Genomic DNA, 128,852 nt, shown 5'->3' with positions numbered 1-128,852 from the left:
GTTTGCCTACGTCATTCCTTGTTGTTAGTCTGTGTATCACATGAGCTGATTGTCTGACCTGAACAATAAGTGGAGAGTGCCACTGACTTCATATTTCAACTTTTGTAGCTTCCTTCTTACAAAGAAACACGCCAGGCTGAGCAAAATGTCTACGCCTATGAACATTTTCCATAGAAGAGAACAACTTTTAATGAATTCAAAGAATTTCATGATTTTGTCCAGGCCTGGAAGAGGCCACAAGGATATGACAGTTCAAAAGTCCCTCTTAGTCACCTCACCCGATAGTGACTGGTCTTGTCGATTCACAATTCACAGGTTTCAGGTAGATGCACATTCCAAACTCACATGATACCTGAGCGCCCTGTGGAAATCATCACATGATATTCTCAAACAGGATCACGTTATGGGCCACGCACCCCGTTCGCTGACTGACACAGGTCAAGCCAGCAGTAAAAGTGGACTGATGTTAACCCTGGAGGTTATATACATTTTTTTTTTTAAAACAAATCAAAGAACAAAAAAAAACATTGTGACAGCGCAGCGTAATTTTTTTGTCCACCTGTCTCACTCCTCATCTTGGTTCAATGAAGGTTTCTTTTTGGTATAATGTGCCAATTGGCGTATTGTGTGAATACACACATGCAGGAAACTCTGTTAGTGCGAGTGATCAGCCAGATAACATGTTGAGAGAGTGTCCACCACCTTTGCACCATCTGACCAGATCTGAGCTGTCTGATAATAACCAGCTCAGACTGTCAGTGTGTTGGCATCCCATGTGATGGGCACAGGGATGATGAGTGTATGAGTCACAGACAGACGAGAAACTTTTCCTCCATGAGACAGCCAGAGCTTTCATTACACCTCCCCTCTTAATCTGTATGAAGAGAAGGAAATGGCTTCTCTGATCGCAATGACCATAATATTAGCTGAGGTTATTAGTAAACATGTCAATATTTAGACCCCACCTGACTATCCTAATTCAAATGTTCCTCATAAATGAACAACATGTTAGTCTCCGTTACTGTGTACTTCAATGGAGGCCTGCTGTACAAATCGAGTACAAAAAAAAAAAGTAGTTTGTAGTCTAACACTAAAGACAAATTGACGCATAGACTTCAATGTGCCAACTAGGCCCACCATGTGTAGGCTCTCACAAGATATTTTGGGCAGTCTGAACACTGTCCCTCGCAAAGGCAACATGACTCAGATGATGCTAGCTCCCTGAGGCCCGATAAAAGCAAAATATAGAGGTAATTGACAAGACAACTGATCACGACTCAAGGCGGGGGGTGGACACATCTACACAAAAATATACTATTACTATGATGCTGTAGCAGCTTGCAACTCAAAATAGCGCTTATAAGGACATGACGACAAGTTGACTTAGGAGACCAGTACTTTGTCGTAGCCCTTCACTAAGACGAATCAAGGGTCAATACTCTAAAAGGGAGACACAGGAAGAGTTAGCTTCCCTCACTGTTAGACACCCATGTCAGAAATCTTCATGTTTGGCAGTTCAGCATCCTCTTGCACAAAGCATGACCTCTGGGGTAACACAAAGACATTCTGTTCATCATATGACAGGATAGTAAGTGGTTATGAAACTCATGCTGCATGAAGGGCCACATCCTTCCTTCTGACTCAAGCGCGCCAAATATATGATGACCACAGATCTGCCACAGATTCTTGCTCCATAACTGGCAGATTCACTGAATACGTTTTCAAAGAGGGCAAGACAGCGATTATTTTGATTAAACAAAATAGCTGCTGTTTGTTGCCAGGACAACCACTGATTAGACTTCAGATAAATGACAGACTGGGGGTTGGGGTGTTACATAACATGAATTTACATGTTCAGTGAGCAGTTTAATAGTCTGTTAGACCACTACACTAAGGAGGTCATCTAACTATACTATACTAACTGGAAAATATGTTTTGATATCTCTTATGATGACAGTATTGGATTTTTGCTATGTGACTGTCAAGCATTCACGAAAACATGTACAGATTCCTTCTACAATTATTCCATAATCTATTTATTTCTGACTATAGGCCTACAGCTACTCCCTGGGCTACTGGTTCTTTAATTAGTAGGATCATTCATTTTTTATTATTATTATTATTATTATTATTATTATTATTATTATTATTATTATTATTATTATTATTAAGCTAGCACTGCTCCAGCATAGATCCCAAGAGAAGAGTGGAAAAAAGAATGGACAGGTGCTATCACTAACAATTCTTTTGTAAATTACGTTATGTTATGTTACATTACATTATAGACTTACATATTGAACATACTCAAATATCTATGAAGATGGTGCACTCTGTCCACCACAAACTCAGACAGTCATACCAGGGAGCAAAATATACATAGTGTTTAGACTAATTGGTTAGCAATTTAAGCAGGTTAACCCCAAACATCTCAGCACTTAGATGAATGAATGGCTGGTGCCAAAGATATGTACTGGTGTTAAAGCCCAGAGAGCCAATAGAGTAGCACACTGGTATACTGAGGGCTGGGGAACAAACCACACTGCATGACACACATCTCAGCATCCTGGACATCTTTATGGCTGTCTGACACGAATAAAAAAGGTCAAGGCATTTGAGAGCGTTGAAGTGTACCTGATTGAGGGGTATGAGGAAGTGTAGGCTACTAGTTAATTGAGGGAGATCAAATCAGCTAAGTTGGGCCTTTCTTACTAACTTCAGCTAAGCAAGTACAATAATAAAAGTGATTTATCAATACATTGCTTTTGAAAACAAACGTCCTGGATGAGCGGGCATCTCCAAATACTTATTTTGGAAATAGGCCTAGTAGATATATTCATCAAACTGCATCATAAGTGTGCGTGTGGTGTGTATTACTGATTAAGGGTCATGTCTCTTGGCTGGCGCTTTTCACCACTGTGCACAATAAATTGTGTCGCAAATTATGTCTTATTGTTAAGACCACGTGGTCTTCTTACATTGTATCATATTATAATTATATTATTAGTATATTATATTATGTTTATTATTATTAACATAATGGCAAACAAGCAAACAGTCTGTGCGATATTAAAGTATTATAACGTTAACACAAAATATGGTATAATATACCGTTCGGAAGGCAAGGCGTCTTGCTCCAGCTGTATTTTGCCATAGCTACCTGAGGAGTCAGTCACGTGCTTAAGCACATACGGTCCCAGACAACAGCGTTCAACCCAGACGCATTTTGGATTAATGACAATTAATGCAACACGTCAGCAATGCACCAAATGTCCTTATTGTTCGCATTACATCTAGACATTCTAATGTCTTGTATTTACAAATACAACAATTAATTTCCATGCAGGCTGCAAGACTAACTGCAGCTAAAGTAAATCGTTAGTCCTTCCACTTTACAAAACATTTGCAAACAACCGAAATCAACGTAACTATCTCCATATTTTACACAACCCAATATTGTTTACTGTTTCAATATTTTTGGCATATTTTCGTCAGACTTCATTTGGCGCCTGTCTTGATTGACTCTCTGACTGGTCCACAACAAAAGAAAGCTCTCTTAGCTGCTACCAGAGATAGCTAGCGGCTAACAGCAATCAAATCCCGTGCCTTGCCTTGCTGGTGAAGCACACATACAAACACTGTTGCCAGGTCAGGCCAACAACATCATGCCACACTGAATTGCAATCTAAAACTCTGATTCAGCTTAGCAGTGTATGTTTATGAAAATGCCCTCTATTACCAACACAACATTATCTACATGGAAAAAGTTACAGATGCTTCTCTGGAAGGAGTCAACTAGCGTAATGCTAATTTACTGCATTGACTAACTACCGTTATGTAGCTAGCTTTGACACGTACCTGAAGGAAGGATCTTCCTTACTGCACTTGGGAGGTGGCGAAAAGGCATTTCTCTTATTAAAAAGTTTCTGTAAAAGAGTTGGAGGCATATTGTACCAAATAGGTCGGTACAGAAATTCTCTTTTCTCATCAATCCAGAAGCACACCTAGTTCCTTGAAACTAACTCCATTTGTGTAAGAGTCATATGACAGGCATTAGTCACAGGAGCAGCTTGGAAACACCACCACATTTTTCTGATTGGGCAGCAGGCCATTGGGGAAAAATCCGTGATTGGTTGGTATTTTTGACAACGTACCACGTGATCAGAAGAAACGCAGTGTTGATGTTTGTTTTGAAATGATTCAAACGCCTGCCATATTTCGTTGAAAAAAAAAAATACATTTTGCATACACTACGTTTTAGCATACACTAACTAGTGCTAACCAAAATTTGTAATATAGTCTTTTCAGGAGACAGAATTTATTTTGATCCTACTTAATATAAATAATCCTAACCAGCCCTTTAAAATGCCCGGCCCCAGAGCGTCAGTATCGTATAGCCTCTGCCTAGCTTTTTGTCAAGTAAAGGGTAATTTGACAACTTTTCAAGCAATTAAATTCATTAAAGGACATAGTTCAGCCTTGTTCACCTCAGCCGCTGAACTATTTTACAGTTTTTTTTTGTTTTGTTAATTTATTTTAGTTTATTGCTGGGGCCAGAAGGGACCAAGCCATGCAGTTATTGGGGGCCAAGCTGAGGCAGCAAGGCACCCATTGTGTTTGTACCTTTATTCTTCTCCAATGGAAGACTATGGCAGCCCATAGAACCGTACAGTAAAAAGTTGTGAAATGTGGCACATTGATTCAAGACAGTCCCATAATTCATTTCACCAAGTTTCAGGTCTGAACCACAGGCAGTCTAGCGCCACCAATGGGTCAAATTTGGCATTGCATTCATGCAATTAACTTTTGAGCCCTATGCCCAATTTCGAACATCGAGATATAGTTGGAATCCTTGGATGAGGCCGAAGTCAACGCACAGTCAATATCCGCCATGTTGGATCCCAGATAGCAAAATCAGATTGGCAGATAGCGGACCACTGGTGGGATGCCGCCGGGGGCATGCCACTTGTGGTCCGCCGTTGGCGTTGGACCACCATCTCTTTAAATTTAACTTGTCATGAATATTAAGAAAAGTTAATAAAATGATTTATGGAGTATAACTGAACAAATTAAAAAGATTTTAGACCAATAGTGGCAATATATTGGGTAATTTGTCTGCAACCTGCCAGCGGACCGCCAGAGAACCGATGAGCCAATGCCAGCGGACCGCCAGCTATGCCCCCAATGGACCGACAGTGGTCCGCCAGCCTCTTGTTGTCTGGGATCTTCCACCATATTGGATTATATCAAAAACACTTAAAAGGTTTCACGGGTCACAAAGTTCATCCGATTTTCACGAAACTTGGAACAGATGATCTTCAGACCATGATTCACAAATGCATTGCATTGGACCCATATTCAAAACCGGTCGCCCGTCACGACCAATCGAAACAGGAAATGAATTCATATCTCGGCAAGTCTTTCATGTATCAACACCATACCAGAGCCCGTTTACAGAGAGCCGGATCACAAATAAGTGCAAAAACAATGGGGGTCTATGGAGCTAGACCGCTAAATGTGTCTCTTTCACCTGGTTGTCGTTGAAAATCGAAGATTCGATTGTGGTTTCTGTGAGCTCAATATGGATTATGGGTCAAAAGTTGAATGAACGAGTACTTACGTCCTTTCGATTTCTTACAGATTGGGCCGTTGTAGCCCACAACACACTAGCTTTCTGCTAATGAATGACGTCATTGACGCATTTGAAAGGCTTTTTAGAATAAATAAGTGACTCAAAAAATATAATACTCAGCGGTGTGTATTTTCTCTGCCCTCTCTTTCGCATGCAACATTCAAATTTCTGGGCAAAAAATTATATCCCGAGACAAGTGGATTTGAGAGGTACAGCTCCATAGACCTCCATTCATTCTGCACTTATTCGTGAGCGCCCTCATGTGGAGCCAGGAAAGGAACTGCAACCAGTTCAGAAACCGGAAGTTTCCCGAGAGTGGCGGTTCTCCCCTTATTAGACATTCTCTGACCATACTTAATACATAGGTACAGGACCCAATTAGGAAGAGGCTCAAGAAATTTGGTGACCTTAGACCACTATGTGGCGCTACAATCACTGGAAGTAGGCTCATATCTCAGCAACGCTTTCACCTATTGAAACCGAACTCGGTACATGGACTAAGCAACCCATTAGGAGGAGACTCAAAAAATTTGGTAAATTTTGACCACTATGTGGTGCTATAATCACAGGAAGTGGGCTCATATTTCAGCAATGCTTTCACGTATCGAAACCAAACTTAGTATATGGACTTGGGACCTCATCCTGAGGACACACAATGCATTTGGTGACCTTCAACCATTAGGGGGGCACTAGAGTAACTGAAGATTAGCTGATATCTCAGCAATGCTTTCACGTATCGAAACCAAACTTGGTTCATGGACTCGGGACCACATCCTGACCTTTGACCACTAGGGACGGTATAATTTGCAACACTTTCTCGTATTGACACCAAACTTGGTAACAATTGGGTGTGTGTATAATGTAACAACATTGCATTGCCATGACAACTCCTGCTCAACTGCTTTGCCCCTCATTGCTGCATGCAGCTATATTTTTCTATACTGATTCAGAGTTCTTGCTTGAATAGAGCAGGCTTTATTTTTGAGGAATAAAAAACGTCACTGTTAACAGCCGCGCCAGTCTTTGACGTGAAATATCTACTGGAATGTTGTTTCTTTCTATTAACACCTGCCAGGGAATCTGTGTGGCTAAGCTGCTCCCTAGGAGGTAAAACACAAATGGCTATAGCCTATATTTAAAACAATGTATTAGCTAGAAATGATGCAACATGTCTACATCATGTTCTACATTCAAAGCCACTTTGAAAGTTTGTTTAGAATCTAGATCCAGTGACACTGCCATCATGGAAACGGAACGTCACACTCCGGTACTATTAGTTATCCCATAGCCTACTTTTGTTTTGACCAGTTTAGACTTGTTCTAGAAAGTGCATCTCTCAAAAAAAAAACCCTTCAAGAGTGTTCAAAAGAGTAGGTTAGGCCTATATCAAAATAAAGGCTACACCAAAATATTAAGATCATAAAACCACACAGACAGGTTTAATAAAACACCTTTAAAAAAAAAACACCCTGATTAACTAATGAACTAACTATTGGGTAATTTTTCTAAACCAGATTAAATAAAAAGCAGAGCAGGGGGTAAGCCTAATATGATTCTTTGAAAGATAGACCTAGTAACAATTGTTATTATTTTATTTTATTAAGGTTAATATTTTGAAAGTGTGTTGATATTTGTGCTGTATATGTTTATTGTAGGTAGTCTACCAACCTGACAGTATGTACACATGTACACTGTAATCTGTAATATTTTTGAAGAGGGATAACACTGTTTGTTTTTAATGAAGTTGTAAGAAAACAGAGATGCTCGCAGTTAAATTTAAATACAGATATCTTTCACTCTTCATTTTTGGGGGGCCCTGTATGGCCATTGCGTTCCTTGAGGGGTCCCTGTCAGTTCAGGGCGTTTGGACTCATCCTAATGTTCCCCCACCTAATGGCGACCCTGATAGCCAGGGGTAGGATAAGAACAATGATCAATGCTCAAAGCGTTTGTTGCTTGGACTCTTGGGCCTATATGCTAGAATATGGGCCTATGCTAGAATATGACTCATTAACAAAATGGCACAGCCATTCAATTCACCCAGTGTGTCAGAAACTGTGAGGAGCCGACTGCTTTTTTAAATGCTTTGGAAAAGCTTGATTTTTGCAGATATGTGATGGGATCTAGGAAAACCCATCACATGGTGAAATTTCACCATCTTAAGATTCTGATACCATCGATGGTTTCCAGGATATGTCTAGGGGACAGTATTCAAGATGTTGTTAGGATGGTATCAGAATCGTAAATTGGTGAAATTGAAGGATTTTTTAATTTCACTATGTGATGGGTTTTCCCAGATCCCATGACATACTTTTGCACACAGTGAATGCCCTTTGAACTTGCCCCGACAATGGTTGACTTGACTACCTTGTGCTTACTGTAATTTGACTCAAGAGGTAGTGCAGGTGAGGTCATTAGCCTACATGCAACATGTTTCTAACTAATCCCCATAGCTTGAAATGGTGGTTTGGCCCAGGAAACTTCCGCTATAAATGTCAATACAAAATGAAAAAAAAACTCCAAGACATTCTCTGTTTCAAAATAGTTTTTAAAAAGTGTTTATTATCATGCCGTTGTCATTTTAATCTCAGACTTTAGCATCAAGCTTTCATCAGGGAGTCAAACCAAATGTTTAAAATGACCAAGCCATGATAATAAAGGCTTTTTCTTTAACTATTTGGGAACAAAAAGTGCCTTGGAGTTTTTTTTCTCATTTCGGATCAGTCAGTTTCCCATCCAGAGAGCACCTCAAACATACGATACTTTGGATGACCCAACTGATAGAATGTCCAAATATACATTTTTGCAGGGGTGTCACCCTTCCTTCTTACGAAAATGTCAATCAATCAAGTGCCATTTTCCCTCCCTTCATGGACGGATGCCCTCAGAGTGGAATGCCTTCTGTCTGACACATTACTGAAACAAGGTACATTTTGCCCTCTTGTGGACATTTAGCTTAATGACCACTGGATCACAAGTATCTTTTTTTTAAGTGTTGGAGGAATTTTATTTTGAATAAAATTAAATAATTATATTGCTATCATTCCATATCAATGACATAATCAATAATTATCTGTGATATGGAAGAGATTAAGATTAGTTTCAATATAAATTCCAACATACATGATCCCGATATCGTACTCTGCTTCATTGGAAACAAGATAAACTTTTTGCATGCAATTAAGAGATTCTATCAGATTTTGGTGATACATTCGTGACTGATATAACCCGCCCAGACCGCTACAATCACAGAATACTGGCCTTCTTGTAATTCCAAGAATCTCAAAAACGACAGTATAGGTGGCAGAGCTTTCAGCTATCGCGCACCCCTCCTCTGGAATAATCTCCCTTCCTCAATTCGATTAGCAGACACCCTCCCTATTTTTAAGTCTAGACTTAAAACATACCTCTTCACTGCCTTCCATAGTTAGGTATGGTGCGGTGTGGAACTTCACCCATCTCGGGGATTTTGGAATGGACCACCCTGCTAAGTCCTCGTGTGACTGGCACCCCAGTCGCGCGTGAGATGGTGGTCACTGACCCCTCACCATGCCTTAGTTATGCTGCTATAGCATAGTGCTGTCATGGACTTCTCATGTGCCACGCCGTACAACCCCCCCCCCCCCCCTCCCACTCTCTTTCTCTCAACTCTCCCTCTCTTGTCCATTCTCACTATGAATTACTGTAACAATATATAGCACCACTGATCACTTCTTGACATTAACCACATTGATTTCAAGTAAAACTAACCCATTCTACATTTCTCTTTCTTCTCCCTTACTGTACCTCACTTGTGAGTTATATCATCACCAGTCATCAACCATCAGGGTGCCTGGCCCTCCTCTTACCCATCCCACCTGAAGTCCCATCCTTGACTGTATTACTGTCCCCCTACCTGGATTCCTGGCCCGTACAGCCCCATCACCTGCCTATGACAACTCTGCCCGGATTCTGGCCTGTCTGCTGACCCACCACTTGCCCCTGACAACTTTCTTTCCTGGACAATTCCGACGCCGGACTATTGCACTTTCTCTCACTAAATCATGATTAATGCTTTATCATACGGATAATGTAATCATCCCACCTCTTGTAACTTTCACCTCAGGTGCTTTAAACACCATGTCCTATTCTCCACACCTGACTGTCATATGCATTTGTCATTGTTTACAGACCTTACTGTCCGTATTAACCCTAGGCAGATGGGTCAGGCCCTTGAGTCGTGGATCTGCTCGAGGTTTTCTTCCTATATGTCTCTCCAATTCTAGGGAGTTTTTCCTCACCCCTGTTACCCATGGGCCTTCCTTCCTTCTTTCTTCCTTTTCTTTTCTCCCTCTTTTCTTTTTCTCTGATTGCCTACACTCTGTAAAGCGCCATGATACATTAATGTTTTGGCTCTATATAAGCACAATAAATTGAAATTGATGTCATCTACAGCTAACTTGGTGCTGACATGGCTGTCATCAAGGGCACGGATACACTTATCTGTACACCTCTTTTTATAGTTTTATAATTAGGGTGAAATATTTTCAAAGGACTTTGAGCTCAATTTGACTGTGCTAATCAGAAACAAAAAAAATACACCCACAAATCACTGTTCATTTCAGGTCAAACAAACAACTTTATTTCACTCTCACCCACATGGTCAGATTTTACTATAGAAAAGTTGTTCTTTGCAACATCTACAACATTATTTTCTAAGTTATCTTTACACACATTATACAAAATAGGTGTTTGGTTCCTTCCACATCATGCTTGTAATTGCTTCTGTTTACATTCATCAGATGATTTGATGCATATTTATGGATACCTCAGAGTTTCATGCCACAGATTTGTAGCAATTTGAGGTGTTGTTGACAATACATGCAAAGTTAACAAAAATAAAAGGATGTCCTTTTGCTTAAGTAGTTAAATTCCTTTGCCAAAAGTGTTCTATAAACATGCTTGTCCTCTCACCTATGGTGTACAGTCTTTGCACCTTAATAATGGTGCATCACATATCTGATGAAGATTTGCTGTTCACGGTTCCTCAACAAATTGTAGGTCTTGATGGGGCAACAAAGTGTGGAGTACATGGATAGGTATGACAATGACATGTGAAAAGTGCAGACTTGCAGAGAATAACTATTACTTTTAAATGTGTTTACAATGAAAGCCTGTTTTTTTCTCCTTTAATTGATGGCAGTGGCGGGAGTACATTTAGGTTATAATTTGTTTATTCTAAGCAGAGGCTCAGGGGGTAAAACGTAAAATCCCTTTCTAGAGAGTTCATTAAATAGCCAGAATTGTGGTTAGTGCAGAATCTATGGCCTCCTGGCATTTTTATCAGAATTTGTCCCATACCCCGACTCTCTAACTGAAGGCTACTATCCCCATAAGTAAGGTTAAATATTCCCTGACTGAAACAATCCTGATTTGCTAACAAAAAAATATATAAAAGACTGAACAAAGAAAAAAGATCCAATTACATATTTGTTTTTATTTGTATCTGTCTCATTTCCATCCACTCACCCTATTGCTGCAGTCATTACTTACAAAGATATGGTGCTGATAGTCCCAGTCAGCAACAGGTTAAATAGTATTACACGTCATTTCACTACACACAAAAAAAAAACCCCATTCAGTCATTGGTTTAAATAATCTTACTTCTATTTGTCCTCAATATATACATCACAGCTGGAATACTTTGGGTCGTGAGATCACTCCGCAGTCAAATGTTTCTCTACATTACTCAAAGAAAACCCAATATCCACGGCACACCGGTTTCGGGACTTCCGAGACCTGGGGGCTACATCCCAAGAAAGCCTTACTAGATCCAACCATGTTTTTTTTATGTCTGATTACATGAGTGTCTTCCAGGTTTCATTGAACACTACCAGCCCAGGTGGTGTCAGCAACACCACATGCGGTATCCCCCCACCCCCACCCCTTGGCTGGGTTGTGCTGCATATTGTCAGGCAATCTCTGAAATCCTACAGCAAGGAACTAAAGAACCAGTCCATGTCTGCATCGCTGAGAGTTTGGTATTTATTTGACGGTCCATTAAGACAGGAGAGAGAGAGAGAGGTGGGGGGTGTAGGGGAGGTGCAGGTGGATCCAGGCATCTGCTGTCACTGTTGGCATGAAGGGGCTCAGGTTTTGGTTGCAAGTCTGCTGTTTCCAAAAGGCACGCTGGCCATTGACTACCTTTCCCACCTAGCTGACATCCAGAGTTCGACAAAGCTAACTTACAGGAGGGGCGGATTTTTTGGGAGGCTCCCAGGAACCTCTGAGAGACCTTTAATGTCCAGGGTGGGGAGAGATGGAGCGTTGGTTGATGTTAGTTTTTTTTCCAGAGGACATAAACACAGGTCTCTCCACCCACAACTCATCCTGGGTGCATAGCATCTTTTTTGTGGTTTTGATTGGGGTTAAGGACAAATGGTTCACAAAGAGCGATGATGCTAAATGTCCTATAAACCAGGGCTTTTATTTTGGTGGAAGTCATTACATAGAGATGTTCGTGTAGAGTTGCTCGATCTTCTCCTTGAAGTATTCCTTCAGTTCGGGCCGTTTTGCCTTCAGTGTGGGTGTAAGCAGGCCGTTTTGGATTGAGAACATCTCATTGTGGACATAGATGTCTTTCACCTGCAGGGGGAGACACAGACCCAATTATCATAACAGTGTTTTCGATAAATCATGCCGTATGTGTCATAGTTCACAATGAAAAAAAAAAAAAAAAAAAATTCAGATGCAGCACTAAATTATTAGAGGGGGAATTTTCACTGCATTTATGGGTAATTGTTTAAAATATAATGTTCACATTCACCTGTTCAAAAGAATGGAGGCCACTGGATTTACCAAGACCCACCATGTCATCCATTATGGCCTTCTTTACATCCTACAAGAAAATAAATGGAATTAACATCAATCGAAGATAACAGTTAATACATAAAGTCAACTTTAAATACTTAAACAGGCACACATACACCGTACGAAAAGTACATACCATATTGTTACATAGATCATCATAATTGCCTTGAAAGCCCTTTTTGTTAGCCCAAGAAGGCATCACTTCTGGATCTGGTACGACAATTCCCACCAGACACGACTGCAAAAACAAATGGATTGAGGTCAAAAGTAGTAAGGCTCATTAAAATACAACAAAAACAACATGCAATTGATGCATGCAATTGCTTTTGATAACAACATGCTTCTGACTTGTGATCTGTATCACTGTGTTGCTGTGTAGTGTGTGTTTGATTGTTTTCTGTTTAGTTTTTGTTTTTTGTAACAATGCCTTTGTGTAATATGGTATTTGTAGAATAACTTATATACCTAGAATGGCATAGCTATGTTGTGTTGTGTTTCAAAATGTATGTGAACTATAAAAAAAAAAAAACTTGACTGACTTTTATTAGGATCCAACTAGCTGATGCATGACACTAGCTATTCTTTCTGGGGTCCATACAGAACATAAAAACATTAACACAGACTATTAAACAAGCACATGAGATCCTATTCTCATGTCCTCGTTTGGCAAGCAGGCCTATCTTAAGACACCAGGGATGGGCATCATAAGCAGGGCTAAGAGGAGTCACCTGAAGGCTGTCCCCATGCACGTAAAGCTGGGACACTGGCTCACTGCGAATGTAGATACTCTCAATCTTCTCTGGCGATATATACTCCCCTTGGGCGAGCTTGAAAATGTGCTTCTTTCTGTCAATAATCTTCAGTGTGCCATTCTGCAACATAGGGTAAGGACATCCAAAGGGGTTAAGACAAAGAAAAAAACTAAGATAATAAGAGAAAATATATTTATTATGTTCTAATTATTATTATGTTAATAATTAGTATGCTCTTTTGTATGCTTCCCTTTCATCAGTTTATATAATTCAGTCTCCGTGTTGACGTGAATGAAAAAGTGAAGTTGCTTACAGGTAGCCACTTCCCAATGTCACCGGTGTGGAGCCACCCATCTGTGTCCAGAGTCTCAGCTGTCCGCTCAGGGTCTTTAAGGTAGCCCTTGAAAACATTTGGACCTTTCACACACACCTTTGAGACAAAAAGATAATGGCTGGTTAAGGTAGGCTACAGTGTGCGACCAACTGAAACAGCGCTCTCAACATGCAGTAGGTTAATTGTTTGGTGGGTGTGCTTGATTTCAGTGAAGACACCAACCTCTCCTTCTCCTCTGTTGGCATAATAATTTTTCTCTGGGACATCAACCAGTTTGATGGAATTGCAGGGGAGAGGAGCACCAACATGGCCTAGATTTCAACAATGAAAAAAACAAACAGTGAACAACGTGCAAACAGAAAACCAGATAGTACTTCAGTAAGACCACTGATAGTTGACCTACACTCTTGCCAGTAGGTGTCCCATTGCTACAGTTGTGACAGGAACCATGCTCATTTGTTTCCTCTGATCTGCCCACACTGGGACAAGTGTTGTCATCTTACTGTAACTCCCACACACCAGACAAGGGGTCATGACCCCTCTGCACTCCCCTACCGGATGGGATCATGTCGATAGCTTTTGTCCTGCACTCTCGGTGACGTGTCTAACGGCTGTCACCACTGCCACCCATATATCTTATACGATGACATGAAATCTAACACAGGCAGTTGTTGTGCGAGTGATTGCGCTGACCCCTGGAAGCCTTGTCTGATTGTTGTGTTTAATCATTCACTGGTGTGTCTCGTCACAGGTCTATGTACCTGTGGCATCATGCACTGTATGTGCACTCACATATCTCACATGTACTGTAAGTGAAATGTCTGTGTGTGGGTGTGTGTACGTGTGTTTGTGAGTGTGTGTGTGTGTGTGTGTGTGTGTGTGTGTGTGTGTGTGTGTGTGGGTGTGTGTAAGTGTGTTTGTGAGTGTGTGTGTGTGTGTGTTTGTGTGTGTGCGTGCATGCACATGTGCATGTCCCATTCTATTTGAGTCAAATGTGAACTTATGTAACGTGTGCTGTGGGCTGGTCTCCGTGCAAAATGCTTCCTGTTTGGCCACCCCTGCAAGTTACTGCACTGCACTTTGTCTCTGGCTGAATTAGGTCACAAGAGGTAGGCTGATATGAGGTAGACAAAGGGGGGAGGGAGAAAGAGAGGGAAAGAGACGCAGAGAGAGGAATAGAGATGTGAGGGAGAAAGAAAAGGAGAAAAAGAGAGAGAGAGCAAAAGAAGGGAGAGAAGGGAATGGAGAGATAGACAAAGAGAGACAGAGAGGGAGAGAGAGATGAGTGAGGGGCGAAGGGGATTCACCTGAAGTCCAGTCCCCTGGAGTGGTGAACGTGCAGCCAGCAGTACACTCAGTCTGGCCATACGCCTCATACACCTGCAATTAGACACACACGCCCAGTCCAAACAGGCGTTACACAAACACAGAAGACACTACTCTGTAAATATGTACAGATCTACAACCAATTTAAATCTACACACTGAACAAACACAAGGCACCTGATGGCTCGACTGTGCCAGGACACATATTTGCATACTGTAGAAGCTCTCTCTCACTCTTTATTGCTCTCTCTCTCTCTCTCTCTCTCTCTATTTCTTTATTATTTTGCATAGTTTGGTCTTTGGGATGTTGGTTTATTAGTTTTGTGTGGGTTGGGGGGGGGGGGGTTAATATGGGCTGGTTTTATTGCTACTTTTTTGACTGTGAATAAAGTAAGCTTAAACATTAAAGTCAAAAAGTCTCTCTCTCACACACACACTCTCTCGCTTCAGGGAACAAAGGTGATTAATGTGATTGCTAGACAGCCTTTCCTACAGAGCGAGTTTTTGTGTGTGTCGATTACTCACCTGGCAGCCTAGGGCTGCTCTGAGGAACCCCAGCACCGTTGGGGAAACAGGGGCTGCCCCCGTGATGATCATTCGTAACCGTCCTCCCAAACTGGCCTGCCAGAGAAGAATACCGCACATGAGCTTCCTCATATTTTCTGAACTCAACGCCTGTCTTCATTAGAAAAATAACATTAGCTTCCACATATTTCTGAGTTCATCGCGTGTGATCATTAGAAACAAAATAGTGCAGTACACAAGAATTTGGCTCCTCACTATTACAGCACATGTGGATATGTTAAGCAGGACTCTCACAGGCACACACACACACACACACACACACACACACACACACACACACACACACACACACACATGTGCATACACACACAAGCTTGAATTTCCCCTTGAGACTTGAATTTCCCCTTGAGGATCAATAAAGTATCTATCTATCTATCTATCTATCTAAGCACACACACACACACACACAGACACTGGCAAACATACCTGTATCTTGTGAAAGAATATCTTATCCCACAGGCTGTCATTGCGGATGATACCATTGCATACTTCTCTTCCTTTTCTCTTAGCTGCAAAGTTAAGCAGCCAGCGCTTCAAAGGCGTGTTGGCCTGGCTGAAGATCTGGTGGAGTGGGAAAAGGGCTCGTGTGAATAGATGGGCATGAAATGGGCATTACATTGTTAGGATCAGAGTGACTAAGATGGAAAAGAACATGTTAGTTCATTAATGGTTTGTGGATGAATAAGAGTGCAAGAGAAGGGACCGGAAAGTCTTTTAACTTCCTCCTAATTAGCTGGGAGGAAGTTACAGCTTTTGCCCATTGCTTTTGAAGAATAGAAAACCTATTGAAGAACTGCTGTTTTTGCCCATTGCTTACACACTAAAAACAAATGCTTAGACCAAAGCCCCAATACCTAAACTTCTTGTAGCATACCTCAAACACTGTGTAACCATCGCTTAAACACATTTCCTGCTTTACATATTGTTTGCAATTCTGCAACAAACTTATTGGCATCTGACCGAAACGTTGCAACATATAGTTTTACAGTTTTTCTCGATTGCTTTGACCTGCTTAAGGAAACTGGGATCCACTTGGTCTTCATGAACACTTTCTTTGCACAGCAGAAGTCATCTCTTGCGAATGTGTTCACACGTTTTCATTGGATTCACACAGTTCTCACACCCTTTTGTAAAAGAGTTAACACAGTTGTCATTCAAAGTCTCCAAACTATTGGTTTCCCCGTGTTAAACAAAAGAAAAACATATTTTCCCAGGTGGTAGAGATTCCTTGCATAAGTCTGAATCTCTGATACACCTCTGTGAAACTCCTTTGCACAATTCTTCAATCAGCAATCATTCATTATCCTTAAGAGATGCCATGTCTGTTCTGTGTTGCTATTTGCAAGTATGGATCTAATGCACATTTAGACACTGTACTGTACTGCCTATTTGGTGAAGAAAACGGTACAAAAGGTATTTACTGTAGATCTATTTCAATATAAAATGACAAGATCAATGAAATTTGTCTTGCCTAGGTGCTAGGTGCTTACTGTATGTCTTACATGACAATGACATCTTGGGAGGAATGAATACAAAAAAAAATTTATTCAGTACATCTAGTCTTTTCACAGTTTTTTCTGATACCAGAAAAATGAGAAATAAATAGAACAGACATAGCAAAAATGTTTCTTTTGAGAACTATATTTTGCATTTTGTCAAATCACACAGTGATTTGACGACAGGATGTGTTGTTTGAAGGCAAGATTTGTTTTTGCTGCAGTGGTTTGAGAGAGTAACAGTGTCATTTTGTCCAGAGTGCTTTTGTTCAGACACGGGTGTTACTGTAACTGTTTTGAGATTGTGATGTCAGAGTTGACACAGGCATCAAAAAGATCGAGAAAAACTGTAACTGCAAACGAAGACTGTATGCAGCAGCTTGATACTTTTTTGAAATTAGCAAAACCCACACACATACCTGAAAACACTTACAGAGAAAACACCAATCAGCCTGAGGCTTAGCACTACAAATAGACTTAGTTTTCCTCAACTGCTTACACACTAAATGCTTGTCACACATTTTCTAAACATGTCTTTCAAACACCATAACCCCACACCAAATCAGCAAAATCATACACTAATTCTCAGTGTTCGACTCATTTGGCAAAACACCCCACACAATTGTACCTACTTGATTTTGTTTTTCTAAGCCAAAACTGCCCACCCAAAACTGCCTGTACAAACAGGCTGCAATGAGCTAAAATGGCAAATTGTCGGGAGCTAAAATGGCTTTTTTGTGTCATGCATATGCATTCATGGGAGGATCAGGGGAAAGTAGGAGTTTTATCATTAAAGAGATGGGAGGGGAAGAGTAAAAAAGCCTAATTATGTATTCAGCGGTATGTACAAAGACTGCTTTCGTCAAAGCGCCGCGTCTATTCTCTGCCTAAATACTTCCTTGTAAAAGCAGGTGTTAATCCAAATTCCAGTTCAATCGTCAATAAGAGAACCTTTCAAAGACAACAAAATAAGCTATTTAGAGCACCAGTTTTGTAAGTCTTTGTACTATCAAAACAACCTTAACTTTCGTTGGCCTTTCAAATGTCTTACTTTCACGTCATTCTTAAACTTTTCCTACTTGCTAAACAATCTTCCTAGCCTTGCTAGAACTACTGATCTTCATTATCTTGCTTGTTGACATCTTATCATTTATGGTATTATTTCATGATCACTAAGCGTTTGATTCTTTTTACTAATGTTGTCATCAGTTAACTTCATTCAACTGTTATTCCGTTAAGTTGTGGACCTTCGTAAATAGCGGTAGGGGGCGGAGAAAGGCAGAGAAAGGCGCAGATTACACTATGAATTGAAAGTGTGATAAATACGACGTAACCTTGGGTCTGACAGTGTTCGCAATCTGGCCCTCTCTCTCCTCACATGTGTAAACACTCATTACTTTACTGAACACCATCCAATCATTGCCTTAGTATAGGCATATGAATAGATATACTCTCTATATAGGTATAAACCCTTTCAATCTGCTCCTAGAGGATTTCCAGTTGAAATATTCAGAACCAATGCATATACTTTAAAATGAAAATGACTCAACTTTATGTAAAACTTGTTACCATTAGCTAAATGACGGAATATATCTAATGCCCAAGAAAGACAGAAGAGCTTTAGGTTTTGTGCAACAGTGTGTGTGTGTGTGTGTGTGTGTATGTGTTTCATCCAGTATTGTAAGTCACCACATTTGGAGGAGTTGTCGTGTGTGTTCATAACATCTGTTGGGCTGCGGCTTTGTTATTGTCAACAGAGTCGCGGCTGAATCTTGTCTGAGCAAATATTGCACCTGTCAAATTGGTGTCCTTGTGTAATATTTATTCTGAACACAAATAAAGAAGTAAAATGTGTGTGCTTGTGTATTTCATCCAGTATTGTAAGTCACCACATTTGAAGAAGGAGGTGTTCTGTGTGTCCATAACATGTCCACATGTTGTGCTCCTGCTTTGTTATTGTCACATGACTGAATCTTGTCTAAGCAATTTTGAACACAAATAAAGAAGTAAAATGTGTGTGTGTGTGTGTGCACGCGTGTGTGTATGTGAGGGTTGGTGTGTGTGTGTGTGTGTGTGTGCGTGTGTGTGCGCATGTGTATGTGTGTGTGTGTGTGTGTGTGTGTGTGTGTGTGTGCATGTGTGTGTGTGTGTAATGTGTGTGTGTATGTGTGTGTGTGTATGTGTGTGTGTATGCGCGTGTGTGTATGTGTGTGTGTGTGTGTGTGTGTGTGTGTGTGTGTGTGTGTGTGTGTGTGTGTGTGTGTGTGTGTGTGTGAAGGTGTGTGTGTGTGTGTGTGAAGGTGTGTGCACGTGTAAATGGAGACGCGTGTTGCACAGGACATTGCCCACCTTGTCATACATGCGGTTGAGGAGCCGGGGCACCACTGGGAAAACGGTGGGTCTCAGCTCCTTCATGTCGTCAGACAGGAGACGAATGTCACCCTGGAAGAACCCCACCCTCCCTCCATGACAGAACACTACGGACTAGAGGTGAGGAGAGAACATTGGGTGGAGCAATGCAGTGTGTTAGTCTGAGGCCATGATTAAGGGCTCAATAAGCATAGCAATATTTTTACTACGGTAATTACAGTAAGGCATCCTGTTTATCCACATTTCATGCACATTTCCTGGACATTTTGCACCAATTGACAAAATGAGTTAAAAAAATTACAGCTTAAGGAACTGTAAGAATATATGTTCACATTTGATATTAAAGTTGCATAATACAGTTTATGTACTATTCTGTAGCTATCTGTGGTAGCTGGTATAGTCAAACAATTCAGTGGTCACCTAAATAGAAGTGATAATAATTGGGTATTTTTCTACTTGTTACAAGATACTATACCTCAATGAGTCTCTCAAACATATGAGCAAGGGGTAGAAATGAAATAAGACAGTCATCCTGGTTGGGGAAGATTACTTTCTACAATGAATTTGAGAAAAGACAGTGCTTTAGACAGGATAGTATAGCTTAACATGACCTATACACACAATGTAAATGAGTTTGTATTACTGATTTGAATGACTGATCTTTGTCAGTGTTTCTGATATCCACTTACATCAGTAACTTTAAGAAAGCCTGAGAAGTCTGCTACAACATTGCCGTGGGTAAGCATGACTCCTTTGGGATTTCCTGTGGAAATAACACACTCTCCCTCAAATGTTTGAATCTCCACCCTTCTGACCCCCAACACACACACACACACTGATCATCTTAGCCAACAGGGGGCTCCCTCTCCTTTTTATGACATGCTGTAACAGGAGACGTTCCTATGAATGAGGCTGCATACACATAGGGCTTTTCTCAAAGTCAAGGATGGGTCCTTCAAAGCCGCTCTTTCAAGGATGTTTAGTCATCAAATCTCGCCAAGCACTGTTCCAATGTCAAGGTGCTTTAAAATTCTATCAAGTACTGAGTCCTCCGTTCTGAGATTTTCGAGGATGCATGCGTGTATCCTCTGCATGCTTGGAACACCCACAATCCTGTGCGCACATGATTTTTAATAATGCACCTGCAGCTTCCTCTACACTCGCTAGTCTGTTCCATTGTGTGTTTTCCGTATGCTAAGAAGAAGCCTTGCCTCGTCTTTGAAGGATTCGACTCAGCAGGACTCGTTCTACCAAGCACGAATCTTTGACTTTGAGAAAAGCTCATAGTGTTGACATAAACAGTCTACCAGTATATAATACCTCCACAACATACTGTACTTCACATCCATGTGAACATGACCAAAGGCCAAGACGAGTTCCATGGACATAAAAGTATGATCCTCCTATGTCTCGTGCTGACTGCTCTGAATACAGTTGACATAAATAGACTACATAGTACCTCTATAACATAGACTTCATCAGCTGCTTGAGTACATGACCTAAGCAAAAGGTTGGCAGAGGTACTGACCTGTTGTTCCGCTGGTGAAGCAGACAATGGACAGGTCGTCTGGCCGCGGAGGCTGTAGGAGACACAATAAGCAATGCTATTAGAGAAGAGTGGGTAATAAAACACAACAAAGCAGGGGTGAAGTAGGGGGGCATTAGCGGAAAACCTAAATGGGGTTACGCGTGGTGTGGTCTTTAGGGTATGATGTGGCTGGTGGTTTGAATGTTCAAACAAATGCTTCTGTTTTCAGTTCTCCAACTCCTAGTGTGTTTGTGAGCTGTCAATTCTCATACATATAGTTTAGATGTAACAATTTCATCATAATCATTGAGCTATTCAGCAATATTTGCTCATGTCTGGTAAACAAAAACACACAAAGTCTCTACTGTAAATAAGAGGATTTCATGCTTTTCATCAGTGCTTAATTACAGCCTTGCAGTCTTGGATTACTTCAAAATGTAAAACAATCAGATAACTCTGTTACAGTGCCCAACCACATTTACTACACTGACTGAAATGTTTGGCCTTGTGAGTGATGTACAGGAGGAAGTTCAACTTCCTTCTACAGGAGGAAGTTCAAGTTCTACTCAGGGTGGTACTGTTATACATTCGTCTTTTGGATCTAGCAAACTATGCCTGCTATCATCATCTTTTCACATGTTTATACATGCAACGGCAGTGCTTTGTTGTGGCTTCATTCAAAAGGAAAGCACCTAAGAATCCAAAGCGCGTGTGACAGCCTCTGTGGTGTATAGAGGTGGGACAAAGTGACAAACCTCACACCTCCTCACCATCACACCAGGCAAGTAAGAACAACAAGCACTGAACATCAGTCATGACTACAAAGTTTTATATTTTCTTCCTGGATGTCCAGTCTTTATTACAGTAAAGGGGGATAAAACATTGCCTTTTTATGTGGTTGCCGCTAGGGTTTTGAACAATGTGTGTATGTGTGGTCACTTATTTTAATAAGAGATGTTTAATGTACCAATGTTTTGAACGTATTACTGCATTTCAATTAGGAGCTAAAGGCACTTACCATTGGTTTTTTGTGATGTTCTCTGCCCAGGGCCTACAAGAGTGATACAAATGTTAAGCTTCTGTTAACTGTGAACTAAAAACACTAAAACAAACAGATATAAACAAGGAGGGATGAGAGGCCAAATCCAAAGAGAGGGAGGGAGAGAGAGAGAGAGAGAGAGAGAGAGAGAAAGAGAGAGGGAGAGAGGAGAGAGAGAGAGAGAGAGAGAAGGGGAGGGTTTAAACACAAGGCATTTGAGTATGTATAATGCATCGGATCACATCTCCGAGATACAAATTATAATCTTTGAAAACGACTCTTTTCTTTCTCAAATGTGTAAACTCCTTCAAAAGTAGCCCTCCGCTTCGCTGTCAACGATGAGTTTCACAATGAGGAGTTTCTCGTGTGTCTTCCCACAGCTGTAGCCACTGCAATTGCGCCTGGTGGCATGCACATTTAACGTCACACCGGCACAGGACCTCCTGACACCTAACCTCACTGCCACCACAGATGTCACCATAGAGTCGCAGATTTGCCACCACATGTTTCACTAGCACATAACTAAGGACATGAGTAGGTGTATAACAGCAGGTGACTGAGAGAGGTTTTTTATTTACCTCGATGTCTTTCAGGGCCTGGACCTGCACCCCACACCTCTCGCCCTTCTCCACCAGCTGGGACTCGAAGGAGTCCATGAGCACTATCCTTTTCAGGCCGGGCGTCTCCTGGCTCTCCACATTACCCAGAAGCACCTTCGCCTTCTCTGGCTTGTCACAGATCACCGTGGCTATCTCCGCTGTTGGGAAGACAAAGACTCATTTACTATTTACACACATACATACACACACACACACACACACACACACACACACACACACACACACACACACACACACACACAAGCTGGGTAGAGCCTACGTAATTCACTGTATGAAACGGAAACCAGTGTGAGAGTCTCACCTCTGTTGATGATGTATCGAATAGCGTCAGCACCCAACGTGTCATACAGGGGCACCACTACCATAGAGTATGTATAGCAGGCCAGCTCAGAAATGATCCACTGACAGAGAAAGAGAGACAGGGGGAGAAATGCAAGCATTTGATAGGATCTTTAAGTTAAGACAAGATAAGGTAAAATAACAAATACTAAATTAATCTCAAAGGGAATTGGAGTGTCGTAAAAGCATTCATATTTATTCATTTAGTAGACGCTTTTTCCAAAGTAACTTACATATGTCATTTATTACATTACATTACATTACATTACATTTGGCTGATGCATTTTTAGCCAAAGCGACTAACAACATGGTAAACAGTTTAAGTTTTAAAGCAATTCTCAACAATTTTAGGACAATTTAAAAAACGGTAGAGTACAGTAAGAATAAGTGCATCAGTGAGTGCTGTTTTTAACAGTTACGTGTCAGTTCAAGACGGCTGGCAAGTGCTAGGATCAGCAAGACTTGTTGTAAGTGGTGCTATGAGAGGAGATGTTCTCTAAAGAGCTGGGTCTTCAGGAGTTTTTGAAAATGGAGAGGGATGTCCCTGCCCTTGTAGGAACTGGCAGTGTGTTCCACCAACGAGGAACAACAGATGAGAAAAGTTTGGATTGGCCTGAGCATACCGGTGGTACCATTTATATTACAAGGGCATTGTTACACTGTCCCCGGAGCAACTCAGGGTTAACTTAAGCAGCTCGGCCTTGCTCAAGGGCACAACGGTGGAAGCCGGGAATTGAACCCACAACTTTTCTTGCTACTTCATGCTAGCCCAGCTCCTTAACTACTACGCTACCACTGCATGCAGCACTGTGAGATAATAGTCAGCCTGTCATTGTAGTAAATAATAGCAGAGCTTTAGAGTTTAATGGCCATAAGCCAAAATGACCTGCGTGTCAGCAGAACAATGTTTTCATCACTTTCATGAACATATAGGAGATGATGGCTATGTGAGATTTTTCATCAACATGTGGGATCTCTCCACCAGACCACTGCATAATCACAAGTCCCCTTGTGGTCTCACCTCTGGTCTGTTTTGTGCGAACACGCCGATGAGCTGCTCGGAGCCAGCTTTGCATCCCTGTTCTAGTAGCCCGGAGCCCAGATGCTCTGCACGGGCTATTACCTGCACACGACAAACACAAGCGCTGACCATGTGAAAAACACAATGCACAGGTAGAATCCTATAATGGTGTTGTTTATCCATATCGTAACACTAACATTAAAGTCACTGTCATTTTTGTGTCACTTGGTTATATGCAGTACATTCTAGTTTTGTCCTTTGTTGAATCATAAATGCTTCTGTGTCAACAGTTAAAAAGCTGAACTAAAAATAGTCAAAACATTTACAAATGAGGAACTACCACATGAGGAGATTCCTCTTAGATGTGAGAGTGCAACCCTTTAGATCAGCATTATGTAGCTATGCACAATACTCTGTGTGTGAGAGGCTGTAAGAAGGGAAGTATTCATAGCTCGGCTGTGAGAAACTATTAACGGTATAAACACTTCCTCAGTATCACCCGAATGAAACCTTCTAGCACAATATCCCGTCTTCAGTCTGACTCAAGTCATTTCATTAGAATCAAAAAGTTGTAACTGTTTGTTTTAAGTTCCAAAACAAACAGTTATTTGCTATTTATAATGCTGATAAATAACTAAGCTCCTTTCAGATAAATATTTTACTGAGTGTTTCTTTGCTTAGCTTTTTTCCCAATCTTTACAATGTTGCTTCAAAAACAGACTGTAACATAGAAGTATTTACAATACCATTTCAAAGCATCTCAGCCAAATGGTATGACAGTGTTCATGCTTACCTCTTTATAGGAGATCCACTTATAGGGCTGATTGGGTAACCGTGAGCCCAAACAGGGTCCATCACCTAAATAAATAAGTATGGAGATAAATAATTATAAATAATAAATAAATAATAAATAAGCAAATAAATAAATAACATTAATTAATCAATGTGATGGGTTGCTATGGCAAAGAAACAGGCCAGACAACACTTTCACAGGATATCCTGAGCTCACCTCAGAATATTGCTTTTGTCATTGAGAAAACCAAAGTCAAATTTCTTTCCTTCCCATAGCTAGCTAGCATGGGTTGTGCAATCACTTACCAGCTATGTGAAGGCCCCTCCTGAACACCTCGTACATGGTCTTTGCATCCTCATGGTAGTGTGACAGTAGTTTTGGACTGTCTCCCAGCATAGATCTGTGGGACCCATCCTGCAACTAAACCATAACCAGGAAGCGCAGGGATTAACTTCACAGCATGTCTATACCACTGATCTATAAAGTACACTTTATAGATCAGTGGTCACACAAATCACAAATCAAGTCTGTGTCCATCAACACATACGTGCTACATTATTGTATGCTTGAGGAAGCCAGAGGCCGGGGGAAAGACTAATTGGTTTGCGTATTGTATGTGTGTCTGTGTTTGACCAGCTTTACATAGTAGCAAGAGCAGAACTTGAAGAAGGGTGAAAATACTAATAATAATGGAGGCTATGAATATATCGAGCGGTTCATGGTCACTTTAACCTCTGCGGCCAACACTGCAGAGGATATCATGTGCACAGTAGCCGTTACATCAGATTGAGAGCAATACAGATCACAGCTGACCAGGATGCAGAATGAATCTGCTCTAGATCTGGCGCAGAGCAACCTGATAGATAGACAGACAGAGAGATAGATAGATAGCACTAGGGAAGGCAACACAGCCAACTATTATGTAAAGCAAGCGTATGACACCTTCCTGTTAACTATACAGAGTCAGTGGTAGACAGGCACTGACAAGCACAGCAGGAGGACAAATGTCCTTATCTGATTGTCACACATGACAGCCATACGTCCTGAGCAGCAACGCCCGCCCTTAGATTGATGTCTTTTCACCTGTTCATTAAACGTTAGTGGCTGGCTGTCTTCAGCAGCCGGGTGTGCTACACTCTTTTTCAACCACCACCATGGCATCAGAGGGGATATCCAAATCACAGCACTGCGCTTTGCATACCTTTTGCATGGGTGACACACTACACAATGAGTGTCAGCTTCTATCTGCCTTAGTGCTCCGTTTTCACTGGTATAATTGGCGTTGGCGATAATATGGGAATTAAGTGATTTACAATACCGACACTCTCACTCTAACAACATTAAATACATTAAATGCTTGTTGGACGAAGACTGTTTTGTACTGTATATGTATTATAAACATTTAGTTATGCTTATGCTTATGTTACACTGCCCAAACTTTACTTGAGAGACTGCAGACACCACTCTGTTTTACAGTAACTTCCCCGGTCTTGTTTCTCTCTCATATGTATGTAAGGGATAATGTACAGGGCGACAGGGCGAACTGGTCTTGCTCTATATTGTTTTTCTTCTTTTATCTGTTTTATCTACACTGATGTGTTTTTTATCATGCCAATAATCTTCTGTTCTCTTAACAGGTTTAGTGCAACACTAGTGGGCTGTCCGTCTTAGACTCATGACTGAATGGGTTTAGGCCTCACCTGCTCCGACTGATGTCGGAGATCACATGGTGGTTTGATGGCGCGTGGGCGGGTGGCCAGCCAATAGGCCAACACGGCCGTCAGTGCCCCCAAGCCGACCAGCGTGGAGGTGGGCAGCGATCGGAAGAACTGGCTGAGGTCATCTAGCTCGGGCAACCGCAGACTGCGCAACAAATCCTGAGCCTGCATCCTTTCCATCAGAGTGGAACTGAGCTCTACAGTAGAGAGAGACAGAAAGAGAGAGAGAGAGAGAGAGAGAGAGAGAATGGAATTCCACACATTCATTCAACACATGCTGAAAAAGTTCACAAAGAAATTGTTGTGGTGGACTTTAATTAAGACTCTCTCTCTCTCTCTCTCTCTCTCACACACACACACACACACACACACACACACACACTACACACATTACACACACACAGACACACACCTGCATAAGAATACATCTGCTATACATGTTTCAACTACTTAAGGAGCAGTATGCTTCCAGTAAAATTCTTAGTAACAGTCTCTCGCTTCCCCTGAGAAATGAGTCATGCATTAGCCCATCGCACTGCAGACACAAACAGAAACCTGGGTGGGCACACAGACTTCCTAAACTCACAGTGGTGTGTTGTGGGAGATTACATGAGGTTTATTTACTGGGCCAACCACTCTAGACTAACACTTCATTCAATCAATCATTCATTCTCTCTCCTCAAAGGCTGTGGACAGCTGCAAGTTTGTGATTTTAGGATGTTTAGTTATGTATGATAACTACAGAGATGAATATTAAACCACCTCTTCATAGCATAACAGCGATCTGACACTAGAAGTACAAGACAAAAAGAATAATCTTTACTTTCTGTCACATGGTTTTACAAAGTAAAATAACAGCATGTGACTCCGTAGCTGCTATATATTAACAATCACCAAATATATACTGTATGCACAGTATAGTATATAGCACCAAATAGTAATAACACTATGCTAAAGTGGTCTCTCCAAATTATTACACCTCTGTAATAACACATTTAAAAACATATCATAGAACATATCACAGAAACTAGTTATGAACAGTAACTATTTCTGTTTCAATGTGGAGAAGAAAGTACCATCAACTTTAGAAGACCCCCATGTGTCAACAATGAAAAGAGAACCAGGTAATGTGTGCATGATGATACAGTATGTCATTAGTGCAATTTATTGGTGATTTTTTGTAATATAGAGTCCTTACATTTTTAAAAAGACTACAGGTTCTTTTGATGCTCCGCCTAGGAAATCAATAAAGATGTGCCTTTAAGCTATAGTATAGTTTAAGCTATAGTTTACCAAGAACAAACAAAGCTACTGCTCATTGGCACTCCATCCACACTCTCAAAATCCAACATTTCATCAGTCTCCATTGGGGAGGATGTCATACCAGTCTCTAAACATGTAAAGAGCCTTGGAGTTATTCTGGACAGTACCCTTTCATTTTCCAACCACATCAATAATGTCTGCTGGACAGCTTATTTTCACCTCAGAAACATCTCCAGACTGCGTCCCTCACTTTCACAACATTCCACGGAAGTTCTTGTCAACGCCCTGGTGACTTCATGGATCGACTACTGCAACGCAATCCTGCAAGGAATCCCCAATAAACTACTCCACCGGCTCCAACTTCTCCAAAACTTAGCTGCACGCATCATCACCCGTACCAGGTCCACCGACCATGTCACACCCCTGCTGATTCAACTGCACTGGCTCCCCATATCACAACGAATCAACTTCAAAGTCCTGTTAATGACATTCAAAGCCCTGCACAAACTCGCCCCCTCATATATCACAGAACTACTACAGACCTATATACCCCCACGCTCACTCCGTTCATCATCAGCAGCATTACTGGCAACCCCAGACATCAGACTCTCCACAATAGGAGCAAGGGCCTTCTCCCATGCTGCACCAAAACTCTGGAACTCACTTCCCCCTCATATTCGTGCCATAGACTCCATTTCACAGTTCAAAACCACTCTCAAAACTCATCTTTTCAAGTCAGCCTATAAACTTTAAGCACCCCCATCAGCATTAGCTTGCTAGTTGCTTTTCATTACTTTCTATTCTTTTTTACTCTTTTTATTCTTTTTTAGCTAATACTCTTTTTACTTCTATTTTTTTTATTGTAAGGTGACCTTGGGTGGTTTGAAAGGCGCCAAAAGTCAAATGTATTATTATTATTAGTAGTAGTAACACTTAGACTTATTATTCAGTATGTAGATCTATCTGGATATGTTAGGAATCCCCTCTGTTCTGATATGGTAATGCACCCTATACATAAACATTGTTCTTGCTTTGTCAGCTCATGAATAATTAATTGTAATGACCATAAAATAGCTGACATTGTTGAGAAGCACTTATTTAAGTAAGCTGGTACAGCTGGCAGCCTCTGCAAATGACACAAAGATTCCACAGAAAAAAATGCTTACAAATTTTGATTCTGTTCAAACATAGTACCAAGCACTAATTCAAACAGATATATGTTCCTATTCCTCTATGATGAAAGAGAACAAAATGCCTAAATCCCTACATGTACACAATATAATTTCCCATCAATAAACAAAAACACACAATGTGAATTCATATCAATTGCTGTGGTTTGTAGTAGTTTTCACCTCTCAAAGTGGACACTGGTCCCATATCAGGGAGCAAAGGCCAAATACAGAAAGTAAGAGTCAGGCTACCCATTTTCTGTGTTACAGTGCATTATGGAATCATCTGCCAAAACCTCCTGATTACAGCAGATAGTCCTGCACGGCAGAGTCAATGAGGCTTTGATTCAAATCTCTGTCCCAGTCACAATGTGACATGTGTTGAGCCTTGGAGGAACACAGCCTCTTCTGTTTGTGAATGAGAAGGCTAGGTTACCTTTGGCTCAAACTGTCAAGGGAGAAACATCTCCCATGCACTTGTGCCTGGGTCCCACCCCCCTCTGCCCATCTGCACAGCGTCACGAACAATTAGGCTCCTTGGCCCAGGGATTATGGACTATTAGCACAGAGACGAATGAACGACAGTAACCCCCACACACTGCCCTTGATATTTAAAGTCGTTCGCTCTCGCTCTCACTCTCTCTCTGGGCTGCTCCCATTTCTCATAAAAGCATAGAAACTAAAGACTCACCGTGCATTTATTTATTTGTTTTCAGATTTCCACACAGAGTGCCATTTCTAATGCCAAATGTAGCAGATATTAATGCAAGTGATCATTTTTGGCACTGATAAAAGAAATAAGAGTGCTACTAATGGCCAACGTCAGCTAAAGCTGCTAGTTTGGTCTTAAAAAAAAAAAAAAAAACACAAGCAAAGCAATGGCCAGTAAAAGACTTACAACCGTGAGAGACAGTCAGTGTCAGTGTGCCGTGGGTGTCTGGGGCAGGGCAAATCTTAAATTGCCCTCGGGGAAACCTGTCATTACCCCTCACCTCTGTGAGCTTACATGCATAGAGCTGAGGGAAGGAAATGCGCAAGCTCAGTGTGTGCTCAGCAGGCCACCGTATCACACCACCCTCAGCAGATGCTCCAGCCATGCTCCCCCCCCTTCCCTTCCCTCCCCATCCCCCACCCCCTCCTTAAACCATGGTGCTTCCTTTCCTTGGATATATGATACTGTACACAGTGTCTCGGCTTACGTACACACGTTTACTCACACCTATACTCGCCCAAGGGTATGCATTTTAGAGATGAATAGACACGCACACATGCACACACACACACACACACAAAACACACACACACACACACACACATACACACACATGCACACTCAGACTCAGATGTCTGTATGCAAAAGCGGACAGATGATTATAAATATATGCAGAGGTAATTCACAAGATGGGGCTGCAAAAATGCAACAACTTTTTTTTTCACATATATTGGGCACTACTGATGAGCCTATATTCTTATGCTTCCATTACTTCATAAATGGACCAGGAGCATGCAAACATTGATCATTAGAGGATTCAGTGCTGGATCTTATTGAACAAGAAATGCAATGTCATGGGAATATGTCCTACTTTGAACTATGCAATCCAAATATATTGATTTGTGGTTCGGTTGTAGACTTTATATGGTGATCCTTATCCACAGCAAATTATACCTACCAAATGAGGGGTATTTAATATTTAGAATACTATGTTTTAGCGGTCACAGGTGGAATGATTACTTCACAAAAACAGACCATTTCACTTAACCTCACGTTCTGCTGTCTCATTTCCCATGGCACACTTGATGTCTATAAATCGGAGTAAAATTAAGATGAAGCTGCCCTCACCTCGCGTCAGCCTCGGGTCTTAATTATTGACAGTGGAAAAAAGAGAACAGGTTTGCCTCTTTGTCCCTTGATAAGGCCCAATTGCTACATAATAGATGAACCAGTCTGATATATGCCAGAGTAAGGCTAGGCTACAATGTCAGCTGAAAATGCCGAGGCTGCCATTCATTCGGGCCATAGACTAGGCTACTTTGGGATTCGTTATCAGATTTCAGAAATACTGTTTTATCATAGTACGTATTTTCTACAAACGACAAGTGATCTAAATGAACAAATAACGGCAAACATAATTCTACGGCATGCTGTAGGCTAAAATAGGTTTGCGTTTTCCACTGGATTCAACCGCACCGGCCGCAGTATTTCAGGACCCCTCTCCAATGGACAGCTCTACCAATCAGGGATAGACATTCTATTTCGTTCAGCGGCACGTCACAGAAACAATGTCGGAGATAGATTAGCTTCAACCATGTCCTTGTATGCCGGCATGAGCCTCGCAAGAACAGTTTTAGCATCATCTTTTTACATGTTCACAATAACAATGTGTTACCCGCACAGTCACCACCACGTATGTGCAATAACCCAAAAGGCACGTATGGCACGGTACATTTGCAGCCTATGTGACGACGCAGCTTATAAGAGGCTTAGTGAATTGGCTAACCTGACTTCAGAACTGTGAATGCATCCGAATCCGGTAAACCGAATGAATTAAATGCCGTGATAACAACAACATTTCCTGATCATCTGACTACACTGAACTGAACCCAACGTAGTCCACTCCTGAGAGAAATCAGGTTCATTTCGAGGCATGGCATATCTCGTGGTAGATATGTGCCTCCATAATTCCAGGCCTGTAGCCTAGTCTAGTCTAATAAGTAGATACCGTAGCCTATTCTTGTACCATGATGACACTTGTGATAACAAATAATCCCCACTTAATAGGTGAAAGTGGATGATTAATTGTAGAACCACCTCATGTTGCTAGGAAGGCGATTCTACTAACCTTCTAAAGCCGCGGTGTCGCCAAAAAGGGAAACCTATGGGAGAGGAAATGAATAGCCTACTCACCAATGTCACATTGTCAAGGTTATCCACGTTAAGATGATAAAAAGCCAAATACGGAAATTCCCGTCATTTGAGATGAATAATCGAGAAGCTTAGGGGTTGTAACGTATGGTCTGAGCTACCCTACGCAACGATGGGTTACAGCCTCCCATAAACGGCCTGGGGCGTGCAGCACATTGCCCATGTTTCAGATGAAATAATGCCGGACTCACCTAGTATAATCCAAATAGACCCAGAAACCAGAACAAACGCAAGCATCTCTCTCTCATTGGGTCTGCTGTCGCAGCACACAGCCGGATGGAGTTGTGCCTAAAATTGCAGCATCGACTGCAGCACCTCTCGGACTATCTAAGAGATTAGCCTTCAGAATCACTGAGTAATACTACAGCTAGTGAGCTCGCGTCAGTGCGTTCAGCTTTGATACCGGATGGACTGATAGCATAACCGCTGTCTCCGCAAGGCGACCAAGCCTACTCCCCGAAAAAGAACCAGGTTACAATTAACTACCTAAAAATAGACAATCTTAGATTTTGTCTACACACTTATTCAAATAGCCAACTCGTGTAGAAGGAGCAAGTAGGGTTGCGTCAGGTGAAGATGCGCATGTTCCAAGGTTTCACGTTGATAACTCTTTACAGCCCAACGTATGACAAGGTGTTGTGGTCAGGGATGGGCACAAATACATCAAAATGTATTTCCAAATAAAATACAAAATACCCAGCTTAAAAAAATATCAAAATAAGCTACAAAATACAGCAGCCAAAAAATGTATCAAAATAAAATACTGTATTTTTGTATTTTCAAAATTCTACAAAATACTGTACTTTTTTCTAAAAGCCTTTTTCGTCTATCCCTTCACTTGTACACTACCTGGACACTACCTAAAAACATCTGAAAGCAAGAGACTCCTTCCATAATCAGTCAACAGATTAGATATGCTGACCCCTCATGTTAGACATCCCAATATAAACCTCTGCCCTGAGAAATGTTCTGTAACTCAAGGAACTCTTCCTTTAAAGGTGCCCTGCCACACGTATTTCATTACTTTGTGGTAATGTGGTAAGTTGTGGTAAGTTCTACCATGTAACATTTTTTTGTGGGAAAAATGCTTTGGTTACCTTGTTTCAAGCCATTCTAGCTGGTATAGAAAGCCTGCAGGAAGACACAGCTCGATTTGCGACAGTTCTCATTAATATTCAACAAGCTAAGCTGCTTGACTCTGATTGGCTAACAGCTAGTCGGTTTCATCCATAACATGACAGCTGTTATCAACTCATTTTAGCTTCATGGCATGAACTTAGCTTGGCTTGCAAGTGCTAATGTCCGAATGGGCATAAAACCTGCTAAGCTAGCGAGTGCATTAAACCTGTATAACACAGCACTTCCTTGAGTTGACAATAACGTTTTACTCACGGACTGGGCACTGGTTAGCCTGGAGGATCAGACCCAATCTGAAAGATTAAGGGTCTGGCCACGAATAACGTAATGGCCCAACTCGAGGGGCGGCACCAAGCACGGATTTGAAAATCTCACTGCACGCAATTGGATAACACTATACGATCAATGATCAACGCCTCTGGCCCGCCTATATCAGATACACAGATATGATTGGTTCCCCGCGATGCAAGGGGCAAAAGTTACATGCATCATTACTTGTTGCCAGAGTCTCTCGCTGAGCAAATGCTTCCGCAAGAACTCTGGATTCCAAGGGTAGGCACTGGTCTTAGACTGCCGCGATGGTAGCCTACTGCTCCAGGCTTCAACCTTTTTGCGAAGCCTGTGGCATTGTTCCAAAAACTAAACTGGAGCCATTTGATCCTCAACTCTGGGTTTGTAGGCAACATGCATTGTTGAAGTTCTATTCGCATAGCACAAGCCTGTTGACGTTCAGCCATCCTTGCATACGAAAACTGTCACTGAGCTAGACGAATTTTGTGGGCGCAGTCTCAACTGGGCGAGCTCATGAATAGTAATGAGCTCAGTCAATTCCACGTCAGACTGACCAGCTTTGTAATAGGCCTGATTTCTCCGCTTATTTCTTTGCGGTGGCTAGAGCAGTTCATTTTCACATTCACTACATCACAAACACATATGGACCTAACATATTTTTCAAAATATAAGTAAACACGGTTTGTGTGGCAGGGCCTTTAAGACCTTTAAGTATACTTATTTACTCTATTGGTGTAATAGATTGCCCACTATGAATCAGTGACAATAATTCAAAGACAAACAATCCAAATATATGATTTATTTAGAAATATAAACTAGGTAGCATTTTAACCTTTTAAGTTATTTAACACCATCACTACCACACTTATGGTGAGTTTCATCACAGTTGAATGTATTGGTAACACTTTACATGGGTGAGTTCATAACACATTTATAGCAGCGGTCATAAACTGCACATAAAGCATTTATGACTGTTTCATGAGACATGACTCAACATTCATACCAAACCTTTCATGAATGTGGAAGACAGAACAACGACAACTTGTCAAAATAAAAGTCCAACAATCGCAACGCAGCTTTGCTGTTTTTGTTCCAAACCTCTTACCTGATCATCACGTCACATCTGAGTCAATAGGCTACTCCAGTGCCAAAAAGACAGAACATGGTCAAGCAAATAATTTTTGTTTGATAAAAATGTATTTGTTTTATGATGTAACCTTTGCAGATGATTTCTCATAATTTACTACTGGGAATGTCCAACCATTCCAGGTTACACAAATACGGGTCAGCTGAATGTACAGTAGGCTAGTTTACCTCCCAGTGTTAAACTCAGTGATTACGAATACTTCACAACTTGTATAGTAAAGTGACATTCGATGTAGACTTCTTAAGATATTCATGAAATATTTACAAAGGCTGGAGAGGTTAAATGAATGGTATCCAGGTTACACAAATACGGGTCGGCTGAATGTAGGCTAGTTTACAAAAACGGCAATGCTGCTTTGCAATTGTTGAACTTTTATTTTGACAAGTTGTTGTCATTCTGTCTTCCACATTCATGAAAGGTTTGGTATGAATGTTGAGTCATGTCTCATAAAACAGTCATGAATGTTTTATGTGCAGTTTATGACAGCTGCTATGAATGTGTTATGAACTCACCTGTCAAGTAAAGTGTTACCAATAAGGTAGTATACACCTGAAACTGGTGTGTGCACAACCTATAGACCCTTTCAAGAGAGTTCCATTATCAGCATCATAGTTGGCCCCACAAGGCAATCTTAATGCAGAGGAAGTACATTGGGAACCAAATAGAACGTTCAAGCATTGTTTTTGTTTTTATTGTTGAAAGGGTCTATTTCAATGTAAATACAAAAAAGCGTGCGTTTTGTGTTGTGATGACTAGTGCAATGTGCATGCCCATGGCAAGTGTGAAACAGCCTCAAAATTCCCTAGTGGCCGAGAACGGTATCACAGGGGCTTGACCATGCAAGGGTGCCACAGACAGAGACATAGATTTCGTGCTTTATAGAGAAATAGATGTCATCACAGTGTTTAACAGAAAGTATTTTACAGTATTTTGAAAATACAAAAATACACAACACTAAAGTATTTTGATACAAAATACAAAGGCATTTTCATCATCTCAATAAAATACAAATTACAAAATAGTATTTTGTATTTGAGATACGTATTTTAAATACATGTATTAGAAATACTGCCCATCCCTGGTTGTGGTGAATGACTTTGTGGAAACTAATGATAGACTATGTGAATTTAGGTGTATTCGTGTTTACTATCCATGGAGCGTGTGCTGTGGAAGATGAGCCTATCTAAGCTTGTAATAGGTAACATAAGATCACAGGTTAGTAGTATAGTTTGCAACTGTCTAATTTAGTGTTTGCCATGTGTTTCTGGATAGGATGTTTGATCCACAATCCATCTTAGTAAATGCACTCCAGGCAAATCATAAACTGAGGTTGCGTGATGAAGCCATTATATTGGACATTCCACTTAGGAGATTCCTTAGGGAATCAGTAGATCTTAATTAAAAGAACTTGTTTGTTCTAAGTGTTTTATATACAGTACACTCCAGAATGATTGGCACCTTTGGTAAAGTTGATGAAAAACAGGTATATAATAATAATAATAATCTTTGTAAAGACGAATGGTCTTAAATCCCTTGGTTTGTACTGTATTCTCCAACTTTATGGGGTGTCACAGGAGAATATAGCCGTGAGAGTCAAAATGAAGTGAAATGAAGTAGTGAATCTGGTTAAACCTAATATCCCTTACCAACCCCCCTCTCATTTGTGCCATATTGCTCAAATAACCTGCATATTGAACCCCTCAGCCTCTTGCCTCCTTTTCCTGTGTCTTCCTAGCATGTACCTTGCTTTACTATTGTGTCCTCATGTGACAGCCTCACCAGATAGATCATGTGCAGCACCACTCCCATAGACCACTTCCTGTCACAGCATGAGCTACTTCCTCCTTTTCAGAAAAAAAAACCACATTTTAGGAAATCTACATGAAAAAAGAAAACAGGGGTTTCGAGATGCAGTTTGTCTGCACATGTGACAACTTAACCTTGTCCCTAAGATATCATATATGATATTATATATATATATATATGGTATACCATCATCATATCATATGGTATACCATCACATTGTGAATGACTTTTGTGTCATTGTATCTAGCCCACTAGATGGTCTCAAGAGGGAAGCACCAGCCCCTACAGTGTGCACTGTGTACAGTTAGTGTGAATGACAGTAGGCCATTGTGCAGAGGAACAAGTAAAACTGTGAGAGTGAAGAGAATATAACTGAAGACATGTCATTTTGATGGTGATACAGGGGGTTATCAGTTAGATGGTGATGAAGATGGCGTTTGGCTCTGGCTTCATATCCTCTCCCCTCACTGAGACAATTGTTGAAAGGATGTGCTACAGACCCAGACCCACCCCATGCCCCTCCTACGATTGCGTTAAATCATTTACTGAGATCAGGCGCGTCGTTAGACCTGGGCATTCGGGGCTTTAGCCCCGGATTCTCTGGGGATAGCCCCGGATCTATGGGCCGTCAACAACAACAACAACAACAAAAACTCTAATCGTGAATGAAATAAATAGCCCCGTAGAAGAGACTTTTGTGTTTTGTGTCCATTGTATGTATTAACAGCAGCGCAAGAAAATCTGACGTGATCTGGGCAGGTTTAGAATCATTTGTTGCAAAATGTTGCAATTTCAAGTACCTTCCCCTCTACGCTATTACGCATTGCTGTTTCGTGCTTCTACTAACTAGACTTAGCGAAATAAGTGTACAGAAGAACAAATGGATATTAGAAGTTTCTTTAGAAAAAAAAGGGCAGAGCAGGGACAAGAAGTGAAAACTCACAGTGTGTCATCATCTCCCACAACCCAGGAGGACATTTCGATCAGCTCAGGTTCGTGAAACGCAGCCCTCAAAGACAACATTGATCAATGCTGGTCTGGTGTTACTAGCTAGCAGGCTACCACTGCACCTCACTAACTTGAAGGACACTTTGTTTGAATAACTAGAAAGAGACACTTACGTTTGGTTCTGTAGAATGGAATCACATTCTTCACCACCAACAAAAAAATGTTTTCCATGACAGTATAGTAGTTGCGCCAGTCTTTTTTTACCACAGTATAGCAGTGCAGACTTATTTATTCACTGACGTTGGTATGATTCCAAGAAACGGTCGAATGTGACCTTCGGCAGCGAGTTGTAGTCCAGTCATTTTAAGCCAAAATAGCGGTCAAGGTTGAACAAATTGCAACACAAGCAAACTTAACTGATTTTGAATCCTCAATATGTCCTGAGTAAGGGAAAAAAAAGCCCCGAAGACTCCCGATAGGGGAAAGTTTCGAAAAAGACCCAATTATACCCTATTCATGCGCGCCTATTCAGTATTTTTCTCACGTGAATAGGGGAAAAAAATAACCTTCACATATCACCATGAAAATTACTGAGTTGATTACTTACATCAAGACAAACAAAAAATGTATTTTTGTAATGTATTGTTTTTTTAAATTGTTTGTTAACATGGGCAAACAGGGCATAATGTAATTACGTATAGTTCATTTGTATAAATACCGCAACGGAGCTAATAGTCCAGGCAAAGATTTGACACAAAACTAATTGCAACAGAATTTATTTTCACATTTTTATATTTCAATCGGTGATCTTTACACCATAGTAAAAGACCATGGTTTGTTGCAAAATTGGTGTCTATTTTTACATTGTGGCCCTTTGAATCAATGGAAATGGTTGTTGAATCTTTAAATAGAGCCAAGTGTGTTTTTGCATGTAAGTGTTTCACAATGTGTAATCTGTACAAACACATAGTTGGGCATTATTCAGCCTAGGAAAGTGGTTTTGGTGTTTACGTAATCTGATTTAGAGGTCACTGAAACATACAGTATATCACACTAAAGTATCAGTCCATCATTTTGCAAGTCTTACAGTAATTTACCTCTTGGGTTGACTGTCTGTCCAATCAGAGGGGCCTGTATGATGCCCCTTTACTTTGCACAATTTTTGTCTAAAACAATAATCGGACAGCACAGTATGTTTATGTTAGTGAATGCAGGAAAATTGTGAAGGCAAAGTTGAAGATGGACATGATCATGTCCTAATTCGACAGAAGGGTGTGACTATTGTTGTGACATCTGGCAAAAATGCTATACTAATAAATATAGTTTAAGATTAATAATTAACAATGCATGCCTATGCATGGGTCATGGTTTTACCAAAGTCATAGAACAGTCAAAACTATACATATTTTAAAAGTATATGCACTGTAAATGAAATATAGCATCAATCAACTTATGTCACATCTTCCTCCATACCATGCATAACACATACTCCTCTATTCTGTATAGGCGAATCAAGTGAACAGCTGATACATTTTGGCTTGCACTATTAAGGGATATTAATTAAACACCCTAAACTATATTCTTTCTGAAAGCATATACCCTCCGGAGGAGATATAACACCATTTAAGACATTTCCCATCCTCTATGCCATGCATGCACAATACATTGCCCTCTATTCTGTAAAGGCAAACCTAGTGTAAAGTGGATACATTTTGGCCTATACCGTCCAGGGAAAACAAATTAAACACCATAAACTATATATTTTCTATAAGCATATACCCTCTAGATGAGATATAATACCAGTTAAGACATGTATTATCTTCCTCCATGCCTTGGACAATTTGTTTGTCAAATGTTGCAATTAGTTTTGGGTCACTATACATTAGCTACATTAGCACTATACATAATTACATTATGCCCTGTTAACAAACAATTTCAAAAAACGTATAATACATTTTTTGTTTGTCTTGATGTAAGTAATCAACTCAGTAATTGTCATGGTGATATGTGAAGGTTAATTTTTTCCCCCTATTTGCGTGAGAAAAAATCTGTGTATAGGCGCATGAATAGGATATATTTAGGTCTTTTTCTAAACGTTCCCCAATTGGGATTCTTCGGGGCTTTTTTTCCCTTACTCAGGACATAGGATACAAAATCAGTTAAGTTTGCTTGTGTTGCAATTTTTTCAACCTTTTCTCCTAAAATGACTGGACTATTGAGCGGAGCAAGCGACAAAAGTTGAGCAGAGTTGAATGAATTTAGGAGCGAGCGGTTTTCACAGACGGACTTTGGCTATAATACCTAACATCAAGCTATTCCCCTTCACCAATCCAGTAATTGTGTCCAATATTATACTTTCAGTGATCATTTGAAATACATAGCGGTAATAAACAAGACTGCAGTTTCAATATATCGTTCGTGATTTACTATTGAATCATGGTCACATGCGCTGTAAATATGGTAAACCTGACCTCGTTTGAGGGGGCTTCCAAGCAATGCATGCTCGGCTTGATTTTGACAGAATGGAACTTTTTCTTTGGGCAAAAGTTCGTGATACACAACCTAAATGCATTGCTTTCAAGGCACCCATAGCCCATTAATTGAAGGTGACGTCCAAATGTTTATCCCAAGACGAACGCTCACACCTGTGCACTTGACAGAGGTGCATAACGATGTTTATTCTACAGGCTATTTTAATGTCATATTTTGGGTGTTGTATGTGGTGCACTTTGGCAGAATAGACGTTCTCCTTACACGCTCTTTAAACATCAAAATATTCGGAATGCCGTGACGTGAGTCAATACGATTGGCCTTCCTTTTCATTCTCAAAGTAGGTTAAAATTGCATGTTCATCAGCCCGATTTTCAAAATCTCTCGGGGGAGAAACACCCGAACCACCGGACAAAAAGGACTCTAACGAATGTTTTAAATAGCTAGCGACGCCCCATTTGGTTATTAAGTCATGATACAACAATGGGCTGATAATTCTCTTTCCAGGTCCAACGGCTTTCAGAGCCACTTGTTTTTCTCCATAGACAGTAAAATGGAAAAAAAAAATCCTCTATTCAAAGTAGCCTTTAAGAAAATTGTAATCCCACTACTCACTTGTTGCCTTAACCTAATAAAATCCTATTTTTGCGGAAACCTGGACATTACCCTTGATTATATCATCTGGCTGCAGAGTTACAGTAATTACTCTGTTAAAGTTAAGTGATTTTGTTTTACCCTCACTAAAATGGATGTGATGGTGAAAAGGTTTACAAGTTGTAAAAACCGGCTGGCTGCGCTAGGCTAAACTTTTTTTGATGAAAAAGCTGTTGGGCCCGTGACGTCAGACTTAACAACTGGACAGACACCCCAGCTCAGTATCCTGAGTATTCTGTAATCAACCACATACTGTATAACAGGGTCATGTGGCAGGACTAGGAGTCGGCCTCAGACATGCTGGCCACACATGGAACATTTATCATTTATTTAATTTCCATTTCATCACTCATTCATTTCACTGACTAAAACAACACAAAGGTCTAGCCAGTAATTCATCTTGACTAAAACTGCATTGCCATTCTTTAGCCATTTCTTTCACACTATGCTATATCAGCATATTTGGTTTTCTTTTTTACCAATGTGTCTCCCCTCTCTCCCCCTCAGTGTCCATTCACTTCGCACTACCTTTTAACTTCGTTTAACTCGAATTTGTTCATCAAGATATTCATACAGGGGTTGACATCAGGGGTGTAGTGGTAAAATAAGAGGTGGGTAAACTATGAATTATGTGATCACGGTAAGGTGGACTGCGCTATGCGGTATTGGATTTTTTAAAAAGGCATTCATGAATTCATGGTGGAGGTTATTGTCCAAAGTTTATAAAAATACCAGTGGTATTAAATGATTCCTAGAGTGTTCATAAGTGTACATAATGTGCATGTGGATAATACAGTGTGATTTTTTTTAATATTAAAAGTTGCAATAGGTGTAGGCCTATAAACTCTTTTGAGATGTGGATAAACTCTAATAAGAGGTGGATAAACTCTGAAATGTCATTCTTCTTTTGGATTAAAACTCAGTCTGATTCATGGGTCTAATGGGCACTTTGTGGGCATGCCACATGCATGCCACAGATGGCTTGAAACCAGTAACCACATGATATATAGTTTTTTGTGACACAATAAAGTAATCAGGGTTCCCACACCTTAGTTAAGATCAAATTCAAGGACCTTTTAAGGACTTTCCAGGCGTGGGCCTCAGTGTGGGAAAATCTCGGCCGTAGATTTGAACATTTTTCCAGCTTGTTTTACGAGTGCCCGGCTCAGTCAAGGTCAAGGCCTGGTCCTCTCATTCGCCAACACCCTCCCCCCTGATTGCCCGAGCAGACATCTCAGTGATTCTGATTGGCTGGTTAAGCCATACTTTGCTGTACATCTACTAGTACTGCACTGTACTGTACTATGCTTAACTGTTTGCAAATGAATCCAAGTGTGTATAATGTATGGATTATAGAAAGCTCTGTATATTCTGCGGCATCATATAGCAGGTATGAGTGGGGTTCATCATTTGAATCGGAACATAAGAAGCCAGCATGAGAGGGAAGGATCCAGAAGGTTGTCATGGAATAGATTTTACATCAACTCCAGCACTGCTATGGTTCCAGCTGAAAGAATATGCTTAAGAGACCTAAATTCACTTTCACCCTACTCATAAAGCATTTCATAGATTCCATGATTTGCCTCAATTTGCCTTATATCAGGTTTTGTTTTTGTTTACTTGTGTTTAGCCTACACTACAGCCCTGGTTGACATGTCCTTGCTGTTGTCTAACATGTGTTACAGGCCTGATTCAGAGCACAGTAACAGAGTAGAGAAGGTTGTAGTAGTGATATATACATTAGATTTATTAAATGAATAGAACTTAACGGGTTAAGGGGGTGATGTGGCGCAACAGGCTACAGCGCCCATACCATGTACAAGCCCAAGTGCCCACGGGGACCCAGGTTCGAGTCCGACCTGCGGTCATGTCCCGATCCCACCCCATCTCACTTCCTGTCTATCTTCACTGTCCTGTCGGAATAAAGGCAAAAAGCCCAAAAAATATAAAAAAAAAAAAATACAGAATTGGTTAAGCAAAGTCAGTAGTGGAGATGGGATTGGAAAATAAAAGCGTAAGAAATCAGTATAATGCGGTGTAGTGAATAAGCTAAACGAAATCCAAATCGGTGTGGGAGTGACGAAGTGGTGGTGGTGGACAACCCGGTCTACATTAAAGCAAAGATTCTATAGTTAAATATAGGGTAACACGCCATAATAAATAGCAAACTAGTAATTACCTAACTCTTTGTTAATTGTTACTAACATATCTATTTGGCACAAGTTAATAGTTTTTTAATCATTAATTAAATATTAAAATCTGTATGTTAATGTTTTAGCAAATCTATTAACTAATATTGTATTAACCCTTTGCAGACTGTGCCGAACATTCCATTTTTTCATACTCGATGGCCTTATGGCACAAAAAGGCTTATTGTATGATTATGCTACATGACAAAGATACAATATACCCACCACTCTAATCAGGAGAGAAATAGCCCTTCAAATGGTATAAAAAATATAATTAATAAGTTTGAGGAGAACATACATAATCTTTAAAAAAAGATCTTTAAAATTCAACCCCCAAAAACACGAAAATATCAGTTTGTCAAGATAAATCTAAATTTTCTCCCAATTTCTATTGTAGATAGAGAAAAAAACATAGAGTGTATGGGAGATTCACAATTTTGTCCTCTACTCAGTGATAAAAACAGAATCAATGTGTCACCTTTGTTCAAAAAAGTTATGATAGATTTATTAGACCTTTGCAGGCGGCACAAAACATTCCGTTTTCATACTTGATGCCCCTTGTGAGACAAAAGGCTTATTGTGTGGCCATGCTACATGACAGAGATAAGATATACCCACCATTGTAATCAGGAGAACCAGCCCTTTAAAATGGTACATATCATAGTTAATAAGTTTGAGGGTAACACACATTGTTTTAAACAAAACCTTCAAAATTCAATATCAAAAAAGCGTGAAAATATCAATTTCTCAAGATGAATCTTTCTTTTCACCTGATGTCTGTTGTAGATATAGTGTGCAAAGGATAGCCAGTGTTGTGTTCTCCTCAGTGAAAAAAAAAAACAGAATCAATTTATCACCTTTGGTTCAGAAGTTATGATTAATTTACTCATAACAGTAACAAGTAGAATTTTTAAAGAGTAGAATGTTTTCATTTCCGGGTTTGGCATCTGACTAAAAATACAGATATAATGGTCATGAAAAAAATAAGCTGTTTTACCATCAAAACAAGCTCAATATGGGATGTCTTACTGTACTCTGAAGAGGCTAAATCAATTGTGGGGAGGGACAGATAAAGGCTGAAAGACAGACTAGCTGATTGTAACTGCTTCTCCGTGTGCTTCATTCTACTATGAAAACAAGAATATAGAGACACTGGCACATGTGTTAGTTTTCTTAAAGGGGAAATAAATCATTTTATTTAGAAAAAGTCTTAAACAATGTGATTAAATAACCAGGAACAACAACTTCAGGTAAATAACATAAACATATGTTTACAAACATGCAGTAACTATTAGAACTACAAGAATGACAAGACAACAGTATAACAAAGATCAACAAATCTTACATGGTGAACAAAACATCAATTCATACTAACATTCACACACATATATATATAAACAATTAAAGCGTTAGAAGAAATTCAATACATTTAACAACCATACAGCATATAATTTGATACAATATATAATTATCCATATCATTTTGCCCCACACATAAGGTGATACACTAAGCGCCACATTCACACCAGATCCGTGGTGTGTGCATTGTCACAGCTGTGGCATGGTTGTGTGTGTGTGTGTGTGTGTGTGTGTGTGACCAATGCGTGTGTGTGTGCATGCGTGTGTGTGTGTCCATCTAAGCCTAGCAGGCGATGGGGTGTAAATGCTATTGGAGTTGGTGTCTCTGTCTGTGTTGGAAGGATAGGCAAAGTGTATGCTTTCTACCTGACATGGGACTTGACCAAACTCAAAATAAAGAAATTGTCAGATAAGAAATATAGAAATTGAATTATAAATCTAACCAAACTATTTTCACTATAATCCCTCTCATTATTGTTATAAGCAACACTCTTATCATTAACCAGAAATGTGCTTTATGCTCAGATGGGACGACACACACACACAAACATGCTTTACCCAGCTGAGGATGATGGAAGATTATCTCCTCCTGTAGCACATCATTGTCTTCTTCTTCATCCAGAAGCTACCCATCCATGTCCCATGTCCATGCCATCGTGGTCCTTGGGGTCATATTTGCCATCAGCAGTCGGGTTGCTTTCACCCCAGTTGCACGTACTTCTCTCCCTCCATCTAAAATAACAAATCACAGGTCTGATAGTGAATAGGTTGTTTAGTTTTATTTTACATTACTTCCACATAATCTTAATCACCACCAACCATGACTCTTTTCACTAAAAGTATTATTGTCACTGGAGAACTCCAATATTGCTTGGAGAGGTAACATTAGTCTCAGAGCTCACTACAGTAAGTGTTATTGCCTTGGCTAAACCATACATAGCATACCAGCTTACAAGCAAAAAATTGATTTATTAACATGAGTCAAGAGATGACAGAAAACATCTAAACAGCATATGCATACACATAAACACCGTTGCATAGGCTACTGCAGTTGCTTAAAGACAAAACACCCCTTAGAAAATAATGTGTTGTGAGTAGGCTTGGGTGTATGAGCTCCCATCATAGTTAGCCACCCAAAACCCCTCATAATGTAGCAGCCAACCTTACAGCCTAAAAGCTAAACAATACTAAAAAACACATTTATAACAAATCTTCAGTCATGTATTCATGAAAACAGCAGTCAATGAATAAAATCCTTACGTTACACCATCGGTGATCAACCGGGGTCTTCACGTCGGGTAAGCAGTAACATTGCGTTGTCATTCATGTCAGATGTTTCTATCTAAGTAAGCTAAGCAACTTGGCTACAAACAACTGTAAATTGTGCTATACATATTACGAAGGAATGAAAGGTTTATTTGACAATAAAATACCGATTAGGTCTACTTGACATAAAGTTGGCAGTCATGAAGCTAACGGGAGTGAACTTTATCTCGACTTCTGGCGTCAAGGACATGTTGCAGCCTCTCCTGATGCTAACGTTACCTAACTTAGCTAGTTTTCTATCAGATGACAAGCAAGCAACATCGTTCAAAATAGAACAAATCGCTAAAGTTTCAGTCTTAGTAGGTCTGTAATCGTGGTTTTGACATATAGTAGCCCCAAAAATGACTGAAAATGATGAGTTTACTAAAGATTACGGTGTGCTAAAATACCAGCTGTCATCAGCTGAAGTGAACACACACGATTATGTTGGCCATGCATACAATGTGTAATTACCAGCAAAATAACTTTTTTTAAAAAACGTAATAACATGGATAACAAGTAATAATAACATAAAAAAGACTTGTTTTTACCTCAGATGATCCAGTAGTTTCTCCTTTTAGACGACGCCAAGATCAACGATGCATAGTGCTTCCTGCTGTTTTTCCTCTAGTGGAGGAGACGCCAACTCTTGATTTTTCCTTCATCGTAGTAAAAGAAATTCTGCCGCTTACAAATCCCTTAACCAATCATATCGCCAGAAAGCCTATGATGTGGCGTGTTTGAGGGAAGTTTTCAGTGATTCAGTGGTTGGGGTATGGCGGAGTTATTAGACTGAACGTCATCGGTACTGGGGTACCGAAATTAGAATGGGCCGTCTGCAAAGGGTTAATATTTGTTAATAGTTAACTACATGTCTTTTTGGCACTAATTAACAGTTATTCCTTGCATCATTTAAATGTTAAATGTTTATTTGCAAACTATATGTTAATAGAAAAGTTAATGACTTATTATTATTTAACTAATTGTTATTAAACTGTGCTTCTGCCTATCCCAATATGAACCGCTCTCCATAGGACCCTTACAATAGATAGATAGATACTTTATTGATCCCCAAGGGGAAATTCAAGAAAAAAAAAAAACACGGAGCTACCTTGACATGCTGCCACTGTTGTCGCATGCCGAGCCGCTTGCAATAAAGTTGGTTAAGCTTTTAATTAATATATTAGTAGTATATAGCTATAAGCTGCAGGGCCCTTATAATAAAGTTGGTTAAGCTTAATTAATATATTAGTAATATATAACTATCAGTATGGGGGACCCTTATAATAAAGTTGGTTAAGCTTTATTAATATATTAGTAATATATAACTAGTCAGACGGTAAAGGGACTGAGACCAAAACTGGCTTATCACATTTATTCCTTTAGGAAAAGTTAAAACAAAACAACAAGTAGTTGAATGGGCTATATTACATGCATCATTCCTATACCATCACTGTCAGCCCTACTAAGGGAGACATGCGACATGGAATGTTCAGGTGCACAAAACAACAGTTTGATTAATATTCTGAGACTCACTAAACACTCACAGACGTAGGACCATAATGGAGGTAATGCATAAACATAATGCTAAACTAAATGTACATTCATTTCCTGCTAGACTGAATTGCACTTTCCATGCACACTAAGCTAAACTACACTGAATGCATGGAAAGTTGCTAGCTTGAGTTTACAGCTAGTCACGTTAGACTCAGTGTGTATGAACTCGTGGTCATAATGAAAACATTAAAGGGAAACTTGCCAGGATTAGCTATATTTCCCCCTCTGCTGGAGAAATTGTGCATTAGGCTATTTCAAACTGGGAAAAAAGGTAACGATAAAGCACATGGGTTTGTTTACAAGTTAAACGGTTAGCAGAAGTTCGGCAGAACAATGTGGATCTTACAAGGTAAGAAACACGATTTAAAACAAGTTTCTTGTTTCTCACTTCTCTTCCGGGATGGTAGTCTCAATGTTGCAAGGTTGGTTTTCATACTTGGGACGCTTAGGGGCCAGGTGAAAAGTCCCCATTTTCACCGGAACAGGTCATTTAACCATCCAAATGATTTCTAAACGGGTTTAAGTTTCCAACTTAAACAACATTTTACAGTTACAAAATTAAAACAAAGTGGGGGAAAGCTTTATACAGTCAACAACCACGTTACAAAATGCAAAAAAGCATACCCCGCTTGCACAGCATGATCGGCTATGGCAACAATACAAGGACAAAACGCAACAGAGCTGCAGTATAGCATTTCTCCAAAGGGGGCTCCAAAACACCAATCTCAATAAAGCTGCTTAATTACGGCGAAAATCACATACAAACACTAAACTACATTTCTAACTCTGTTACACCCCCCTCCCCTGAATTTCACCAAATTCAAGCAGCAACCAAATAGTACTTCCAAAGGCAAAGAGTACACTACTTTCAAACACTAGACAGAGTCACCAATTACAGGACAACCAACCACAGAGGTATCCAATAAAGATGAAGTGGAAGAAGAGGAGCTCTCACTCAACCAACCACTGGCAGTAGGGTGCCTTATACACCCACAAGACCATAAAGCCATAAACCATAAATTCCATAAATTATCCACAAAGCTAATCAGAAAGGCTAGATAAATAATAATATGTCATTAACTTTTATATTAGCATATAGTTTGTAATCCATGCCTGAATTTATTCAACACATTCACTTCCCTACACGTGGCAGACAACACACTGGATCACTGCTACACACAGTTCAAGAACAGTTACAAAGCTAAGTCTCTACCAGCTTTCGGAAAATCAGATCATGCCGCTTGTTTTCCTACTGCCTATGTACAAACAGAGAAGTCGGACGGACCCCCAGTGACGAAGGAGGTCAAGCTGGACTGACTAATCGGAAGCCAGGCTACAGGAATTTTAGCAACGCTTGACTGGGAGATGTTCAAGATTTAACTCTGCTGACATCAATGAGTTTACGGAAGTATCATTGAGTTACATCAATATGCTAACTGATTCCATCATCCCAACTGTAAGATCCAAGCTTCCTAATCCAGAAACCATGGGTGGATAGAGAAGTGAGAACGGCATTAAAGACACGACCACGACTTATAAATGCTGGGCTTATTTCAGGGATATGACGGATTACAAAGCAGCATCTTATAGTTTACGAGTGCAATTAAAGATGCTAAGCGCATGCCTATAGAGACAGAGTTGAAGCTGATTTCTTGAGGGTGATCCAGCACGAGTGTGGAAAGGACTCAACCATCACTGGCTTTGAAAGAAAGTCCCCTCCTATGATGAATGTGAGTAAAGCCTCCCTGATGAACTTAATGCTTTTATGCTCGCTTTGACATGAAAACACAGACTATATTGGACTAGCTGCAGCATGTGAAGCAAATGAGGATGCACCTTCTGTGTCTCTGAGGTCGATGTGAGCAATGCCTTTAGGAGGGTAAATTGTAGAAAAGCTACTGGACCGGATGGAATTTCTAACAGGGTTTTGAAATCCCGCGCTGCTCAGTTAGCTCCTGTGTTCACTTATATCTTTAACACATCATTGGCTCAAGAGACAGTTCTTACTTGCCTCAAGCAGTCTGTTATTGTTCCAGTAAACCAAAACAAAAAGTCCATCATGTCTGAATGACTACCGCCCCAGTAGCCCTGACGCTACAGTGATGAAGTGTTTTGAGAAGCTTGTGAAAAACATTATCTGCTCATCCCTCCCCTGCCTCCTTCGACCCCTCCAATTTGCTTACAGAGCCAACAGGTCTACAGAGGATGCCATCTCAAACCTCATGCACACCACCTTAACTCACCTGGAGGAGGGAAATGGGAATTATGTGAGGATGCTGTTCATTGACTTTAGTTCAGCATTCAACACCATATAGTACCTCTCACCTTGGTCACAAAGATGAAGGCCTTAGGACTGAACACCACCCTGTGTCACTGGATATTTGACTTCCTCACCAACCGCTCACAAGTGGTTAGAGTGGGGGTCTGACATCTGACTCATTAACCATCAGCACTGGTGCTCCCCAAGGCTGTGTTTTGAGTCCACTGCTGTACAACATCTACACACATGACTGCAAAGCCAACAGTAGTCATACCTCCATCATCAAGTTTGCAGATGACACAGTGATCTTGGGCCTGATTAGTAACAACAATGAACAGTTCTACTTGGATCAGGTTGATGAGGTGGTAGCCAGTGGTGTCAATCTAACAGCTTGACACTGAATATCACAAAAACAAAGGAAATGGTAGTGGATTACAGAAGGCAGCAGCAGAACTACAGTTACACCCCCACTAATGATCAGCGGGCAACCTGTAGAGAGAGTCACAAGTTTTAAATACCTTGGTGTCCACATTACTGAAGACTTTAACATGGACTGTTAACACTCAATATGTTCTGAAGAAGTCCAGACAATCCACTCTACTTCCTTCGGCCAGCTAAGGAAATTCAAAGTTTCTACATCCATCATGAAGGCCTTCTACACTTCAGCGGTTGAGAGTGTTCTAACTGGTAGCATCATCACCTGGTATGGGAACTCCACAGTTAGAGATTGTAGTACTCTGCAGAGAGTAGTGCTTCAGCTGAACGTACTATAAGAACTCAACTCCCTGCTCTACAAGATATCTATTCCAGAAGAGTACTCCTAAGAGCCCAAAAGATTCTGAAGGACTCTTTCTCATCCTAACAATGGATTATTCCTACCGCTGAAATCAAGAAGACGCCTATGTAGTCACAAAGCCAGAACTGAGAGACTCAGGAGAAGTTTTATCCCCAGGCCATCCTAACTCTGAACTCACACTATACTGACTTTGCACACATTCACTCCTCAGCACTCTCAAACATTTCCCAACTCTGAACTCACACTATACTGACTTTGCACTCATTCACTCCTCAGCACTCATGACCCCCCCCACCACACACACACACACACCTACAAGACTTTAGCACTTTACATCCTCTCCCTATGCTACAGACCTTTTTATTTATTTTTCTTATTTCATCACACGTCAAACACACACACACACACACACACACATATCTGACATATTCTTTTCCAACTTTTGCACACTTTTTTATTTATTATTTTTGATTTCTCCTCCATCTACCCATGTCCTTGATTGCCTAGCCTTTCTGCCCCCCCACCCCCATTCCCCACCCCACACTCTATCCTTAACACACACACACTTACATCATCATGTCATCATTTTCTCTTACATACATACAGCACTCTCTACATACTTGCTGCACACTGCCCCCACACACACACAGCACATTGTACATTTTTTGTGGATTTTCTCCAACACACATCCTCTACATACTTACAGCACACTGCCCCCACCTACCCACACACACACACTACACACACACACACACACACACAGTCACTGCTCCACTCCCCACCCCCCCACACACACATCTTCACTGTCATCACTCACATACATTACATACAGTATTCTGCTTGCAATAGTAAGTCCCTGACACCCCCAACACACACACACTTACATCATCACTGTCATCACTTCACATACATACAGCACACTGCTTGCTAGCAGTAAGCCTCCTCTACATACTTGCTGCACACTGCCCCCCACATACACAGCACATTGTCTTCAGGATCTTCTCCAACACACATCCTCTACATACTTACAGCACACTGCCCCCACCTACCCACCTACACACTACACACACACACACACACAGTCACTGCTCCACTCCCCCTCCCCCACACACACACATCTTCACTGTCATCACTCACATACATTACATACAGTACTCTGCTTGCAATAGTAAGTCCCCTCCCCCCCCCCCCCCCCCTACATACACAGCACATTATTTCATCAGGAAGCTTCTCCAACACACATCCCCAACATACTTACAGCACACTGCCCCCCACACAGCACATTGTCTCATGAGGAAGCTTCTCCCAACACACATATTGCACACTGCCCCTCCCCCACATACACAGCACACCATCCCATCTCCCCTGTCATCCCCCAACACACACACACCAAGACCCCTGGTAGTTGGGTTAGCCCCCTTTGAGTCATGGATCTGCCCAAGGTTTCTTCCTTGGTAAGGAGTTTTTCCCTGCCCCTGTTGCCTTGGGTGCTCCTTGTTGGTGCCCCCACCCAATCCCAATCCTCCCCACCTTTTTTATGCAGCCCTTGCCACTTAATCTACTAAACCCCCTCTTCTACTGCACTTTTACCCCCATTAATGCACAAATAGGCTGACACCAGACATAATTTCACTGCATTTCTTACTTCCAGTAACTATATGCATGTGACAATAAACTTCCTTGTATCCCTTGTATCCTTGTATCCTTGTAAATAAACATTTAACATTTAAATGATGGTTAAGAAATAATATATTTAGTGCCAAAGTATATTTAGTTAACTATTAACATAAATGAATACAATTTTAGTTAATAGATTTGTTAAAACATTAACATATGATTTTATTAATATTTAACTAATATTTAATTAATGATGAAAAACTATTACAGTTTTTCTCAGTCGCTTTGGTGCTATTCTCACATCACTACTAACATTTGCACAGCAGTTAGTGCATTTCTCAAAACAATTAGTGCAAACTGTAAAACCTAGTGGATGACCTGCAAAAGCACATCACTTGCTCAAAATGGATAGTCCATTCCTCAAAAGCAGGTATTCATGTCAATGAAACTGTCAGTGTCATCAAAATGAGAAGTCTTGACAGCATTGTTTATGAACAAGATAGTCAAATGGCTTTGTCATGTTTTCATTATGACAGTTTTCTCAGTGTTTTCCAATGCAAAAAAAAGGTCAGAACTCGGTGACACTACCTGAACATGCTCAAGACAGCACTATACAGTACTTGTACAGCCATTTGAAAACTACAGTAAAGTTACACATTGCTGTAGTTAGGGGAGTAAGTGAGTACAAGACACTGAATACGTACATTTTTACTGTATGCTCTTTGCAATTCCACAGCATTGTGACAGAATTTGATAACTAGTTCAACAATTTTGTATGTAATGACTCAAGCAATGAAATGAAGACTATTAGTTTTATTAGGAACGACTATTCAGCATCCATAAGTATAGTTCATTTTGACTGACATGACATAAGCAAATGATAATGTTAAAAAACAGCAGAGAATTGTATGAAAGCAACTGATACATGTTCAAAAGCAGTTGCAATTTGTTCAGAGGAAGGAGAAATTGCTACTATGATGTGCACAAATGACTAAATGTTGTGGAGGTTGAACAACATAATAGTTATGAGAATTTTCATTCTGATCTGAAAAAAGCACCAAAGCGACTGAGAAAAACTGTAACAGTGTGGGGTGAACTCTGGGGGGATGTTCTGATGTAAACTATGGCTAAGGTTTTGATGACAATTACTGTAAATTGTAGGTTACACCATAGTGTACATGGGAGTTTGATTGCAAACGACTGGACAAGATTCTCATTTAGGCTTTTACTGTATGTACGGTCATTTGTTGGCAGACCATGTCATTGCGATACAGAAAGGAAAACAGCACTGCATAGCACAAAGAAAAAAAAACAGAAAACAAAAGTAGAAATGTGAACATACAGTAGGACAAAATCTCATTAGGGAAAACTGTAGTGCTGTAGGAATTACAGTGCAGTCTTCCTAGACCTCCTGAAGTTCCAGTCTGTTGGGACACAAATTCTCATCTGCATCACAATGAATATCATCTTGCTTGACATATGACAACTTGTTCAACCATTTTGCTTGTAAAGACTTATGCTATAAACTAATGCCTAAATGTTGTGGTGGGTGAGACTATTCAACAGAGACCCATTATAATACATTTTGATCAACATGACATAAGCAATTGATAATGTAGGAAACCGCAGTGAATTGTACATAATCATTTGCATGATGTACCAAAGCATTTGCAACTTGTTCAAAAAAATGAGAAACTGCTATTCTGATGTGCACAAGTGATACAATTATTTGAAGATTGAACAGGTAGTTTTGAGAAATTAAATTCTGATCTGAGAAATGTATGTAATCCATGGCGTTTTGCGATTTGTACGAATTGTTTTTGTCAGGGCCGGTGAGGCAAGGTAAGGAACTGTGGAACCAAAAGCAGACTCAGAAGCTGATTAAAAGGTTAATTAGGTTTTAATGTTGAAGAACACAAAAATAGGCAGCCAGGCAAAACCACTTGGTAGGCAGAGTCAACTTAGTAGGCTAAAAAAAAGCACAGGCAGCAGTACAGGCAGGGCTCTGGCAGATCTCCAGAGTGGCAAAAAACAGGCAGAGTTTGTGCTGCAGGTAGTAGGCAGACAAAACACAGGCAGCAGTACAGGCAGGGCTCAAGCAGATCTCCAGAGTGGCAAAAAACAGGCAGAGTTCGGCACACAGGTAGGGCGTGAGGCAGTTAAGCAAAGGGGCTAGCAAGACTCACGTGTCAGAACAGGCAGAGGTCGGTAACAAAAGAGCAAGCAAAGTCCAAGCAAAGGTTTAAAAAAAGATTCAGGCAAAATCACAAAGTCCAAAAACAATCCTTGACAAAAAAACACTAAATCCAGCAAGAACATGAGACAACGAAGAATCCACACTGAAAAGGCGTGACGATCTGGCAAAGAGTGTTCCACATGGCATGGCTAAAAGCCATGGCTGACAAGGAGAGTGACAGCAGGTGTAGCAGAGCAAACACAGGTGATTGGATCTCCTCCCTTGTCAGTCAACCAAAAGCCAAGGCAGAAGGAAAACCAGGACCCGAGCAGCAAAAGGCATCTCAAGTCACAGGCTAGGAAACAAGGCTTCTGGACGGGTTGTGACAGTACCCCTTCCACCGGATGCCACCAGGTGTCCCAGTCAGGGCCTCTGGATGCTGTTGGTGGAACTTCGGTGATCAGGTGCGGTCTATGAGGAACGGGCAGGAACCCATCTCCCCCTCTGGACCATAACCCTCCCAGTCAACGAGGTACTGAAGCCCCTGCCTTGACTGGGGAAGCTCAATAGCACAGTCATATGGCCTATGGTGGGGGGCAGGAAACTGCCTGTGATTTACTGAATACAGGCTTGAGGTCCAAGTACTGTAAGGGGAACCCTTGACAGGTCAGGGAACCTCAATAGCTGGGGTAGGGAGGAACAGGGACAAAGCAGACTTGGAGGCAGGAGGAGGACAGACAAAGGGGCTCCATCCCAAGATGGTGTTATCTGACCAGTTAACGTGGGGATTATGCAAGGACAGCCAGGGAATCCAAGAACAATAGGGACATGGGGTTTCTCAATGACATGAAAAAATATTATTTCAGAATGGTTTCCTGAAATACTCAACAAAACAGGAACTGTTCTATGGGTGATCGAACTCAAACAGCTACCATCAAGGGCCTGGACAGTGAGGGGCTGATGAAGAGCAACTACAGGAATGCCAAAACGGTAGGCCGCAGCTGAACAAATTCCTGAATTTAAATTCCTATCGGCAACTGAGTCAATGAGGTGAAGGACATGGGACTGATTCTCATGAATGAGCGTGACTGGAAGATAGGAGCGCTTAATAGGGGAGTGATGCTGGACTGTGCCCACCAGGCCCCCTACTCTCACTGGTGGGCATTTACTTTTAAAGGACATGCCTGACAAAAATGGCCCACCTTTCCACAGTAGAAGCATGCCTTCATGTCCCGCCGTTGACGCTCCTCTGCTGTAATCCGGGCACGGTCAACCTGCATGGGCTCCACAGGTGGAGCAGTGAGTGAAGGAGAGGCAGGAGGTTGAAACCGGAGAGGAGCGGGAGTCCTTTCCCTCACTCTCTGCCTGATGCGGGCATCGATTCGACCAGCCAAATCCATTAGACTAGAGAGATCTGAGGGCAATTCTCTTGAGACCAGTTCATCCTTGACAGGATCAGACAAGCCAAGTCAAGTCACAGGCTAGGCTTCTGGACCGGGTTGTGACAGTTTTGAGAAATGCGCTTACTGTTTTGCAAGTGTCGAGGATGATTCAAGAAATGTACCAAAGCGACTGAGAAAAACTGTAATGTCTAAACCGCTGGCAAAAAAGTGAGTACACCCCTAATTGAAAATATGCATACAGTACGCTATAGACAATGACAACTAGCTATTACAGCTAGTTCAACACATGTGCATGTAATGCACACAAACAATTTATTTTATTTTTTTTATGGTGGGGGACTATTATGCAGGGAACCAGTATGGTGTATTTTGACCAACATGACATTAGCAATTGAAATATTAAAAAACAGCAGACATTTGTACAAAATCATGGACATACTAAAGCACTGTTATTTGTTCAAGATAGGGATAAACTGCTTTAATAATGTGCACAAGATTATATGGGGTTTGAACAATCAGTTTTGAGAATGTCAATTCTGATCTGAGAATTGCGCAAAAGCAACTGAAGAAAAACTAAACAGCATTATTTAATTCCCTCAAAAAAGACGTGCAATTCATATCAATTCGAAATATTCTCCTTTGTCACTTTCCATGAATAACTAATCAAATCTGTCTAGAATTGGGGGCATTGGTTGCATACTGGTTAGGGTTTCAGGCTTGTAACTGAAGGGTTGCCGGTTCAATCCCCGACCAGTAGGGAAAAAATGTGGGTGGGGGAAGTGGTTGAACACTGCTCTCCCATGCCCACATCCACAGCTGAAGTGTCCTTGAGCAAGCCACCTAACCCCTCACTGCTCCCCGAGCTCACTGCGTCGGGATTAGTATGTGCTTCACTTCACTGTGTGTTCACTGTGTGCTGAGTGTGTTTCACTAATTGGGATTTGGATAAATGCAGAGACCAAATTTCCCTCACGGGATCAAAATAGTATATACTATACTTATATATATATATATAGTATATACAGTATAATTATATTTATATATACCTATACTAGAATAGGATGATGTTTGTCACTGCTTAATTAATTAATTATGTTAATGTTTGTTTGGGATCTTTCAGTCACACATTATTTTTAAAAAAGCAGCAAAAGAGAATGTTTCCTACGAGTGTTAAGGCATAGTGCTCCTCTACTAAGAGGTCTACTAAGAGGTCTACCACTCTGAGTTTTTTGACCACCTCTTATCATGGCTGCCATTACACTTCTGGGTGCCTGCTTGATAACGCCAGAGAAATTATCTTGAAGGCTGTTCTGTTGGTGATGTTTTTTTGCCCACGAAGGTTGATTTGTAAGTGATCTTGTTTTTGATGGTAAATAGGCTTTGTTGTTGATTGGCCACTGTGTGAAATCCCCTAACCTAAAGGAATTTTACATCTCTCTTGTGTATATTTGAAATAGGTCATTACATTCAGTTGGGAACAGTATACTGTTGTTGTAGTACAGTAGTAGCCCAATGTGACAAAGTAGCAGAAACTATTCATCATGCTGCCATTGATATGGGGACAAAAAGTTTGATCCATAATAATTGCCAGTGTGCTGTAGAATTTTGAGGAACCAAATGCTCCAAAGGCTTATAGTTAGGAGTACGGTCACAAATATGTCACTTTAAGATATGGCTAAACTCAACTTCAGTAGTGACTGTGGTTAAAGTCTTGCCAAAGATCCCAAAGGCACACTGCTTGATATAATTAAAAAGCCTTTAATATGATGGGCTGACGCGTTGCGACTACTGTCTTCTTCAGAGCCTAAACACTGACTAATTCCCAAGTCCCGTTACAATTAGCAAATATTAGAATGTCTTCATAAAAAGGGGGTATATATAGTCCAAGTCTTCATTAAGTCCTGGGTTTATGAGGGCTTTTAGTGTATAGATCCAGTAGGTCTCCCTCTGTAATATTTTTTTAAGTTTGTCCCCTCCCCTTTTGGATAGCTCAATTGTTTCTATTCCCATTGCCCTTATAGTCCAGTCATTTTAGGAGAAAGGGTTGAACAAATTGCAACACAAGCAAACTTAACTGATTTTGTATCCTCAATATGTCCTGAGTAAGATAAAAAAAAGCCCCGAAGAATCCCAATAGGGGAAAGTTTAGAAAAAGACCTAAATATACCCTATTCATGCGCCTATACAGTATTTTTCTCACGCAAATAGGGGGAAAAAATTAACCTTCACATATCACCATGAAAATTACTGAGTTGATTACTTACATCAAGACAAACAAAAAATGTATTATAAGTTTTTTTGAAATTGTTTGTTAACATGGGCAAACAGGGCATAATGTAATTATGTATAGCTAATGTATAGTGACCCAAAACTAATTGCAACATTTGACAAACAAATTGTCCAAGGCATGGAGGAAGATAATACATGTCTTAACTGGTATTATGTATCATCTAGAGGGTATATGTTTATAGAAAATATATAGTTTATGGTGTTTAATTTGTTTTCCCTGAACAGTATAGGCCAAAATGTATCCACTTTACAATAGATTCGCCTTTACAGAATAGAGGGCAATGTATTGTGCATGGCATAGAGGAAGATGGGAAATGTCTTAAATGGTGTTATATCTCCTCTAGAGGGTATATGCTGATAGAAAATATATGGTTTATGGTGTTTAATTTGTTTTCCCTGGACAGTATAGGCCAAAATGTATCCACTTTACACTAGATTCACCTTTACAGAATAGAGGGCAATGTATTGTGCATGGCATAGAGGAAGATGGGAAATGTCTTAAATGGTGTTATATCTCCTCTAGAGGGTATATGCTTATAGAAAATATATGGTTTATGGTGTTTAATTTGTTTTCCCTGGACAGTATAGGCCAAAATGTATCCACTTTACACTAGATTCGCCTTTACAGAATAGAGGGCAATGTATTGTGCATGGCATAGAGGAAGATGGGAAATGTCTTAAATGGTGTTATATCTCCTCTAGAGGGTATATGCTTTCAGAAAATATACAGTTTAGGGTGTTTAATTTGTTTCCTTTAATAGTGCAGGCCAAAATGTCTCAGCTTTTCACTTGATTCGCCTTTACAGAATAGAGGAGTATGTGTTATGCATGGTATGGAGGAAGATGGGACATAAGTTGATTGATGCTATGTTTCATGTACAGTGCATATACTTTTAGAATATGTATAGTTTTGACTGTTCTATGACTTTGGTAAAACCATGACCCATGCATAGGCATGCATTGTTAATTATTAATCTTAAACTATATTTATTAGTATAGCATTTTTGCCAGATGTCACAACAATAGAGTCACTTGGAGGCTAACTGCAGTTATCCAATCTGCACCCTTCTGTCGAATTAGGACATGATCATGTCCATCTTCCACTTTGCCTTCACAATTTTCCTGCATTTACTAACGTAAACATACTGTCCTGTCCGATTATTGTTTTAGACAAAAATTGTGCAAAGTAAAGGGGCATCATACAATCATACAATACAGGCCCTATGATCAGACAGACAGTCAACCCAAGAGGTAAATTACTATAAGACTTGCAAAATGATGGACTGATACTTTAGTGTGATATACTGTATGTTTCAGTGACCTCTAAATCAGATTACGTAAACACCAAAACCACTTTCCTAGGCTGAACAATGCCTAACTATGTGTTTGTACAGATTACACATTGTGGAACACTTACATGCAAAAACCCACTTGGCTCTATTTAAAGATTCAACAACCATTTCCATTGATTCAAAGGGCCACAATGTAAAAATAGACACCAATTTTGCATCAAACCAGTCTGAAATAAGCCAAAGGAATTCACTCTTTGAAAATAAAAGAATGTTCCTCAACAATGCAAGATTCTAAAACTAACTTATGAATAGGTTATTGTGTACTTTATTTATTCACATTTTTATACTTTATTAAGATGTGAATAAATACTTTACCATTTAAAAAAGTATATTGTTTATTATGACCGCCGCTAGCGAAGCTAGCGAAGTGGTCATTTAATGATTGTCAAAGTTTTTTTTTTTTTTTTTTTTCCCCCCCCATCATCTACTTTCTGAATTTTTGGTCAACGATACCGGGACACGAAATGAACGGTGCACATGAAATTTGGTGGGTATGTAGCCCCACTAGACTTTTACGGAAAAATTTTGTTTCCCCCCTACTGGGCCCCCGAACCATAAAAAGCAGTTTTCCTAAATAACTACCTGAACCGTGGCACTGAGGATGAAGAATCTTTTATGGTATGTTGGTCTCAAGGGCCCACATCAACCTGGCCCATAATCACTCATTTGTAATTTGCACCCCCCCGGTAAAAAATGAAAATGCAATATCATTCTGCTTTAATCGCCCCTATCTTCAGTTAAGATGTTCAGAACTGCACCAAATTTTATTTGTATGATTGACCTGGCATTCTCTGGGGGTATGCCAAGTTTCATAGAATTTCATCCATGGGGGGGGGTCTAAACTGTACACTCATTGGCCTGTAGATGGCGGTGCACACATATACACATGCACACACACACAGGCACCCACATACTATCGGTATTAGAACGGCCGATACATAATTACAAATTCAGTAGGATTAAAAGAAAGCCAAATATTCATCATCATCATCATCATGGCTGCATTTCCAGTATTGGCGATAACAGAGCCCGTCTACGGAGAGCCTGGCCACTCATTAAGTCCCATTGTACCGAATTTTGGTTGCAGTTCCACCAGATTTCCACTGGGGGCGATCGCCATGAGTGCAGAATGAATGGGAGTCAATGGAGCTAGACGGCTAAATTTGTCTCTTTCACCTGATTGTCGTTGACAAATCTCAGATTTGATTGTAGTTTGTATAACTTCAACATGGGTTATAGGTCAAAAGTGGAATGAACGAGTACTTATGTCCTTTTGATTTCTTACAGTTTGGGTCGTTGTTGCCCATAACACGCTAGCATTGTGCTAATGAGTGACATCATTGACACGTTTGAAAGGCTTTTTAGAACAATTAAGTGACTTTAAAAAATATAATACTCCACCAAGTGTATTTTCTTTGCCCCCCCTTTCGAATACAATATTCAAATTACTTGAAAAAAAATTATATCCCGAGAAAAGTGAAAGAGAAAACTGCAACCAGTTCAGAAACCGTAAGTTTTACGAGAGTGGCAGTTCTCCCCTTATTAGACATTCTCTGGCGATAAGTAGTCGTTTGTCCACTAGATGGCGCATCGTTGCAGTGAAACGTAATTTTGTTGGAAGTTAGAAGTGGGTTGGAAAAACAATGGACGCTTCCTACAAGGATGGTAGTTTACCGCAGAGAACGTATAATAAGGATAGGATGATGTTCACATGAAATGTAATTCCCATTTCTTCTTGAAGCCGAAATAAATCTGAGGATGTTTATTGGACATGCTTGGTTTTTACTGCAGGTACGTTAATCTTATAATATCAATAAGGACCTAGGTAATGTTACCGTTAGCGCTGGTTGAGTGATGGAGGCCAATTTGATTGATTGCATTTGTAGAAAAACTATAAATGCGGTTATACCAAGCAAATTGATAGCAGCACTGTAATTGTATCTTTCGACTGTCATTTGTTGCACGTGCTACAAAAATCCTTCTGTGCAGTGGAAGATTTACCAACGTTACACCGGTCTGATACAGTTTTGCCTATACATGCGTGAGACTGAGACGCCTGTTTATTTGTTTTAAGTGCGTGCAGGGTGTGAGAGGGGAATCGACAGACCTCAAGTCTCACGCATTGAGCGTGAGACACACGCATTCCAATGACTTCACACGCTCACACGCCACACATGGCATTTCTCACTCCGAGAAATTATTAACTTGCCCACACAGAAGTTTCTAAGGGCTATATTTTACAAACGTGTCACACAACGTTGCTGTCTGTGCGTTCATTCCATAGACAGTAAAAGAAATGGACGAACAGACTCAGTCGTTTTCAATGGGAGGGCACTGAGTCAAATAGAACGATTTTTCAGTTGGTCCCCCCAGTACTGCGCAGACTCACACTTAACTTTGTGACGTTAGCCATCGAACTAAATCATATGATAGATAGGCAGGCTATACAGAAATTCTTTTCACAATTCCTTTGCCTATAAAGTCATCAAAGTTAAAAATTTATTTAAGTATTATTATTAATATCATCCTCACAAGTGAGATCAAGTCGTGTTAATGTTGAAACTACCACACATGATCATCTTCAAAAACAGTCATGGTAAAACAAACGAAAAAGTTATAGCCTAGCACTGCTACCTAGCACTAGGAGCTAATCTTCACTTTCTGAAAAACACTTTTGAAAAACACTTTTCTGACCTACGGTCAATCCATCGAAAACCTCAGAAATGATTATCGTTAGTTCCGTTTTTCATTAGGTTTACTTGCCTCTATCCAATGCTTTACCTTAACATACAAATGTATCGTAGGCTACATAGCTTTGTTCATGAGTTTCCGTGCTGGCTGGACTGAGCTTCTTATCCAAACAATATGGTTATCTCCCTACTAGAAGAAGTATAGTTAGCTTCCCTACAACCGGACTCGCTAACTATACTTCTTACGGGAACCTCAACAACATTATTAAATGAGGTAGCTGAGCCTGTTTTGCCTTCTATTGTTTATGTAATACAGAAGCTACAATGTCGGCACAGGATATATGCTATATGAAGTTATGGCATTTAAAAAAAATCCTAAAATGAATGGGCTTCTATGGGGTTAGCAGAGAAGTGGTCCCTCCAGCCTCCATTAATTCTTCTACTTCCGGGAATTCGCCTGCCCCCTTGGTTCATAGACCTCTCCAGAATAAGTCCCGCCTCCTAACTTCCGTATCCATCCAACCTTCGGTCGTCAAATGTCTATGGGAAATAACATGGCGTTTTGAAAGATCGTACCTGTCAAACTCTGTAGGTGACAAAGTAGAAAAAGCTGCTGGGCAGATTGGTCTACACACTTCTGCCATCTAGTTTCCACTGGATTTTTTGATTTTCGGTGCCGTTTAAGAAGTATACCGACAATCAAAAAATCCAGTGGAAACTAGATGGCAGAATTGTGTAGGCCAATCTGCCCACCAGCCTTTTCTACTTCGCTACCTACAGATGTTTTACCGCTATGATATTTCGAAACGCCATGTTATTTCCCATAGACAAACGACGCCAGGAAGTTGGATGGATACGGAAGTTACGGAGGCGGGACTTATTCTGGAGAGGTCTATTCAGCTCAGAGAGCTGCTGTTCAGTTACTAACCTATCGGCCAATCAGAAAATAGGACTTCGCAACCAATCAGGAAATAGTTTTGTTTTGATGTGGGTCCGCAACGTGGAGACTGCTGGTCCGCGGAGTCGTGGAGTGAAATTAGGCCCGGTGCTTCGTCTGATAATTTGCTGCGCAGTTGATCAAGATACCGCGGACCGACAAAAAAAGAAAACAAACGTTTCTGCTATCGATGTCATTAAACATGGAGCCATACAATAAAGTGGTGGTATGAGCGTTCATTCAATGCAGGCGTCTGCGCGAGAGAAACTGAAACTAATCGATAACGTTGGTATCAAAGCTCCGCTTCAACCTGTTGAATACTATTAATTGTTTAACAACACTTAATAGAACAACGTTGATTTTTGGAACTTCCATAGAAACAGAGCAGAGACTGTATAATACACTGTATAGCACTGAGTATTGTATAGTCAAATTTGAATATAACGTGGCCAAAAGCTATTGTAGCCTTCTTTCTATCTGTTAAAGATCAACAGATCAGTGATTTAAGCCTATCTGCTCGCCAAAAAAGCTGGTATTGTGTTTCCTGAATCCTTACATTCAGACATTCAAATTAAACTTCATTAAAAAACATGTATTTTTTTCTCCATTTCCACCAATGTATGATGCTTGCATGAGGGAAACATCCCAAAACAATAGCACCCATATAATTGTTGCTGTTTTGAGAAGTATTTCTTTTCTTATGCAAGCATCATGCAACCATGCAAAAGCAATGAAACTAATTATATCTTACATTAGTAAAGCAGTCCTCTGATGTGCATGTCACAAAACATTTAAGTGAAAGTGCATGTATAACAATAGGCATGATAATGATTGTGGTGATGATAATGACAATTTGATTTAGAGGGAGTGGGATTGGGTATGTGTAGATGAGCCCTAGTCTGCCATGACTGTGCTTCAGGTCAAAGAAGTTTGAGAAAGGCTGGTCTACATAACCTGCATCAGATTGAGGTTTGCAGTGATGTGCCTGAAGGCACGGGTTGAGGACCCAGTCAGTTATGTCACAATATGCACATTTGTTTAAATTCATACCTAAGTAATCACCATGACCAAAATTGTACTTTTTTTTTACTTTGAATCTTGAAAAAAAAAAATATTGACCTACCTACCGACCCTTTTTTTTTTTTTTTTTTTTTGGCTGTTACTGCAAACAAGAATATTTTTAAGGATGGCCTCATGAACCACAGTGCTTTAAATGGGAGCCCCCAGTATCAGTCATCAAGGCATCAAAATCTGCCACAAACACTTACAACACACAACATCACTCATAAACACACAGACACACACACACACACACGGACAGAACCACCACTGTTCAAGAGACCATTTTGGGGCTAAATGTGCTTTTTCTCATTTGGCGCCACGAGTAGTTCAAGCAGACGTAGACGTAGGACTTTCATGTACTTCGATCAGGGGGGAGGGGGCGTGGCACTGTGCCAATGCCACGCAGCCTCCGCCCTGAGAAACAAAGTCTCACTCCTTGCAAATTTCAAAACTTGAGAGCCATGGGAATCAATGTGCTTTGATTCCAGCTTGGTAGTTGTAGTCTGTGAAATTAAAAAGCATGTGTGTGTGAAGTATCCAAACAATGACACCTTCATTTCATTATGGCTGCTTTAGCAACACACCTTAAGCTACTGTGTAGTGGGTCCCATTTAGAAGTGGCTACTTCATTTGTGCTTTCCTTGACTCATGGAGCTGCGTGAATTTTATTACAACTTTTCGCCACAATATGGCAGTTTAAGTCCGCTTGATACTGTAAGGCGTAAGCCATTGGTTTCCAAAGGAGATTTTATTTGTGTTGCCAGCATAGCCTATTGACAATTTATGTTGTAAATAGGCCTACCTTATAAGCCTACCTGTAGCTTAGGGAAGCTAACAGCTTTCTATTAGGATCTAGTTTGTTAGTTACAGTTTTGTCATAACTCCCTGATGCATTTTTGCATTTAGAATAGCCAGAGCGTGGATATCTCAATCGGAAAATTAAACAATATCGGGTGCCTATGGACTAGGCTGAGTGAACCCAGCCTGATCTGCCCGCTATTTATTTTTTGATTTCTTAAATGATTGAGCTTGGTCTGGTGAAAGCCAGACTAGCCATGGACCTCAGTTACACAATGCAAGGGAACATGAATCAGCCTATATTTGCACGAACAATAACGGACAACAGCTCTTCAACTTTGGCCCGTTAAAATGTGTATGAACAGTCTAGCGACGCATTTCATCAAGGCCCATTTGGACATGTCAGTTATTTGCACCACTGGTTAGATGTAAAACAGCATTTCATTTCAGACTACTGTTACTTAATTTGTGCATTGACAATAAAGTATTACATGAACTAAAGATGACTAAAATCTATATGTAGAAGAAGAAACATTCACAAAAAATCCATCCATCCAAAAATGACCTTTGTTTTTGATAGCTGTTGAAAACGGCATGGAACTGACAGAGATGTTTTTGTTTATAAATAAATAAATAAATAAATAACATTATGCTGATACCTTTTGCTTTTCCCAATACAATGTAGCCTACCTGTAAGTGACCTTTCATCAATCCAGTTGCAATGGATGAACTGTGATGAACTGCCCTACTTGTGATTGTTTAGAGATTTTAAAGGTTTTATAACAATGCTACATCTTCTTTGGCCATTCTACAATATATTCACCTTTTCAGCACCAGTAGGCTACTTTCTGTGCAGCCGCACACACACACTCAGGCATGCCAAACAAGCATACACAAAAGTTTCAAGAGTGGGGGATGGAGTAAAAGATGGAGGCAAATTGAAGTGTGATTTATTTTCGCGGAACGGATGTACAGGACTGAGCGGCGGTCATATTTTGTACCGATATGCGGTACATCTAGTTATAATAATTAGGCACAACACATTGTTCAACCATTTGTTCACTTTAATCTATCACTGAAAAAAAAAAGAATCGCTGGAATTACTTGTTTTTATCATGTACATCAGTTGAACATGAATGAAATATCTAGGTTTACAAAATTGATTCATGCTGTGATAACCCAATTTGATCAAGAAATTTCAGTGAAATTGATTAAGTTAAGTTTTTATGAATTTCAACATTATTATATTTACAAGTGCCAAGGAAAGTAGGCATTTAGATGTACTTAGTATTGCAACATCATTTGAATATGCTAAGGCAAAGTATAAGGAAGCAGTCATTGAAGTCATGGCCATTTGAAACCAACTGATACTTCATGCATGCTCAATACCTAAAGCATTCATGGTGGGAACAAAGCATGGCTCATCTCAAAGCATAACATATACAACTCGGCTCCAAATTCTACTGGTCTCTAAGCATAACCCTCTTTAAGAAACTCATATGAAAACTTTTGACAACACTGTTAGCTGCATGAATATCATGCAAACTCAGCTAACAGTGAATATCTCCCATGAATATCTCAGTGTTCATGGGAACACAATGAAATGGTGACACTAAGGCATCCCATATGTTCATTTGCCATACTGGTTCAGAACATAGGTGCTTCACATTGATCTGACATGATTCTGTTGGATTCATTGCTGTGGCAAAATATGTCAGTTCAACATAATAACATTGTGTTTGAAAGAAAAACATGAATTTTATGTTTTGTGGCTTAGTAAATGTAACAAACCCACTTTTCATTTTACTTATTATACTCAATATAGACGACATCTGAGGGGAATAAGACTTAAGATTTTTGGCAAGGTAGGCCTATAGGCTACCCTAGAATTAGAATTTAGCGATAACATTTCTATCACATATTTCCTCATTTTAGGCTACACTTGCCAAAAAGGTCTGGCTCAATGATTAACCGCAATATAGGCCTATTGAGACTGTGCACGTCATTCCGCTTAAAACGAAAACACCGAAATTATAGTACTATTCTATTGTCTGTTATAAGTGTGAATATTAGGACAGTTATATTGTCATTGTCAACGGTAGGCTATAGGATACAGCTTCGTATATGCCACTGTTTGTGAGCGTCGAAAGAGGAAGCAGCGGCAGTGCAGTGAGCTTGTTATGACGCTTCCAACATGATCTGAGGATTTCATTGCATATAGGCTACATATCGAAGAAAACAAACCCATACAAAACTATCACCTCTTTTTGTCAAGATTTTTTTTTACTGATGTGTCTTCTTAACTATCTAAAGAAAAAAGAGCACAAAAGGAAACGTCCCTGGAATGTCCATGATGGGAATCCCCAGCGCGCGACTTGTGAAATTCCCAAGGAAAACACCCACTCTTCCCTCTCGGCTCGGCACGACTCAGAAGTGCACAGCCCTCTCGATGAAGCTCGTGCGACATTCAGTAGGCCTAATAGACATTTGCCTGAAATTCAAAACATGGCTAAATCTCTAACCCGTCAAAAGCCAAATACCCACTCATAGAAAAGTTGTTCTGACTTGTGTTTCAGTTGTGAAACGGTAAACACTGGACATGAAATTCAAGTGAACAATTTTAAGCTCTTCTTTTTCATAAAACCGTTTGAGTGGGCTTTTCAAAATAAAAGTCTCCAAAATATACATCGATCTCAATTACACTAGCCTAGGCAACCATTGATTAAATAAAGTCATAATGACATCTGTGAACGTTGTCAGAAATTTGGGATAACAGAAAACTGCTATGGTCAGGCCTAATGCTATAACCAAGCATAGGCTAAGATAGGCTATTCAATTCTAAGGTAAATCCTACTCCTGGTGACCAACCAAAAGGTGGGCAATAAATTCCATCACCATGTCAACATCACATTAGTATTGATGAAATAAAGTCATAATGATAGTTGTGAAAAGTGTCCAACAAAATCTGTGAAATCAGAAAACATGTCAAAATCTTTTTTTTCTGCTTGAAAATGTAATGATAATAAAGGTTCTTGAATCTTGAAAATAGTGATCATGGAAATCGACCTTGAAGATCAGAAGTTTGGGACCAAACAAAGGGTGTGGACAATAAATTCCAGCATATGTCAATATATGTCCGTATCACATTATTGATGAAATAAGTAGATATTTGAAAGTTTGCCATTTCTGAAGTTTAGCAGGTAGCCTGAGCAAATGTTGCAAGTCTACAAAAATGTGATTCATGATGACAAGAAGAGTGTAGCCAAAGATTGTTAAGGCGCCTTAACAATCTTTGGTGTAGCCTATCTGAGAGGTAGGCAAGGTGAAGTCAGAGCCTCTGGGTGAAGTAACTCATTACCGCCCTCTGCCGGAGGTCTCAAGATCACAAAGGGCTTTCTCGGAAATGGGCCACTTCTAGGATATAGTCAATGAGTGCATAGTGAATGTTTGCATGGTTAGTCATGAAGTGTGTGACATCTTACAAGAACACTATGGGGAATGAAATAGACAATGCAATGTGCACACTCACATGGGGAGAAACAGAGAGATTCTTGCATATTGGGCAAACCTTTTAGAAGTAATTTCAGAATACAGTCTTTTTAAAGATCATCATTAAAGCGATGGTTGCATGGTGATGGCCAAATCCACTCGACTTACAAACATACGTATTACGTACTACTATATATAAATAGGCGATGTGCACCGTTAAATAATAAACTAGCTAAGTGTCCTATTTTAATTGTATCATAGTTTATATTTTGGAAGTTGCTTTGTCCTAATGGCTGATTACAGTAATAAGGTTTACGTTTCGGTCTTATGGAAGTCTGCTGAGCACGAGGTATCACAGGGTGTTACACCCACCACCACAGTCTGTAGCATGCTTGGTGCACAACAGCATGATTTCCGAGAAATCAGCCTGCCTGAGTTTGAGCGCCGCTCCACTAACATGCGCATGCGTGAGGAGGTTGCCAAAGCCAGTAGAATGACCGGTTTGTGGGGCTGTTGGTTTTGATAGCGTATAGGAAAGCCCCGCTGCAGAGTATAAATTTGGACTTCAGAGTCGTGAGACGTAGTGAGACGAGAGACTGTGGACGTGCAAGTAGTGTCTTGGAGTGGATTATATTTTTCCCTTACCAATTGGAAATATCATTGCTCGCTAACGGACGTAAGTTTCACATTTATTTAATATGGCCTATGTGGGATACGAGAATTTGCAAGTTGCCTTCTTGCGGATTTTTGTGTATTTTTATTTTCAAATGTAATTTTATGCATGTTTGCACTGTTCTGCGAAATGTTTAGGTGCAACATGGCCAAGTAAAGTTAAAAGAAATTGGCGTTTTGTTTTGAGTGCGCGCGACAAAGCAATCCATCCATTTTGCATATGACGTTAGGCTAATTGAGGTTAGAGAAACTTTGTTATGTGCAGTGTTAGGCTACTTCCTGGTCATAAACTCCGTTTCATATGCAGACCTTTCCATGTAGGGCACTATTACATTTTGACACGTACATGCATATATATTTATATTTATTTATTTTTATGCAGAAGTTATGCCTGTATCCAGAATGCGCATGCGACCCTGGCTGGAGTGCAAGATCGAATCCAGGTCTATCGATGGTTTGGAGTGGGTGGATAAGGTATGCAGAGTACATCTCCTATCATCAAAATACATTTTTCAGCTACTTTGATTTCTGTTGTCAACCTTTATAAACTTAAGGTTATATGCCATATGAATTTAAACAAGAGGATCATGCATATCTTACTCACTACTTTACTAGGACAAGATGATCTTTTCCATTCCCTGGAAGCATGCAGCTCGCCATGGCTGGTGTCAGGACAAGGATGCCAGTCTTTTCAAGGAGTGGGCCATCCACACCGGTTAGTAGCATTCCTTCATCAAAGCAAACACACCGTTTTGTGTTGCATTACACTTATTTGTTTTACAGTAAATGGTATTGATGCAAACTTATGGATTTTTGCAATTTTATTGCAGGTAAATACAAACCGGGTGTGACTCAAGCAGACCCTAAAACATGGAAGGCGAATTTCCGCTGTGCCATGAACTCCCTGCCTGACATCGAGGAGGTGAAAGATAAAAGCATCAACAAGGGATGTGGAGCTGTGCGAGTCTACCGAATGCTGCCGGAAGTGCACAAAAAGAAAGGTGACTGCACTTCTCTCACAATGAGGCAATTCAATACATTTAAATATTTTAGAAGAATAGCATCTAAATCCAGCCCTCTTTATTTTCAAAGACAAGAGGTCAAGATCAAGGGACGGAAAGAGAAAGATTAAGGTAAGCATTTTTGTTGTTGCCATTGTTTGTTACTTTCTTTGCAACTCTGGCCTTCCTTTGCATGATGGTGGAGGAAATCTAAATATATATATTAAAAATGAATTTTGTCATTTCCAGGTCAAGGGGGAGTTCAGGGATATGTGTGATGAAGAACCTCCCAGGGTTTCTTTCAGTAGAACTCAGGATAATTCTCTGACCCAGGAGAGCACAGTGGACAGCACCGAGGATATAGGTATGAGTTCTCTCATTTTGACAAGCTAACATGGACAACAACCGTGTGAGTGCAATTCATGACATGTACCATGTTATTCATTCTTTTATTGTGTTCTCAACACAGATATTCCTACAAAACCATACATAGATGGACTCGAAGTACCCTTTGAATCATCAGTGGACATAGGTCCTGACACAACAGACTGGGTTTCAGCCTTCCAGGTTTCTCCAGATCACTCAATAGGTAGCCATCTTAAATCAATCTGTCATTATCTGTACCTTCAGGCATACATACCACGGAATACTTTTTGGAGTCAATAATATTTTTGTACAAATTAAGGGTGGAATTAAGATTCATGTTTTCTTGTTGACTTTGCAGGTTATGATGATGATCTCAATCTCATTGGGGTAAGTTCAATTTATGAGCCATATTAATTTCAATGTCAGTGTGCTATTCATTGTCAGGAATACCCTTACTTGTGAAATATTCTATACTAACAAATTGGCAATCTAGTCTAAAATATATATTCTGTTTGGCTTTACAGATCTCACAACAACTGGAGCGTGACCAAGCTCAGTGGTATGCTAACGATATTGATGGGAGGGGTTTCCTGAGCAATGAACTAGGCACAAGCACAAGCACACAGACAGAATCATATCACAGTCCTCAGAGCCAGTGGAGTGATTCATCAGGTAAATGCAAAATTGTAATATACATGCTTAAAATATGTTTGGGGGTTTAAAGTGATGTTCAGCAGCCTGGGTATATGTGTGTATTTGTTGAGTAGCTATTGTAATGTGTGTAAAGTCTTTTGTGAAATCATGTAAAGTCATGCCTGACACACTTGAAAAAAATGTATTCAAAGAGTGAGGTTGGCTTAAATTTGCTCAACCATGTCTCTATTCATAATAACATTCAGTTCAATGTAATCTTATGTCTTTGTAATTCTTGTTTTCAGAGGAAATTGAACTCCAGCTCGTCACAGAACTAGTGTCTCAACATGCAATGGAAGAACAGCCCATTTATGGGGAAATGTGGACATACAACGTAGGGAACACAATGCCACAGCTGGTCTGCTAGCTTTGGCTCCCGACTCCGCACTAAGCTACTGTATATAGTACTCCCATGAGTCCTCACATGCCCGTGTGTACCTGCCTACCTCAGGTATGGCTACACTACAGAGACTCTAGCAAATGGACTTACACAAACGAACCAGTGATGAAGCAGTTCTGTGGTTCACAGACTACACACACACAACACACACACAACTGATCATGTAAGGGGGATGTGTGTGGATGTTTTCTCATCGATCAAGGAAGTTGTCATATTCATCTGTATATACATTTTGTTACTCTATACTTACTATAAGTTTGGTGTTAACAGATCTGATAAATTAAGTAACTGAATTGGAACGATATGTCAAATTTAATTCCAAAATTTTCTACTGTGAACTTTGTCCGTTACTATTACCTATGACCTTCTTTCAGGTAACAACAATATTTGTACCATTTATAAAGTTTCTGGGTGTGAGATATGTGAATTGTAAATATGTTAATGTTCTATTTTTACAAAATAAAGTATAAAATCTCTGTAAAATCCGTATCCAGGTTTTTCTTGAAGACTCAACACACACATTATGTAATGTAATATGCATATTACACTGATATAGTACAACAATGTTGAAGTCAACACAAAATACACTTCATCATGTGAAAAATGTTTACAGACTTTTACAACTTGACTATGTTTTTCTTTTACATTTTAATTGATCTTTTTGACAAAAAAATGCTACTGTTTTCATGGGACCACAAAGGCAACAATGTATTCAGTCAGACAGAAGTAGAACAAAGACTTATCTGGTCTACCTCCCCTACCTGTAAAAAAGGCCACAACCGGGAATCCACTACACTAACAATCCTTAATTGTACAGAGCACAAAACACTGGCTCATAACATGTCTTGATGTGCTATAGACACCCTATTACTTTAGTCTTGTGAGGAAGTGTAAGACAAAGTGTATGACAATTGAGCAAGGTGTTAATGTTTACACCTTCTCCACAGCTTTGTGAAGTGCAAAGCAAACCCAAAGGCAACATGTACACAACATGTCTAACAATTTCACACAATTGAGCCTCTTACTCTACAAGTCTGTATCTTGCAAATCATGTACACAAGATGTCTAACAAGGTTTAGTTTCACTTAGTTTAGTGTTATTGAATTGTTTTAATATTTTAAGCCTCAAAATGAGCCATTTCTAAATGTAACTCAAATGTCAAGTGAATTATGGTAAATGTATACAAAACAAAAACAAAGGGCAAGGGAAGAGTGATATTATTTACCATAACGTATCCATTGCATTAATTGTCCAAAGTAAATCTATAGGTGCTTTTATGTTGCTTTTCCCCATCTTTATGTCACTGTGACACACACACGCATGCACACAACTAAGAAATTTGGAGAATGTGGAGTATCTAGGTGTTTACAATCTGGAATTTTTTTATTTCTTAGGTTTTTGCAGCATTCATTCCAAAATCAAGGAAGTGGAACCGTGTGGTGTCTGACTCTATAGTCTGACAGATTTGGATGGTAATGTTGAAGGGAAAGACATGAACAGAAGGATGAAGAAAGCCTGAACACAAAAAGAGGAACAACAGAATGAAGCCAAGATTCTTTGAAAGGAAGTCTCTTGCAAGAGAATGCGCCCAGGGAGTAGTCCAACCTTGAACCATTGGATACATTTTTTTTTGTTGGCTGACACTTTTAACCAGAGCGACTCACATATGAGAATTATTACAAGGGCCAGTCTCCCCGGAGCAACTTAAGGTAAAGTGCCTTGCTCAAGGGCACAACTGTCGTCGGGAATCAAACCCACAACTTTATTGGCTACTGGATGCAGGATGTTAGCCCAACTCCTTAACCACTACACTACCAAACCATTTCCAAACCCATCCAAAGATTTCATAGACGATTGATACTTATATTCACAGCTTTGCTTTGTTCCTTGTTTATGATTTCTCACACTTCATGCACATATCAATGTAGTGATATTTACATAGGATTTGACTATTATGGCCATATCTATATGTGAGACTGTGATGATTCTTCACATTTTGTTGGACAAAGATTTATTGGAGAATTACAGGTCACTAATATAAATAGGTCATTCTCATTCCCACAAATGTATAGACTCAGTCAGGGAATGGTGATAATCAGGAAACAAGGCATTATTGTTTCAATTAGCTATGGTGCACCAGTATCTGACTAGCACCAGGTTGACAGGGTGAGGGTGTTCCCAACATGAACATGATATGGTCACCCCTAGACTGAAGGAGCAACATGCTACACTGACAAATGCTTTGATGAATATTTGGAACAGATGTTGGTTGACAGAGAATGCCAAAGAATAACAGTCACTCTATGACATTGCAGGTAGACACTAATCTCTGGGAAGCATATTGTGAGATTCTGAAGCCATAAAAGACATGAATACATGCATGCCTAGATGATAGGCTGGGGTTTATGAGGTACTACACAAGCTGACTAAACAATCGGTTTGGCAACTCTTCCTCATAGCAGTTTCAACCACGTGTATGGAATCGCTTAGATAAGCAGAAAAGCCTAACACAGTAACAGTAGCTGCACATCGACATACAATTAAGCCCATTGACACAGGTGTTCCTTCAATAGAGTGCAGCCTTATTGGCTATGTATGTACTACTCTGAGTTTCCAAAACCAGTTACTAACCTGTTAGCAACTTAGTTGGTTGGCAATGGGAAATTGCATTGCAACCAACAAAGTTGCTCATTTAATTAGCAACTATGGTTTTGGGAAACGCACCCCTGTTCAAGAAGGTAGACCTACGTGGTGGTATATTGTGAATAAGCCTATCAGATAGGGCCCTCAGCATGCTGCTGCCCCAGCTGATAAAACAGTGTTTTTTTAAACAGCACAAACGTATGTTTTTTTTTTACATAATTTTAAACTTTCAATTGTCTCTGTAGTATCACACAGGATTTTGAGTGATATGGAAATAGCAACCGAATGTGAGGAATGATGGGATAGAACCTGATGGCTTACAAAAAAACCTCAGGAAATTGCCTCAGGAAATACAGAGCTTCCAAATGACACATAATGACCTTCCTGCAATTGTGCCGTAATTGTGAGTATAGGGTAATAAGATCAGGGCTTAAAATTCATTTTTCAAAATGGGGGGGAATTCCCCCCTTAGGTTATTCATGTAGGGGGGATTTACACAATTTAGGGGGGAGGGGGGTCGATTCTGATACCAAGTCAAGAATTGCGATTTCAATACTTCGATACTTTTTAAAAAAAAGTGTTTGATTTTGGGGCCCCCACCACCCTGACGTCATCAGTAATATATACTGTAGTGGGATCATTCACAACAGTGGACATCCTAGATTCTGCTTGACTCTCTCCACACACACAAACACACACTGAAAATGATAGCTTATGTGATATGTTTCTATCATATATTTTTGAATTCATATAGAGTGTATTTATTTAATAATGCATTTTTTTTTAAAGTATAGCATTTTACTAGTAATTACTAGTAGCTAAACATATTTAGTAATTTGAATGCCTCATATTGACGTTTAACCTATAACACTTAGGCATATCTTTAATGTGGTGTGTAGGTCCAATTGAGTGCACATTGCTGATGAGTAGGTGTAATTGAGTGCCTGTCACTTTAAGAAAATACGTGAGAGTAATTCTATGGAGTAATTAGCCCCCCCTTCAACCTGACGGTTTTAGGCTATAGTCGCTAGTGAATAAAAGTTGTGCATTGTGCGGTATGTGTATGCAAATCATTATGTTTTCTATGTCATTAGATACAATAAATGTTCAAAAACTAACATGTCGAAGACAATCTTTCTGGGATCAAGTGTTGGCGTGACCTGAGCTAGCAGGATAGTTACCAAGGAGCTCTTTCCAGATGTAAAAGTTTGCCATGGTAGCGTAGCCTATTTGGCGTAAGCGCAAAGTGGTTCTCTCTCTCTCTCTCCGTGTAAAAGGCGTCTGCATGAGGCTATGTTCAATTCAACTCGGTAGTTGATCAGTCCGGTCAATAGCACGCATTCCGCCACTTAATGATTGGCTATATTAACGTCATCAGACAGGCTGTAAAAGTGTATGCGGGAATTTCTCGCATTATGATGGCTAGAGTTGCGGGACTTGAACAAATTATGCGCAATACCCGCAATCCCGCAGTGAAATTTAAGCCCTGAAGATCATGATTCTGAAATTAGTTCAGTGAGTCCAAGATTATCAGCCTCATCCAAAAAAGTTGCCATACGTACTTATATGATGTTTACTCTCAACGGGCATGACCTTTGTTTTAGAACAGTTATAAATCTTTCATAGACGTCTAAAATGAAGCCTGTATGAAACAAATAATAATATGGTCACCTATGGGAGGACAGATACTGACGAAAAGTAAATGTCATCAATGGAAGGGTTAACAGCTAGAGTTTAGTAAAAAAAAAGAAAAAAGAAAGAAAAGGAATGTAAACATGTGGGTGCATCAGGCATTTATGTGTTGGGCAACGTTTCAATGGGGGATAAATTGGAGACATGTCACTGATTTGCAGTTTGTGAACTGTTTGGGAGAACAAAAACATTTACACACGTAAAAGCTGCTAAACCAACGTGTCAGCATTATTCCATTTAATTGTTAGGCTACATTGTTGACTTTTCTCCGAACTTATTCACGAAGGCTGTTTGTGCCATGTGTTGTGCCTCTACACAGCCTGAGAGTGCTAATAACTGAAACCCTACACACAGGCTGCTGCCATCACATAACAGTTTGGGCCTTACCTCTCCTGCATGATATTATGGTACTGATACAATTGATACAATGTAATGTTATTACCAAACCATTAAAGGAACACAATCAAGCACTGATATCTACTGTATGTCCCTTGGCATCAGTATTCAACGCCATTTAGCACAAAGATGGTAACCCAGATAGTCAAGAACTGACTAAAAGGGTCATGATCCTACCAAATCAACAACTTGTGCACCTGTGTACATGGGCAATATCAAGCCTTCCAGGCGTGGTCTGGCAAGGTCAGAGACAGCACTCTCTGTATTGTTAGTCAGCGTAGCATGACAATGAGTTTGAAGCTGTAATTTTAAGGTAAAAGAACTGCATTGTGGTCCTTTAAAGGTGCTCTAAGTAATGCTGGGTAACGTCAATTCTGTTGACGTTCAAACAAAACAGAGAGCTAGCACGCTACTTCCTCCCCCTCCCTCCCGTGCAATTGAAACTCTCCTAAACGAGCATCTTGTCTGTGATTTGCTGGAACAGTTTGTTATGTTTTATGGGCTAGGTTTGCCCAGGTTAGAGTTCCGTTTTTAGAGCCTGGGCTGTCCACAGAGATCGCGTTTTTTTACAGTGTCAGGACACAAGCAGCTAGCGGATGGTGAGGTGATGTTTGTAAATGACAAAAAATGTTTTAGCCTAAAAAAACGCGTAGCATCGCTTAGAGCACCTTTAAGTCTACTGGTCCATGTGTTGTATATATTTTGTCATATCAAATGAACTAAAGTCATGTTCAAATTGGGTTCGGCAAGATATTACAAGATGAGAACCTGATCATTTTGATGTAAAAACATTTACTCTTGTGCTGAGCTACTTTTGTTATCAACTCCACCTCGAGAGAGACATATAGTCTTCAGACAGAGAGACAGACAGACCTCGAGAGAGACACATAGGCTTCAGACAGAGAGACAGACAGACCTCGAGAGACACATAGACCTCGAGAGAGACACATACTGTAGTCTTCAGACAGAGAGACAGACAGACACATAGTCTTCAGACAGAGACAGACAGACAGATCAAACAAACTGGCTTCACTGTTTTGGCTTTATTGTAAGAGAGTCTCACTTACATTGCATTTACATATATAGTATAGTATACCATAAACATGCAAACATCAGGTGAGGTGTGAAAAAGTAAACAACACATTTATAGGTTTATGAGGGTTTTTTTCAGTGGTGGTAAGTCATGTGCCAGAGTGTCTGAATCAAGTGCACAGAAGTGGGTAGATGGGTGGAACTGGGTGGAGTGAGCTTCACAATGAGTGGACTAGTGGCTATTTTCAATGTCAATCTCGGAAACCTCATATCCTGTATATATATCCTCATATGTGTGTATATTTCATTAAAACAATAAGGTTCTACAATTCGTAGAATTTTATGATGAGAACTATCAGTCCTTTGTGCTTGTTTCAGAAAGTCACAAAGAGAAACATTCACTTGAGTAAACAAAGAAACACATAGAGTAAGAGGGCAAACAAAAAAAGGATTACTGTAAATGCATCAACGCATGAATTGGCAGCCAAACAACATTTTCCCACAGAAGAAAATAACAGTGTCTTTGCAATCAGAGGTTCAGAACTATGCACAATGCTTTAGTAATCCTAGGTAGTAACTTTGTAATAAACTGAGGCTGTTACTGACATCATGTGACATCTGTATAATAATACTTACCAAATGTTACTGCCACCACCCCCCAGGCATTCTGTGTCTCCAATGCTTTGTAAGAAAAAGAAAGGGAGGAAAGAAAATATGTATGAAACATGTTGAGGATAAGGAATACTTAGTCCTGACAGGTCAAACAAGGACTTAGGGGTCAGCTGTACTGTGTCGTTGACACTAGACCGCATTTCAATTGAGATTGATAGTGGGTCTGGAAAGGGTTCATTGATTTACGACTTCCAGGGGCATAACTAGCAGTGAAATTGGTACACAACATAACTTAAAAACTTAAATTTGTGCATGAAACTCTCAACAAATCATTTCAGAAGTGCAGAAATCTTGTAAACAAAGGTTTTGAATACACATCTGTATCTGTTTGACCCTGTCGCCATCTGCGCAGACACTGGTTCTTTTGAATGCACTGCTCTATCTGTCATCACATGAAGCCTGCCCTGTGCCAGGTTAGTGATTGTGATTGGCTGCCTGGGTTTTAGGAACATTGAAAATGAGTGTCAATGGCCTCTTGACCAGATGGACCTGCAGAACAAATTCAAATTTGCCAAAGGTTCATATGGGTATTCCCAGGTTACTGTCTCTATCCAGTAACACACTGCTAATTTGAATTGCAAAACAGTAGTTGAATTCAATTACACTATATTGAAGCTAGCAAAGAAAGAGCAAAACAACAGCACTCTGACAGTGGTGGGTATGCTGCTACTTGCATTGCAGCTCCCCCACAATTGCACGACTCTTTGACAGTTGTGTTACTCTTAAACCATCGAATTTCCCATATCCCTTGTAAGATGTATTTTTTCAAACTCAGACTCATTGGCCTTGGCTCATTTTCTGTGAACATAAAAAATAACTTATGTTCAATGACTGCACACGGTGCACTCCCCCTACACATAAATATTACATATTTATAAATGTGATCTCACAGGGGTAAATAGCAAATATTAATCATAATTATGTCTATCATTGATAATTGAGTTAAAGTAAACATATGATATGTATTTTTACATAAATGACTATGGCTTTATTGATTTAAAAACCTAATGATGTGGCGGGTCCACCAGACCCGGGAACATTGTCTGAGTAACAACAATATGGATACCTTACAAGGGTTAAATGATAAGCTCCTTGAGCATCATGTTAATTGGCTGGGATAATTTGTGGCTCGGATCAAACCACTATGTTGATCTCACATTTACAGAGCCAAGAATGTGTACAAAGTCAAACAAACATCTGAGTTTGTATGAGTGCACAAACACCAGACTTAGAGGACCGCTTGAGGCAGTTTATTGAATTTCACAAAAAGCAAAAAAAAAACACATTCAACACCCTCAACATGATGCCAAAAGGTGTGGTCCTTCTACTGGTTGTTGTCTGATCAATCTAATTGCAAAGACCCATGGGATAACCCCCTAGAAGCCTATTCACCAGCATCTTGGTATTTCCCTGACTTTACATAGAGACACTTTGCAATGACTCATTGCTCACAATGATGCTACTCATTGTGTTACACAATACGGAGAAACCTGTTTTACACAGTCCACGGCTTTATGAAAATACAGTTTATGGAGTTATACCACTATATACTGACGGATAATCCTTGCTATGAATTGCTATAGGACTCTATTCTTTGGTCATTTGAAGATAGGCCTATTGAAGATAATGTAGCTGAAAAGAATAGTGCAATGCTAAATTCCTCAGCAAATAAACATGGCAACATAACAATACAAATTGCTGGTTGTTGTTGCTTTTCAACCTTTGTAATGTAAACACGACTTAAAAAAACAAAACAATTGTTTTGAACCAGGAAATACTGGTTCCACTGACCCAGATGCACCACATGTATTCTATCATTCATCATCTAAAAGTGCACACGATTCTAAAACAGATGTTGATCTCTCTCAATAGGGGAGCTATACTGGGCCCAGAACTCGGCTGTTGTTGGTGGTGAGCTCAGACCGTGTGAAGGGAGGAAGTGGTGTAGACGAAACTGAGCTCGTCCTCCTGCTGCCTGGGTGGGAATCAACTTCGTAACGGTCACCCTGGTGCAACAGCACTACTTCTCTCTTTGTAAAGTGTGGCGTAGACCTAGACTACAGTCAGACGTCTGATAATGTCTGGCCGGTTGTTGAGCGTCTGTAGCTCCAATGTGTAATGTGCTGATGTGGGATGCACCCAGCATCACCAATACCGACAGACCACTGTCGACTTGTTTGCGGCCAATTCAATATTTGTTTTTGTAAAAACAGGTTAATCTGATTGGCTTGCCTACTTGTTGCATGAAAGCACAACACAATCATCTGATATTCTTGTAAGGGGATTCAATCCTGATAGTTAGCATTTTGCATCTGAAATTTCTCCTTTTTTTCCCTCAGCCTAATTTTTTTGCCTAACCAAAAGGACTGACAATACCAGTGTCATTGAAAACATATTATCAAACACACTTTTTATCAGAGGTAGATTGTGTACTGTCTTTGGTGAGCAACATTTGTGGGAAAATGGTAAACCAGGTCTGTTGTGAGACCCGCTGTGCAAAGGCAACACAAGGCCACAATCAGCATTCATTGTATTTAGTGCTTTGAAGTCTACCAGGTCATTCCTCACACAACCGTTTTAATTGCAAAAAACACCAAAACTCAAATTTACAAAATGTGACACAGGGCTGTTAGATAGGGGACCCAATCACCCTCTTATGAAACTGAGCCAACCACCCTCCTTTGAAACTGGGCCAACTACCCCTTCTATGATACTGTTGTTTTTTTGGTAAGACTTTCATAATACATAGCACCACAAAAATGTGGGTATGTGTTTTATAATTACACTATTCCTGCAAATTACAGGTGTAAACAAGTAAACTGGGCTCTCCATTCAGTTTTGGTCCAAGCTGGTAATTACCACAATAGCTCCATCAACTTCTATGACTCACAAAAATGGGATCAAAGTAAGAATGAATATTGACAGCAGCAAAACAATAATCACTATTTGGTCACCAGTTTCTGTGGATACAACACTGAGGATAAACAGATTTTGTTCAGCAGTGTGCAGTGGTATGTACATCTGTGTGCACAGTTCTAGGCCTATGGGGGTACATGTCTCCAAATTCTTTGAGAGACTTCTTGGAGACATACATAACTAAAAGTATTGTACGGTACTCTAACCTGGGGGCTGGGATGATGATAATGGGGAAAGAAACGTGTTTTGAGTCTTGGCTTGTGCCTCCACAGTAGGCCTCAGGAAGGCAGGATCAATGAATTCACAATAAAAGGCTGATATAGGCTGATAGGCCTAATGAAGGTAGGAGGGCAATTCCGCGCAAAACTGTCACATCCATAATGCCAACACAATGGCATGGTATTTAGTTGGCGTTATGGACGTGACAGTTTTGCATGGAATTGCCCATGATCATTTAAATCCGAATATATAATTTATATGGTTTAGGCCATAGTTCAACTGCCTGGGTGCCTCAGAGCACCTACATTTACATCGTTCGGCAGATATTTTTATCCAAAACGACTTACAGCAATAGAATAACATTTAAGCTACAGAGCTACAACAATAGAATAACATTTAAGCTACAGAGCTACAGCAATACAATTAACATTTAAGCTACAGAGCTAGCGATAGAATAACATTTAAGCTAGCTACAGCAATAGAATAACATTTAAGCATTTAACAGAGCTAGCGATATAGAATAACATTTAAGCTATAGTGCTAGCGATAGAATAACATTTAAGCTATAGTGCAGAGGAGACTATACATCTGTCAATACTGAAGGATAGGAGTGCCTACATTAAGTACTAGTCAAGTGTGGTAGGAGAACAAGTGGTAGAAGAGAGAAAAGAAGTAGAGAGGCAGGAGGTAGAGGAGGGAAGAGGGGGAAGCACATGTTAGTGTGTAAGAGCATACATCTTCAGTGTTCAGTGTTTTTACAAACAAGAAAAAAACCTGTCTATCTCCCATGACTTGCGGCTTCTTTGAGCATATGAGGAAAAAGAAATCTATGTGCTCACTACAATCACCTGAGAACAATTAGGCGGTATGAATTGACGTTTCTGGCGCACAGCCATACTTTGGCAGGTACAAACATGTAACTGATCTAGATTTTCAGGATTATATTCTTCAAGATCTTGTTTGACCTACCTTGCCACTGTTTGTTTTCAATGCTTTATGTGGCAGCCGTGGCCCACTGGTTAGCACTCCGGACCTGTTGCCGGTTCAAGCCCCGACCAGTGGGAATGGCTGAGGTGCCCTTGAGCAAGGCACCTACGTAACCCCTCACTGCTCCCGCTGCTGTTGCAGGCAGCTCACTGTGCCGGGATTAGTGCTTCACTTCACTGTGTGCTGAGTGTGTTTCACTAATTCACGGATTGGGATAAATGCAGAGACCAAATTTCCCTCACTGGATCAAAAGAGTATATATACTTATACTTATTGTTGCTGTAGTGATGTTTTTTCATTTAACTTTTTTTTTATCCAGTTACTATTTTTATTTGTACATTTTAGCTGTTTGTTGTTGGTTGCTGCTGTCCAATATTTAGCTCAATCTCTGATCTTTAGCCTACATCATTAAACGATTAATAATCTACTCATAATTGAGTTATCTGGTTTTGTATTTGGCAGTGAAAATGTTTTAGATTTGTGAACAGAGAATGAATAATGATTTAAATTATATTATTGCATCAATATGAACAGTTGCATAGTTATGAAAATAGGTCAAAAGTTTTGTTGGATGCAAGGAACTAAAGGTCTGTTCAAGTCCTGTGACCTACCAAAGGCACTGTAGACTAACCTGGAAACTCAACACGGCCATGGGAATTATTATTATTGGTAGATTCGAGAGGACTCTGTACTATGTCAACAGACTTTTTCTTGACTTAAAGCCAGTTACTACTAGGGACAACAATCAGTGAACACCGTTTTTTATTACAAATAAAAATGCTGTAATTCTTCCTGGATAAATTCCTGAATAGGGCTTTTCACATTGCAGTACAGACTTTGTTTACATTATAATGGTATCCCTTATTTCGAATGGCACTATCAAAACGCAACATCACAAACCAGACGGTCTCACAGTTGGATTTTGTTGCCAAAACAGCGCTTGTCTTTCAAACCATACAGGGGGCAATTTGCACAATTAGCCAAGAAACTGCATCCAAGCAAATAAGAAGCCCAGTGGTGAATTAGGCAGCTGCTCATACCTCAAGTTTCTGTCATATCCACAATTTCAGATAATGTCACCATCATTTTTATATTTCTTTTCTTCCTTTTTTCAGGGGTGGGGGGTGCAGGGTGGGGACAGCAACAGGAACTCAGGACCAGCCCAGCACAAGCGGCTAGTAACTTGTGCCAACTCACTTAAAATGATCACATAATGTTCTGTGGTTAGTCATCCTAGCATTCTGCCTCGTGCTAGTAGCCACCACCAGAGCCCACAAATAAACCTGCCGCAAAACCACCCGTGTCTTTCTCACCTTCCTCACCTAAACCTTAGGTAACTTCCCATTTTATGTAAACAGACACACTCTGGCATCACATTCAGCTTGTTTTTTGTCATGTGGGTTTTTTGGGTGACTATCCCTTTAAATTGTTATGGCTCTGTGATTTCAGATTTCATTGTAAATGCCTCAGGTTACCATACTACAGGGCAAAGATTCCCAGCTGTAGGGTGGAAAACAATGTTTTTGTGTGTTTCAGCATGGCAGAAAATGCTCAAATCTGTGAGTGGAGCATATATGTACAATGATTTTGCCATTCTACAAGACTGACTAAATAAAAAACAGACATTCTAACTTTGCTCGGCCCAACTTTAGTATGTCTGTCCTTCATAGATGATGAGTCAAGCCTAAAGAAGCATGCAACAGTATGCTATAACTTGTTTTCAAAGAAACAGGGTTGGTGTCCTGTAAACTACCTTTCCTATAAATGGCACCATTTCTCCTAAAGGTTGCACTACTGCAACAAGCCTGATGGGGAGCTTTAGCAGGAAATGTTTTTGAACTTTCTAGCCTGCACCAAGGGATGATGTGGTGGGGGTGGGGGTGCTGGTGAGGTGACCCCCCCATGATTTATGCAGAATGTCGTAAGTGTGTGTGAATGTGTGTGTGAGCAGGGGGTGGGTGGGTTAATGGGCTTTTTTATGGCCATTGACTAAGAATGATACAAGGGATTTCTCCCATCAGAAAACGTGTTGCAGTGGTGAATGCTTCATATTCAGGCTTAAACAAGGAATCTGCATGAGAAAACAGTATTGCATTATTCCCACTGGAGGACATCGGAAAGATGGACAGAAATATCAGTCCTGGTCTATTTCAATGAAGATCCATTCCTCACTCAGCGATGCACAGATAAACAAACACTGAACCAGTGGCACTCTGGCCAATTACCATTACAAACCTCCTCAGCCCATCCATAAGCCTCTCAGCAAAGGCTTCTATTGTAATTTCATTAAGCGAGTGAGCTAGACTATGTGCTCAGACATCTTGATATTTCCATATATTGAAGTAGAAATATGGGATTAAGGAGCTGGTGAGAGTAAACTGTCTCTGTCCTGTAATGCATTTTTACCCTGGCTGAGTGCCTGTCTTGTTTAATGTGTCTGACACGTTGAGCTAGCCAAACAATTAAACCAACTGGTTTATCAAGTTAATTTAACAAGTTTGATAGGGTGCAGTGACGTGTATTTTGCACTTATCAATGTCATGTATCAATATTTTTAATATCCAAATGTTTCTGTGTGTTTCTGCATCGACAGAAAATGCTCAAATCTGAGACTGGAGCACATGTACAATGATTCTAATAATGTGTCAGGACGAGCCTCACCACCTGCTAACAGACAGGCTGATCTTTGATCCTATCAACAGTGCTGTGTCCATTTACTGTAAATCAGCACTGAGCCTTTTCCTCATTACTTTATGCTACTGCCAGGACTAGTGTTAAGCATAGCCTACATACAGCACCCAAAAGGAAAACATATATTACAATGTTTTCCATCTCAGATATGTCAGGGAATAGAGGCTCTAAAATATTTAAATACATCATGCAAACACAATTAATGCAATACATTATTATTATTATTGTTGTTGTTGTTGTTGCTGTTGGAGTGAAAACTAAACATTAAAGTCATTGAAGTGCTTAATATTTAAATAAAATGCTAAATCTTTATGGACATAGCATGGCTTCCATTGAAAACCTTAAAGTATGGTTATCTCAGTTGAACCCTGCCTGAGCAGATTGCTCCCACAGTTTCACATGCCTGTAACCGTCTCCGAGAACTTAGCCATTTCCCGTAAATCACACCGGTTCTCCAATGGGGTGCAATTTCTGCAGGGACCTGAGGGGGGCGCTTTTTATTTTAGTAAAAGACAGTGGAGACAAAACCATCTGGTTGCGGTCACAGCACTAAAGTGTCTATGAACATCCGACACATACCTTAACATTATACTTTTTTAAAAAAGTACAAATACTGACATAGAAGTAGTGAGTATTCGGACACAAGATTTCAACAAGATCAACAAGATTTACAAACATAAATAAACCCGGTTCTCAATTTTGCTACTTAAGGGATTCAGGTTGTCGTCACTGTTATAACCTCCTTTTGTCTAATATAGTCTAATACATCAGTCATCAGTCCTGGCTCTGGGCCATGTTTACATTTCCGGTTACTCCTGCTATTCAGGCGCTGCAATGTGTGCGAGATAACTGCAGAAGCAGTAGACATATGGGTGGGACCGGACTGCAGCATGGCAGGGAAAACTGTATAACAACAAACAGGCCAAAGTTTGTGAACGACTAAAGTCAGCTTGACTATTCTCACCACACAGGACATATAAAAAAAGGCACCTCCAGACTCAGCCAAATAACAACAGAAACACTCACACACACTTACGACATTCTGCATAAATCATTGTTTGTGCACGAGACAAAACCTGTGGACGAGTTCAAATGTCAAATTTTGAAAGCTTTATTTTCCCTACTTGCACAGCTGTGAGTGTAATATATAGCCTATGGTCATCAATTTTCTTATTGAGGTCAACAGGCAGTTGAGCTGGTTACCTTTTGCACGCAGAGTCACATACTTGAGAATCTCTTACATAAAGATATCCTCAGACAGATTCCAAAGTCTTGACTGCCAGCCACCAAAATCTATGCTGATAAGACCCAGAGGAATGGCTGATGGTGATCAACAACAACAATTGTAGGAACTCAGTGTGGCGCCAAAACACTTGAAAAGGTTATAAATAGTTGTTAATATCCTCTAAATAACCTTCTTTAAAAAGATTTTCATCAATATATCATCTTGTTGTGAGGCATTTACCTTTAAAACACTTTAAGACTTGTAGCTATTACAAGAACACAGATGGCATGTCTGCTGAGCTGAAGTAACTAGAAAGGCTGCTACTGACACCGTGTGGTGTTCAGAAGAATTACATTCTCCCTGCTCAAAATGAACCAACCAACACCAACAATGAGGGGTAATCATTCCTTTTTGTTGGTCGATCTTCCCTCCCAACCTTTCTTTCTTCCTTTCCTACATCCAAGACCCTCTCCCTCTAATAAAGGTGTGAAGGAAATGGGGAAAGAATGCCATAAAGATGGGGAATCAAGGACTATGAAAAATGAGATGTGCATTAAGCTTATAATTCTACAGACTACATTACGACAAGCCAAAGGTCAACTCCAAGTATGATTCAAAATACCAATGAATAACGCCTCACTACAAAATTTGGAAAGAAAAGATTTGTTTTACTCTTTTCCCCCTCCAACATTCCACATCTCTGCACGAAACAGTAATTATCACCTTACAGACACAATATCAGATAATGTTAGGCTATTTGTAATACTATTTGAGCCCAACAGCCATGTTTGTTGAAGAGCCATTCCCATTTCAAGAGCCAGAACTGTTATTTTGAGGACACACACAGAGATCGGACAGGAAGTACTGTGAAGAGCCGATAGTGAGGAGGAAGTCTTAAAATAAACTAACAGAGCTAGGTTACTAGGCCTGGGCCAGCCATAGGATTAGTATTTCACTCAAGGACAGAGCTAGCTGGATGAACAAAGGCAACACCAAAGGTTAAATGGACGTTTTTGACTTGGCTAACGCTATCTAAAATGCACTAGTGGACTACAGTATCATTTTTATGACATTCCTGATCATTCTTCCTCCAAATTATAATATTTGAGTAAAGGAGATGGTATACATTTTTACAGTATATAAGTTTCTCATTAAATTAAATGTTTTAGCTTAACCTACACATATGCTGTGAAATATGGTTACCATCCTTTCCTTTGACTTTATAGACCCTTTCAACAATAAAAACAAAAACAATGCTTGAACGTTCTATTTGGTTCCCAATCTACTTCCTCTGCAGTAAGATAACATATGGAATGTTAAAACGGAAGTCTTGTGGGGCCAACTATGATGCTGATAATGGAACTCTCTTGAAAGGGTCCATTGAGATGCCCCCTGTGGTATTTAAAACCTCCCTCTGTGGGAATCATTAGTGAGAAATTTGTTTGTTGTAAGGTATCTGATGGTGCTGACCCCAGGGGGATACCAACACAAACATGGTTTAGGGTTTTTTTTGTAGTAAATATTCTTATTTCTGCTAAATACCAGCTGATTAGATGATAACAGGTAGGGTGGCATCTTGTGATTTGGATGTGTGTTAAGGATAAGAACTGGCTTCACCTACAGATGTGTGGGATTGTTACTTGACAGTCTCCCGTTATCGTGAAGAAAGCTGCAGTCAGACACCAGCTGTCTTGGAGTAATCTTGACCCAAAGACTTCAACATAAAATACAAAAAAGTTTTTCTTTTGTATCTTAAAGATTGTCAAGGTTAATTTTTGGATCTGCTACACTGCATAGCAGGGTTGTGCAAAATTCAAATTGCAATTATGTTTCCTGTTTGCTACCTCAATTGAAATGCAAGTCAAATTCAAGAATTGAATTGGATTAAGAGCCAGTTTCAATTCCATTCTGGAACTTTGCACAACCCTGCTGCATAGTAACTTTTCACAATATAGCTGACTATAAGCTGCAGAAATCAAACTGAAACTCTCAGACAACAAAGGCATGTAATATTTCTACACTGGAACAGCAGAGTCATATAGACGTATTTCATGTAGGTCATTTTTTGGGGTTGGTGGGTGCATTGATGTGGCTACACTGACACACCAAGCGTACGGTAATGTTGCTTGGTTGATTCTGACATGTGGCATGTGAACATGTTTGATGACAATAGGGGTTATTATTGTCCAATGTTTATAACAATCCCAGTGGTATTAAATTGTTCCTATAGAGTGTTGATGAGTGTACATATTGTGAATGTGGATAATACAGTGTGATTTTTTAATGTTAAAAGTTGCAATTGGTGAATAAACTATTTTGAGAGGTGGATATTCTCTAACAAGAGGTGGATAAACTATGTTTACTTGTGTTTAGCCTCCATTACACCCCTGCTTGTAAAGCCTACCAACTGTTAATTCTCTCTGTGTGTGTACTTGACTCTTGGAAACAATGTAACAATATTCTAGCCAATCAACATGTTACTTCAGAAGTTTGGAAGAATTTGATTGACTGTTTGACTGGCAAATATATAAAAAAAAAAGACAGAATTGTGGACTGTGCCTTCCCCTCAGAAAATGATTCAGATGTTGAGGTTTTGTGAGGTTTTTTAAGAACTCAAGAGTCTTTTACCGATGGAAAATAATTCCTTTGTCAAGTCACTTTGCTATTTTAAGGATACAAAATAATATCTTTGTCTTTGTTGGTGCAATGTTTTTAAATGTAATTAAATGTAGCCTATATTGATAGCCTGAGCTACACAGCTCGACATAATGTGCATTTTCACCTAAGATATAGCATGGCAGTACACATTGAAATCTTTTTTTTTCTCCTTGAGCTGCATGCAACGTTGCATGGTATTATATAGGCCTAGCCCTAGACCTAGCCTGAATACTTTCGTTTTCACATTCTCTAACTGCCCATGGGCTATTTAAAAACCTAAGAATTTCACAAAATGAGGGACAGTAACACAATCTAGACGTGTCGTGGGTTGTTTATAACAACCTGGACAAGAAAGAAACAGTAGTCTAATTACAAAGCGAAAACTCCAATATTTTCTGATTAAATCCCCCTGCTGGCATATGATCCGCCGCTAACTGTTTTCTTACAAACAACATCGTTTATTCAGTAGCCTAGGCTATCTCTTCCATTACAAATATATTTCGCGCTTACCTTGAAGACAAACTTCATATTCCACATGATAGGCCTACTGCACATATTTTATATCCAACATTGTACGTAAATGTTCTGCATTGAACCCGATACACAAGGACTGTTTTGGATAACTTGGTTTTACTTTCACTTAGCTTTTTTTTCACAGGGCTTTTCGGTTCGTTTGAACTTATGGGAGGAGTCACAGGAAAGCAATCTTATCTTATACGTGGTGAAGGAATGCATGGCTAGAAAACATAAACAAAGAGTTGTAGTTTAGTATATTTTGACCCTTTTGATTAGCCTATTTATTTATTCGTGACCAACGCTTCGGTCAGAAAGTTGCCTATTATATAATATATATATATAGGCTAAAGAGTTTGGCTCCAAAATGCTATAGCCTATCCACCATTTTAATGAATTTACATTTACATTTAGCCTAAATCATTTTTTTATTTTGTTTTCCAAGTAGGTCTAATTTCAGTAGAAATGTAATTGGATATTGTTATTTGATTTATCTTTACTTAATCAAAACACAACTGCAATTTGATTGATATTACCTGAAATACACAATTAAATAGCATAGTCATGACTTTTTAATGTTTTTAAAAACGGAGATATAGCATTTTGGAACCAAACACTTCATATATTATATTATTGAATTTATTATTGAATTATTCAATGTCACTAGCCTTCTATTCTTAACAATCAAGACCTCAAGCACAGAAGGTGACTATTTGGAGCATCTATGAGGTTTTCATGCCTTCCACATACCACCATCAGATGGAGCCATTGGCCCCAACCTGCTGCTTCAAAGACATTTTTTAATGTCTCTTTAGTCCTTGAAATCAGATGTTTCTGAGTTTTAGCCTCTTCCTCTGCTTGTCACTCTGTCTTGAATCCTCCCGAGCTGTGAGCATGGGCAGATTATGAGCCACTACGCCCCTGGGCACAGACGTGAAAAGAGCCCTGGCCCCTGCCCGCCTAAGCTAGTGAGTCCGGGGGCATCCTCTCCCGTGTAAGACAGTTTTGAAACATAACCCCTTAAATGATGACTAAATGATGGCTTACAAGTGGAGTGTGGAGGACATGTAGATGTCCACCAAGGACCAAACGGGCCTGTGGCCCCCTCGGCGCCACCATACCCCAGACTGGACACCATGCTGCTGAGTTGTAGAACTCAGTCCTGTAGCCTTTGCACTGATCTTTGGCTTTCTTTTTCGCCAGAGTGAACAATCAGATGGTCTCATAGACGATGGAAGGAGCTGTTGACAACCCATACGTCAATTTTATTTCCTTTTCACAGTAATTAAATTAAATGTTGTACTATAGCTTAAATCTGACTGAAGATGCCATCATTTTGTGGTGGACCATTTAGTTCTCAGGAATGAAGAAAATAGAACATTATTGGGCCAGGGAGATAGATATAGCCTATAGATGTAGGCCTAATATTCTCAAGCTGAGGCATCATAGATGCCCACTCTTCCATAGCATAAAGCATATTCAGGGTTCCCATATCTTATTTCAAAGAAAGAAACAGAAATTTCACTTTTGTATGAACTTCAGGTAAAAAATGAAAAGTAAATAACTTATTTCTTTCAAAAAAATGACCTGCTGGTAGGGAGAACATTTTGGTCATGTGGTATGAGCATTTCTAGGGCTTACTCCCCAGGTCACCATCTCACTCTCACACACACACACACACACACACACACACACACACACAGGCCACCTATATCCAGCAGCTACTAATATGCCAGTCATTAGTTGAAACTGAAAAGGTGTCTGTTCATCTTCAAAAGAAGCTGGTTTTCAAAGTTGCCAGAATTCAGTGCCCGGGTAGCCTGACGAGCCAGACCCACATTAAAATGTAATTTGCTGCTGCTAGGGTGCGTCTAGATTTCTAGGCTAGTGCCTGGGAGTTTCAGGCCCAAGACCGGCCCACGTTTTCCATAGTAGTGGAAATTGGATAAATGAAGCAACATTTCAGCTCTTATATCCTGTAGTTTTGATTAGTACCATGGTTCAACAAATGTGTAAAGGTTATATAATAGTTCACTTTAACTGAGAAGTTAACAAAAAATATTCCACTATTCCACAAGTTAACAAAAAACAGAAAGAAAGAAAGAAAGCCTTTGAAATGTAGCCTATCCCACGCTTCCACAAAGAGGCATATTGAACTAATGTTTAGGCTACATGTTTTTTGCATGGGTAGGCTATATTGTTGTTTGGTGATTTAGCCTACTCCTTTACTACACCCTCTTTTGAGCAAACAAGGCATATAGGTTTATCATGTAGGGTAATTGCTCTTTCTTACATTAAATAATTTTATTATAATAAGGTTGCAAAGGTCTTGGGAGAGCTTTTTGCTTTTATCCATCATGAAATGTTTCTTGTGTGACACCTTGGTAATGAAAAACCTTTTTATAGCCCATCAATATACTAACCAAGCTTATATTAATTTGCACAGATAGAAAGGATAACTACTCTCTAACTACTTACAGATTCCAGCTTGTCCCTTCCCTTTCCTTGCCTTAGTGCTTTTTCTTAGCTTGTTCAATACTTTTTCCCTGTGTTATTCCACTTCATTACACATGACTCTACTTATGGAGTTGTTTGGATTTTTTATGTGTGGATTACCTGAGTTATTACTAATGTCTGGTGAAAATGTTGTACCCCCGTATTCCACTTTTCAAGGGCCCTCTCCTCCATTGGGGCCCTATACTTCCCACTCTCCCCCCAGTTCGACGCCCTTTAATCTGCTGAACCTTCTGCTCGTTTCCAAATATAAAAAAAAAACTCTCTGCAACTCAACATTGGCCTGCCTGCCTCAGCTGCCTGTGAGGGGCTTTTCAGTTGTGCTGGATTACTGTTCACTGCAAAGCGACGCAAGGATGAATGCAACTAACTTTGAAAATCAACTACTGCTCAAACTTAAAGGAACCGTATGTAAGAAATGTATTTCAATTAATCATAAAATAGCCCTGATATGTCACTAAACATTAAGAAATCATGTTCATTTCAAATACTTATATTACTGACAACAGTAGTCCGGCCAGGATATTGTCATTTAAAAAGTTGCAGCCCTCAACTGATGTTGATGTTGCGTTTTGTCATGTTATGTCATGTTTTGGCCTGATGCGCCACCCTCCACCTAACTACTAATCACAAAGTCAGTAGTGTTTCGGCATCCGAGTTGGCAACCTCGAGTCAAGGGGGAGGGGGAGGGGATACACCGCTCTACAGTAATTTGAAAGTGATTGCAGTACCGGTCTTGGCCACAATCTTACATATGGTTCCTTTAAAGGAGAACTCCGGTGATTTTTCACATAGATCTCCATTTCTCAACGTCACTGAGTACTGTCGGTATGAACAAAACTGAAACAAGGTTTTACCTAGCTCGAGTTGCTGCAGCTACAGCGCTACACAGTGGGAGCATGAACATGGCTGCCTTAGCTGCTGGCTGCAGCAACTTCGAGCTAGGACCAAAGTTTTTTCAGGCAAGTACCTCCACTCGGCGGCCATATTGCAACACTTTTTGGGCACTTATCGTTGCATCTATTTCGCAGAAAATGTGTGCGTAAGGCTTCACGACACCAATCTTGCTCCAGCAGCTAGATCACAACAGATGATTGGCACGATGTCTTCACAGCACACCACATGATAGGCTCAATGTATTTTTACAACACACCACATGATTGGCTCAATGTATTCACATGTCAACGTTTTTTTTTGGAAGGGTTGTGATATTTGTAGACAACTGACTAACCCCATGCATTACTATGGAGGATTTTTTTTGAGTGCTGTATCTTCTCATTAGAAAGTCTCTGGTAAAACTGGTTGTTCTGGTACCCCAAAAAAAAAAAGTAACTAAGTAACTTTTACTTAAAGTACATTTTAAATGAACTACTTTTTACTTTTACTTAAGTACATTTTCAGATCGGTATTTTAACTTGTACATGAGTAATATTTCATCAAGGTATTGGTACTTTTACTTGAGTACAATATTTTCGTACTTTTTCCACCTCTGAAGTTCACATACATTATTACCATTCGCCGGATGGATGTAGGCCTATACAGGAGTGACGAGCAGCTTGGGCCAGGGAACTCACGGTTCAGGTAGTAAGGACGAAGAAGTTTATCTAGGCTGATTTATGGTTCTACGTCGAATCGATGGCGTACCCCCGCAGACCCAGTAGCCGGTGTTTCAAGAAGTCTACTGTGGGGAGTACGCCGTCGATTTTGAAACTAGCACTTTGCCACAAAGCAGAAGGCTAGCCTACTTTGTGGGCAGTTGTGGTAAAGTTTGGTTTTTAACATAGGCCTAACACACACACACACACCACACCATACCTCCCAAACACATACCCACACACCCCCCCCATACACCATTTCATCAGCCCCCACCCAAACACATAACATACCCCCTTCCCACACGCACCAACACCCCGACCACACACCACATTTTATACCCCCGACTTATAATTCCTTTTATGACTACATGACAAACTACTTGAACCGTGCCACTTGCCGACTATACCACCACTCACTCTAAACCAGTGGTCCCCAAACTACGGCCCGCCACCTCATTTTGGGTGGCCCCCCAAAACATGTCCGTGGTATATAGCAACCGGCCCGCACGGGAGTACGACATCGTCAAACTATAACCTCCGCAATTTCCCCCATTCATTCTCTATGGCGAGTCTTAACAGTACACATGTAATACTCTTTTTGTCCACTGGTGGTTGTTTTGGCGCTGTTTCGCGTTTGCCATCAAAAATGGAATGGAATGTAGGCCTATCCTGACTGCATCAGTGCTCAAAGTATTCTAAAAGTTTATCAATGAATTGTTAATAACTAACTAACTTATATTCAAGTCATTTTTCTGGGACTTTCTGGGATAATTATTTTTATTTGTTCAAATGTTGAATGGTGGTCATTTCAGACCACTTCAGTACTTCATAAAATTCTCATAGTTTGAGAACTTTACATTTTCAGAGTTCAGAGTTCACACATTTTTAATGAAATATACTTTTGGGACTGCCTGCTAATACTTTTGGGAATGCAAAAGTCTTTTTATTAGTATTATTTAATTTGAGTTACATTTTACACTGATATGGCCTGATGGCAATATAAACACAGCTAACAATGTTATTAAATTGCAAAAGCCTATAGATTAAATGTAATGGAATATTCAACTAAGGTAGACTGCTGTTGTTCACAGCACTAAGCTATTTATGGTTAGCCAGGATATACTCTGGAAGAAAAGTTTGGGGACCCTCTCTAAACCTAACCCATGGCATAGTAAGCATGGGACAGTAGCATAAGACAGTATTAATGGCTCAAGAGTAAGAAGGCTAATAGGAAAAGTTTGGGGACCACTGCTCTAAACCTAACCCATGGAACAGTTGGCAAGTGGCACAGCATGGGACAGTAGCATCAAGACTGTAAGTTTTTTGTTGTTTGAATGGCTCAAAGAGTAAAGACAGTGGAATGCAGGCTTGTTAATAGGAGACAGCAGGATAAAGAAGACTAGACATAAGAATGTGGGAACAACAGTAAGGGGTTTTTGCTCCTACTGATACTGATTCCGTCATCTAAAATCTGACTTGTCTTGTGAGAGGGTGTGAGACTATAGCCTAGTGTTTCAAAAGTCTTTTCCAAATCTTCTGATATATGGGCAACGCAAGTTACCCAGTGCTGAAATGTGCTCAACGTATTAAAGTACAATGTATTGTGATTGGGTTAACTGTGCTGTAATGTAAAGCAGGAGAACTACACTGGTTAACATGCCAAATGAGGGTTCACCCTCTTTTATTCAGCCCAGATGAAAATAAAGCAACACAAAAAAAAACTTCCAACTAATTTCAATAATCAATGATTAACTCAGAATAGAAAATGAAACAAAATATTTGTCATAGACAAAAATCAATGAATAACTCAGAATGGTCAAATCAGTTGTGCCAATAGTGCTCAATAAAGTGCTGCGTCTATGTGCTCTTAATAGCTCCCCCTGGTATAGACTAATGAGCCATGTTCAAATGCAGGGCTTTCAAGTGTTGCAAAGTTAACCCTCTTTTACTCCACTGTTATTGTCCCCTTCATTTAGGTTGAAATCAGCCTTGATGTTGGGAAAGTTTGCAGTGAGATAAAATAAAAAATAATTGATAACTCCTCAAATGCATTAACACAGACGTAACAAGCCTGTTTTTTTTTTAATGTAAGGAGTAGGAAGCACAGATATCTTGGTCATAATGTAGGGGAATAACAGTAGGCTACAACGTTTCCAGAAAATAGATACTCAAGTAAATACAGAGTAGGCTAGTAAGTTTCAGCCCTACCTGAAAGCGCTACTTAAAGGATAATTCCGGTATTTAGCACTTCAAGTCCCATTTCTGATATATTTGTATTTTGTAAAATCCCATTGATTTCTGTTGGAAGACTCATTGCTCCTTGATATCACTGCGCTACCGGAAATGGAAAAGGGACCTTCTTTTACTGTCTATGCTTCAGACTCAAATATTGAGCGGAAGTTTATACACGGTTGTGAGGTATCTGAAAAAATAGTTCCACAATAGCAAATAACCAGAGGTGGAAAGTAACGAAATACATTTACTCAATGCTACTGTATTGAGTATTTTTGTGTGTATTTTGTATTTTTTAAGTAGTTTATAAAATCGGTATTTTAACTTGATTACATTTTGAGTGAAGTATTGTACCGGCTACATCAAAAATCCCATCCGTTACTTGAAAAAAAAAAAAAGTTAAGACTGACAAAAACGGAAAGGGAGAGAAAAATCGCGCTTAAACTAAAGATTGTTAAGGCGGAGTCCGCCTTTAACAATCTTTTGCCTAAACCACTAGCCTATTGATAATGACCAGCATGTAGCCTACAACAGGACATGAATCAAGCTGGCGCCATGCAGTCTTTCTGAAAGTGATGGAGCTGGATCACGAGATGCATCAGATTAGCCTAACCTATGAAAGTGTATTTTCCGCTATTCCAATCGGTTGTCTCAGTTCATTTTAGCACTAATGATTATGGAGATATTTAAGCAAACACCATGGGATTTCGGTTTTGATCGCTTGTGCTCACCTTTCTTGGAAAGAAGTTTATTAGCAGTTGTTGTTTCCCCTCATTTTGATGTCTCTCTTTTTCCTGTTTTGGCCTTTGTTTTTAGTAACCTGACTTGGCTTTCTTTGGAGAAAGACATTGCACCAGCAGCACAACAATTAGCTGTCCACTACTAGCGATGCTCAACTAAATAAACAAAGATAGACGACCTTATGAATCGCGGCAGGCGGACTAAACCATTTAGCTCTTTAGCAAGGGAGAGTGTAGTGACCTTACACAGTTTTTCACTATCTTTTGTATACAAAATCCAGTCAGTCAAACTTTTAAATTTGTCTGACATTCATTTTGACATTTAATTTGGAAGTTAAAATATTCAGGTAAAATAAATATATGGTGGAAATAAGTATTGAACGCTTTTTTTTCCAGTAACTAGCCTAAACTTCCAGCTTAGTCTATTCGAAATTTTCACCAAACATTATATTAACACACATATAAAAAATCCAAACATAAGAGTTTTGTGTATTAAAGTGGAATGACACAGGAAAAAACGTGCCTACTGAAATTTCTTCAATACTTTGTGGAAAAGCCTTTGTTTGTAAAGACAGCTTCAAGACATTTCCTATATGACAAAACTTATTAGTCGCAGTATCAGGTGTGATTTTGGCCCATTGTTCTAAACAGATTCCAGGGGGTCCCTCTTGTGAATCCTGATCTTTAGTTACTTCCAGAACTATTTGCTATTACTATTGGCTGCCTTCAAGTCTTTCTTTCTGGAGCTTTCTCAGTGGTCCTTGGCTCTTTGAATTGACTATCCTTCTGACTCCCTGGTCAGAAATATTTGTGAGGAGATCCTGTGCATGGCGGGTTGATGATGCAGTGATGTTTCTTCCACTTGCAGATAATGGCTCCCATGCTGCTTACTGGAAGATTCTGATGTTTTGAAATGCATCTGTAACCAATTTCATTGATGTTTTGCAACAATAAGGTTGCAAAGGTCTTGGGAGAGCTTTTGCTTTTATCCATCATGAAATGTTTCTTTTGTGTGACACCTTGGTAATGAAAAACCTAGCCCATTAATATGTAGGCTACTAACCAAGCTTATATTAATTTGCACAGATAGAAAGGATAACTACTCTATACAGATTCCAGCTCGTTCCTTCCCTTTCCTTGCCTTAGTGCTTTTTCTTAGCGTGTTCAATACTTTTCCCCTGTGTTATTCCACTTCATTACATGACTCTACTTATGGAGTTGTTTGGATTTTTATGAGTGGATTACCTGAGTTATTACTAATGCCTGGTGAAAATGTTGTGCCCCTGTATTCCACTTTTCACAGGCCCTCTCCTCCATTGGGGCCCTATACTTCCCACATTCTCCCCCAGTACGACGCCCCTTTAATCTGCTGAACCTTCTGCCCGTTTCCAAATATAAAAAAACTCTGCAACTCAATATTGGCCTGCCTGCCTCAGCTGCCTGTGAGGGGCTTTTCAGTTGTGCTGGATTACTGTTCACTGCAAAGCGACCCAAGGATGAGTGCAACTAACTTTGAAAATCAACTACTGCTCAAACTTAAAGGAGAACTCCGTGATTTTTCACATAGATCTCCATTTCTCAATGTCCTTTTCAGGCAAGTACCTCCACTCGGGCGGCCATATTGCAACACTTTTGGGCACTTATCGCGGCATCTATTTCAGCAGAAATGCGCAGCGTAAGGCTTCAATGACACCAATCTTGCTCCAGCAGCGAGATCACAACAGATGATTGGCACGATGTCTTCACAGCACACCACATGATTGGCTCAATGTATTTTACAACACACCACATGATTGGCTTAATGTGTTCACATGTCGACGTTTTTGCCGCTGAAGGGTTGTGGATATGTGTAGACATATGATGTGTAGACAACTGCCATATTGGCGTTACATATTAACCCCATACATTACTATGGAGGATTTTTTGAGTGCTGTATCTCCTCATTAGAAAGTCTTTGGTAAAACTGGTTGTTCTGGTACCCCCCCCCAAAAAAAAAAAGTAACTAAGTAACTTTTACTTAAAGTATATTTTAAATGAACTACTTTTTACTTTTACTTGGGTACATTTTCAGATCGGTATTTTAACTTGTACTTGAGTAATATTTCATCAAGGTATTGGTACTTTTACTTGAGTACAATATTTTCGTACTTTTTCCACCTCTGCAAATAACACGGATTGAAATCATACATTGTGCTGATATATTTGTATTAATAACAAGCAACATTGAATAGATTAATACAGTGTAATGTTTATGAATTGCACAGTGTTAAACTAAATCTGTGAAAGATAGTATGAAAGAAAGAAAAATACATCTATGAAATAGGCTATTAATCACTGTGGAGTATGACATTTTGAAACTGTTTAGGTCTACTGTTATCAAACATGTTTTTATTTTTATGAGGTAGACCATGTTGTGACGTGGTCCACTTTACCACAATCGTAGAATTCATAGTTTAACCACTGATTACACCTCTGTATTCCATTGCAGTGCCCATTATGGTGGTCAGCTCTGATACCCCCATAAGAGCTGTGATGGGTGGCATTACAACATTAACAGCTATGACGGCCTGTATGGGGGAAAGAAAGTGGACTGTCAAGAAGGGTGCCGAGTACCGCCATGTAAGCACTTGCAAAGAGGAGACATGCTCTGTGGAACCACGCTTTCGGAACCGAGCCGAGCAACGGGGGACTAATCTCACCATCAGCCCAGTGCTGTTTGATGATGACGGCTTCTACATTTACTCTTGTGATGGCAAGGAGACCGCCTGGATTCCCTTACATCTTGAGTGTAAGCATGATACTGTTTATATTGCTACTACAAATTCTTAAAAATAAGGAAAGTAAAAATAAGGAAAAAACAATTAACAAAAATGAATATTTTCCTTGTAAAACCTGACATTTATATTGGGTATATAACATTTACATTTAGTCATTTAGCTGAAGCTTTTATCAAAAGTGACTTACAAAAAGGGAACAATGGAGGTACATGTTAGACATGTTGTTAGAGCAGCAATTCGCCTTATTCACCTGGCGGCCAGAACGAGGCTACATCACACTTGCCATTACACCTCAGTGCAGCAGATGGTGGTAATGCAGTCAGTTTGCAAACTGCCAATAAAAAACGCTCACCGAAAAAGAAGAAGGGTTCGCTGGCCTGTTTTTCTTTTTCTTCAGTGAGTTTTTTTTAGCAGTTTGCAAACGGAGTGCATTACCTCCACCATCTTGCAGTGGACTTAGATGTAATGGCAAGTGTACCCTGTAGCCTCGCTCTGGCCGCCGGGTGAATAAGGCGAATAGGTAGGCCTACTACTCGCATTGAATGAAGTGCCAGTTGAAGCGAAGTTAAGTCAAGAGAAGAAGACAGAGGGATAGTCAGGATAGAGAAGAGGGTCAAAAGTCAAAGACAGATTTATTGTCAATTTCACCACATGAATAAGACATACAGAATAATATAAAAAAAGCTTTATCTCTATCTCACGGTGAAAGAGATAAAGTGCACAACAGATAAAGAAATTTCAAAACGACAGTAAAATAAGCAAATATATATACTTTACAAAAAACAGCAGAAAACTTCTTGTGGCAGCAGTCAGAGTTCAGGGTTCAGAGTCCAGCGTTGGGAGTGTTTATAAGTTTTTCCCAATGGGCTTTCCAGTTGTAGTCAGTGCAGCTCCCACCCCACACAGTGATGCAACTGGTCAGGATGCTCTCAGTGGTGCCTTGGTAGAATGTCCACATGATGGGTGGGGGGCTCTCGCTGTCTTGAGTTTGTGGAGGAAGTAGAGGCGCTGCTGGGCTTTCTTCTTTCTTTCTGTCACTGATGTGTTTTTGGTCCAGGAGAGGTCCTCACTGATGGATGTACACCCTCAGGAATTCGGTGCTGCTCACTCTCTCCACAGCAGCACCATTGATGATCAGTGGTGGGTGTTGCGTGCGGCCTCTCTGGAAGTCAACAACAATCTCCTTGGTCTTGTTGACATTCAGAAGGAGGTTGTTGTCTCTGCACCACGTGGCCAGGCTGACCTCTGGCATCATACTTGGAGATGAGACCCACCACAGTTGTGTCATCCACAAACTTCACCATGTGATTGGTGCTGCAGGTTGGTGTGCAGTCGTGAATCAGCAGGGTGAAAAATACACAGCCTTGGAGGGCCCCTGTGTTCAGTGTGATGCTGCTCGAGGTGTTATTGCCGACTCGTACTGCTTGTGGCCTTTCACTGAGGAAGTCCAGCAGCCTGTTGCATAGCAAGGTGTTGAGCCTCAGGTGGTCCAGTTTGCAGCTGAGGTGTTTTGGGATTATGGTGTTGAATGCTGAACTGAAGTCTGTGAACAGCATTCTCACATACGAGCCTTTTGTGTCCAGGTGTGTAAGGGCTGGGTGGAAAACAAAGCAGGTCTGGTTGGCTCGGAATGCAAACTGGTAGGGGTCCAGGGTTGGGTGGAGGATGGATTTGATGTGTCACATGACTAGCCATTCAAATCACTTCATGATGATGGGGGTCAGTGTCACAAGGCAATAGTCATTAAAGCAGGATGCAGTGAATTTCTTCGGCACGGGTATGATGGTGGTGGCCTTGAAGCACAATGGAACAACAGCCTGTCTCAGAGAAGTGTTAAAGACATTCATGAAGACATCCTTAAGCTCCTCTGCACAGTCCTTCAGCACACGACCAGGAATGTGTTCTTGACCTGGTGCCTTGCGGGTATTGATCCTGGAGTGTCCCCTTCACTCTTGCAGCACACAAGCACAGAGCCTGGTCATGGGGAGGGGGTGGGGTGACCAGGCTCTTCTGTGGATGTGTGTTGTTTTGTGTGTCAAACCGTGCAAAGAAACTGTTGAGGTTGTTGAGCAGAGAGAGGTTGCTGTCACAGATCCGTGGCGTGGTCATGGTCAGTGCTAGATTAAGCATGTCCAGTTGTTAGTTGTGCAAGGAGAGGAGGGTCTTCAGGAGGCTTTTGAAGACGGAGAGGGATGTATCTGCTCTGATAACAGACTGTCTCTTCAATTACTTGCATGTGTATGTTTTTACAGCTTGTACAAGCACTGCTGTCATTGTTGCTGGTGGTGATCTCTCCATGAGCCTGTGTATCCTGGATCAGGTGAAATTGAACTTCACCCCAAGGGGCAGTTCAGCAGCAGAGACGGTGTTCATCGTGGACAACGGACAAGTGTGCTCTCTGGTGTGCTGGAAGGAGGACTAGTCACAGGCACAGACAGCAAGACTGACAAGAAGCTCTTTGAAGTGATCGTCCACCAAGTGTGTGACAGTGATGTATCTCAGACTGGTGTGCTGGAAGGAGGACTAGTCACAGGCACAGACAGCAAGACTGACAAGAAGCTCTTTGAAGTGATCGTCACCATTACTGGATCTAGTATGTTTCTTTTATCACATTGTTGGTGTGTTTTATCAGTTTTGTCTATGTAAGATATGCCAGTTTAAATCATACAGTATGAATCCACACAATAAGCAAAGTGGTTTTTATAATTACTATGCAAGAAGCTAAGAAGTGAGTTGGTGTTAATTCCATACACTATACCTTTTTACAGTTGATCAAGGCACTTGGAGTGGCAGTAAGTTGAATGCTTATTAATATTGGAAGTTACTGTCAGTACTGTCTGACAGTGATGTATAGACTCAGACTGCAACAGTCTTTGACCGTGACTACACAGATTATGTGTTACTGGTGTACAGATCTAAACTGCTACTGAATTATCTGTAATGTTTATCCTTTTGCATTACTAAAGAGTTGAAACTTGAAGTCTCATGTCAATGACTCCAGTCTCTCAAGAAAAAGAAAATAAATGAGAGTTTAGAAACTGTCCATACATTGTGCTGTACAACTCTATGTAATAATCTACAAATCACGTAAACCCATATTTAGTAGCAAAATGAACATAGACAACATCAAATGTTGAAACTCAAATTGTTCTATGTTATAAAAAATATGTTCATTTTGAATTTGATGCCAGCAACATGTCTCAGAAAGGTTGGGACAGAGGCAGTGTTGTTTAATGCTAAAGTAAACACTATAGACCCTTTCAACAAGGTAAACAAAAACAATGCTTGAACATTCTATTTGGGCCCCAATCTACTTCCTCTGCATTAAGATAACATATGGAATGTTAAAAAGGAAGTCTTGTGGGGCCAACTATGATGCTGATAATGGAACTCTCTTGAAAGGGTCCATAAGAACATCTCACAACTTATTAGGTTAACTGGAACCAACTGGATATAAAATGAGCATCCCGTAGAGTCTCTCAGATGTCAGGATGCAGAGGTATTCACCACTGTGGACAAATAATGCAATGACAGTGAACAAAGATGCATATTACAAAGCATGATTATCACACAGCATACCTGTGCTTTTTGACTGATGGGGCCCATTCAGATTAGAATGAAGACAAACCTGTTAGCAATTTTAATGAGGAGCCCATTGATGCCCGTTTCCAAATCACCAAAAAAACCCGGGATCCAATCACAATCGCTTATCAGCATGGGGTGGGATTGACATGATAAAAGATAGAGCAGTGCATTCAACACAATGGCTGTACTGATGGCGACAGGGTTAAACATATGGACGTGTATTTTCTTTGGAATTGAGTAAACAACTGCATTTAAAACCTATGTTTCCAAGAAAGACTAGACATACACTGCTTCTCTTCTGAAGCAATTTGGTAAGTGAGTTGAATGAACCGGTTTAAATTTCATTTCACTGCTGGAAGTTATCAGTCAATGAAGTCTTTCCAGACCCACTCTCAATCTCAATTTAGATTTGAGAAATGGCATGGTGTTAACCAGGCTAAATTCAGATATCAGGGGTGAATAACATAACCCGTGTTATTTGACCTATTCAGATATCAGGGGTGAAAAACATAGTAGCGATTTCACATAATCTTGTTCTTCAGGGCCCCCTAAGCCCTTGGGCCCCTGGGTCTGGTAGACCCGTTCAGTAATCCAGCCCTGCTGTGAGTACCGTACATCTTGTGTTGTTCCTAAGTCCAGGTTACTAAACGATTTTGTCTCATCCTCTACTGATTCCTGCTTTTCTTCTGTGTACTTTAGACTTAATTGTCTCAATTGAGCTGACTTCTGAGCAATGTTAGCAGAACATGGGTGTAGGCCTAGCCTGACGTAGCCATACTTAATTCTAGTCTAGAATTTGAGTCTGATACTGCTTCATTGGGATGTGATTATGGTTTCAATCGTTACAGAGGTTCTTCTCCACAAATGCCTTCTTCTTCTCCACAAATGCCTTAACATTGTTTTCTGGTTATTGCGCTGTCAATATCCTGTACAACAGACATGATAACGAAATCTTAATGTCTTCCTTTTAGCAACAGCATTTTTCTTAGGAAGAACCGGGAAGAATGAAACAATTTTTAATTAAATGTCACTTCCAAAGACATCATACCATACTGAAAGCTAATAGTTTGTCTCAAGTAACCTACATCTGTCCTCTGTCAAACACAGTTGCATTTTCACCTCTGAAGAAAATCGTTCAGGAGTTCTGGTCCGAACCGTGACTCCGAACAGCTCTGGTTCGGGCATAGTTGCTCCACAACAAGTCCAGACCAAACTTCTGGACCTCAAATTTTGTGGGTGGGGCTAAGTTCAGCTGGCTTCCAGGCTAGTGTAATTAGGAGCACCCGTGGAACATCTGTACCAAATGTGACACTTTTATTCACTGCATAACGATTTTTTCTCCCCTACTAAATAGGACATTTTAATGGAATTTTCACTAACAATGAAATATTACATCATTAGTAGTTCTCAAAATCTTCACAATTTCTCCTCAGAAAACAGTTGGCTCTCCAAGTATCACCATTATGACCTATATTAAAATACAGCACTGTAGGCCAATTTACCACATATTTTACATTGTACATACTGTTTTGATTGTTTTTTTTTTTTTTTTTTTCCAGAAAGACAAAAAATGTTTAAATGTAACTAAATTGATCACTTCAGTGATCAGTTATATATATTTTTATAGAATTTGAAGGGATCATTTCATCGTTATGAAAAAACATCTCAGAGACTTCCAGACTAGAGAGAGTCCGTGTACCACCAGTGGAATACATACCACAGTTTGAGAACCACTGCATTACATTATTCCACATTTAACTAACGGTCTTATCAAGAGCGACTATCTGACAGCTCCCTCTCAGCAATTGGAGTTTAAGAACCTTGCTCAGGGAAACAATGATGGCAGCCCCTTAGGATTTAATTTACCACCTTTAGGTGTTCCATTTGTAGGCATAAATCACAGACTTACACCACACTATAGAATCTCGTAACACTACTTACAACTAACCTTACTAGTTCTAGCTGACTAGAACTGACACATGACTGTATAAAAACAGCACTAACTGATGCACTTGTTCTTATTCTACTCTACTTTTTAAATTGTTTTATATTGTTTTAGAATTGTTGGGAGAATTGTATAAAAAGCTTTAAACTGTTGTACCAAAACCATGTTGTAATTCACTTTAGTTAAAAATGCGTCTGCCAAATGTAATGTAATGTATAGAGAATTATATACAAGGCATAGAAAAGCTAGTCTTCAAACAAATCAGCAGATGTCACTGCAAGTAAAAAGCATTCTTTTTCACTTGTTGAACCATTCAAATCCATCAGCTACTTGGGCAATTATTGGGTATCCTTGCCCTGTTGTAAATGTTGATAATCTATATTTAACATTGTTCTCAAACATATTCTTACGCACGTGTGTGCACAGTCTGACATATATTTTGCCATCTCTTCAGTACGTATAGACTGCATGAGCAGCACCAACATTTTGTGTCTGTAAAGATTTGTATGCATTGATTGGGCTGAGGCTGTTCAGTTTTGCATACAAGCTTCTGGGTACCCAGATAAGGCTGGGGCCAGCCTGCAAAAGCAGAAAAAAAGGATTTGGATTCACACTTGACATGTGCACATCCCTGTCTGCATTGTGTCTGCAGAGGAAAATCTGCCAATGGGAAATTACTTTACAAATTATACTTCTGAACACGATAATAACTCTTTATTTATTATGACCGCCGTGCAGCGAAGCGGCGGTCATATGCGGTCATATAGGTTTAGTCAGATTTTTTTTTTTTTTTGTTTCGCATGTCCAAATTTCCGTCAAGGATTCCCGGGACACTGAAAGACCGGGGTAGACGAAACTTGGTGGGCATGTAACCCCATATGGATAGCATGGAACCATCGTTTTTCGTTTTGATCTGTAGCCCCGGCTGGACTGCACCCCGAAGGAGGGTAGGGCGAACACAGTTTTCTGTGATTATCTCGAGAACCGTAAGGTTTAGGAGGACCATTTTTTTTTGTATGTTGATCTCAAGGGGCCATGCCAACCCATTCCATAACCACTCATTTCATGTATAAGCCACCTAGTTAAACACAAAAAGTAAAAAATGAGGTGTTGTATGTCGCCAGGTATCTGTGACCTAACATAGTCAAAACTGCACGAAATTGGAAGTGTAGGATCATTATGACACCCTCTGAATGCACGCCAAGTTTCGTGGAATTCCGTTCATGGGGGCCACACAATAAACTAATTTATGTTACTATACACCAACTGGCCTGTAGGTGGCGGAGACAGTTTTCTGTGAATATCTCGAGAACCGTAGGGCCTAGGAGGTCCACCTTTTTTGTATGTTGGTCTTAAGGGGGCATGTCAACCCATCCCATTACCACTTATTTCATGTATAGCGCCACCTAGTTAAAAATTAAAAAGCAAAAAATTAGGTGTTTTCATCACAATCTCTGGCTGACATGGTCAAAACTGCACGAAATTGAAAGTGTAGGATCATTATGACACCCTCTGAATGCATGCCAAGTTTTGTGAACTTTCGTTCATGGGGGGCCTTACAATAAAATAATTGATGTGTACATTTAGTGACCGTACACCAATAAGGATTCCCGGGACACTGAAAGACCGGGGTACACGAAACTTGGTGGGCATGTAACCCCACATGCATAGCATGGAACCATCATTTTTCGTTTTGATCTGTAGCCCCCCCGCTGTGCTGGACCCCCCGAAAGGAGGGTAGGGCAGACACAGTTTTCTGTGAATATCTTGAGAACCATAGGGCCTAGGATGACCAATTTTTCCATTATGTTTGCCTCCAGGGGTCATGTTAACCCATTCCATGTGCACACATGTGCATAAACAGATACACTGCGCACACACATACATTCACAGTAATCATAATGTATGACACATACTCACACAGTAGACATATGCACGCGCATGCATGCACAAAACACACATACACGCAGGCAAACACACAAGCACGCACACACACACACACACATACACCCACACACATAAACATAAACGTGTACACGCACACATGCGCACAATTCAAGAATTTCTCAGAATTATGAACAGGCAAGATGGGGGTGGGGTTGTATAAAATGAATTTTACATGTGAAATATATGAACTAATCATGTTTTGGTACTTGTTGTCTAGCAGATACCAGTGAGAATTGAGTGTGGATAATGCAATTTAGTGAGACAGTTAGAATTATATAGGCCTTTCAGCGTGATTTATTTTTGTGGAAAAAATGTGCTGGACTGGGCGGCGGTCATATTTTGTACCGCTCTGCGGTACATCTAGTTTACATTTACCTTGATCTTGCATTATAATGAAAGTCCTCATAGTTTACTTAAAAGAGACTCTGTGCTGGCAGTGAATGAAATGGTCCTCTCCACACTCCACAGCAAGCACTTGGACAAAGGTTACTGTTATGACAGAAATATGGACCTATGTTATTTGAAACCCACTAACATCTGCTCTAAATTGTTAAGGCAATGGGTTCCTCAGTCTGTGTCTCTTTCCCACTCAGTCAGGGTGGATAAAGACACCAAAGTTACGTCAGAGTAAATGAAAGTAGTCTTAAGTAAGTATATATACTCCGTGAGGGAAATTTGGTCTCTGCATTTATCCCAATCTGTGAATTAGTGAAACACATTCAGCACACAGTGAACACACAGTGAAGTGAAGCACACACTAATCCCGGCGCATTGAGCTGCCTGCAACAACAGCGGCGCTCGGGGAGCAGTGAGGGGCCTTGCTCAAGGGTACTTCAGCCATGCCTACTGGTCAGGGTTTCGGCAACTCTCCAGTTACAAGTCCGAAGCACTAACCAGTAGGCCACGGCTGCCCCATCTTTACTCCCCTTATTTGAATGGAAAAAAGGAGAATGTCCACAAAAATAATTAGAACCCAGATCTGGTTGATTTAGTATAGTATAATTTGTTATTATATCACATAAATGAAAGGACTTAGTATATAAATACAAGCTTATAAAAAGGCAGCGGAGAACATTACATTAAAGGTGCAGTCAGAGATTGTACACGATTTCAAGCATAGCATTTTTTTTGTCACATTCAGTAATAATTTCCTCACAATACGCTAGCTGCACTGTAAAAAAACAACGCCAGCCCAGGCACCGAAAACTGGAAACAAACAAAGTGGGAGCGGCCTGTCCCTCAAACAAAAATGAGTTTCTCTGGAAATAAGGGAGGAGTAAACTTTTTCTCTGGTGTGTTTCGTTTGGTCCTTGGTTAAAATATAATGTACAATGTTTTTGGACAAAAGCATCTGCTAATAAATTTAAATATGAACATAGGCATAAACATAAACAAACGTGACTTCCTGCGCAATCGCTGACCACACCTTTAAGAAGGCATACAGAATGGAGATATGGCACTGCTATTAGGGCACTATTAACAGATGCTATATTTTTCCAACGTGGAATAATGTTATCCAGTCTATTTATTTAATGTTCTAGTCTAAACAATATCACTGCTCACTCCAGGAGAGTTTTGTTTTTAAAGTATGTAGCAGAGTTTTAGTAAATCAGTTATAGCTATTTACAATTTGTTTGCATGTTTCCATGCAAACAATTCATTGAATTACAAAAGCAGTTCAAGTATCTGTTATTCAGCAAAATCTGTGAGTGAGATTTTGAGAGAGCAATGGCTTTGTTCTTGACATCTATATAATACATGTGACATTAAAAACAAAAATATAAAGTACTCTGTTAAAAATTCTGCAGAGGATATGTTTGTGTGGAAATCACCACCAATTATCTCCTGAGCATTGAAAGTGACCACCAGGGGGCTCCAGTGATGCCAGGTTGGCCGTTGGGGCCCAGAGTTACAGTTTAGACTGATTCACAACTTCACTTTTCTGTTCGTCATCTGCTTCGGGGCACTTGTCTATCTTCTTTTGTTGACACAACCTAATGAGAGACCATGCAATTAACTCAGGAGCCTAACTCAAAAGCAGCAGTAACAACAGTAGCAGTAGGCTATCAGCATCAGCATTTATACATTTAGTCGTTTATCCAAAGTGACTTACAGCAATAGAATGACATTTAATCTACAGAGCCATTAGCTACAACAATAGAATAACATTAAAGCTACAATGCAGAGGAACAGCAGCAGTAGCAACGGCAAAGGTAGGCTATCAGCATCACCAGCTGCAGTAGCAACAGCAGTAGTGGTAGCAACAGCAGTAGCAGTAGCAAAAGCAGTGGTAGGCTATCAGCATCATCATCAGCAGTAGCAACAGCAGCAGTAGGCTATCAGCAGCAGCAACAGCAGTAGCGGTAACAAAAGCTGCAGCATGTGTATGAATGGGTGAGGCCTTAGGGAGGGAGAGGCTCGTACCCTCTGCACCGCTGCATCTGCTCCACCGTCTCAGGAAGCTCTCGGCGGAACGTCTCCGGCAGGAACAGGTTCACCACCGACGAGCCCAGTGTCATACTCCCAATCAGAATGTAAGGCAGATACTTGTTGATGGAACCTACAGTGAAAATAAGGCATGCACAAACAACTCAGACGGTTTTGTTTGGAAGGGGCTGTGATATTGTCATTGTCTATAATCATTGCTGATTTCTGTCATCTGATGAATTTTACATCACTTAGATCAATGAGTTGTAACAAAAATAAGCGTTATCCTTGGAGCCCTAATTTTATTCATAAAGTGCCTTTCAAAACAACCAAGGTCCCTTACTTTTTCTTTAGGCCTACTTATTCATTTGTCTGACACTTTTATCCATAGTGTTTTACATCATGTCCATTATTACAAGGGCCAGTCTCCCCTTGTAGGCTATTACTTTTCAGGCTACTGTATGATAACCCAGCCCCTTAGCCACTATGCTACCACCACCCCTATCTAACTGACTGGATCAAAGTCCCTCATAACCTGCCTATCTGCACTCATAAAACGAATGTGCTGAAAACAACACAACTTGCGTTGATTTTAACACATCTCTGTGTCCAGAAAGGGACAACACAGTTTGTGTTGTTTCCTTTTTTTAATTTGTTACACAATGTGTTGATTGAAAATAACACAACTTGCGTTGTTTTTTTTTAACACATCTCTGTGTCCAGATAGGGACAACACATTCGTTTTAAGAGTGTGGATGAAAGATGTGAAGCAGAGCTTACCCAGATAAATGATGTAAGGGGCTGTGATGCTGCCAATGCGTGCTGCTGACGAGCACATCCCCATTCCCACGTTCCTCAGCACCGTGGGGTAGATCTCGGCCGTGTAGGCGTACACCACAGTGAAGGACATGGTGAAGCCAAACTTCCCAACCATCTCCAGGGTTAATGCTAGAGCATGCAAATCTGAGGAAAGTGAGAGAGAGAGAGAGAGAGAGAGAGAGCGAGAGCGAGCAAGAGAGGTGAAATGATTAACTCCATTACAATCCTTATTGGACATTTGCTGAATTTTGGGTGGAGGACATATGTAAGATTCTTACTTTCTGGGATTAGCTGAATTAAAAGTAGAAAGCCACCTCCGATGATGAGAAAGATTGTGAGAAGAGGTCTCCTTGGACAGAGCTTTATAAGCACGGTAGACACAATGTACCCAGGGACTTCCGCAGCAGCGGACAGAAAGCAATTGAGGTATGGATTTCCACTTAGATTGGAGGTGTTTAAAGACAGTCCATAGTATCCCATGTTTGTAGACAGCCTAAAAAAAGCCAGAAGACAAGTTAGGCTACCTGAAGTGTATGCTTAACTGAGCTGTGGACATATAATAATTAACTCCATGAAATCATTATAAAACCCATAAGGATATGAACTTACCACAACAATAGGCACAGGAAAGTAGTAGTCCTCACTTTACCGTTTCTCAATACGTCTAAAATACCGTAACTCTTTGTGTCAGTGGGAGATGCTTCAACCTGTGTAAATGAGAACGTGTCACAAAGTAGCATTTGCTCAATATGCTATAGTTATGGTAATTGTACAGACCACAAGGTCTTTGAGCTGGTCAAAAGAAAATGCGAGCTCTATGCAATTTAATGAGTTGTGTAGGGAGATAAACCTTTTGCTCTTTGAAGATGACCTCAGGTGCGGCCACTCCATTCCTCCTGGCGGCGTCCCTCACTATGGCCTCGGCCTCCTCTACTCTGCCCTGAGATAGAAGCCACCGAGGGGACTCTGGAATGAACCTGTTTAATCAGATTCAGCTCTGGTCAAATTCACCATTTCATTGGCTTGCTTGAATCATCACATTTGAACACGTCAGTAAAACATGCACTAGAGAAAAAAAATAAATCCCCTGGCCATGTGACAAAAACATCCCATAAGCATCCCTGGTAGAACTCCTGATGTGCAAAACACCCTCCATCATAGACAAACATAATATTCCTATCCAGTCTGATTTAATATTCTAAACAATATCGCCACACTCGACAGGACAGTTTTATTGCTTTTTGTTGCTTTTTCACCAGTGGCTATTTGCAATTCAACTTATAGATTTCCCTGCAAATCTCTAGCAAAAAAAATCTGATGTGCGGACGACCTACCACCAAAATGGGATGTAGACTAGATTGATGCCCGATATGATTAGCAGAAGAGGCCTCCAGTCCCTCATGGCAAAAGCAAAGCCAGGCAGCAGCATGTATCCAATGCAATAGTGTAGGAACACGCCGAGAGTGGTGAAGATATCACGGAGCCATTTACTTAACACTTCTGTGCCTGCAAACAAGAGACATTCAAAGCATTCAAAGTGAGCCTATACTCCAAAGGGTAGAAGGGAACTATCACAGGGATTAGTGATAAGTGTGTGTGTGTGTGTGTGTGTGTGTGTGTGTGTGTGTGTGTGTGTGTGTGTGTGTGTGTGTGTGAAGAAGAAAGAAAATAACCTATTTAGCTTTGGCTTTCTCCTATCCGCTTTGAGTTGTTTTTATCATATTCACTCAACAAATCTATGAAACAACTACAAAAGGAAACTCGACATGCATGCAGTTTTTTATAATCCAAAATTGATCTAGTAATATGGTTTCACAATTAAGGGATATTAAAGGGTATAATAAAACAAATGATGCATCCCTCCTTGTTTAAGTCCACTTACCCAAAACAAATGTAGTGATGTACAGAGAGATGTGGAAAGCCCCCACAAAGAGGTAGAGAATGCAGAAGACGATCCACGACGGAGAGAATGAATGGACGAGCACACTGAGGAGTTGACCTGCCAAGCAAATGAAAATAAGCTTCTTCCTCCCAAACCTGAGAAACAAAAGAAAGGCATTGACAAGGAAATAAGAGATTGATACAAAGGAATATCAAACACTCAAGTTCATGACTGGATGATTGTTGATTTTTTTTTTTATCTCCAGCTCCAGTGGACTGTATGCCACGGAAGGCTCTTCAGCACATATTTCCAGTGGAGCATTAGTGTAATGGCATCTGCTTTATTCTGCTCTTTTTATGTTCACTTGGACACTGAATAACTTGTTTATGCCCAACAGGGCAACTCTTTATTCAACTATCACACACATAAATCCTTAAGCATTTTAACAGGCTCATTCACTATAGGAACAACATCCAACCGGGTCCATGTTAACAGGTACGCTAAAACAATAACCGCTACAACGGTAATGGTCCATCGGAAATGTATGAGCTGGCTGAAAAGCCTTTCAGGAAGTGCCTGGTTTATAGGCAATTGAAGTCTTCAATGTTTGCGTCAAACAACAGGTGGCGCCACTGCCCCATTAACATTACTGATGTGTTGTTCACTCTGCTGACATCACTGGCTCAAACCTTAAAGTGTTTAAGACAGCATCAGCAAAGACCCAGACAGAAGAGATGGGAGTCCCCATTGAAGAAACAATTACCAGTCTGATAGTTGGCCTGAGACCAGGGATCCTATCAGGAACCCGATGAATAGGCAAGATGAGGCTAGAGGAGTTTTCCATTGATTATCACATACAAGATCCCACTGTCAACAAGAAAATAACATGCACATCAGTTGAGCTGAACATCACTTTGGAAACAAGTGAACTTTCTGACAAACTTAGGGTTAGGCCTACACATGCCTTGCAAACTATCCATATATTTACAAAACTCTAACACCTAAACAATTTAAATACTTTTAGAGGTATTGATTCAGTAGCTATTTTACTTGTTCCTCATTTTATAACAGCTTCTGGACTACTTTAGATCTCCATTTGTTTTTTTCTGCAGCTCTATCTTGTGTCTGCTGTTCTAATCCACTTACGTCAGTAACGATGGTTGACTGGTAGATATCTTTGCTGTAGTTCCATCCATCCAAGCATTTCTCCTGTTCGATGTCTGTGACGTTGACTTCCACTCCAGGGGTAAAGCCTCGGTCGGAGAAGTTCTTCACCACATCCAGTCTGTACCTGCTGCACATGCTCTGTTGCGCCTGCCCGTCCACCGTCTCGGACGGGATGATGGCCGCCCTCCATGCGTCAGTCAGGTTGACTTCGGGGATGAGGCAGTGGTGGGGCGGCGTGGCCCCCACAAACACAAAGTAGAGCCCAGAGGGGCCCGTGGAGATACAGATGAAGTTGAGAAGAAAGAAGGTGATGATGAAGAAAGGCCCTCGCTGACCCAGGAAAGCGGTGTCATCGTCATAGTCGCCCATTATGCTGATAGTGTGTGAGATGGGGAAACCCTGCCAAAGAAGGAGGACAACCACGTCAGAGTGTTCACTCAGGACACGCTCTCCAACTCCCTGACTGATATTTCACACTCAAGCCAGAGTGTGCACAGCACAGCTCAGCATGCCCCTAGTCATGAGGGGTTAAAGATCTCCTCACCAGAGGATGTACAGTTTAACAACAACAAATGCTCACTGACCCGACACAACAATGACAAGAAATTTTGGATGAGATGGAATAGGAACGTAACTTTATCATACAGAATATTTGAGCTCTTAACTCTGTTTGGAGTAAAAAAAAAAATTCAGCTAATCTGACATTACCATAACACCCTTCCCTCCAGCTAACATAGTTTCTCAGAACAACAGCCCCCCTTCTCACACTCGCACATACACACCACTGCCGCCCCTTACAAAAGACCCAAAGGAATTACACGTGACTGAACTGTGAATGGCTTTAGGTGGAATTAAAATCTGCAGTTTATTCTTTTTGGAAAACAGAAGGCAACAACAAGGAATGAAAAGTTGGCAGGCTGATTTTGATGCTGTCTGAAAATTGTAGATTTGGAGAAATATATTTTCCTATCCTAATCACAAGGATAAGCCTATACTACACTACAGGGGTGGTGGTGACGTAGGGCATAGTTTCTCAAACTTTTTCAGACCAAGGACCACTAACCAATAAAAAAAAAACTCACAGACCCCCTAGCTAAAAAAAGAGTAGACCTACTTCAACGGCATAATACACAATAGGCCTATACTCACTGAACCACTCTTTGCACCTTGCTTATTGTGTCAGACGATTCATATGATTTAAACTGGCATAGCTTACATAGACAGTGTTGCAGAACTGTTTGGATTTACATACAACTTAGTGCAATATTGCAAACAACTCATCTATATTATATTTTACTATATCTGCTCACATCCTCAGACCACACTGGCGTAGTGGTTAAGGAGCTGGGCTGGCATGCAATAGCCTGAAAAGTTGTGGGTTCAATTCTGGGCTTCCACTGTTGTGCCCTTAAGCAAAGCCCAAGCTGCTCCAGGGACAATGTAGTCCCTTGTCATAGAATTGACAAATGTAAGTCACTTTGGATGAAAAGTGTCTGCTAAACGAATAGATATATATGCACTCTTATTTTCCTCTTGCAACATAATTTAATTTGTTAAAAATCTTGTAAGAAACATGAATGGTCATTCTGTAGCCTAGAAATGTAGACTTAAGATTAATTAAGAATTAATGAAACCAGGCACCTGACAAAATGCACAATGCATTTATATAGGAAACAAAAAACATGTGGACTTACTTGTTCTTCACCCGTGAGGAACTCCTTCAATGGTCACTTGTGGCTTTTATAGGCTAAAGCTTGTCCTCTTGGATGAAATTTGAACTCTGGCAATGATCTGCTCCTCTTGGCTTTTATCCAGAAGGTTCATCATTAATTGAATTAATTGCTGACTAGATTGTTTCCCTGATTAATCATAAATGGGGATATTTTCTTTGTGTTGATCTGCCTATATCTCCTCACAACATTGTAAGTTGTGAAGAGCAATTAATCAGCACCATTTAGATCAAATGCTTAGCAATTAATCAGCAGCATCACATCAAATGCTTAGCATGTTCTAGTAATCACACTTGATATGCACATACTATTATAAACTACTTAGCCAAAGATGTTGTGAATGTCTGTTATCTGGGAACACTGTTTTATCACTGAAGCTTGTATGTTTTGTTGTAGATGTAGGACTATTTTGAAGAAATACTGTCATATTTCTACTGTCAAAACATTGTCAAAGCAATGCAATCACTGTAATGGGTAGCCTAGCTTATAGTCAGGGATTAAAGTAAATTATTTCGGTATCTGCAGTAAACTCTTTGAATCCTTAAAAAACAGGATACATTTTGAATGAAGCCATTGTGTGATTGACTGAATCTGTTCTGTTTAGGGAAATAGCCGAAGACATACAGTAATCGACCTAACTGCCTGCTCAACCGTTTGGTAGAGGACATTTTAAGACACCATATCTTACCAAAAACTGTTTTGAATTTAAACATATGGAGCCATATCTACTACTTGAGTACTACATGTTAATAACAAAATTTGATCAGTAGCCCTGTAATGTCGAAGGCCACACCTTCTACGCAATTTAATACGCAATTTAAGAAATTAATTTTGGCCTACGCGATTTCGGCCATAATTTGTGGAGTCACATCTACCAAGTTTTCAAAGGTAGGACTTTTTTTTTCGTCATTATTATGTTAAAATTAAGTGTAATAAAACATGTATTAATTTACATAAAAAAAAAAAAACATTTTCCATAGTCAAACAGCTTCGAATGGCTTAGTGCAGCCAGCAACATATTTGGGGACATTGAGCACATGGCTCCAAGCATCCCAAAGTGCTTGGAGGAGAATGCACTGTAGTTTCATGGACTTACAGATAGCAAGAGGCTGACGGACCACTGTCGGTCCATTGGGGGCATAGCTGGCGGTCCGCTGGCATTTTGCTAATCGGTTCTCTGACGGTCCGCTGGCCGGTTGCAGACAAATTGCCCAATATTTTGCCACTATTGGTCCAAAATATTTTTCATTTGTTCAGTTACTCCATATATAATTTAAATAACTTTTCTTAAAATTTAAACCAGTTAAATTTAAAGAGATGGTCCAACGGCGGACCACAGGTGGAACGCCACCGGCGGCATACCACCAGCGGTCCGCTATCAATCTGATTTTGGTATCTGGGGTCAGGGAGATAGTTTCAATCTTCAAAAGGTCAGAATCGCCAATAGGGGCTGTTTGCGGCAGTTTCATGTCTCTTTTGCTGAGATAGTTTCAGGACAAGGTCAGCAAGGTCAGAACCACAACGCATCTTGTAGGGGCTGTTTTTTAAAATAGATTATAGCATACATTCCCTTTAATCGTTTTATTGTGGTATATTGGCTTAAAAAATCAAACATTCTGGTGGTAGGCCTACCAATCTTGGTCAATATTATTATAAGCCTATCATAATTGAACCACAAGTGGTTTTAGTTAAAGGGAACTTGCCAGGATTAGCTATATTTCCCCCTCTGTTGGAGAAATTGTGCATTAGGCTATTTCAAACTGTGGAAAAAGGTAACGATAAAGCACATGGATTTGTTTACAAGTTAGCGAAATGGTTAGCATAAGTTCGGCAGAACAATGTGGATCTTACAAGGTAAGAAACACGATTTAAAACAAGTTTCTTGTTTCTCACTTCTCTTTCCGGGACGGTAGTCTCAATGTTGGAAGGTTGGTTTTCCGCCTGGGGACGCTAGGGGCCGTGGGGAAAGTCCCCATTTTCACCGGAACAGGTCATTTAACCATCCAAATGATTTCTAAACGGGTTTATTACGTTGAAATAGTTGCCAAGTGCCCCTTTAACAATGAGAACTCCGTTGCATTGACACACAATGTGCTTATAGGCCACTATAAAGCTGCTATTTCGACACATAGGCTACATTAATCATTCAAATTCTAAATTTCAAAAGTTGAAAACACAGTGCAGTGATCACTGAGGATGACTGAGCCAGGGCCCAGTTTCCCGATAACGGCGGAGACACGATTTTCTACGATTCATCTTACGATCGTTCGTTTGGTTTTTCCGACTGTTTCCCGAACATGCTCGTAGCGTGAACGAGTGTGCACTGCTCTTAAGATGCTCTTAAGGGGAGCTGTCCACGTTAATAGTTCTGAAATATCCTCTGATTTGACGGTGATGTCAGGTGACTGCACGTCAGCTATAGGTCTACCATTTAAACTCCGGATCTACACATTAATTCACATCAATACGAAAATAGAAACACTTTGACATCTGCATGTAAGCATCCCAAGTAGGTTATATACCACACAGAGACATAAATAATTATGACCGCCGCGCAGCGAAGCGGCGGTCATATAGGGTTTCAGATTTTTTTTTTTTTTTTTTTTTTTTTTTTTTTTTTTTTTTCGCATGTCCAAATTTCCGTCAATGATTCCCGGGACACTGAAAGACCGGGGTAGACAAAACTTGGTGGGTATGTAACCCCATATGGATAGCATGGAACCATCGTTTTCGTTTTGATCTGTAGCCCCACGCTGGACTGCACCCCTAAAAGGAGGGTAGGCAAACACAGTTTTCTGTGAATATCTCGAGAACCGTAAGGTTTAGAGGACCATTATTTTTTTTGTATGTTGATCTCAGGGGCCATGTCAACGCATTCCATAACCACTCATTTCATGTATAGCGCCACCTAGTTAAACACAAAAGTAAAATGAGGTGGTGTAATTGAAGGTATCTGTGACCTAACATAGTCAAAACTGCACGAAATTGGAAGTGTAGGATCATTATGACACCCTCTGTATGCACGCCAAGTTTTGTGGAATTCCGTTCATGGGGGCCACACAATAAATTAATTTATGTTACTATACACCAACTGGCCTGTAGGTGGCCGGAGACAGTTTTCTGTGAATATCTCGAGAACCGTAGGGCCTAGGAGGTCCACCTTTTTTTTTTGTATGTTGGTCTTAAGGGGCATGTCAACCCATCCCATTACCACTTATTTCATGTATAGCGCCACCTAGTTAAAAAATTAAAAGCATAAAATTAGGTGTTTTCATCTCAATATCTCTGGCTGACAAGGTCAAAACTGCACAAAATTAAAAGTGTAGGATCATTATGACACCCTCTGAATGCATGCCAAGTTTTGTGTACTTTCGTTCATGGGGGGGCCTTACAATAAAATAATTTATGTGTACATTTAGTGATCGTGACACCAACAAGGATTCCGGGACACTGAAAGACCGGGTACACAAAACTTGGTGAGCATGTACCCCCATATGGATAGCATGGAACCGCATTTTTCGTTTTCATCTGCAGCCCCCCGCTGGACTGGACCCCCGAAAGGAGGGTAGGGCAGACACAGTTCTTTGTGAATCTTTTTTATGGTATGTTGGTCTCAAGGGCCCACATAAACCTGGCTCATAATCACTCATTTGTGATTTGCTCCCCGTAAAAAAAAAAATGAAAATCAGTAGGATTAAAAGAAAGCCAAAAATAAATATTCATCATCATCATCATGGCTGCATTTTCAGTATTACAGAAGTAGTCGTTTGTCCACTAGATGGCGATCGTTGCAGTGAGACGTAATTTTGTTGGAAGTTAAAAGGGTTGGAAAAACAATGGACGCTTCATACAAGGACTGTAATTTATCAAGTAGCAAACATCTAATAAGGATAGGACGATGTTCACATGAAGTGTAATTCCCATTTCTTCTTGAAGCTAAAATAAATCTGAGGATGTTTATCGGACATGCTTTTTTTTTACTGCAGGCACGTTAATCTTGTAATATCAATAAGGACCTAGGTAATGTTACCGTTAAGCGTTGGTTGAGTGATGGAGGCATTTGATTTATTGCATTTGTAGAAAACTATAAATGCGGTTATACCAAGCAAATGTATAGCAGCACTGTTTGTATCTTTCGACTGTCATTTATTGCACGTGCTACAAAAAATCATTCTGTGCAATGGAAGATTTACCAACGCTACAACCGGTCTGATGCAGTTTTGCCTATACACGCGCGGGAGACTGAGACGCCTGTTTATTTTGTTTTAAGGCGCGTGCAGGGTGTGAGAGGGGAATCGATGTGCTTTGATTACAGCTTGGTAGTTGTAGTCTGTGAAATTAAAAAAGCACGCGGGTGTGAAGTATCCAAACAATGACACCTTCATTTCATTATGGCTGTTTTATCAAAACACCTTAAGCTACTGTGTAGTAGGTCCCATTTAGAAGTGGCTACTTCATTTGGCGCTTTCCTTGACTCATGGAGCTGCGTGAATGTTATTACAACTTTTCGCCACGATATGACAGTTTAAGTCCGGCTTTTGATACTGTAAGGCTGAAGCCATTGGTTTCCAAAGGAGATTTTATTTGTAAATGCTAGCATAGCCTATTGACAATTTATGTTGTCAATAGGCCTACCTTATAATCCTACCTGTAGCTTAGGAAGCTAACAACTTTCTATTAGGATCTAGTTTGTTAGTTACCGCTTTTGTCATAACTCCCTGATGCATTTTTTGCATTTAGAATAGCCAGAGCGTGTATATCTCAATCGAAAAAATTAAACAATATCGGTGCCTATGGATCAGGCTGGGTGAACCCAGCCTGATCTGCCCGCTATTTATTTTTTTGATTTCTTAAAAGATTGAGCTTGGTCTGATGAAAGCCAGACTAGCCATGGACCTCAGTTAAACAATGCAAGGGAACATGAATCAGCCTATATTTGCACTCAACAATAACGGACAAAAGCTCTTCAACTTTGGCCCGTTAAAATGTGTATGAACAGTCTAGCTTAATGATTTCATCAAGGCCCATTTGGACATGTCAGTTATTTGCACCACTGGTTAGATGTAAACAGCACTTCGTTTCAGACTAGGCTACTGTTACTTAATTTGTGCATTAACAATAACGTTTCAGACTACTGTTACTTAATTTGTGCATTGACAATAAAAGTATTACATGAACTAAAGATGACTAAAATCTTATGTAGAAGAAGAAACATTCACAAAAAATCCATCCATCCAAAATGACCTTTGTTTTTGATAGCTGTTGAAAACGGCATGGAACTGACAGAGATGTTTTTTGTTTATAAATACATAAAAAATAAATAAATAAATAACATTATGCTGATACCTTTTGCTTTTCCCAAATACAATGTAGCCTACAGGTGTAAGTGACCTTTCATCAATCCAGTTGCAATGGATGAACTGTGATGAACTGCCCTACTTGTGATTGTTTAGAGATTTTAAAGGTTTTATAACAATTCTACATCTTCTTTGGCTATTCTACAATCTATTCACCTTTTCAGCACCAGTAGGGTACTTTCTGTGCAGCCGCATCACACACACTTCAGGCATGCCAAACAAGCATACACAAAAGTTTCAAGAGTGGGGATGGAGTAAAATATGGAGACAAATTCGTGATTTATTTTCAAGGGAACGGATGTACAGGACTGAGCGGCGGTCATATACCGCATGCGGTACATTGTAATTATTTTAAGATTAGATTGTTGCACCATGCAATATTTTTTCGCGGTGTCACTTAAGAACAATTTGAAGATAAGAAAGAAGTCGAGTAAGAAAGAGAGGAAATGTGTAGGCTTAGACTGGTGTAGGCTACAGACTACACCACAAGTTGCTTTCTCTGCTTTTTACCTCATAGGCCTAATAAAATATTCACTTAGCAAAGATAATGTCAAACTATTCTGGCAACGTCTCGTTTCATAACTTGATTGCAGTTTTGTCCGCTTTTCATCACATTATTATGACCATTAAATGTAGGCTATTTTGCACGCTAAAATCTGATTCATCACAGGTAAACACAATAAAGAATGGGAACGTAAGATGGATTTTCTAAGTTGTAATTCCTCTGGATGTCCTGTTGGTGACCTCAGTGAGAAGTACTGTTAAGACGCTCTTAGCCGGTAACGAAAGCACTCGTAGATCTACGAGTGTTTTCACGACGCTCTTAAGCTACGATGGTTTCGGGAAACAGTCGGCAAATCTTAAGACGTTCGTAAGAGGGACTTTACGACGCTCTTAGGCTTAAGATGCTTTCGGGGAACTGGGCCCAGGCCAAAGTGTCATTTTACATCCTCTTTCAATTAGTCAAAGCCGATAGACCTACATTATGTTAACCTACCCATAACACAGAATTTAAGCAGAGCAAATAAACAAAAACAAGCTAAATATAAATTCGCAAAGGACCACTACCAGTTTATAAGGTAGTCTACAAATCTAACAAAGATAAAAGTATAGCGACGCTGCTGTAAGGACAACACTTGATGGCGTTTACACAAACCGCAAACTCCCAGGGTGGGAATCTTGTCGAATGTTAGGCTACTCCACTGAACACATTCAATTGCACTCTCTGGACTATCAGACGACGGCAACCCCAGGTCCCCTGCACTCATAATGAAGATGCAAGGGTCTGATTACGATGATCGGACCGTTTTCCTCGGGGAATGGGGACCTTTTCAGCAGATAGTGTTCTTTCTGTTATGTTGCAGCATTATACCTAATGGGTTTACTGGTTTGTCTATCGTGTTTATGGGTGACACTCCATCTCACCACTGTCATATCCCTGCACACTACAACATCACAGTTCAGTGGAGAAACGTGAGTATTCCCTGGGAAGAGCACGGTGGGACAATCCGGCTCAGTAGATGCACCAGACACAGACTTGATTTGATTAAAAGTTACTCAGACCAAGGTTACGAGCCATGGACAGACGTGAACGTTTCAGAAATAGAACAAGAGCTTTGCACGGATGGATGGGAATACGACCGGCAGCAATATACGTCTACAATTGTAACAGAGGTATGTACTGTAGCCTGATAAAAGTTTCCGGGTGTATTAGTAGTAGCCTATACGTTTACTGGTCGCGAAAAAGGTAAGCTACGTCAGTAGGCTAATCGAAAGACTAACCATTCGTTATTTTCCCCCAGTAATTACACTTCGGTTTGTTCCCTTATAAATCACTACTTATGATTTGTTTTTGAGGTCACGTGGTGTTTTGTGTCTGTTTTTCCTCATTCCCTTTGCATTGATTTTAGTCATAGACACATTGTGGGCCTGCAGACTGGGATAGCCTATGTAGCAATTTTGTCTCTTCTTTTACAAGGTTCATATTTACGGGTAAGAATGAATAGCAAAAGCTTAAATAAGCTTCTCAGATAAGATCCAGCCTATAAAGTTATGGTTGCTTCAGATTGTAATCATGTAGGGCCATTACAGTCCAAAGTGCTGTTGGTTATTTACAACTAAGACCAAGTAACATGTGTAGCAGGTGTATGTGTCCCTTGATCTGTCAGCTCCATATCTCTCTTTATGGGACAAACTGGAACAAATGATGACCGTAGAGTGGCAGTTCTTAAATACTAAGGAGCATTATTGATTGGGAAAGAGCAAAGGTAAATCATTGACATAGTTTTGTCCTAATCAACACGGGCAGCAATCCTGATTGAAATATTTTGAATAGACAGTGAAGGACATTGACATAGTTTTGTCCTAACCAACATGGGCAGCAATCCTGATTGAAATATTTTGAATAGATAGTGAAGGACGGTGAATAATTTGTAGAGCCATTGCAGCATTGCACAATGTAGGTTATAGTAAAAGTTAAAATATTGTTATGTGGTAAATTCAATATTTGCACAGGTGAGCTATCGTTTCAAACAATGTGCAAATAAAATAACACCACGTCTAACTCTGTTGTGCTCATCATACAGTGGGATCTGGTGTGTGCTGATGACTGGAAAACTCCAATGACCTCCTCAATCTTCTTCTGTGGGGTCCTTACTGGATCCTTTGTCTCTGGACAGATGTCTGACAGGTGATTAGAGAGAGAGAGAGAGAGAGCTACATTTATCAAATATAATAGCAGTTACAATACAATATGCTCAGCAATTAAAATAACACACCAACAGCACACAAGAAAAAGAACAAGATACAAAATGGATCAACCCATAAGGCACCGCAGACCTACCATATCTAAACATTTATTCAGTGTGGTATTCGGTATGTTTACCTAAACCATAAAGCCCCACTGAATGTTGCTTACGTAACAGCTGAACTCCACAACCATTCAATAAACAGTCAAAGCTTTCACTACAGATTGGAGAAGTGACATGTGTGACACCTTACACAGATGGATTATAATACATTGTTTATGCTTTTTGTAAGACTGTCCTTAACATTTATCTTATTGAAGTGCTGAACTTTATAATAAAGATACTCTCAAAAAATTAATTCCACTTGAAATTCATGTTTGCTTTTACATTAGAAGATGAATGAAGTTATGTCCTTTTCGAAGCAGTCCTTTTCGAAGCAGTACAATGACTTGTAGAGCTGAGGTGGGGACAAGCTGAAAACAGACTCTTGTTGATACCAACTCTGTGCCCTTATTTTGTCTTTGTTTGTCCTCCAGGTTTGGAAGAAAGATGGTGCTCTTCTCGACTATGGCAATTCAGACCATTTTTACCCTCATTCAGGTCTTCTCCCCATCATGGCTCTGGTTTTGTGCCTTTTATTTCGTAGTGGGGATGGGACAAATATCCAACTATGTAGCTGCATTTATTTTAGGTATTTATTATGTTTGTCTTGGATTATTATTTTACTCATTCATCCATTAAAGCTGTTCGTCCCTCACTTTTTAAGTATAAGGTGGCCAGAGTCTGAGAACACCAAAGTCATGGAGAAGCAAAAATGGTCATGCCCAACTTTGTAATCGCCAGTAGATTTAATAGCTTTGTACCATGTGCGATTATTTGAGTGTGTGTGTATGTGAGAAGATGTGTTTTATGACATATGGACCCTTTCAAGAGAGTTCCATTATCAGCATCATAGTTGGCCCCACAAGACTTCCTTTTTAACATTCCATATGTTATCTTAATGTAGAGGAAGTAGATTGGGGCCCAAATAGAATGTTCAAGCATTGTTTTTGTTTACCTTGTTGAAAGGGTCCATACATGTGGATATTTTTACACAGCTTCACTTGATGGTGCATCTGAATCACTTGTCTGCCAACAGGAATGGAGATTTTGAGCCCGTCGATCCGAGTCCTGTTTGGGACTCTGGGGGTGTGCCTGTTCTTTGCTCTGGGCTACATGTTGCTGCCTCTGGCGGCCTATCTTATCAGAGACTGGCGCATGCTGCAGCTTGCCCTCACACTACCAGGCTTCCTCTATGTTCCTCTATGGTGGTGGGTGTTTATATATATAATATGGTGGTGGGTGTTTATATATATAATATGGTGGTGGGTGTTTATATATATATATATATAACACCATATACTGACAGTATATATATATCTATGGTGGTACACAAGGAAGGGGAGGTGCTGGCAAAACTGAAAAAAACAGGACATTTATAAAAACAGAAAAAAATAAACAGGACATTTGAATGATGCACACATCATAAGCATACACTATACCTCTGTCATGTGACACGCCTTAAGCGCTTGTGTGTACAACAGCAACATGTACATCTATGACGACCTGCTTGTACAAAAAACTTCAAATTCATGTTTGGAAGATGGCATTCAAGGCATACACAACACTTTCAAAAATCAAAGTGCCAGCTGGTGCTGGTGGAAGTGCTTTCAGTTGGTGAAAATTATGTGGAGGACCACAGTAATATATGCAGTAACCGGTATTAACAGGATCAGGACGTTTGAGGTCCCAATATATGAAAATAATGGAATGGAAAGTTCTCATTATATACATGACTATATAATGACTATAACAAGGCTCTCCTCATCCGGTTTGCAGTGACTCTGTTGATGGTGTTTTTGAAGGTTCATTCCAGAGTCTCCTCGGTGGCTTCTATCTCAGGGCAGAGTGCAGGAGGCTGAGGCCATAGTGAGGGACGCCGCCAGAAGGAATGGAGTGGCCGCCCCAGAGGTCATCTTTGAGCGAACTCAGGTCAGAAAGGTTCACACGTGAGTGTGTATGTGTGTGTGTGTTGGGCCGTGCTGTTGTCAGTGGCACTCTGCATATTTGCCATATCTTGTAGGGACATGTAGAATGTCAACTTCGCTTTAGGTGTTATAGACACTTTCAACTACATAAACAGTCATGTCCGATACCAAGGCATTTCCTGTGGCACTGAGCTAACGGTAACTCGGGGATAAACAAAAATAAAAAAAAGAAGTTTCACTGTTCACATTTCGTGGAGCTCTACGCTATAGTCCGAAATAATGTCACTATATAGTATCTGTATTTGTTTTGAGCATTTTAACCGGAAACCCTCTAGGGACAGATTGAAAAGGTCTATAAATTCAGACACCAACAGCTGTCACAACTTGATTGTTATTGAAGTTAGGCCATAAAAGGGTTGTGCTGCCAAGGGTCAATTCTTTCTTCCTGAAGAGTTCATTGCCCTGCACAAAGCATCTTACTATTTGATAAATGACCCATCAACCCATGATCTTAATTACTACAGTAAGGTTAAAAGTTGCAGGCATATTGTCCATTTACTATTCACACCAATTTGTCTAAAATGTTAGTACTGACATCAGGATGGTGCTGAAAAACATTTGGATATAATTGGACTCTCTATGAATACTGTAGAACCTCCTTAATACCAAAGAATGCAGATTATTTTATGTCAGCTGAAAGAATGTGTGTGTGTGTGTGTGTGTATGTGTGTATGTGTGTGTGTGTGTGTGGTGTGTCTGTGTGTGTGTGTGTTTGGGGGGAAGGCACGAACAAGGTTTCTTCTGGTTCACCACACAATCATGAGGTGAATTTGACACCAATCAAAGCTAGTTTTGGTAGTTGATAGAACCACACTTATTATCACTCAAGCGTGCAACATTGGCGAGGAATTTACAAAATAGTGGCCTCTTTGTGAACGCATTCGTCTGGCTGCAGAGACCTTTGTAATTTTCCACAAAGAGACCGGAATGAGGCTCACAGCAGAGAGTTCCGAAGTCCTACCGTGATGGGGAATGTCAGTCAATAGGTCCACAGCTCAGGGTTCACATGAAGAGCTCTTTTCCAAAATGCTATATTTACTATTTTAATGCATTTTCATAAATCTTTTTTTGTTTTTTTTTGTTTTCCAAGTCATTTCAGTGGAACTGTAATTGTGTTATTGCTATTTGATTTATCTTTACTCAATCAAAACAACACACTTTTATTGATATTACCTGAAATAAACAATTAAATAACATGAATTATTAATGTTTTCATAAATGCCGTTTTGGAAAAGAGCTCTTCACTTTTAAGAGTCTGCAGAATACTCTTCAACACTTTTGTATTTGATTGTACCATTGGCATTGTGTATTTCATTGTTATGGTAGAGTTTTTGTAGTTTGTCATAATTTACTTTCTGAAATAGACACTGGTGAAGTCCTTTATGATGAAATATCTGTAAGTAATTTCCCTGTGTGTGTGCATGTTTTTCATATATTATTGAACAATATTTGAGATCTGTATCTAGACTGTTGCGGTTAATAAAAGACAATAGAAGAAAAAGGAGATAAATCTGTTAATACTTTGGACCCCCCAAAAATATAAGAACTCTCCTTGACATGGGGAGGTGCAAGTGAGTCTGTTATTATAGCTGTGTGTAGTAAATTGTTGACATTTCTTTTGTTTTGTTTTCGAGTGACATTAATGTCTTGTACCACACTGGCCACGCACATTTCAAACATACTTGTTATGACACGTGCACTGTAGCCAGGCAACCAAGCTGAAAAAATGCAGTCCCACAACATCTGTGATCTGGTGAGGACCGACAACATCCGCTGCATAACTATCGTGCTGTGCCTGGTCTGGTGAGTGCCCGGTCTCTAGCCATGTGGGATAGGAACAGAAAACAATAAGTGAAGCTGTGGTAAAGATCAAAGAAAGCTTCTCCTTCTTAGATCAGCCTCTCTCTCTCCCTCCCTCTCTTTCTCTCTCTCCTTCTCTCTCGCTCTCTTTCCTAGGACTACTCTCTCTATCGGATACTTTGCCTTGTCGCTGAACACGGCCAACCTGCATGGGGACTCCTATTTGAACTGCTTCCTGTCTGCGGCCATTGAGCTGCCAGCGTACACCATCGCCTGGCTAATGTACCGGTACTGGCCTCGGCGCATGTGCCTCTTCTCCACTCTCTTCCAGGGAGGCGTTGTGCTGCTTCTCATTCATCTCATACCACAGAGTAAGATACAGTATGGTACTGTATTGTTGCAGATACTGTTGACATGTATATTTGCATAACACCAAAAACATGTTTTTTTATTCATTATTACTAGCTAAGATAAGAGTATGCTTTCTGGAGTTGTAAGCACTGATAAATATTGATAAATACTGATGAATATTCACAGTATACTTTAAAGGAAAATTCTGGTATTTATCACTTTGAGTCCCTTTTCTGGTTTGTTTTGGATGAACTAGAGGGGTGGACACCGAAATGTTGACGTTGAATGATCAACCTAATTAATTAATGTAACATTAATGTACCTACTATATCATCAAAAATACCAGGACTTTCTCCATACTCACAGCCTCTATACCACACATCCCATTTTGTATCCCTCTACAGATATGATCGGTATTGCCATCACACTAGAGATGCTGGGGAAGTTTGGTGTGACGGCTGCCTTTGCTATCGTGTATGCTGTGACAGCAGAGCTCTATCCCACGGTGCTGAGAAACACAGCACTGGGCGCCTGCTCCATGGCATCCCGGGTGGGGAGCATCTCTGCTCCATACTTCATCTATCTGGGTACAATAACCACATCACATTGCCCCCCAAAATCCATGACTAAAGGGCCAATCACACCAGGGACGATAACTATAACCATAACTATACCATAACGATAAAAGCGTCCACAAGAAAAGCATCCGTTTCTTGTGCATTTATTCAGTCAAACATTCAGACACTGGGTTTGGATAAAAGCAATATTAGTTTAGTTGAAAAAATATTATTATAATAAGTATAATATTAAAAATAATTATTATATCATTAATTATTGTAGGATCAATATAAGATACTAATTTTGTACAATATAGAATACTAATAATTACTGAATTAAACATATATATATATATATTAATGTTGTTTTGGTCTAACCTCTTTTTGGTGTTTTTTTTACGCAGGGAACTTTTACCAGTCTCTGCCGTACATATTAATGGGCACTCTGAGTGTCCTCTCCGGGTTGCTCAGCCTCCTGCTGCCCGAGAGCCTGGGAATGCCGCTCCCGGACAGCATCAATCACATGCAAACAATCCCGTGGTGAGATCCCAAAGGCCAGGCCTAGCAAAACCTTGTGCAGTAAAATGAAAATATTGTGAATGTGGAAACAAGTTGGTTGCGCAGATTAGGTGGTATAGCGGATGGATAGAGGAGTAGGGGTGCTTATCCAATATTGCATTGTATCTGGGGTTCATCATAAACATCATGAACATTTGAACTGCATGATTTTCTGGTTTCAGAAACTTTCTGTAAAAGTTCACTCAGGCTGTATGGCAAACTTTTTGTGATCTTCACAACATTGATCTAATTGTGCATGCATTTTTTCAGCTGCAAGAGAAGCGAAAGATCTAAAACGTACAATCTCACCAGTGTTAAAGGAGACGAGGACCATTCAGATGAAACAATGGTGGACTCCACAATTAGTGGACTGAAACAGTGAAGTTACTATAGTCAAGATGTTATACAACTAGTCACATTCCTTTTTCACTTACACATGCCAGTGTTTTTATTAGTAGCCTACAGTCAAACATCTTGTGCTGAGTGAAAAAAAAACCCTACAGTAAACATTCACATGTCTACATTCTCTCACAGATACCCTTGATACATGCTGCATCTTTTAGAATTTAAAGAATGCCAAAGATACAAAACGAAAATAAGTGAGAACTAATAGAACTGTAATAGTGTTTTAAAAATAAAGAATAGCCTGATATTCATTTGGTAACAAATCAAATGAGTGCAGGATAAACTGTGATTGCCATTTGACTAAGTTGAATGATTCTTTGTGTTTGAAAATAGTAAAATTTGTCTTTGTCTGCATTTGTGATCTTTTTCTAGATAATAAATATATGAACTGTCTGTTAAGATGGCATACCAAATTTGTTTATAGTTTGACTTCCAATAAGACTTTATTTGTGAGCTTGACTTGCAACTTCTCATTTGGATCCTCTTCTTTGGAAAAACAGGAACATTTGATCCTGATAAATGGAAAAAGGCATACAATTATATCATTACTTTAACAAGTTAGCTTATATGCTAACTTCTTTTTTTTCTTCATTGAAACTGTACTTGTGATGTAGACTCGTTTTAGGGGGATTATATGTAATGTTAAATCACTTTGCAATATCTGTATCTTGCTTACTTATGGTCTCAACCTGCAACCTGCAAGACATGCAGTATTACTGTACCTATAACATCATAACAAGTATGAACACAGATAGACAGATAGATATTGATTGATTGATTGATTGACAGACAGGCATAAAGAGAGATAAATAGATAGATGGGACTAAATTATCATGATGGCTTTCCTGGGGAATATGGTTGCGTTATTCTCACCGCTCCCTTTGATGCATCGCCTCTAAGGTCTCTGGCAGAGGCCTTCTAAAGCTCTCGGGCAGCAGGAAAGTGGCCGCTCCTGACACAACACACAGGCTCCCCAAAACCATGTGAGGGAGGACAGCATGATATGCACCTGTAGAGAGACAAGACCATCGCATGGGGAGAAGTGTTATGGAACCAAAGAGCATACGTTTTGTTGGCTCTTGGCCCCCTTCCTCACATATCCTCAATGGCAGGTGGGAACAACACGTGCCACATATGCATCTCTCTGTCCTTCACATGACCATATATCATTAAAATGAATTAGAAGATGACATCAAAACGAGTTGCCTGATAAAAGCATCCCTGAAAAACGGGGAAATTGTTGCATATGTGGCTTTAACTTACTTAAATAGAAGAGGTAGGGAGCGACGGTACTGCCCACACGAGACACCATGGCACAGGCCCCCACTGCAGTGTTCCTGATCACCGTTG

General features: G+C 40.1%; 6 protein-coding genes across 17 annotated transcripts in view; 2 read left to right on the top strand and 4 right to left on the bottom strand.

The window, feature by feature from the left end:
- Nucleotides 1–4,028, bottom strand: part of fnip1 (folliculin interacting protein 1) — a 23,968-nt gene extending 19,940 nt beyond the window's left edge. For both annotated transcript variants that reach the window (XM_048237439.1, XM_048237442.1), the window contains exon 1: nucleotides 3,856–4,028. In XM_048237439.1, coding sequence (XP_048093396.1) covers nucleotides 3,856–3,944 — 89 coding nt within the window. In that variant the 5' untranslated portion in view covers nucleotides 3,945–4,028. The remainder of the gene's footprint in view (nucleotides 1–3,855) is intronic.
- Nucleotides 4,029–10,227: 6,199 nt separating this feature from the next.
- acsl6 (acyl-CoA synthetase long chain family member 6) lies at nucleotides 10,228–88,395 on the bottom strand. 9 transcript variants are annotated; one of them, XM_048268589.1, is made up of 23 exons: nucleotides 88,278–88,395; nucleotides 77,036–77,080; nucleotides 36,071–36,172; nucleotides 26,381–26,595; nucleotides 24,986–25,100; nucleotides 24,681–24,745; nucleotides 23,888–23,989; nucleotides 22,829–22,928; nucleotides 22,486–22,664; nucleotides 21,887–21,919; nucleotides 20,869–20,920; nucleotides 20,030–20,103; nucleotides 19,816–19,893; nucleotides 19,320–19,454; nucleotides 15,901–16,035; nucleotides 15,415–15,510; nucleotides 14,872–14,944; nucleotides 13,787–13,875; nucleotides 13,544–13,660; nucleotides 13,207–13,350; nucleotides 12,615–12,716; nucleotides 12,435–12,506; nucleotides 10,228–12,253 (listed from the first exon to the last, which is right to left on the bottom strand). In XM_048268589.1, exons 3-23 carry the CDS (start codon nucleotides 36,135–36,137, stop codon nucleotides 12,113–12,115), a joined length of 2,184 nt encoding a protein of 727 aa, XP_048124546.1. In that variant the 5' UTR covers nucleotides 36,138–36,172; nucleotides 77,036–77,080; nucleotides 88,278–88,395; the 3' UTR covers nucleotides 10,228–12,112. The 9 variants fall into 9 exon arrangements, with proteins under 9 accessions (XP_048124546.1, XP_048124595.1, XP_048124535.1 ...); XM_048268638.1 differs by lacking the exon at nucleotides 36,071–36,172; XM_048268578.1 differs by lacking the exons at nucleotides 77,036–77,080; nucleotides 88,278–88,395 and adding an exon at nucleotides 37,256–37,432.
- irf1b (interferon regulatory factor 1b) lies at nucleotides 68,022–71,119 on the top strand. Of its 2 annotated transcripts, none has more exons than XM_048268669.1 (10): nucleotides 68,022–68,180; nucleotides 68,562–68,650; nucleotides 68,792–68,891; nucleotides 69,007–69,177; nucleotides 69,269–69,309; nucleotides 69,427–69,541; nucleotides 69,647–69,766; nucleotides 69,902–69,930; nucleotides 70,068–70,215; nucleotides 70,482–71,119. In XM_048268669.1, the coding sequence occupies exons 2-10, from the start codon at nucleotides 68,564–68,566 to the stop codon at nucleotides 70,601–70,603; spliced, it is 933 nt and encodes a 310-aa protein (XP_048124626.1). In that variant the 5' UTR covers nucleotides 68,022–68,180; nucleotides 68,562–68,563; the 3' UTR covers nucleotides 70,604–71,119. The 2 variants fall into 2 exon arrangements, with proteins under 2 accessions (XP_048124626.1, XP_048124617.1); XM_048268660.1 differs by having other exon boundaries at nucleotides 68,024–68,180; nucleotides 68,559–68,650.
- An 18,290-nt stretch (nucleotides 88,396–106,685) lies between the features above and the next one.
- slc22a5 (solute carrier family 22 member 5) lies at nucleotides 106,686–112,358 on the bottom strand. Its single transcript, XM_048236585.1, has 10 exons — nucleotides 111,890–112,358; nucleotides 111,507–111,610; nucleotides 110,744–110,898; nucleotides 110,196–110,367; nucleotides 109,712–109,838; nucleotides 109,471–109,568; nucleotides 109,140–109,354; nucleotides 108,823–109,005; nucleotides 108,040–108,175; nucleotides 106,686–107,609 (listed from the first exon to the last, which is right to left on the bottom strand). The coding sequence occupies exons 1-10, from the start codon at nucleotides 112,277–112,279 to the stop codon at nucleotides 107,525–107,527; spliced, it is 1,665 nt and encodes a 554-aa protein (XP_048092542.1). The 5' UTR covers nucleotides 112,280–112,358; the 3' UTR covers nucleotides 106,686–107,524.
- Nucleotides 112,359–120,200: 7,842 nt separating this feature from the next.
- Nucleotides 120,201–127,915, top strand: slc22a21 (solute carrier family 22 member 21). 2 transcript variants are annotated; one of them, XM_048237462.1, is made up of 10 exons: nucleotides 120,201–120,470; nucleotides 121,583–121,686; nucleotides 122,281–122,435; nucleotides 122,883–123,054; nucleotides 123,649–123,775; nucleotides 125,537–125,634; nucleotides 125,788–126,002; nucleotides 126,387–126,569; nucleotides 126,944–127,079; nucleotides 127,368–127,915. In XM_048237462.1, exons 1-10 carry the CDS (start codon nucleotides 120,267–120,269, stop codon nucleotides 127,477–127,479), a joined length of 1,506 nt encoding a protein of 501 aa, XP_048093419.1. In that variant the 5' UTR covers nucleotides 120,201–120,266; the 3' UTR covers nucleotides 127,480–127,915. The 2 variants fall into 2 exon arrangements, with proteins under 2 accessions (XP_048093419.1, XP_048093418.1); XM_048237461.1 differs by having other exon boundaries at nucleotides 120,201–120,671.
- LOC125290976 (solute carrier family 22 member 4-like) overlaps nucleotides 127,519–128,852 on the bottom strand; it is an 8,481-nt gene continuing 7,147 nt past the window's right edge. Inside the window, exons 8-10 of the mRNA XM_048237463.1 lie at nucleotides 128,766–128,852; nucleotides 128,376–128,511; nucleotides 127,519–128,014 (exon numbers count right to left, since the gene is read on the bottom strand). The exon at nucleotides 128,766–128,852 is cut by the window's right edge and continues 96 nt beyond it. Coding sequence (XP_048093420.1) covers nucleotides 127,921–128,014; nucleotides 128,376–128,511; nucleotides 128,766–128,852 — 317 coding nt within the window. The 3' untranslated portion in view covers nucleotides 127,519–127,920. The remainder of the gene's footprint in view (nucleotides 128,015–128,375; nucleotides 128,512–128,765) is intronic.

Source organism: Alosa alosa, chromosome 2 (assembly GCF_017589495.1).
Source record: "Alosa alosa isolate M-15738 ecotype Scorff River chromosome 2, AALO_Geno_1.1, whole genome shotgun sequence".
NCBI classification, from domain to species: Eukaryota; Metazoa; Chordata; class Actinopteri; order Clupeiformes; family Clupeidae; genus Alosa; species Alosa alosa.
The sequence above is the reverse complement of the archived record's forward strand: the minus strand, read 5'-3'. Positions and strand labels throughout refer to the sequence as shown.

What these genes read in the sequence shown, in the direction of transcription:
- acsl6 (XM_048268578.1), bottom strand. Translation starts at nt 37,313, where the DNA reads ATGGAAAACATTTTTTTGTTGGTGGTGAAGAATGTGATTCCATTCTAC. An exon ending in GCTTTCTTAAAGTTACTGAT is followed by an intron (nt 19,894 to 20,029) that starts GTAAGTGGATAT and finishes AATTCATTGTAG; the next exon opens with AAAGTAATCTTCCCCAACCA. An exon ending in TCAACCGCATGTATGACAAG is followed by an intron (nt 16,036 to 19,319) that starts GTGGGCAATGTC and finishes CCACTCCACCAG; the next exon opens with ATCTTCAGCCAGGCCAACAC.
- irf1b (XM_048268669.1), top strand. Translation starts at nt 68,564, where the DNA reads ATGCCTGTATCCAGAATGCGCATGCGACCCTGGCTGGAGTGCAAGATC. An exon ending in GGAGTGGGCCATCCACACCG is followed by an intron (nt 68,892 to 69,006) that starts GTTAGTAGCATT and finishes ATTTTATTGCAG; the next exon opens with GTAAATACAAACCGGGTGTG. An exon ending in GGACAGCACCGAGGATATAG is followed by an intron (nt 69,542 to 69,646) that starts GTATGAGTTCTC and finishes TTCTCAACACAG; the next exon opens with ATATTCCTACAAAACCATAC.
- slc22a5 (XM_048236585.1), bottom strand. Translation starts at nt 112,279, where the DNA reads ATGGGCGACTATGACGATGACACCGCTTTCCTGGGTCAGCGAGGGCCT. An exon ending in TTCCTGTGCCTATTGTTGTG is followed by an intron (nt 109,355 to 109,470) that starts GTAAGTTCATAT and finishes GGCTTTTTTTAG; the next exon opens with GCTGTCTACAAACATGGGAT. An exon ending in AATTCAGCTAATCCCAGAAA is followed by an intron (nt 109,006 to 109,139) that starts GTAAGAATCTTA and finishes CACTTTCCTCAG; the next exon opens with ATTTGCATGCTCTAGCATTA.
- slc22a21 (XM_048237461.1), top strand. Translation starts at nt 120,267, where the DNA reads ATGAAGATGCAAGGGTCTGATTACGATGATCGGACCGTTTTCCTCGGG. An exon ending in CGTCTACAATTGTAACAGAG is followed by an intron (nt 120,672 to 121,582) that starts GTATGTACTGTA and finishes CTCATCATACAG; the next exon opens with TGGGATCTGGTGTGTGCTGA. An exon ending in ATCGTGCTGTGCCTGGTCTG is followed by an intron (nt 125,635 to 125,787) that starts GTGAGTGCCCGG and finishes TCTCTTTCCTAG; the next exon opens with GACTACTCTCTCTATCGGAT.